Source organism: Natrix helvetica, assembly GCF_964273705.1.
Source record: "Natrix helvetica genome assembly, chromosome: 4".
NCBI lineage: Eukaryota > Metazoa > Chordata > Lepidosauria > Squamata > Natricidae > Natrix > Natrix helvetica.
This window is the reverse complement of record NC_138550.1, coordinates 37,022,599-37,166,777: the sequence shown is the minus strand read 5'-3', so window position 1 is coordinate 37,166,777 and position 144,179 is coordinate 37,022,599. Positions and strand designations below refer to the sequence as shown.

At 38.9% G+C, this 144,179-nt stretch overlaps 1 protein-coding gene across 3 annotated transcripts; it reads right to left on the bottom strand.

The window, feature by feature from the left end:
* Window positions 1–37,975: 37,975 nt before the first annotated feature.
* On the bottom strand, window positions 37,976–111,356 carry NECTIN3 (nectin cell adhesion molecule 3). 3 transcript variants are annotated; one of them, XM_081950762.1, is made up of 9 exons: window positions 111,060–111,354; window positions 71,892–72,230; window positions 63,485–63,781; window positions 61,813–61,930; window positions 58,157–58,308; window positions 45,139–45,277; window positions 43,842–43,926; window positions 43,099–43,198; window positions 39,435–39,600 (listed from the first exon to the last, which is right to left on the bottom strand). In XM_081950762.1, exons 1-9 carry the CDS (start codon window positions 111,220–111,222, stop codon window positions 39,575–39,577), a joined length of 1,419 nt encoding a protein of 472 aa, XP_081806888.1. In that variant the 5' UTR covers window positions 111,223–111,354; the 3' UTR covers window positions 39,435–39,574. The 3 variants fall into 3 exon arrangements, with proteins under 3 accessions (XP_081806887.1, XP_081806888.1, XP_081806886.1); XM_081950761.1 differs by lacking the exon at window positions 43,099–43,198 and having other exon boundaries at window positions 37,976–39,600; window positions 111,060–111,356; XM_081950760.1 differs by lacking the exons at window positions 39,435–39,600; window positions 43,099–43,198; window positions 43,842–43,926; window positions 45,139–45,277 and adding an exon at window positions 48,928–50,235 and having other exon boundaries at window positions 111,060–111,338.
* Window positions 111,357–144,179: the final 32,823 nt, after the last annotated feature.

Here is a 144,179-nt window from a genome sequence, read left to right as displayed (position 1 = left end):
ATTTTCACCAACTGGAAGGTATGTGTGTGTGAGAGGGGGGGAGAGTGAGAAAGAAAGAGTAAGAGAGAAAGGAAGGAAGGGAGAGAGAGAGAGAAAAAAGAGAGAGACAAAGAGAGAAAGAGAAAGAGAGAAAGAAAGAGAAAGAAGGAAAGAGAAAGAAAGAACATTGGAGAGAGAGAGAGACACAAGAAGGATGGAGGGAAGGGAGGGAGGGAGGAAATAAGTGGGGGAGAAAGACAAGAAAGAAAGAAGGAAGGAAGGAAGGAAGAAAGGAAGAGAAAGGAAGGAAAGAAAGAAAGAGGGAGAGAGAGACACAAGAAAGGAAGGAAGGAAAGAAAGGAAGGAAGGAAGGAAAGAAAGAGGGAGAGAGAGACACAAGAAAGAAAGGAAGAAGGAAGGAAGGAAGAAAAAGAAAGAAAGAAAGAAAGAAAAAGGAAGAGAACTTATGATCACAATTGAGCCCAAACTTTTGGTTGCTAAGCAAGAGCATTGTTAAATGAATTTAACCACATTTACAAGTTGGTCACTCCCACCTGGTCACATGACCGCTAAGCCACGCCCACAAAATAGGCCACACTTACGGAATAGGTTCTAAAAAAATTTGAAACCCACCACTGGTCTGAACATTAAAATGTCAGAGTAATCATTCAGACATTTGGCTTAATGTTCAAATACTAGGCTTTTTGTAGTCACAACCAGTCCTTCATTTCTCAATATTTAAGGATTATATTGAATATTTAAGGCTGCCATGCAGTTTAGGGATAGTATTTTTTATTTGAGACAGTTGTCTCCTTATGTATATCAGAAAATATAAATTTTGCTTAATAAGTGAACAATGAAGTAGGTTTTTAAATGTATTATACTTTTCCCTTTGCTACCAGCCTACTCTCATTTGCCTAACGTATTCAGCACTTATCTTAGATTTTACATAATAATTATTCTTCCAGTTCTATTATTTATCTCAAGGCTCCGGGAACATTCTACCACTCTGCCTTGAAGTGGACCTCTTTTTTCCAAGACTGGTTGCCCTTGAAACTGCATAATGGCACTAGCTTCCATACTAAGCTCTCTCTTTTTTCTTTTTGCTCATCTCTTTTCCATTCTGCAGCACTGACTATGAATGTAACAAGGCATCTAACGACAGCTTGGAAAATGGAGATGGAAGCGGGAAGGAAACAGGATCCTTTTCTCTTAATTTCCTTTCTCCTCTTAGGACACGGCCAATGACCGCTGAGCTTCTTGCATCTTTGCATCTCCCTTAAAAGCTGTCCCTCTTGGTTCCTAGGATAGCTGTCCAATCCAGCACCTGAGATCTTCATGAGGTTGTTCTGGGTTGTTAATGCATTTCATGTCACTTCTCCCAACACTGTTACATTACAGAGCCTTTCTAAAAGTATGATGGTAAAGCAGCTGGATAGGTTTTAGTCAGTGGTGGGATTCAAATAATTTAACAACCAGTTCTCTGCCCTAATGACCAACTGGGAAGGCGTGGCTCAGTGGTAATGTGACTGGGTGGGTATGGCCAGCTCAACATCACTCACGTCGATGGTTGCTTCTTCGTAGCTGTTACAATATAATAAGGGTTAACCAGAGATGCAGTTCTGTAAGCAGGGCAATAAAGATTAGGCTAGAAACAACACCAGAATGTTTCCTGCCTGCCTTCCTTATATGATTAGCCCTGTTAAGTGGAAAAAACAAAAGGAGATTTCTTCCAACAACTGGTTCTCCGAACTACTTAAAAAGTTAACAACCGGTTCTCCGGTTGTTTTTGACATGGGGTGTCAAACAGGCTGAATTCCACCACTGGTTTTAGTACAAAAGAGTGTTTTATTCTGCAAACTGGTTTGATATACAGTAAATAAATTTGGTTCTTTACAATCAGGTTGTAAATTCTAATGTGCTCTATATGTAGGCATTATCTCTTTATTTAGGAGTACACTTTATAGGCCTACATATTAATTTTTGCAACTCAATACATTTTTATTTCTTACTTAGGCTTATGTTATAACTTCTTCTAGATGATTATTAGGTTCTCTAACCAATTTGTCGTCTTCAACCTTTTTCAGATTTAACCAGGAACCTCATGATATGTTCTGAAGCTCTAGGTATGCCACTGTCATTATATGTGCGAGACTTTGCATAACAAAGGGTTGGAGAAACAAGACTGTCTCCCATCATCTCCTCCAATTTTCCTCCTTCCCAGGTTCTCTACCTGAATGTTTAAAAATTACCGTTTAATTTAATTTATTTAATTTGGGCACCATCAAACTCCAGAACAACTTTGGGCCCTTTACTACATAACAAACAGAATACAACATGAAAAAGGAAGAAATGGTAAGTAGACAATAAGTTAAACGAAAAAGAGAACAAAATGAGAAATCTGGCCAACAACACAGAAAACATATATACAAAGGGCATGGGCCATCTAGACCAAGCAGAGGAGACCTCTTTAAGGTCCTTCAGAAAATCATCTGGTACTCAGGGGGAATTTAATTCCAGAATACAGGCAACAAGACAGAGAATGTCCACTTCCTAGGTCCCCAAATGACTCAGTAATTGCTGGGCAGAAGATAAGCTGAATATATAACTGAATCCTATGTTATGTAGAGTTATAGTACCTTGAATCACATCTAAAGGAAATTGGCAATTTGCTGAAGTGTTTCCCACTGCTTTTTAGTTTCTCACATGCTTGCATGCAACCTTATCCAAGATTTTTCTGGACTCATACTTTCCTCTTTAATCTTGGTTCCTTTTGCCTAGGCACTCCAAGTATTTCTTGAAATTCATGCAGACTCTTACTGTCTCTTCTCTCCTGTAATGCAGTTAGCTTCAGAATCCAAGCAGCTGGTCTACTTAATTCAGAAGACAAAAGAAACAGCTGCTGCTGAATCTTTCTCTTCTCCATAGTCTTCCTTCCTTCAGGTTCTCCTTTGCCCTGGAGCTTCTCTGTATCACCTCATTCCCCAAACAGCCACATAGCTACTTTGGTTCCAACAAAGACTCTACCGTGTATAGTCCCTCATATTACTGCCTTGTTTTGCTTTATCTTCTGGAAGTCTTCTGGATACTTGGATTTTGGGGGGATTTTCCATTTTGTTTTCTAGCCACTGCCAACAAGCCACTCAAAAAGAGCTGCCACCTTCCTCCTAAAGTAAACCACGTGCCTATTTCAATCTATCAATTCCACTTCTAGAAAGGTACTTGCGTCCATGTACCATATGTTCCTTTGGTGGGAGATAATCACAAACAGGTGATGACCTTGGAGAGACAAATACAGTGTCTCTCCCAACATTAGATAAAGAATGAAGGTCGCTAACAGTCAAATTGTCCATTGCTAAGTTAGTTATTGTTATCATCCATATGTCTAGGACCTGTACCCGTTTTAAAGTGATTTTTATATCTGTTAGGTTGTTTTATACGTGGTTTTGTTGATTTGTTCAAATAAACCAAATCCACACTATATGTGCCTGTCTAATCAAAGTCATCTTGTTGTGATTGGCAGCTATATAAATTTTAATTAAATTCATCCAGTATGATGTCCCACCAGAAAATCAAGATTAATTCAAAATGTACCAGTTATTTGCAAAGCAGAAAATAATACTCTTTGCTCTTGCTCAAGAATTATGGTTCGTAGTCATGATAAGATAACCACACTTAGATCCAACTTTATGGTAGAACGAGACTGTCGTTTTCTTACAGAGATGCATGTCCCTTTGGGAGTAATCTATTCTATTTGGATCCAAATGGTCAATGAGTTAAAATTACTTATTCTCCTTACATTTTTCCCCTCTGTCTTCTGGTTCTATTGATCTATTCCCATATAATACATTGCCTGACTGATAATTTTAGCAGGTATTTAAAATGGTCACATGTAGAAGACTTTGCAATCAGGAAAAATGACCTAATAATCACATATTTAAGGAAATACCCTTAGTTTGAATGCTATCTGTCTTTTCAATGCCCCAAGTATATGAGCACCCAAACCAAGGAAACAAAATGAAATGTTTTGATTCCTATAGATAAAACAGACTCATAAAAGGCAATCTAAAAGAAAATCAGCAGAAAACTTCAGGCACTTCCAGAAAAGCTAGTCTGAGATGAGAATTGTCAATTTACACAAAACAGATAGAGTTGTCAAATCCCAATGACCTATTCATGCTAAACATCAAACACACAGAGAAAGAAATGATAAACTTGTGCGGAGACTGCTGTGCTAAATGAGCCACTTTAAAAATGACTCACATTGGACTACAGATATTTACTTAACTGAACTGCAATCAGACAAAAAAGGAGCAGGGATTGCATCCTTAATTGAAGGACCATTCACAGCCTGCAACTGCATTCTTTCAAGAAGGAATATTTGTCCTCATCCAAATCAGTGACATATGGAGAGTACTCTTAATATGTGTCTGACTGGAGCTAGCAAATGAATCTAGAGAAGCTAATCTATGAATGTCACTGAATGTCACTGTCTATAACATTTTTGAAAGAAAGATCTTTCTTTGTTTTTTAAATGATTTATTTTAATTGAAAGTGATTAAACATATTTACAATAGATACTGTAGAATTTATAAGATGGAAACAAGCAACATTATAAATAATGTTGATTAAAAACTGGAAAGGCCTTTGTTTTAATGAGCATTTGCTTTGGCAACAATGTTGGTTCTACTATGACTTTATGCAATAATTGAGCTCGAATTCCAATTAGATGAGTAACCAGATTCTGCTCAGTTATTTTTTATAATCAGTGTGTGTTCCAACAGTGGTGGCTGAAAAAAAACAGAGACTATAATTAATCTTAAAATATAACTAAGAATCAGTGACATAAAATTTTGAATAATCAAAAATTAACAAAATTAGAAATTATAGTCATTACCACACGAAATAGGAAACAGGCATGTTAGCTTGCAAAATAGTCTCTAGAGATACTAAGTTCTTGCAGGTAATAAATAGTTTGAACTGAGTAGAATTGAGCTTTTCTTATGCATAGGGCATCTTACCAAAGATATTTCAAAAGGCTAAACACCATTAGCAAGGAATTGTGGCAAAGGTGGTATGATATGACTAATGCTGTAACCTAGTTTATACTTTCTCCGTCTGACTAAAAAAAGTATTATAATCAAAATGATAGCAGTAACTTTCCTGGCTGGGACTTATGGCAATGAAAACAAACATATTATCTTGTACATTTCAAGTAATACAATTCCATGTTGCACACAAAAATCTACAGGATTGGCAAAGAGCAATCAACAGATTTATATGGAGTGGGGAAAAACAAAAGTAACATTCGCAAATTTGCAAGACTCAAAAGAGAAAGTTGGACTATTCAGGAGAACGGGTTGTTAACTTTCTAAGCAGTTCAGAGAACCGGTTGTTGGAAGAAATATTTTTTTCCCCACTGTACAGGGCTAATCCTGTAAGGAAGGCAGGAAAAAACATTCTGGTATTGTTTCTAGCCTAATCTTTATTGCCCTGCTTACAGACACTGCCTCTCTGGTTAACCCTTATTACATTGTAACAGCTAAGGTGAAGTGCCCATCAACATGAGTGATGTTGAGTTGGCTACGTCTACACGGTCACATGACCACTGAGCCACACCTACCCAGCTGGTCATTAGAGCAGAGAATCAGTTGTTAAATTATTTGAATCTTATCACTAAACTACATGATAGAAAAAGCTGTCTATCCTGGACAGAACAGAATAGATAACATTTTCTAAAGCATAATATCAACTATCAACGAAGGAGGTTAACCAATGGACTTCATAAATATCTATGTTATAAAGAAACAATATAAGACAAGAAATTAAAGAGATAGAAGAAAATAATTGTTAAACATTTGGAATCCCTTGAATGTAAGGTTACCTCAAATGATTCACATTAGTATCACCAACAACCACCAATTTTTTAAAATTTCAAGGTTAACGATAAAAAGAAAGATCTGATCTTAGATGCCATTATGATGCATTTGGACTTGAGAAATAGACTAAAGGCACAGTAAGAATTGCTTAACAAAGGTAAGAATTCACCACGGTAAATGGAAAAATAAAAAGCAATCTTAGTGGCAGAATCTAAAACCCTTATGTAGAACCAAGACCATTTATTATGATATATTTATTAATTGTTACTAAAATATCATATGGACACAGAACAAATCAAACACTTCATGATAAAAAATTGATAGAACATTATAAAAAGTAATAACAGTGGAGTAATAGGAAAAACTGCAAAAAGCAATAATATTTTCATCAAGGCACAATCTGATGGACCAATCATACAGAAATAAATTTTGGGAATATCAAAGAAGGGATATATTACCATATATGATGGCTATGTAAAAGGAATTAAATATTGGAAAGAAATACACCAAAGCACTCAAAAAATTCTGAAAATAAAATTCAAATTGAGACCACAATTTTTTTTTACAATGTATGATCTGGGAAGTACCAGTGATAAAAATCACAATTTATTAAGATAGTTACTGAAAGTGGCAATAATTAATCTGGTATGATGTTTCATTTTATGTTTTCATTTAATTAAGAAAAAAGTCGGAGCACAATACTTCAAGATAATATAAACGGCATTTATCCCTCGAAAGTCCACACACAGTCTCATAGTTCCGTCTTTGTCTCGAGGCTCATAAATTAATTAGGTCATCTTCTGGGAATTTCACAAAAACTTCTCTTCCTAACTAAAAATTCTTATTAAGAAAAAAAAATCCACTATGAAATGTCCTTGATTACTTTTGCAAAAATCAAATGTTAAGTTGACCTAAAACTGTTGAAATACTTGCAGGCCAATCTGGTGCTTCCTTTAAATAAATATAGAGAAAGACTATACATATTTTTAGTTCACTAATGGCATTTTTGAAGATATTCAGGGAAAAATGCAGTTCTTTTCTGAATTCTCTGCATGCCCATTTCTGCATTCACCAGCAAATTGTCACAGCGTGAGCATTCACTCCCAAAGCAATAAACAGTTGACAAGCCATAAAGACATATTGTGACAGTCCCCTGAAATATTTTTGAATGGGTTGAGCAGGATGATGTATCTACACTGTGTAGAATATTAAATACTGAAACATAGATGGTACTGAGCGAGAAATCAACTCAGCCTGGAAATGTCTACTGATTCAGAGATATACTGTGAGGTCAAGGCAAATGCAAGAATAATTTGTAATACAAAAAGTCAATGAGAATATTGGAGCAAAGTAAAACCAGATATAACTGACAGTGCTTAGTTTTCTTGATTTAGACCATTTGTTATAAACTGCAGTGACAGCAAATTTGTGACAAACTTCCTTAATTTGTGCCCTTCTCATAGCCAAAGAAGGCAGGTTAAATGGTAGGGTGCTTTCTTCAAAGACCCTATTGTTAAGGTAGGTATTAGAAATTTGAAGTGGATTCACTATGTCAAAAGGTAATACTCTAACTATCCAGCTGCTCGAATATAGTGAATTTCCACTGCTATTTTACTGATCTAGGTAGCTGTTGCACATTCTCTGCTGTCAATCCACCTTCTCTCTCTCTCTCTCTCTCTCTCTCTCTCTCTCTCTCTCTCTCTCTCTCTCTCTCTCTCTCATCTATATCTATCTATCTATCTATCTATCTATCATCTATCTATCTATCTATCATCTATCTATCTATCTATCTATCTATCTATCTATCTATATCTATATCTATATCTATATCTATATCTATATCTATATCTATATCTGTCTGTCTGTCTGTCTGTCTGTGTCTGTCTATCATCTATCTATCTATCTATCTATCTATCTATCTATCTATCTATCTATCTATCATCTATCTATCTATCTATCTATCTATCATCTATCTATCATCTATCTATCTATCTATCTATCTATCTATCTATCTATCTATCTCTATATCTATATCTGTCTGTCTGTCTGTCTGTCTGTCTGTGTCTGTCTATCATCTATCTATCTATCTATCTATCTATCTATCTATCTATATCTATATCTATATCTATATCTATATCTATATCTATATCTGTCTGTCTGTCTGTCTGTCTGTGTCTGTCTATCATCTATCTATCTATCTATCTATCTATCTATCTATCTATCTATCATCTATCTATCTATCTATCTATCTATCTATCTATCTATCATCTATCTATCATCTATCTATCTATCTATCTATCTATCTATCTATCTATATCTATATCTATATCTGTCTGTCTGTCTGTCTGTCTGTCTGTGTCTGTCTATCATCTATCTATCTATCTATCTATCTATCTATCTATCTATCTATCTATCTATCTATCTATCTATCTATCTATCTATCTATCTATCTATCTAGTGTGTGTTGTTTGTGACCAATAGATCACAGTATTAAATGCTGCATCTATATATAGAAATGCAGAAGTTAGACCAGCTTCAACAGACTAGTTTTGAAGCAGCAAAGACCACATTTCCTACTTTTGAGAACAATTTGAATGGAGGACTTCTTTTCAGGACTTCGGGCACTCCTCTGACAACTCAACAACTCCTCTGATCAGTTGTTGTTCTTGTTGTTTTTAACTGAAAGAGTCGCACAAAAAAAGAATTCCAGGGCAACTGAGCATGTTTGTATTGATTTTTGGTCTGCAGTGAGATTTGCAATCCTTTGGGACATTGTTTCCTCTTCTATGTAAGGTTGCATTTGGTGGATGGCAATATACCCATTCATGCTGATCCCAGCTACATTAAAATGTATTATGAGTTTAAAGTATCTTCTCAGCAGGGCCAGGGAGATATTTACAGGCAGTTATATTACTATTTTTTTTTACTATCATATCAATATGTCTCTGTCTTCTTCCTCTTCATCCATTCCATTTTATAGTCTCTCTCCTGAGACTGATTCAGTCTGCATCACTGAGGTTTCCCCTTGGAGTTTACTGTTCAACATCTGCAAATTTCAGAATGCTGGTGCTTCCTTTTTGAGCTTAGATGGTGCAATGTTGGCTACAGTTCCATAACCACAGAATAATAAATCAAAATTAGAAGTAACAAACATAGCAGATTGTTGGCTTATAAATATTATGTCAAATTAGTGTTAGAAATCATCCCAATTCTTTTTAGATGTTATATGAGATAAGTCATATCCTCACAGGTAGAAACTCGTTTCTTTCTTTTTAAAAAAAATTCAGGATGAGATTTGTATTTTAGGAATATTTACAGTATTATTCTAATATTTTAATTAGTCAGATGAATCTACCAAGGATCTTGAATTTCTGCCCCCAAATTAGCATAGCCTATTCCCAAGGCAGCCAATCGTACAAAGAGGAGTTTCTTTCTTTGCATCCCTTTCTTGAAGGCGTGAAAGCAAAAGCCTGCCCATCCCATGGGAGTTGTATAGAAATATAACCTTCTACAAATCAAGTTCCTTTTCTACAAAGACTTCTGACTTTGGGTTAGATGCGCACTATGACTTGCATAGTTATTTTTACACAACAGAAAAGAGACACACTGCACATGTTAACCATTCAACAGCAAGTTGATGCAACCACTGAACATTAAAGAGATGGTGCAATTTTTCCTTCGAATTCTCTGATTCTCTGTCTAAGGAGATTACACATTCTGCTACCTCATTGCTTTTGCTTTTAAATTACAATGACTTTTGTTTAGTTCCTGAAGGTCAATTTCAAAGCACAGAGTATAATTACAAGAAGAGACACAGACTAAAATAGCACACCCCATACCAATTTCGTTGAATTCTGGTGGCAAAAAGATGCCAAGGATATATAATTGTATTTTTTATATTTTTAAAGAAAGTAAAGTGACACAAATTGTTTTGTTGGAAGAAATGTCCTTCTGGGTTCGGCTCCAAGTGGGGAAAAAGACACTGGAGACATGGAGGCTGCTTGAAAAGATGGTTTTAATAGTGGACGGGACCACATGGCTTGAGCCCTGAACAGAAAAGGTGATCACATGCTTCAATGTTGGAGAAAAGGAGAAGTGAAGGAAGGGCTGAGATGCTGAGTCCCTGGTTTTATGCCCTCTCTGGCCTTTGATCTTGAGCTTGTATTCTGATTGGTTGTCAGACTCCCATGGAGCCATGCAGGGGCAACTCTCTAGGCTGTATTTTGAATCCAGATTTGGTTGAGTTCTCAGATGCCATGTGGGGAGTTGGGTAAAAGGCCAATATTATCATGCCTTAATCCCATCACCTTGGAGCTGAAGGGGAGAACTCTTTATTATGTAAAGGGACTGGCTTGGGCAATGGCCCATTGACAAAGGGGGATGGGCAGGAAGCTGCAGGGAGCTATTCTCTCTTTAATAAAACATGTTTCTTCCTTTTCACATCCAGAGAAATATTCTGCTTTTTCAATATTTCTTAGGGTATTTCATTTTTCTGGGAGAGGGCTGGGTGATAACTTCCTACAGTTTATAGTAGTAATAAAATGTAACAAATAAACAAATCTGCCAATAGAGAGTTTCCCCCCCTCTCCTTCTCTGTTTCACTCTCCAAATGTCAATAAAAGGAACATCTATCATTTTGGTTAAGTTTGCTTAGTGATCTCAGTAATTGAGTTAAAGTCTGACATAGAGTGTAGAATACTAATTCTTGAATAAGTTATTTGAATTTAAGAATCACAGAAATTAAAGTGGAAATATAGCTATGATTAAGCTGTGCCATTGATAGGGAGGTAACTAAGTGCAACTAAGTAAGGAAATCTAATGAAGTAGATAGGATTGCTGGTCACATGAACATGGTGATTATTCTTTGAAATTATATCGATTAGAAGACATGGCTTGCCTATACTGATTTATTCTTTTTTATAAAGAAACCATATATATTTTTATTCCTCCTTCACTCTTCCATCTACTTCAGATATTCTTTTCATACCATCCCACTCAGAAGACTGTGGAAGAAAGGATGATGACATTAAGGAGAATATGTGACTAACAACATGGCTCCATGTCTGTCTCCTTTATATACTATATTTCTACTCTTAGGCATAGTTAAGGATTTCCTTTACACCAGGGGTGTCAAACACAAGGCCCACAGGATGAATGCGGCCCACGGGGTGCTTAGATCTGGCCATGGGGCCACCCTGGAAACAGCAAAGCGCTGGCCTGCGGTGCCTCTACCAGTGAAAATGGAGCTGGGGGGGGGGGGCAAGGAAGGAAGGAAGGATATTATAATGAGAGGGAGAGAGGATCTGAAGGAAGTTCTGCCTTAGCACTTGGCCACCACAAGTGACTTTGAGCTGGCCACACTCCCCCCGCCACGCCCTCCATGTCAAAAACAACCTTGATGTGGCCCTTAATGAAATCGAGTTTGATACCCCTGCTTTACCCAAAGGTATTGCATGATCACTAAAATTAAACCACAAATGTGTGTGCTTCTGTTGTAAGTCAAAACAAACATATCAGACTCAGTTCAAATCAAATCGATCTACATATCTGCACAACAAATAGCATAGCATAGCATAGCATAGCATAGCATAGCATAGCATAGCACAGCACAGTATAATACATTTTCATACATTTAAACTAGATTACTACTACGGGCGTGCGTACAAAAATAATTTGCTACCAATTTTAATAGAATCATCCTCTACATATTCATAAACCCAAGCTAATGGAACTGGACTACGCCTACTAGGCTATGTGCTGATGTTCAGTGAATGTGTATAACCACTTGATGGGAAAGCCATGTCCAGTTGATCAGAAGGAAAGGACTGTACATCTATATAGCTCAGTTTCATCAGTGCTGTATATGGACTGAAAAGAGATTGGCATTTGTGGAGCATAACTAGAAATACCAATTTTCTTGCCTTCTATGCTGGAAGGTCATATCTGAATGACTTTGTAGTTCTGCTGCACAAAGAGAAAATATATTTCTTATTTTCTTGGTACTATGTTACATCTTTATTTTGCATTCTTATTTCTAGACAATGGGGCATTTTTGCCTTTAGTACGCAAAAGCAAAAACAAACAAACAAACTGTGTAACAGTTTATTTTCTGAGCTGAAAGTGCTAATAAAAGGCATATAATGCTATTTTAATATCCTAGCAACTTAAATCTAGTAAAGGAAATAAAGCAATTCAATTATTTTTGGCAAGTTATTTTGATTCCCAACTCCAATGTGAATATGCATTTTCTAATTTTGCTAAATGGTGAAATTTTAAACTACTTTGGACAGACTGGAAAGCAAAACTGAATCAGCATATTCATATTTATTGGCTACTTTACGGATATGGATGTGTTATTAATTGCCTGGCATGAAGCTGTCAGAACTGAAGAAAAACAAAGAAAGTGGGCTTCTTGCCATGGAATCAGTAACATTTTTTAATATAGCACTGGGATCCCAAAACTGCCCTTCAGGCTACCAATTTGTGAGTTAAGACAGTTGTGTTAAGGATGGGGCAGCTGTGACTTTCAAACCTAAAAAAAAAAAACCTATTAAGCAAACATCCAGACTTCATGAAGAATCCCTAAATTATCCATGTCTTTGGGCCAACAACACCTCTCTAATTCAGAATGCTTTTTCATAGATGTCTACAGATTTGCTAAATTGCTCTGGATTAGAGATGGTGCCAAAGTTATATGTTAGATCCTTAATTAGTTAGTAGGACTATAGTGCCTGCTTTTTCTCTGGAAGATAAGTTTTAGTGAAGAAAGTTCCTACAGATGATAACAGATGAATTTACAGGTTCCTCAATGGATTCCATCGGTTATGTCTCCTCTGGATTGAATAACAGATTCAAATAGAGTCTATAATATGAAAGAGGCAAAGAATCCAGGATCCTTTTGAGTTTTTAAAAGCAGAGAAAGTGGATGCAATTTTCTATGGACTAAATTTTGCCATTTATCTATATCCATCTCCCTCTTGGCTCCTTCAGATGTCTAGATAGCGTCTGAGCAACAGCAACATGGAGAAAGTCAGTCCGTCTTTGAGGGTGAGCATGATGCAGAGGTGGGCTTCAGCTGGTTCGCCTTGGATTGGCCAAACCAATAGTGGCAGCAGCGGGAGGCTCCGCCCACTCTCCCGGACACTTCTGAAACGTTGCACGAGCGAACCGGTAGTAAAATAAATTGAAACCCACCACTGGCATGGTGTCATCTGCCTTTAAAGAGGAGGTGACAATCACTGTTCCCTCTAAGCTGCACGGCTGCGTGGCCACGCAGGTGGCAAGAAAACACCGTGCAGCAGTTTCCAACTGACGCGCAGTGATTTCTACTGTCACAGGTGCCGGAGGTCCTTTGTAGACGTCTAGAACTGGCCGCCCGCAAAGGAGCTCCCCGGACTTGTTTTGATGAGCGGAGGGGGCGACTGAGTTCAGCAAAGCAAGCCTGGGAAAGTCCTTTGTTGGCGGCCAATCCTAGCTGCTTGCGCCCGGTGCTGCGGCTAAAGTAAACCCCCAAAGCCTCTGCCGCTACCGGAATATCTACTGCCGCCTCCTCCTCCTCTAACAGCACCACCACATTTGCTGCCCGATGCTGCGGCCGAGGTGAAAGCTGCCAAAGCTCCAGCCAGCGCCCCCGCCCGTGGCAGTGGCACCTCCTCCTCCGTTCAGAGCACCTGACCTGGGCCCCGCGTTACCCCTGCCCCCTCCTCCTCTGCTGTGCCTTTGAGGAGCCATGAGGCCGCAGGAGCCAGTAGGAAGGCGGCAGAGGGGGGAGGGAGCAGGGGGGAAAAGGCCTCATGGCTTCTCAAAAGCACGGCGGAGGCGGAGAAGGCAGCAGGGGTAACGCAGTGCCCAGCTCAGGTGCTCCGAGTGGAGGGGGATGCGCTGCTGCCACTGCCACGGACGGGGGCGCCAGCGGGAGCTTTGCCGGCTTCACCTCAGCCGCAGCGCCAGGCAGCAAATGTGGTGGTGCTGTTGGAGGAGGAGGAGAAGGAGGAGGAGGAGGAGGAGGAGGAGGAGGCAGCTGTTATTCTGGTGGCGGCAGGGGCTCGTCAGCATCTTCAGCAGCAGCCCTGCCCCCTGTGAAAAAAACTGAAGATGGAGCAGATCCATGCAGATGACGTTGCCGCAACATGACTGGAGATGGAATTCTGGGAGTTGAAGTCCACAAGTCTTCAAGCTGTCAGGTTTGAAGACCAGTGCATTTTTTTTCTAAAGGGTTAGTGGTGCCAGGATCTTGCAACTTGACAGCTTTAAGACTTGCATGCTTCAATGCCAGAGTTCCTGAGCCAACATGACTGGAGGAGGAATTCTGGGAGTTGAAGTCCACAAGTCTTCAAGCTGTCAGGTTTGAAGACCCCTTGGGGTTTTTTTCCCTAAAGGGTTAGGGATGCAAGGATCTTGTAACTTGACAACTTTAAGACAATGCCGGAGTTTCTGACCCAACATTTTGGTTGCTAAGCAAGAGCGTTGTTAAGTGATACTATATAACACTTTTAATTAAGCGGGTACCTTGAAGAAACATAACTTTGAGTTTCAAATAATACTGATTTCGGTGACACCTGTGAAAAAAATTCAGGTACTGCTCAGGCATGAAAATGTGCTGCTCAAACACTATACTTTTCTGCTCACACTGAAAAAAAAATAGAGGGAACATTGGTGACAATGCAAATGATCCTAAATAAGTCTTCTTTTGATCCACCTATATTTAACAACTTTCTTCTAAGGGGAATTTATCCATCCTGCTATCTTGTCTCTTTAACTGCAGGTGCCACTGAGTTGGTTGCCCTTGTAGATTACTTTTGTTAAAAACTAGTTGGAGGGCTCTTCCCCACCCATTTTCTATTAGAACTGTTATCATTGTTCAGTACCATTAACCATATTATTCTGGACCATCTGCAAATGTTGAGAGCTGAGAAAACAATTTTGTAATGTTCCCTTTGGTGGTAATGGAGGAGGGCAATGCTAAGTCATTTGGAGCTTAAATATGGGGTTTCCTACGCTTGGTTCTCTCTGCTATATTATTTAACAGACACATGAAAAAAGTGGGGGAAGTTATTCATTGGCTTGGAATAAGGCATTATCAATATGCTCAACTGAATGTCACCATGCTAGGCTATGTTGGACACATTACGGAAATCCTGAAGCACCAAGAAATATCAGATTTCTCATTTTTCTGAGTTATATTATTACTAATACCTTTAAAGTTCTTAAAGTACAGTGCCAGAATGTGTCAGGCAATATTAAATATTCCTGATATGTGGACCAGTGTGCTCCCACTTTAGGTAAGACCTTTTCCAGAAATATACATGGCTCAAATCCTCCTTGCTATTGCAGGCAAATTAAAGGTATGCTATTTAATCATGTTTGACTCCTTAGTTAAGCTGAGCATCCATAGTCTGTATCTTGTATTGACTTATATTGTTGCTACCCAGACTCCATGGATTTAGGTAGGTTAAAAATATTGCTTAAACAAACAAATCTTATCTTTCTTTGAGAAAGGAAGTCTATCCCTCCTTCTCAGCAAACTGTCAGAGTTCCAAGAAATACCCCCAACAAAATAAAACTCCAAGGCCTGAAGTTCCTTAAAGTTCCAATTTATTAGAGATATCATGTTGGCGTATCTGGGAAAACCCAAATCTGAAAGCTTCCAGGTTTTCCCCACCAAATTGAAAGTTCACAACCTTTGACTCACACCCACAAGTTTATCACATGGTCCAATTCAATATTCCAATGCAACTAGAAACAATCTTCAACCGCTCCCATCCAGGTGCAGGCAAGTGTCTTGATTCCCAGAAGAAAGAATGTTGTTATAGCTAAAATTCTACCGCTACAAGCAAACCCCATCCCAAATTCTCAGGCTAACATATGTGGCAGTCAGGAAGCTGCAAAAGGGAAAAAATGGCATCCAAAACTGACACAAACATCATTAGCAAAAATGATTGTTTAATCTAACAGCCAAGTACAATATCAGTTCTCTTGAACTGATCAGGGGTACTTTTTTTTTTTAAAAAAACTTTTTTATTTTTTATTTTTTGGTGGGGGAGATAGAATATCAATGCATGGAAATTATACTTAACAATTCTGAGATAAAAAAACCCCTTATCTCCTCAGTAATCACTGTAAACTATTTGTCTTAACTGCCACTGTAATGCCAGTGTTTATAGTGTTGGTGTTGGCTTACTTTCTATAGCAATAACAAAAAGAGCACAAGAAAGTAAATTTAATGTTATGTTATGTCTTTAACTTTGAGTATATAAGACCAAAAGAAAGTAGCTCCAGCAGATCCATCTTCATCCTTCTTTACATGCACTGGCCATTCTTAGATCTGTGTTTGTAAGTCAGTAGCAATTTCTATGCTTATCAGATTTCTTAAAAAATTAACAGAATTTGAACTGCAACATCATGACCTTCACTTTCACTTTTTTGACCACACCCTGAGGACACTCCTGGCTGACAGTTTCCCATAAATATACAACCTTTACTTTTTCTATGTTTTCAAAAGTAAAAAATCCTTACCTTTATCAATATTTTCCTTTTAGTTAGTTTTTGTATGCAGTGAGTATCTGCTTTGGAGTTAGAAAGGATCATTTTAATATATTTTGACAGTAATATAGAGGTACACATATTTTAGATGTGGGAGGGTCAAATTTTTTGCACATCCTGTTTTTTTTGCAATTGGACCCTTTGAACCTTTTTTTACTTTCCTATTTTCAACCAAAAAGCTAAAAAACATCACAACTGCATTATTCAGTTGCCTGCTACCAATCTTAGGTAGGGTCAAAAGCCCTCTCAAAGTAAATGGGTGACTGCTCTTTGACTGCATGTTATCAGATTCTTTAGTAAGAAGTAGTAGAGGCGATACTTTTCAAATCTCATTACAAAGACATTTCTAACAACATGCAAGCTTTATGAAGCAAGATAAGATCATCTTCTCTATTGGAGACAGTCCAAGTTAGCGCAATGACTTGCTTAGGCAATTTGGGAGGGGGAAAAAAAGGGAAACACAAGATCTAATTGGCCTTCTCTTTTGTACTGGCCAGCTCTTCTATTAGATGCCTTCATTTTATTAGCCCTACATTTATAGCCCTAAAATAGGGCAAAAGATTATTTATACAGTGAGACTGCATGATGTCTTTCAAGTTAGTATGAGCACTACTTCAGTTAGTGCTCTGTAAATTACTTTAACCTAAACATAGAAGGATGGTTGTGTATATAATAAGTGGCAACAATATACCGACCCTGCTTCCAAATTCTTCATTATTCTGCTTTACAAAAGCAATACCAACGGAAAACAAAATCCAATATAGCAAGTCCTAGCAGAGCAGATTGCACCTGTACACTTCAAAATAAATCAGTTGAAGCTAGAAATATTCTGAAAAGCTAGGTGGTGTCACGCTTTTGGGGCACTGTAATATTCAGATAGATTCGTTGAAAGATTCAGTTTAAAGAGAATCTGTTGGGCCTTTATATTCATGGGAACACCATCTTTTTTCCTAATCAAAATGACTCAAAAATGATTTGAATCAGACATTGAGAGATTTTCACATCTGTAGTTGGTATTGTCTTAAACTATAAAATCTACACAGGCAAATCTATGTAGTACTCTGCTCCAGTGACGTGCGGTGAGGTTTATGGCTGGTGAGGCTGGTGACATCATCGGGAAGGTGGGGAATGGGACCATGTGTGCTGGAGGCTGAAGCTGCCTCATCCTCCAGCACATGTGATCCCATTCCCCGCCTTCCTGAGCGCGCTCCGCTGGCTCGCGTTCCGCGATCCCCAACAGCAGCTGCTTTTCAGTGCTTTTCTGTGCGTCTGGCGTTTAGGACATCCGGCTATCTACCTAAATGCCAGACGCACAGAAAAGCACTGAAAAGCACTTCGCCTCCAAGCCACTTCGTCTTGATGATGTTGCCGACGTCACTGCTGGGCGCGGACGGACGGAGGTAACCAGAGTGGCGCCGAGCGGTCTGGGTGGTCGAAAGAGCGAGCGAGCGATGGAGGATCAGGCAGCCTGATCCTCGGTCGCTCGTCTGCCGGACTGCCTCGGCGCCACTCTGGCTACCTCCGTCCATCCGCGCATAGCAGCTGCGGTGACGTCATCAAGCCCCTGCCACTTCTGGACGTCTATTGCAGTCGCGAGGAGCGCGCAAAGTACAACAGAGGCAGGAAGGTTATTGGCGCTTCCGAGAACCCTCCTGCCTCCGCCAGTTGCCCACCTGGCACCGCCCCGCGTGCGCTCCTCCTCCTCCCTCCTCTCCCTCTTATATATATGAAACTCCCTTGTGGATATTATTATTATATATTATTATTTCATGATGAGAGGTGAGGCTCTGCCTCCCCTGCCTCCCCTGACAGCACATCCCTGCTCTGCTCATGTCCAAACATACAGTATATATTTCATTCTAGGCTCTTCAACAATACTTCATGTTTTAGAATACCTGATAAACATGACCAAATTCCCATTGGATCAGGGGTCCCCAATCCCTGGCCCATGGCCTACTACCTAGTCAAGACTCATTTGAAATCAGACCATGCAAGTGGCAGGTGAGGGCATATATGCACATAACTCCACTTGTGCGACTGGTGGGCACTTGTGCTTGTGTATGCAGCTCCACTTCTGTGAGAGGCATGCGCTTGCGCTCATGCACGGAGTTCCACTCACACGAGAAGTGAGAGCTTGAGGTCGTACAAATGGAGCTGTGTATGCATGTACACCTGCCACTCACATAGAACTATTGCCCCTCTTTCCCCACACTGGGCCACCAAGATGGAAAAACCGACAAGCCACAAAGGGGACTGCAGCATTAGATGTTCAACCAATATTTATCAAATTTGATCAAATGCTCAAATTGTTATGGATTTGCAGTATATAAAAATCGTTTTCATCTCCATATGTTGATAGTCAATAAGTAGCAGCTCAATCCACCAAAGCTCAGAGCAATCTGTTATCTGCCAGATGTCTTTGAACATGCTGTTTGGAGATGATAGGAGATTCCTGATGATACCACGCTAAAGAAGTCAGGTATTAGGGCTGGTGGGGGAACAAGGAGAAAATGCTAGCTGATGAGTAGAAAAGTAGAGATTACCATAAAGTATTATGGTATGAGAAAGAAGTAAGATTTTTTTGTTTTTATATTTTTTAGCTTTCTATATTTAATTTTATTCTGTTCTATTTTATGATTTATAATTTTTGTAGCCCACTATCCTTATGCTCATCTTTGACAATAATAAAGATTTGATTTGATTGTTTTTAATCAGTGTATAATCAGACACGATATTATTATTATTCACTATATTTAATGCACAGTTAAGCTTCAAAGACTGAAGCTTTGATTCAACATTTCTACCCAGTCTGTCCTACTATAAGGGAGAAACCGTACACTTAGAATTTAGCAAAGGCATTAATGCCTTGAGGGGCTTTTCTTTAGATCTTAGAATTGTACTAATTAGTAGGTAGATGATTGATCTGAACTTCTTTCAGCTCATTGACTTGATTGAATTGTAAATGAGGACATTCTTACTGTGCCATTTGATCTTTTAAAAATCCCAGTTAGTGTGCTGTTGGACAACAAAAACTGATTATTTTATAATTAAGAGTAACATCATTTGTCCTCAAACCAGAGCTCTGCTCAAGATGCTAAATTGCAGCGAAACATCTGCTGAAAATTAACAGTGCAGTGAATGTGAACCATGTTTTACCTTATTAATTAAAGGCAAATAATTAGCAAATGTACAAAACTGTAGTGAAGTAACAGTAACAAAACACATGTGGTTCAGTATTTTTTTCACAATATATTTCATGGCCAAAATATCTTTGCTTCTGCTTGTTCACTGGACAATATTATAATCCCCCCTCTCCCTCCCTCCCTCCCTCCTCCTCCTCCTCCTCCTCCTCCTCCTCCTCCTCCTCCTTCTTCTTCTTCTCTCTCTCTCTCTCTCTCTCTCTCTCACACACACACACACACACACACACACACACACACACACCATCTCTCACCATCTCTTACCTATTTATCTGAAAGTTATGAGTTGTGAGATAATGGACCACTTCATAAGCATCTTGTAGGAATAGTGGGGACAAAAAGTGTAATAATGAAATAGTAGCAATTTCATCACATCTTATTTAGTTTATTTATGACATATCCATTGCTAGGTTCCACTTTTCTCCTATTTCCCAAAATAATACTATTTTTACAGTTGGATAACATCAAGCATGGACAAGTTAAAAAGGAGATTAGTAAAGAATATATCCAAAAGGAAAAAAATGAATAGCGGAAGCATCATCTAAGTCACCAATACTTGGATTATACCTGTGATATGATACACTTCTGGAATTATTAACTGGACAGTTATTTGAACTGGACAGCTTGTCCTGAAAAACCAGGAAACAGATGAGCATTCACTATGCATTACATCACCTTAGTGATATTGAGATATTATGCCGGCTATACAAAAATGGACACAGAGGTTTACTTCAAGTTAAACAAACTGTCAAAGAAGAAATGTGTACATTGTCCGATTATATAAAAGACAGCCAAGAAAAAGCATTGATACAAGTTAAAAAATTGCAACTTACTAAATGTACAGGAAATAAAAAGTGAATATCAAAATAATGTAATAAAACCATGAACAGAATGCTGGCAAGGAAAACATTACACAGTCAACTTCTACAAATGATCAAAGTGAATGTGGATAAAGATGAAGCCTGGCAATGACTTACAACTGGAACATTAAAAAAAACCAATGCAATGAAACAGAGGTGTCAAACTGGTGGTCCGTGGGTCAAATGCATCATGCACAGGCCATGCCCACCCCAACTCCACGAAGGAACAAAAAACATTGCGATATATCATGTGATGGCAATGTGAAACAACGAGTTTGACACCCATGCAATAAAAGGTCAGAAATGAAAACCATCAAATAATTCAGATTGTACAAAGAAGAAAGAATCAATCTTATACTCAGCTTGTGCAAGTAGATTGCACGAACCAATGATGAGCAATGATATAGCATAGTTGCCCGAATGATTCACTGGAACATCTGTAAAAATTACCATGCACCAGAAAAGAAACATTGGTAGAATCACATAGTTGAAAAAAAAAAATTGAAAACAAGCAGGCTAAATTATTATGGGTTTTTAAATATAGATGGATAAAATATTGGTCATAACCCACAGATATAGCTGTTTTTCAAAAGAAGAAAGTGACGTGGCAATATCAGGGAACAGTAGAATAGAAGACAAAGAATTTGAGAAGATCACAAAGTATCAAGATCTGAAGACAGAAATTGAAATATTGTGGTATAAACTGGCCGTGGTGGCTCCAGGGGTTATTAGCACTTTGGGTGCCATACGCAAAAATTTTGGATGGCACTTAGAAAATCTTTTGTCAGTTGGAAAAAGCCTCACTCCCTGGATCTCACTCCCTGGATTTGCGGGATCGTATCCTGCCCCATACATCCCTGCGACCAATCCGCTCTCACAGAGAGGGACTCCTCCGGGTGCCGTCCACTAGGCAGTGCCAGAGGGCGGCGCCCAGGAGTAGGGCCTTCTCTGTGATGGGCCCAGCCCTCTGGAACGACCTCCCCCCAGATATTAGGACAACGACTGATCTCTGCTCCTTCCACACGAAACTCAAGACCCACCTGTTCCAACTAGCTGGCCTGGCTTAATTAGAACTCTCTAACCTCCCTGGCAATTTTAAACTGTAAATTTAAATCTTTTGGGTATTTTAACTGTTTTAATTGTTGTAATTTTACTGTTATTTATCTTAACTTTGTGGCTTTTATTTCTATTTGAATTGTTAAATGTTGATGTATTTACCTCCTCCATGCCACACGCCTATATATTTGATTGTACGTCGCCCCAAGTCCCTTCGCGGAGAGGGCGCGACTGATAAATCGAATAAAATAAATAAATAATAAATAAATCTACACATATATGGTATTACATCACTATTTTGTGACATCTTAAGTTCTTGGGAAGAATTCAATATGTACAAAGGTCAACACCAGCTAAATAATTTTCAACTGTAACTTCACTTTGTTATGAACAGATAATACTAACAAACCAGTGGTGGGTTTCAAATCCCGTTCCAACTGGTACGGTTGGAACAGACCCTGTAGTGTCCTCATGGACGCGCGCAGCGTGTGCACACATACACGCAGCATGCGTCTTAGCGCCTCCGTGATGCTCCAGCTGCTCCATGGAGCGTTGTGCAGCACTGTACGTGCCATGCGCATGCACGGAAGTGCAGAAGCCTTGAAACACAGGTAAGGAGCTTGGGCGGGCAGGCCCTCTGGAACACCGTACCGGAACCGTATTCGGTGATCCAGGCTGGTTCCAGTACACCTGTACCGGGGCGTACCACCTGCAATCCACCACTGTAACAAACCCTACTTCCTCAGTGCAACTAACCTTAACATAGTTGTGAACATCTTACACACAACCCTCTAAAATAATTTAAAAAAAAAATACCACAGAGAAGAAGTTGTATAGCAAGCTAAGATTCAAGGATTTTCTTGCTTTATATTTCATATCCTTGAATTATTTAATTATTGGAAACCAGGATAGCTACCAAGATAAACTTTTAAAAGATGAAGTCCAATCTAATAGCTTATTTTCCAGGTCTTTCCACTTAATGAAAAAGCTGAAGGAGAACATATAGACCACTGAAGTGAGTGGATTCTGTTGTAATATTCAGAAATTAGAAGCAAACAGTAGCAATTGATTTAGGGATTTCAAGTGTCAGTTTATAAAGCTTCAACAGAAAATAGTTTCACAAACTATTATATAATATATAATAGAACCAATAACGTTTCACCAGCTAGGCTTCAGTGCTTGATCTTTCTCAAAAGGGATGCATGGATGTTACCAAACGCACTTGTACACATTTCTGCAGACAGATATAGCGTCTTTTGTTTGTGAAAATGTTAACTAAATAGAGTTGAACTGAATGAACTATGCATCTTAAAACTGCATTACTTCATTGTTGTATTTATTTTTGTCTTTAAGTTATCTTACAGATTTAAAATAACTAGTTGTTCTTCAAGTAGGGAAGCACTAATAGCTGCATGAACCCCCCAAAAGGTTTGTCTTTCACACTGTATCATCATGGATACTATACCAATCTTTCTATCCCAAAATGTACTTATCCTGAAAAAGAGATTGGCTTTTATCATTTTTGGCTACTTTAGAATTCAGTTTTTGTAAAATTGTCCAGCTTGCTTGGGAATTGCAGACAGGTGTGTGTGTGGGGGGGGGCACATATTATAAATGCATTATAATCCCTTACCAACACCAATTTTCTTCACTAAACTACTAGATTGTTGTATTTATTATTTAGATACATATGGTGTTCACATTCTTCAAATATATTAGTTGACTTATAATAAAATTGCCAAAATACAATAAAATAAGTTTATTATTATTAAAACTTTATGCACGTTGAATCTAAATGCAGTAAACAAAAGTTCAAATACAGTTTGAATCTGACCTTTTTGAGAAAAAACAAAAATATCTTTAAGTGCTCCCCAAAAGATAGTTGAATGCATGTCATATTAATTATGTTAGAAAAACATTAAAAAGAAATAATTCCACCATTATAAATGCTCCTTTCTATACATTTATGTGCACAGTTTAGTTAGTGGAAGAACGTACCAGAATCTCAAGGTTTAGAACATAAAGTATATTTCTGTGACAAGACTCAGTCATCATGCACAGACATGGTTTTGTGGAAAGCACTTGAAAAGATAATCTATGAGTGTGGAGTGAGTTTGCCACCAGAAAACTGATAATAATCAGCTGAATTACTGTATGGGTGGACCTCATTAAGTGACTGTTCATTAAGTGACTGTTCAAATTTGTGACAATGCTGAATCAGAGTGATTTATGTGGGTTCTTGGGGTTTCCTTGGTCTTTTTCTATTACTTTTTTCTATTACTTTTATTTAAAAAATTAAAAAGAAAATACAAACCATAACTCATACAGAATAAAGACACAAATAAAGAAAAGGAGCAAAGACAAAAAAGTAAAGACAAAGGGGCAAAAAGGAAGGTTAAAAAGAAATAAAGAAGTTGCTTCCAATTTTACATGTATACAAATAAAATACAAAAATGATTATAAAATTACTTCTTAATCTATGGTTACAAAAACACCCTCACTTTTTCTATTGTTTGGTTTTTTTCTCCCCATAAAAAGCATAACATCAAGTCAAAAATGCATTTTTCTCTCTTTCAGCTCCAGTCAGCTATATATGTAGAGATTGTCTTTAATCTTTTCGTGAGCATAAAGAGATTAGAGAAAAGAGAAATAATAATCTTGCTGCAGTTGTTTTACACACATACACACACACATACACATACATTTCATGGCATTTTTCTAGCTGTCTATCCATTAGTCCCCAAAGAAAAGCCTTTGGATTCAATTGTACATTAGTGCACAGAGCAAATATTAGAGAACAATTGTAATAAGATCAAGATTACAGTATTTGCAAAATGCCCCAAAGTCCATAGATGGAAACTAAATGGGCATAAGCCATACCATGTCCAATTATTTTAATAATTGAGAATAGACTTCTATGTTACAGGAAGCCATTTATAGTACATTATGTAAAGTGCAAAGAGATCGAGCTTAGCTATTCAAGCCCTTTATAAATCTTGAGGAACAGCATGTATCGCAATGATGATACTTTAGCAATTAAACTACTTTTTGCTAAATAATGAGTGCAACCTCTCTATGGAATACAAGTAGGATGCTGCAAAAATATATCATTGGTGGTATGAGGTACTATACGTTACATAGTATATGTAAATTCCCAATAAATATCTTTCAGGTACTTCTACTTTAAAAAAAAATATCCTGCTAAAAGATGATGTAAATAAAACTGAAGCTTTGATGAGGTCTAATACACTAAATTATTGCCTAAAGTAGTCTTTCACCTTATCAGATTAGTTTCTTCAATTTTATCTGATAAATGTATGATACCTATTCTACATATTGAATCACTGTGATTATACACAATATGCTGTACTATCCATAGGACCCGATTGTGCCAAAGCCTGGTTAGACAGAGAATAACATGTATAGAAAACCAGAAAACCCCATCTTGAATGCCAATGGGGATCTACTTTGATGTTCAACCTTCTAGTTATGCAAAACAGATTGAAATAACTAAATGCAGGCATATTATGATGCTAGCACATTTTAAAGTTCAAGCAATTGCAGTATTGCTTTTTTCTGTGCTGCCTTTTTTACAGGAATATCCATGTAAGCTTTTTACTATACAATTAGCAAAATTGAGAGCAACAAATCAGTACAGAGCCAAACTTGACTCATCCAGAAAGTAATTCAGAAGTACACTGACAAAGATTCATGTCATAGAGGCAATATGATTCCTTTCAATGAAACAAAGATGCGATATGACTCACCTTGATGAAACATGGAAGTTGCATTTAACTACTTTAGCACTAGCACTTAGGCTCATATACCCCATTCATAGTGATTTACAACACTCTCTAAGCCAGTGAGGGCAAACCTTTTTTGGCTGTCGAGCTAATAGTAGGGGGAGCACAGGGGGGTCGTGCGCTGGTGTGCCACACACATAATGCTATGTGCGTGCCCTCCAGCGTGTGCACATGCATGCGATCAGCAACCCCCCTGCTTTTGCCATGTTTTTTTTTACTTCCCCAGGCTCCAGAGGCTTTCTACGAGCCTGGGGAGGGCGCAAACAGCCTTTTCGCCTCCCCCCCCAAATGCCCTACGGGGAACCTGAAAGTTCAGGAAAGGTGACTTCCAATTTGTCTGTAGGGCTGGTTTTTGCCCTCCGGAGCCTCCAGAGAAGCCTCCTGAAGGCTCCGGAGGTCAAAAATTGGCCCTACGGACAAACCGGAAGTCACCCTTCCCAATCCTCCGGGTTCCCCATAGGGCCGATTTTCGACTTCCAGAGCCTTCAGGGAAGCCTCCTGAAGGCCCCATGAAGGCTTCGGAGGTTGAAAATCGGCACTATGGGGAACCTGGAAGTGACTTCCGGTTTGTCTATAGGGCTGATTTTTTTTACCTCCGGAGCCTTCAGGGGCCTTCAGGAGGCTCCGGAGGGCAAAAATGGTCCTATGAGGAAGCCGGAAGTCCGTTCCTGAAGTTCCAGTTTTCCCGTAGAGCTGTTTTTTTGCACTTTGGCGGCTTCAGGGAAGCCTCTGGAGGTTCGAAAAATGGCCTCAAAAGAAGGCTGAAGTCAGCTGGCCAGCACACACGCACTGCCTCGCATGCCCTGACAAATGGCTCTTTGTCACGGCTCTAAGGGGTTTACAGAGTCAGCATATTGCCCCCAAAATCTAAGCCCTTGTTTTACTGATCTCGGAAGGATGGAAGGCGGAGTCAACCTTGAGCTGGTCAGGATCGAACTCCTGGCAGTGAGCAGAGTTAGTCTGCAATACTCCATTCTAACCACAATGCCACCATGGCACCACTTTAGACCTATGCTGCAGATGGCTTCTCACCTGTCTCTCCCAACTCTGGCTGAAGTGTTTTCAGGCTGGACACCTTGGGGACATTTGAGAACTGCAATTAACACTGTGGCAGTGGGTGCCTTTAGCCTTTAGCATTCATTATAGAATGAGTCTTTCAGTCCTCCTGCATAAAACAAGTTCTGCAGACAGTGTCTTAGAACAGGTGTGTCAAACTCTTGGCCCGTGGACCAGATGCATCATGTGCTGGCCATGCCTACCCCAGTGTTAGCAAAGGGGGGAAAAGTTGTGATATGCCATGTGACAACAACATGACGCTGCGAGTTTGACACCCTGTCTTAGAGGGTTCGTGAAGCTCAGCAACAAAATTACACAGACATTCCACTCTTAAAAGCAAGATGACCACATTGCTACATGAAGCAGCTTTGAGGAAGTATTTTGCTTGAACCATCTGGGTGAAATGGTTCTTTGAAGTTTTGCACAGACTTATTAGAAAGCTAGTCAGGTTGGTCCTGGGGGGTATAATTTCCATTAAGTGAGTTCGGCATTTTTGCCAGAAGCCACCACATGGCCCACTCATTGCCGAAGCTTTCTTCTATGCTGTAGCTTACCCTAAATACATAATGATGTTAAGTAAGGAAAGAGGAAAGGATGAGTTAATGCAGAGAGAGTAAGTTAAATAATGAGAGAATAGCTCCAAATGGGTTGAAGCAGCTGTGACAAGAAAATGCTATGATTTCCTGGCCATCAAACCAAGCAACAGAGTCCAACAGCTGTCTCTAATGTAGCAAGGCATGATTAACTTTTGTTCTTATTGCTTAACATCTTCTCTAGCTTCTTGATTCTAAGAAGCTTCTCTAATTTTTTCTTTGTTGGAAAATGCCATGATTATTAGGTGCATGTTTTTAAGGCCGAAATTCCTAGAATCTGTCATTTAAAAATGGTTTGGAGAAAATTCAGATACAAATTTGTGGTTCCAGCTCATTCAGGGATAACAGGTTGGGAAAACTGTTAGCTACTCATCCATTTCCTTTTATATATAACTTTTATATATAAGTTTTATATATAAAACTCTTTAATAATTTTAAAGAAATTCTGACAAGATTCTTCATCAGGACGTCTCTCACCTGCGAATTATTTATAAAAGCATAAACCACTCACTAAAATAATAATTGTTTCAATGGAAGAGAGTAGCTCAGTGTTGGAACTATGAACTCTCAGAACTTATTTACTTGCAGATGTTTTGTTACGTAACTTCAGTCCAAGTGAGTTTGCTCCAGTGATGGGATTCAAATTTTTTTACTACTGGTTCTGTGGGCATGGTGTGTCTTGGTGGGTGTGTCTGGTGGGTGTGTCTTTGTGGGCGCAGCAGTGAGAGAATACTGTAAAATCCCCATTTCCACCCCACTCCAGGGCAAGGATACTGTAAAATCTCCATTTCCTCCACACTAACCTGCTTTCCAGCTCTGTTCTCCTATGCAGGGCAACAGAAGAAGACCCAGCTGATCAGCTGGGACTCGGGAGACAGCGAATAGATGGGGGCATGGCCAGCCAGAGGTGGGATTTTCCTGGTCTCTGAACTACTCAAAATTTCCACTACTGGTTCACTAGAACCGAACAGAACTGGCTGAATACCACCTCTGGTTTGCTCACTCTTAATAAATAGAGCCTTACCATGTTACTATTGGTGGGGATGTGGTTCTCTCCTTATTGGTTCCTTGATTGGATTTGGTTTTCTGCCTGATCTTTTGTCTAGTATTTGATCCCTGCTTATCTCAGTGTTAGCTGTTGGAAAAGATGTGCTGTAGTCTTTTTCTTTCTGCTGTTTTTTTTATTGCCACTTTTTTGTATGGCTTTGTCTGAATGCCAGATTTCCAGGATGTTAGGCATAAGTAGGGATCATTACCAGGCAAACAGATAGACATAAAACAATATTTGGGAATTCAGATTATGACCTAATCTATATTAGTTTGGTTAATATATTATTGGTTAATTTTTTTTTTCTTTAGTGTAGTAGGAGTCTAATTCTAATTGAATCCATCAAAGACAAACTTGACTCTCTACCCCTTCTTACATATTTAGTTTTAGAAATCCACAGTACTGTATGTATCTGAACTCCACACATACTTAGATATGGGCTGGAGGGTGTGTGGCGGAATGAAACTGTGATTAAGCAGAGGATTGCAGAAAGATTGAAGCCTCCTCTTTATGTATCGAGAAGCTTTGATTACATAGGTCCTATGTAACCAAAATGGGAGACGGTGGCTCAGTGACTTGTCGATCAGAAAGGTCAGCAGTTCGATGGTTCAAATCCCTAGCGGAGTGAGCTCCCATTACTTGTCCCAGCTTATGCCAACCTAGCAGTTTGAAAGCATATAAAATGCAAGTAGAAAAATAGGGATCCCATTGGTGGGAAAGTAACAATGTTCTGTGCACCTTTGGTATTTAGTCATGCTGGCCACATGACCACGGAAGCATCTTCGGACAGCGCTGGCTCTTTGGCTTTGAAACGAAAATAAGCACTACCACCTAGAATCGGGAATGACTAGCACATATGTGCGAGGGGAACCTTTACCTTTTTCCTTATGTAACCAAAACCATAAAGATCACTAAGCGCCTTTGCAGAATCATTATTCTGCAAAGAATAATATGAAGAAAGAAAGAAGCTATTCTGTCATTACTGTCTTTAGGTTTTTCTTTAGAACATCCAGAACAGAAAAAAAACCTGTGGTATTTGGAAGGCAAATGAAGTTCTGCTGAAACAATCTAATCGCCCTCTGCGTGCAAGATAGGATGTTTTAAATTGTGGGAGTGCAAGATCTAAGCCTTTTTGTTCAGTATTCTCTCATACACATTTCATTTTTAAAGTGACTAGAGTAGCAGAGATAAAGTCAAATAAAACTGTGACTATAGCTGTGCAGCTTTTATTAGCCTGAATATATGCATCCATTACAGATGTAATGGCCAACTCATTATGTTTGGGAAATTATAGCTCTGGCAAAATTGCTGGCATTACATTGCAAGGATGTGCTGAAATTACATGGGATCACTTTCAACAATTAGCTCTGATATTTCCTGTTAGACATCCAACTATGTGCTTGGTTACATGCATTTTGTTGTTCTTACCAGATTGCTGACTTTTAATCTCCACCATAAATCAACATTAACACCAGAATCAAACAGAATAACTATTCAGAATCTTCTATTTTGCGGAAAGAGGCAAAAATGAACAAAAATCTTTAAGACATACAGCATATTCTAAGTTGATTGAATTCGAATTATTGATTTTATAGAAGTTTAAACAATGACTCCTTTGTCAGTCTGCAGATTATACCAATATGTGTTTAGGCACTAGTGCACATCATTTGAACATAACTGTTAAAAAATGAATCATCTGCTTTAAGTGGATGTCTGGAGTATGAAAGCACTTATTAGAATTACCACTTATTTTATTTATCTGTACTCTAAGATTCAACACAGATTGGATTTTTACTTTTAAAAGCTGATCGTTCATCACTGTGGGAAACATTCTAGGGAAGAAGGATGTGTATGTGTGTGTGTGTGTGAGGGGGGGGGGAGATAATTTTTATATCTATCAGGCATCCAATCTGCTGAGGCAAGGTGGCTCAATGGCTTAAAGATGCTGAAGATGACCTCTGCTTGAGCAGTTCGAGTCCTAGCACTGTGTGGCAGTGAGCTTCTGTCACTTGCCCCAGCTTCTATTGACCCAGCAGTTTGAAAGGATGCTACATGCAAGTAGATAAACAAGTACCACTTTAGTGGAAAATGTGGTGTTTCATGCAGTCGGAACCCTGCCGGTGTTGGACCTGCTCAGATGCAATGCCTGACTGAAAGGAGACATCAGTAGTGAAAGAAGCCTCTGGATGATGCCATAGGATGCCATTCGTTTTTCTGGTGCAGAGCAAATACTCCCCCTGTGGTGCACCCCTGGATAAGTCTGTTGAGCACAAACTAAATGGACTACCACTCTTCGACAGCCAAATAACTACTATGCATTAACATTGTAGTTTCCTGGTTAATTGTGTCATTGTCATATGCTAAATAAATAATCCAATTTGCTGTGTGGTGGAGTCTACAAAGATGAAGTTCTTACAGAAGGGACCAAACGGGTAGGGAAGAGGCTGTTAGAAAATATCCAGTGTTCACCGTCATACTTGTGTCTTGCTATATCTGAGTAACTGATTGCTCAGTAAAATAGGGTGAATGTTTTGCCCTTCACCATGATTCGAATATTCAGGTAGTTCTCCACTTACAACCACAATTGATCCCAAAATTTCTATTAAGTGTTAGGTGAGCCATACCCCATTTTATAACTTTTCTTGCTATGGTTGTTAAGTGAATCATGCAATAGTGAAATTAATCATGCATTTGTTAAGTGAACCTGCTTTTCCCAATGACTTTGCTTGTCAGAAGTTCTCTAGGAAGGTTTCAAATCACAATTCCAGAACCCTGAAAGGTATATACATTGTATATACATGCTATTTGACAAGCGCCCAAATTTTGATCATGTTACTAGTTTGGGATGCTGCAACAGTCATAGGTGTGAGAACTGGTCATAAGTCACTGTTTTCAGTGCAAATATAGCTTCAAATGGTCACTAAACTAATGTTTGTAAGTTGAGGATTATCTGTACTAGGCTACAATAGGAAGAGAAAAAGCAATTAGAAACTGAGGGTGTTATCACTGAGCTGAAAATCCTTCTGTCTTATGTTTAGAAGCCATCTAAATTCATTTCCAAACCTTTAAAGCCTTCCTTCCCTCTGACCTGATTATTGGTAATAAATGCACACTATATGCCAGTGATGGCGAACCTATGGCACGCATGCCACAGGTGGCACGTGGAGCCGTTTGTTAGGGCACGCAAGGCACTGCCCTGTCAGCTGACCAGCGTGCATGCGTGCGCTGGCCAGCTGAGTTCACCCTTTTTAAAAGCCATTTTTCGCCCTCCCAGGCTCCAGAGGCTTTATAGGAGCCTGGGGAGGGCAAAAAGAGCCTCCCCCGCCCCCCCGGAGGCTTTATGAGCTTCCCTCAAGCCCTACGGGCAAACCAGAGGTTCGGGAACGGACTTCCTGTTTGCTCGGAGAGTTGTTTTGACTGCCCCGGAGGCTTCAGGGAAGCCTCTTGAAGGTCCCTGAAGCCTTCGGAGCGCTTAAAATGACCCTCCGAGTAAACTTCCGGTTTGCTTGGGAGGTCGTTTTGACTGCTTCAGAGGCTTCAGAGAAGCCTCCTGAAGGTCCCTGAAGCCTCCGGAGGGCTTCCAGGGGGGGGCAGGGGAGGCTGTTTTCGCCCTCCCCATGCTCCTATAAAGCCTCTGGAGTCTGGGGAGAGCGGAAAAAGCATGAAAAAATGGGATCGCGCCTGTGGTGCGTGCATGCACACGGGGGTGTTGCGCATTGCATTATGGGTGCGGCACGCCTGCACACGACCCCCATGTGCTCCCCTCACTTATGGCACGCGAGCCAAAAAAGGTTCGCCATTGCTGCTATATGCAATAATCAGAACGGAAAGAAGTAGAGCCATTTATTTCCACGATCCCTTTTTTTTTTCTTACTAAATCTTAACATTTCATACTCCTCAACCCAAGAATCAAGGATTCTATAAATGACAGAGTGAAGGCTGCTTCATTGATAGAAAGATAACACAGGATTTTACATCAGGAAACAAATAATTCAGAAGTTAAAGCAACAAAGAAATGTAATTTGACATTTAACTGTATGTGGCAGTTCAAACAAATGGCAAAGATTAAGCTATAAGTGAGCTACAAACAATCGCTAAGGTAATTCCATTGTCTTCCAATGTCCTACGTAGCAAGGGCATTTATTTGGTGCTTAATGCACATTTTCAAGACTGTTAATGGAGACAAAAAGCCATGAAACACTCGTTAATTCACATGCTGAGCTGTTGGTTAGCATTAACAAGGAATTATATAATTACTATGAATAAGATCTACAGGGTTCTTTGCTATTTTACATGGCAGCAATTACACACAGAGCTTTAGAAAACCTTGAAGAAAATTGTTTTTTGGTAGAAATTATGGCAGGAACAGGGGCCAGCTTTCTAAACTAGTAGATGTAAAATAGCTATGCTTTATTACATTTTTAAAAACTTAAAAACTCATTGTACTGGTCCTAATTAGTTAGAATGACATTCATTTTAAGATGAATTTCACTTCATTTCATTGTTAACTAAGCTCTGTATTCATAAGGGTTCATTTACACGTGAGCCCAGTCATTGTACTAATCTCAATGTGCAGACCTAGTCTTGCTCCATAAAATATTTTTATTATGATTTAAATTCAATCTTTCCTCCAGGAAGTCAAAATGGTATCCTTACAATTTCTTCTTCCAATTATCTTCTAATACAATTCTATGAGGTGAGATGAGCTAAGAGATATTAATTGATCCAGAGTTCAGATTTGATCTGAAAATCATCTAGTCTGCTCACATAGACGAGATTAGATTTCAATTTCAGTCTTTCTATTTCTAATCAAATACTGATCCATAAATATAGGTTAATGTGAGAAATCCATCTAGATTCTAGCTAAATTATATCTTAGCATGCATTCTATTGATTTTGGAAGTTACAGGTTATTATTATTAGTTTAATGAATACATTTTTTTCATCAATGTATCAGATACAGAAACTCCCAGTGCTTTGATAATTGTATGTTTTACATAGCTGACTTGATGTAAACAACACCTGATAAATTAAATGGGTCCATAATAGGTTAAGTTTCTACTTCTGTCTTTCCTTGGGTTGTTTTCATATGTGGAGGGCACCAGTTTAGAAATATTGTTCCAATTGAATCAATTATAATTGCTTCAGTTTTAGAGATATTTAGGATCAGTGTGAGTGATACAGTATGCTCCATTTAAATTTTGTTCTTTTGTATTTTCTCCCTCACTTGCACTTTTTTTTTTACATATACTTTGTAAACTTTATTGAACAAAATTGACAAGAGAAATAGGCACTTGTTAACAATGAGAGTTCAAGATCATAGCAGCCAACTTAACTTTGCATTTTACTGAGCTCTGTTGCTGTGATCAACATGGTGGCATATCCGGTCCTAAAACCTATTGTTTTGACCCCCTCCCCCAAATCCTGTTATCATTTTCTGGAACTCCTTAGAATGCTCCATCTCAGTCTTTCTTTTGCCTTAAGCAGATGGAAACACTTCAAAAGTATTGGGATATATACACCCCCCCTTTTTTTAAAAAGGTTGTCTATATGCCCCATGGCATTTAATGAGGACAAATGATGGTAGTGTTACTCAGTTTTGCAATATTTTGGTTTTAATAATTGTTCAGTCACCCAGGGTTTTTGTTTTAAGGTGGGTATCAGTGTAAGTCTTATAAACAAATAAACAAATATGCCTGTTTTCCACTCACTTTTTAAACACCTAGTGAGTGTTGGCGAGACAGACATTGGTGCCCACAACTACTAGGTTGCTCGTCCTTGATTTATTTTAAATGAAAGTGGCTCATTTAAAAGCTGAACATCAGACAGTAAGTCTGCATTTACAACAGCTTTTTATAAATAAGCCTTACCAGCAGATGTCAGAATTACATATTTTACTTTAAGTGTGTAGCAAAGCCATTAGCTGTTTTTAACATATAAGAGAAATTGTTCTTTACCACTGAAACTTGGATAGTTGTGAAAATGTGTTTCACGTAACACTCACAACTGCATGTAATGTGTTATAGATCTCATTCCATGAGAAAATATTTATTATGAAATGTGGTAGCATGCTGCAAGAACAACCCTGTTGAAAACAATTGAGATTCTTTGTATTGAGAACAATAAATACACATACCGGTATGTTACAATACCAGTGTTATTCTGCTTTTATGTAAATTTCATGGCAAGCATTATGAGGGTCAATATGAATTATTTTATTAGCTATTTACTTTTAAAATACTTTGTTATTTATTAATACCAATTTTGGGATTAATGTTTGAGCATAATCAACTGATTCTGAATTCAATAAAGAGTGCCAGATGCACATTGGTCTGTCACATCCCTGGTTGCAAACTTATTTTTTCACAAACATGTTTGCCTATTTCATCCTTCACCTTTGACAGAAATAAAATAACTATTCTTTTTATTTACTTAAATTAGGTCCACATTTCCTGCAGAATATACAACATTAACAATACAAATTAAAACTTATCCGTCAATTAAGTATTAAAATCATCCTAGAGCCTACAAAATAAATACATCTTTACAGAGTGGGCAGCAAAGCAAATCCCAAAGGCCATACCATATAGTCTAACAGGCCTCTTCCACTCACCATAGAAAAAGCTTCTAGTACAAGGAGGCTTCTTCACTCAAACCTCATCACTGGTGATATTTTATTTATTAATCAAATGCATATGGCCACCTATCTCTCAGATATTGTGTAGAACTGAATGTATAGCACTGGCGCCATGATGAAGATGAGTACTTTCATCAGGAGAAGAAAAGAGCAAACTGTCTCTCAAGCTTTAGGACTCATTGGCTTTCATTGTCACCTTTGAGAGATACACTAAACAAAAATGTGTACAAATAAAGGACAATAAACTATTGAGAAATAGAATAAAGTTAAATTAAATAAACCTAAACATAACAAAACCAAGGATTCAAATGTCCTCAGAAAAAGTTTTGCTTTGAGCAATATAAGGAATTTAAGCAATCAGATGTTTACGAGGTTGCTCCACAGAACAGAACAGCTACCGAAAAGTACTGTATATTGATAATATTGAACTCCAAGCCTTTAGATGATCTCTTTCACCAAGTTAATATTTAAATATTTAAAAGGAGAGAAAATAGTATACAATGAATGACGTTCAGACTGATCTGCCCCCCACCAAGAAGGAATGACTGCAATACAGTGCCCCAACCCCCAATCCATGTAGGCAGTGCAGAAGGATGGTTAAGTGGTTAGATTTGTTCATTCGATGCAACAACCAAAATTAAAAACAATAGAAATAGCATAAATCATCCCAGAATACTCATGACAAACTAATCATGCAACGTTCATCCATACTTTCAGGGCCCCGAGTTCCTTGTAAAAGGGCCAGCAAGGCAAGTTTGATTATGGGAGGTTGGGGAATAATGTTCCAGACAGCGGGAAGCACAGTAGCAGCCATGAGGTGACCACACTCGCCACCTCCTGCACTCCCCCCGAAAATAAGGCCAAGCGCTTATTTTGGGGTTCAAAAAATGTAAGATAGGGTCTTATTTTCGGGGAAACACTGTAGTTTACATCAGACTGAATTATATCTATCCAAAAACCTCATTAAAAGCCATTATAAAGGCGAATGTACCTGCTCCAGGATAATGTTGCAAAATCCAATGTGGGTTAGTCACCAGGAACAGAGGTTTTGTCTTCCAAACTTTCAGTTTTGGGCTGGAGCCCATCTTCAGGAAACTTTTCTCTAGCTAGGCTCGGAAGACAAAACCTCTAGTCCCCGTTACTGACCCCTATTGGATCAAAGCCATTATTTCAGCTTTAAGTATTCATTTGTGATAAGACACTAGATACAACATTGTCATATGGCATAAGGCAATACCTACTTACTAGGACCTATTAGGTATTGGATTCTAGTAAGCCGGGAGACACTGGGGCAGAGGCTTAATGATGCTGGAATTGCCGGACAGAAATGGTCTGCACTCTGACAGTTTGAACCCGGCTCTGTGAGACAGAATTGTTCTGACCTAGGCTTCACAAAATCACGAAGCAGACTCCTTGTCCCGACAAAACCGTTTAGTAAGCTAAGGTGAATTCCTCTCATTCACATCCAGCAAACTCCCGGCAAACAGTCTTTCAAGGGTGAATTTACAACCAAAGACCTTATCAGGCTTGGAGAACTGTCAGGCCCATATCTTCCAAACGCAATGCTGTACAAGAAAATACTTGGCAAGGAGTTTGAGAGTCACGAACAAATCTTCACACTAATTAAACGAACAAATTGTCTCCTGCAAAGTCCATTCCCCCTTTATTCTTTATTCCCTATGGGAGGGGCCATTCACTTGTGCCTTTACTCTCAAGTCAGCCCTTGTTCCTTAACTGTTCCCTTCTCCTGGCAACTCTGCACATGTGCACATTGGGAACAGGCTCCAGCTGTTCTTCTGCCCCACTGATCTCTGATTTCGAAGATGGCCCTGGCCTCATCTCTGCCTCTGACGTAGAGGACTCATCAGAGCCTTCCCCAGATTCCAGGACTGGCCCATCCTCCCCAACCTGCTCACTGTCTGAGTCGGGCACCAGCTCTGCTAGCTGCTGGTGGGCCACAACAGGAATAAGCTCCCTCTGCTCAATTCTAGCAGTTTGAAATTTATCACAATATTGCAAGTAAATAAATGGTTACCAATTCGATGGGAAAAAAACTGTGTGTATGCAAAGAGCAGAATAAGGCGCTGGACCTGGTCAGACAAGAGGTATCACAATATAAGGCAAGGCGAGAACAGTGTAAGAGCCCAGTAACCCAAGCATCACTAGTTAGCTGGTGAAAAGCTAGTTCACCTCTTGAGGTGTACCAAGGACAGGTGCATAAACACTGAACAGAATGAACGAGCATTCTAGGCTATCAGGACTGCATTGTGTCTAACATACGTATGTAGATTTCACTGACATTGTATGCCATGCACTAAATAAATAAATCTAGTCAGCCATTCCTCAATACTGTATGCTACCCAGAGTCGTTTTGTGAGATGGGTGGCTATATAAACTTGACTCCCCTTTTATTTCCCAAAGCACACATTTCATTCGTATTCTCTATTTCTCTGCCTGAAACAACACTGCTTTGTTTGGGTTACACTGGGCTGCTTTCTTTTGGGGACAATGGGAACTTTGCCCTCTAGCCCCTGGCATCTTCTCCTTGCTTCTCAGGGGTTACATTTCTTTTGAAACAGAGATACTAGATATTAGAAACTTCTTGAACAAGACAAGTTGGAACATTAGGACTTATTAGCATCAAGTATGCTAAGATGAAGGCTGAAGATGAACCTTTATAAAGTAGCATGTGAATAAATTTGTACTAAGTTGTTAATGAAGATCAACATGTTGAACCATAAGGTGAGCAAGGATGCAGTTTTTCACTGACTGCTCCAAAATGAAAAAGAAAATGCAAATTAATGTAAATCTACTAGTTGGCACAGAAAATCAAGAATTAAATAACAACAGAGCGTTGTGCCATTCATTTTTTATAATACTGGGCAATACATAATTTGTGCACATGCAACTCGTGTCTTGAATTGAATGCTGTGATAGCTGCATTTACATCCAAAATGTCATTGCCTTCCTTACTGGATTTACTAATAGTTACAGGAACATCATAAGCTCAATTTAGCTTTCGGTATTAAAATTAATTATTGTAATAATTGTAAATCTTCATTATTCTCATCTTGTTTGACTACAGAAAAAAAGAAAAATGTGAAGGACTGAACTGGTCCATAGAAATAAAGATCAAAGTTGCATTGGTGGATTGGAAGCATTTCCCAAAACATTTCCAACTTTCCTTTTCCCTCATTTGAGTATAATGCATATATACTGAAACTATTAATTCGGACCATGCACATTTATAATAGCTGAATTAAAAAGCTCCATCAAACATTGCGACTTGAAATAAATTATATAGATGCAAATACATGTTTTTGATTTAATTCAAAATTAACATTACACTTTCAGGCTAATAAAATACAAACATCTTTTTAGTATTTCAACAGAATGCCAAAACTTAATAACTCCCTTTTTTAAAAAAAAATGTCAAATTAATATTTTTTGAAAATGGACATTATGTTACAAATTCTCTTATCTTCCTACATACATTTTTCCTAAGTCATGTATTTGTACTGCAAAATCATATAGGCAAATATATAACCTAATAGATACTATAGCATTGTTCATGCCTTTCCACTATATACCAGTGAAATAATATATTTATGTTATCCTTAAATATATGTTAGTACTTGATTTATATTTCAAAGTCATTTAGCCATACACTCAAAACTGTTCAAAAGCTATTTGCATTTCTATAAACTCCATGAAACCGCATCATACAATAAGAAAACCAACAAAAAAGCAGCATAATGTAGGTGTCTGGATTTCTGTCATTACCCTGTTACTATCACCATGAAAAAACCTTCCCCATTTGTGTTTGTCAATCTAAAAAAAGAAAAGGCACACTAGGTGAAGTTAATCTTAAACTATACTGAAGAAGCAAGCAAAGTAACTGCTTGATGTATCTTGCAGTGGGATGTAAACACTGAAAGTGGGAGCCTTTTATGCCTATGTGATTATATACTATTGTGCTAGGATTAGTTCATGTGGAAAACACAGAAGAAACACTGAATGAAATTGGGCTGCCCATTAAACTATTTCCCACCCTCAATTCAATGACTGCATAAACAAAAACAGCTTTAATTCCTTTTATCCTTAAATTTTGCATATATAATTCTTTCTGGAACACTTAAAACTTTTCTTTTAATCTCCAACTGTTATTTCCACATGAGCTTTTAAAAATAATTTATAGTACAACTAATCCTAACAGTTTCAGTCTATAAGTTTAAGTGATAGTACTGTATTTTTGAAGATATGACAAGGTATGTTCGCCAGTGTCAACCCTACACATTAACAAAGGGCACAAGTATAGCTGATGTATGAAGTGGGCAGCACTTATCAATGCATGACACACAAACCGTTTTTTCCTGAAGCAAATCACTGTGATCAGGGCTAAAACTAATATCAAAAGAACCCCGCGTGGCCTTTCCTCTTACTACAAAATGGAATAGGTTAACAACTATGCAAGATCAGAAAAACTTATATAGAAGGGAGAAGAACGCTATGCTAATAAATAAGGTTTCACGTAGAAATAATTCAGAGGAATACGTAGAAAAGATTCTAAACATTATTATATGCACACATAATTAACAAATAAATTGACATTTCTTAAACTGCACAGAGAATGGTTGATGACATACTTTAAACATTTATATTTTTTTTCACAAAAAAAGCAAACCCCTAATTTGAACACACAGATAATCAAAAATTAGATAAACTTATGATTAGACAAAGTAATAAATCTTTCAACACTAGTTCATACAATCATACATAATGTTCCCTGGGATTGCTATATATTCTTCCATTGTCTGTATTTGGATGTTTCTTATTGATCCAAACTTTGCAATTTGTTTCTTTCAGTTCTGGGTATATTTGTTGATCTCTGTCTTGAAATGCAGGGTTTTCATCTTCATAGCTAAATCGGTTGCAATTTATCATTTTCTAGGGGAGAAAAAGGACAAAGGAATATCATAAATCAACTTTCTTTGACCTTCCATGTTTCACTTTCCTTTTTTAGATTTTGTTCATGCACCACAATAATACTATTATTGGATTAGGTGGCTTTTAAGAAGCTGAGGACAACTAATGGCAACTAAGAAACTACTTTTTCTCTATACAAGCCTATCTATCCTTGCATTTGCTAAAGAGTGCTCTTCTAGCTTTAACACTTCCTGATTTCTCTTAGCAACACCATGACAAAAGGCATTCTTCATTAGGCCTGTTAAACAATTTGTTTCCAAAGACAAAAAAACCCGCTTCAGACCTTGCAAAGACACAAGAAATGCACCAGGCTGCAACTTCTTAAATCAAATGCATATTTTCTCTGGGATTATGTGACAGATGCATGTTCCTTGAGAAGACGCATCTGCTTAAAGAAGCCGCAATAAAATGTTATATGGGAATTCAACACAGCTCTCTGTCTTGAAAACTGAAATGGTGCATCACCCTATTTTCCGTTTATGGTATTCACTGGTGGACCAATAATACCATTGAGATTAGGACTTCTCATCCAACCACCAGTTTACACTAGAACCTCTGGTCATGGATGCTTCTGGCCACGACCAAATTGGGTTCTGACCAAAATATTCACAAATTTTTCCCGTGCGGCTGATTTCCCCTTCCACGCCAATTTTTTTCTAACTGCAAATTTCCAAAATTAGGTTTGGGTCATGACCAAATTGGTTTGCGATCAAAGTTATGGAGCGAATTACGGTTGTGATCAAAGGTTCTACTGTATATTTTTTATTTATAACTTATTTTACTACTACTAAGATCGTTAATATGGCTTTCCGCCATGACTTGTCAGTAAAGCCCTAAAACTCCTCCCCTCCCGGCAAGTCTGGCAACTCTTATGATAAGAAACCCATGCTTTGGTTGTATTATGTGTAATATTTTCCCACTATGGTTTTGCTTCTATATGTTTATTGTTTTAATTATTTTAATAGTTTTGTAGCATGTTTTAATAGGTTTTATTGTACACTTCCCAGAGTTACTTTGTGTGAAGTGGGTGGCTATTTAAAATTGACAAAATTTATATTTATTAGAAGCTAATTTGTGTCTGTTTTATTTAAAGGTCTTTTAAGATTTTCACACAAAAATGAAAAATCTAAAAATGCAGAAATAATTATGGTATATTTTATACTAGTAAGTTCAATAAATGATTACAATTATAGACCATGAACTAAAATAAATACATTTTTCTTATAAGGTGCAAAATGTTTTAAACTGAACCACCTGAAATACATTGCAAACTTTTTCAAACACAGAACAGCTCTCTTACAGAAGAGCCATTTGAAAATGTCTAATTTCACATAACAAAAGTGTACTTTGCACTCAAAATTGGGTATTTCGAATTTGAGATAGTTTGATTAAAATATTTTACACACTATTCTCCATGCCTGTTTGGATTTTAATAAATGTAACTGTAAAAATGTAAAATTAGCAATATTAAAGTTAATATTAATTATGTTTAATATTTAATTATAAATATTAATTTATAACTTTATCAACACCTTTAAAAAAGAAATGGTTTATTATTAGGACATATGCAACAATGTGGAATCATAGCTGCCAGTTTTTTAGGTGGTGCTGGCCTTCGTTCCCATTGAGTTCTTCCCAAGAATTTAGAATGTCATAATGTATTAGCGTAGTATATGTGCAGATATTAGGGTTAGGGTTATACTTTAAATCATTTGATTTTTCAATTTTAACCTTGATTGCATTAGTTTAAACAGCTTGCTCTTTGGCAGCCAAAATCAACTTTTCTCCCAGCCTTGTTGTTGCCAGATTTTATCCTTATCCACTTTCCATTTGTAGAAATTGGTCATGTAATGCTTTTCCTTAGTCAGCATTCTGTTCGTTATGATGGATCAGTCAGCCTGATGTTTAGAGCAGATACTTTTATATACCTATGAAGTCCTTCCAAAAAAATCTGTGATAGGCAGATGTCATTTGATGGTATTAAATATATTGTTCCAAGCTGTCCTTTACAACTGATTTTGCTATTATTATTATTACTCTCTCATCTTTTTGATACATAGTTCAGGAAAGGAAATTCTCCAATTTCCCCCAATATCCTGAGGTGGGTTGGGCTGAGTAATAGGCCTAAATAATTCAGTTTTCATACCCAAATAGGCCTAAAACTCAGTCTTTCAGTTTCTAGGCCAGCACTTTAATCACTACACCAAGCTTGCTTTCTCTTATTGCCATCTGCCAATATGCTGACCTTCAACTTTTTTACTAAAATATTATGTCCCCATCTGTGGATAAACTGAGCCTTAAATATTGTAATGTTTACAATTGATTTAACCATTTTTCATAGTATTTGCTTAAAAACTGGAGTCGGCTTATCTATTGATAGATCTACCCATGAGTACATACAGGATATTATGGTCCATTAGATAAATATTGCCACATAACCTCAATTGTGGTCATATTTTGCCACCTAAAATTAGCTTGTTCGTGAATATATATGTATGTATGTATGTATGTATGTATGTACGTACGTACGTACGTATATGTATTTGTCTTACAACCCCTGGTATACCCAAATATGGGAGGGACCTCACTACTCCCTCTTCTGTCCTTTGGCTCATTACAGAAGATCATCCAAGCAGAAAACCATATTTTTATTCTTAATGTTGCCTTTTTATATTTGTGTTGTATTTGTGCTGATAAATAAATAAAGGGAGACTAGTATAGATCTATTTCAAGCTATTTAGTTCTCATCAGCTAGCCATACCCTTACTGGGAATCGAACCAGGGCTGTATTGCATATTAGGCCGATGTAATTGCCACTAAGCCACAGGCTCTCTTCCTTATCAGTTAGACCAGGGAAATAGGTATGTATTTGTGTTACAACCCCTGGTATGCCCAAATATGGGAGGGAGCTCACTACTCCCTCTTTCTGTCCTTCGGCTCATTACAGAGGACCATCCAGGCAGAAAACCATATTTTTATTTTTAATGTTGCCTTTTTAATGTTTAATGTTGCCTTTTTAATTTTTAATGTTTAATGTTTTTAATGTTGCCTGGATGATCCTCTGTAATGAGCCGAAGGACAGAAAGAGGGAGTAGTGAGCTCCCTCCCATATTTGGGCATACCAGGGGTTGTAACACAAATACATACCTATTTCCCTGGCCTAGCTGATAAGGAAGAGAGCCTGTGGCTTAGTGGCAATTACATAGGCCTAATATGCAATACAGCTCTGGTTCGATTCCCAGTAAGGGTATGGCTAGCTGATGAGAGCTAAATAGCTTGAAATAGATCTATACTAGTCTCCCTTTATTTATTTATCAGCACAAATACAACACACACACATATTTGCAAATGTGTCAGTTAATAATACATAGGAAAGATGTTTTAAGTGATAAAAATTCAAAAATAGGATATTGATGCAAAATATTACTGTGATAACATTTGCTTTAGAAGCAAACCTACCTACTGAAAAAGCATGCAATTCCTGTATCTTTTCCTTTGGGCTCCAGTTTTCATTGAGCCAATCGTCTCTCTCCAACGAGCTTGCCCCTTGGACATAGTCCTGTTTGAAGAACTGACTTTGTAAAAAGATATCCATGGAGATACAGACCCACTTCCAGAGAGCCAGGATTAAGTCTGGCAAACAGTGTTTATGCTATGAATTGCCTGCAATAGCTTGAGTTGAAAGGTTCTTCCCTCAGCAATGGGGATGGGAGGGAATTAGGCATCTGATGTTGCTGGCTTCTGCTACTTCCCTTGCTAGTCTGATTCTTTGGTAGAGGAGAAGTGGCCACTGCTTCTGATGCTGCAGCTATCTAGGTAAGAAACCCATCTAGCATGCGTAAAAGCTACTCCTTCCAATCCTGACCTTCTATGATTGGTTCAGTTATAAAGAGTTTGTCTGACATGTTAAAGGTCAGTGTTAACTATGTAATTATATCAGGAGAAGAAAAGGAAAAAAGATGGTGCTAACTACACTTTATGAACATATCACATCCCTCAGTAACGATTCTTCAAATAACTTGGGACAATCCCAGTGAATCTTTCACAATCTAAAATTTTAGGTAATCAGCTACAGACTGATAAAAGGTATCATTAACTGTTATCTACAAATGAAAACATAAATTCCAAAGATGGGATACTGTACACAGTAGGAGTATACTGAGTCTTTGCTTTGGAAGTGTGACCTTTAATTAACAACTTACTGCATTGATTATTTCTTTCTGAGAACGAGAAGGATTTCTTTTCTCACAGGAAGATGTAGGCTTTTGTGTTGGTGGAAGATCAATCCTAAATTAAAAAATGTACGGTTTAGTAATTATCACTGCTTGATAAAAAATAAATTCATATTAGAGTGGAAGTTGAATAAATATATGTCTTTTCTAATGTAGTAGTGTAATTTTACATTGATGGAATCTTGCAAATTCTATATTTGATATTCTTTTAAAGTGACATAACAAATATCAACCAAAACAACTGAAAACAATGTAAGAAGTTAAGGAAATTTAAGAAAATGCACTTAGAATTTCATTAGAAATATTCTTATATATTTTTAGGAATCGTATGTATGGGCTTTATTTATAATGCAACTGCCTCACTTCACTAAAGGAAATAACATCTTGGAATAATTCTTATATTGCTATTTCACAGCAAATATAAACATTTGGCTGAGATTCTCCCCAAATCACCTCAGCAAAGCTACATTCAACTCACCTCCTCCATTGTTCTATACAATGGCAAAACGCCAGCAAAACATTTTGAAAGAGATTGTTGCAATTCTGCTCTTTATACTCATCTAAGAATTTCCCATCATATGAAGTCTCTTTCATTAGTTGTTTTATGGATCAGAATAATGATTATGTGCAAAGAAAGAATTATACCCATTAAACATTTTTGGAATAAAATCATTAATTTCCCAATCATTTCTTATCTAATACAGGCAAATAACATCTGCAATAAGAAAAGCCTGCAAAAGCCTACTAAGGATTCATGTCTAGACTTCTATGTTGCTTCATCTTTTGATAATTATTTTTAATCTGTATTTGTACATGCTGCAGAAGAGAAATTTTGAATTGGACAACTTTACAAGCAGTCTAATTTCTGATGTCTAGTCACAACTTTACTTTTATAAGAGATTACATACACGTAGTACTGTAGGCTTTTTCTCTCTCTAGTCCTCTTGAACTTTTTCGCAAGATATATAAAAGGCTAATTTTACATAGAATGGGCAATTACCTTTCACCGCTAATGCAATAATTGCCATTTGCTTAAGGAAAACCAAGTAACTGATCTCTAAAAAGCAGGTACTGTACTTTAGAGTAAGAGCATTTTTAAGACAAACAAACCCTTTCTGACTTTTGCCTTACTAATTTTAGTATCTGGGCTTCCAAATCCAATATGAGTTAAGGACAAAGGTAAAAGCATGTATTTAAAGCAGAGTTCATACTTTTACAAATTAAGAACTTGAATAAAGTTTGAAACAAAATAGCACAAACAACTTACATTTTGTCCAAATAAGATGATCGCTTTTTTCTGGGAGTCAGTAACACTATGATAAAGATGGTAATAATAAAGAGAGCAAGTACTGCGCCTATTACAGCCCCAGCTACAGCTACTGATGATGACTGCTTATATGGCACATCTGAAATGTAAGTCACCAATTGTTACAAACAATGTGGTTAATGGATTTTACATTATATAAATAAAATGTAGTTTTCTGCCTTTAAAAATATTTCACAGAATCTACAATTGTTTTTATTGCATATGCATGAATAGCCTTGTACTATGCAAAAAAGAGAGTTTATTTAGGTCAACAATTTAAATGTTGAAAACAAAAAAATGGAAAAATAAAATTCGGTGCCAGGCCTACAAAACATTGAGAAAATTGAGTTTACAAATTTCTAGTATATTTTAGCTTAGTAAAAATTTGGATTTTGATACGCGTATTGCATATGAGACACTGAAACATTTTAGAAACCATTTTGTGAAATTTTATCAACAAAAATATATGAAGCACTAGTTATATTTCACCAACCAATCTTTCTTGTTCATTGTCAGCAAAATCAGTTATTGTAATTGAACTATCTATTTTCTATCATATTTGTATGTATATTCTCTAGCCATATAATATTTGGATTTTCACAAATAAAGCTATTTCCATAAATATACGAAGATAGCATCAGCAGTAGCACTTTGACTTATATACCACTTTACAGCCCTCTCTAAGCAGTTTACAGAGCCGGCATATTGCCCCCAACACTTTGGGTCCTCTATTTACCCACCTCGGAAGGATGGAAGGCTGAGTCAACCTTGAGCCTGGTGAGATTTGAACTGCCAAATTGCAAGCAGCCGGCAGTCAGCAGAAGTAGCCTGCAGTAACTCTAACCACTGCGCCACTGAGACTCTCGGTGGTACAGTAATTCATTTTGGTAACAAAGATTGGTGCTGTATTAACTGTAAAATGGATTAACTTTACAGTAATGCATCTAAATAGGTAAATGATAAAACATATTTTTAAAATATAAATAGGTAACTATGAAAATCAGAGCCTAAGTAATGCATTAGAAAGCCTTACATTTACAAAATGAATATACATAATTCTGAAGTCTATTTTTGCCTATCATTTCAGAATATTTCAGTACTTGCTCTAATTTTGGATCATTGAAATAGCATATTGTATTAAGCATTATATAGGCAACATTCCAGAAATCTATATTTTCAAATTTCAATAACATCAACATCATTTCTAAAGATTTGTTTTTGATCTTTCAAAAACATCCCAAATTATATGAGCATATGCAGAATGGATTTCCTCTGTTAAGCTATCCAAGCCGATAAATGAACATCTAATGACAATTTTACTACAGATGCTGAACGGAGATCAGACTGTTTAAAACTGTTTGACTAGGATAATCATGTTCAAGCTTCAAGTTCAGCACTTTTGATAAACTCTGGAATATGTGAAATAAATAACTATAGCATTGTTCATTAAGATTCAATTGACAAATTATATAATTCCATCAATGAATTGTTAAGTTTTGTAGATAGTTTCTATTGTATATAAGCTGGCAGTTTTGTGTGTTCTTTAAAGTGAAATTACTTAATAAAGCATTCTGAAAAAGTTACCAACTTACTAAACCATAGGTAATATGCAGGTCTTATAATAGTCCACTTCCTATATTTTCTGTACAGACAATTGGGACATTTGTTTCAAATCCAGGGAGAAACTAAATGAGAATGCCATTATATAAATTCAGAGGATAAATTCAACAATAGCTATTTTTCTATAATGATATTTCTAACGTGTATTTCAACAATTATTGTTGGACAATACAAATGCAAAAAGCTATTATGCTCATGTCCTACTGGTGGTATGTCTGCTCGTCTATGTAGCCCAACTACAAAACTTGCTTTCTTTTTATGTGATTGCAGATTATTATTAAAATTTTACCCATGGCTAACTTTCTTACACATTTTCCTCTTCAATTAAAATAGTCAACAAATAATTGTACCATTTTTAACAACAGTATTAAAAAAAAAACACTTGTTCTGTGCAACTTAGTGTAAATTATGTAAACTTCAACTATATAAGTGGTTTCCAGAATTGTTTAATAACTTCTTCATAATTGCCGTATTTAATTTATACCAAAATACTTGAAACTATTTTTCTGTAATTTTCCATCCTACCACACTTGCTGAATATAGATGTTTTATTTTATATGCATTTCAGTCTTTTAGGCATGACCTACATTCAAGAAGTTAATTTAACAAAAGATTTATTTGACACAACTATTCATACTTACAATAAAGTTCTCTATTTACATCAAACATACATTAAGAAACACTGCAACATTGAACACTGTAAATCTATTATGAATCTGTTCATATTCAACTGTAAAACTCTTTGATAAATTTAACAAATTATAATAAAAAACAGAATGTTGGGTACTTTTAGATTTTTGTGTTACAAAACAGCATTTGGAGGGCATACAGAGCATATTACAATAGAGCTGTTCCTAGGACCACAAGCTATGTTGAAGTTCAAAAGGGAAAAAAAAATCCTTCAAAACAAAATCCAAAAACCAAATTACTGCCTCCTCCAACCAAGCAGAGTTTAGAATCCACTGTTAGCTTAAGCATCTGACTAAAGACTAACTTTGATTAGAAACAAATTCTTCAGTTAGATGATAAATCAGATCACAAAAACTCACTTGAGTTCACAGGAAATATAGTGTAATAATTTAACTTCCAAAAACACTGAAAAGGGATTTTGGTCAAATAAAATGTTAACACTTGAATCATCAATGTGAGAAAGATATGTAGAGAACCAGTTTAATGAATAACTACTAAGCTGCAGTCACATTTTTAAAGACATAGCAACCAAATCACAGTGTACTGTCAAAACTGCACCTTTATAGATACTATAATTGCTGAAAAGCTCTACAATACTGTGGATCTTTTTGTAATGTGTTCATAATACTCCAAGCATATATTGGAAACGGTTGCTAAGCAGCGCTATTTTTCATATATTCATGCTGTCAAATTCAACTAATATTTTAAAGTTACTTCAACTTCTTTAAACACACTCACCTTTTTAATTTTATAGTTAAAGAAAAGAAAAATTCCACTGATTTCAATGGATTTTGCTTCTAAGCACATATGCTTACTACTCTTTGATTCTTATTGGTTGCACTGCATTATCCTCTGTACAATGAACTATGTTCTAAATCAATTGATAGAATTTTTAAAACACCAGTTACTCTTTTTCAAGAGATCATACATCCGTTTTGTTATATATATTTGCTCCTCCCATCTATTCAATTTCTTAGGTTAACAGTAAGCTTCCATAACATTTCTTTTGAAATAACATACATTTCCCCAAATATATCACAAGAAATACGCTGTTAGGAAAGATTTCTCTTTAAGCAATATTTTATGTTTGTGTTGCCTTTTCATTCTTTTGTTCAAATTATCCAAGATTGCAGCTTACCATACACATAAAGTTACTCTTGTATTTAAAGTGGCCCCTGCTCTGTAAGAACTCTTTATATAGCCCATATATGTCTCGAAACACCACCAAACTCTGTGATAAGTCAAATGTTTATTTCTTAAAATGCACCTTCATTGAATATAGAAGTTGCATCTGAGATTCAATGCATTTATAGGTTTGTGCTTAACAAATACTCAGTAGAATGGTTAGGGAAACTTAGTCTTTTCTGAACAATATTTAAGGAAAGCCGTTTAATTGAAACAATATATAATAAACCTTATTGAAAGGGATTGTTCTTGAAATTTAACTAAAAGATTTGAATTCTCATATTCCAGTGCTTGGAAATAAGATGCAGTGTAAAAAAATATAATGTTCCTGTTACATTACAATTTCTGTTCATTGAAATGTCCATTGCAGCAGGTTCAGTGCAACAAGTTGTCTGTAAAAGGTACAGTATCTAATTATGGCAAGGCTCAAAAATGTAGAGGTATTACATTCTGTGCAGAAAACCTAACAATAAAGCTTTGAAAAAACTGTGCCATTAGATTATTTCATATCTTAAGTAATTTCTGTAAACAAAATGTGCCTTAGGTCTGATTCTGAATCACCACCATGTTCCCATTAAGTAGAACTATAGTTCAGAAAGTTCTGTCAAGGTAATTTTTATCATAAATTTACAATAACAAGACAGCTGTTTCAATTCAAACTTTTTATAAGAATTTCATTTTTTTAAACGTAGCAGGTTGTTCTTATCTTGTGCTATATGCCAAATAGAGCACTCTATTAAAAATCATTTTTATGAAAGACAGTAGTACAGCATTGGGGGAAAAAAATCATAAAGCAGCTTCAGTACACTTAAGTGAGGTTTTTACATTTCATTTGTCAAGTTAGAATATAAAAAGCTTGAAAATCAACTTGGAAAAGCTTATTCCTCGAGAAAAAGTATAAACAATCTGAAAGTGATCAGCTAACGAAAGAACTTTATATATAGTCAAGACACGAAGGTGGATGTTACCATTACACATACCATTCCTTCCGAGATATTACAGAGCCATCTACATGTGAAACTAAGTCATCTTCATTTTCATCATAACATTCATCACCCAAGTATTTCATTCCCAGAGTTCCACTTTCATAGTAATCCATTGGTCTTTCATACCTGTCCTGGTATCTGTTAATAGTATCTACTTTGTTCCAGTCTGTTTTTTCAGTTTCTCCCATGTAGTCTTTAGTTAAGAGACTGTTCACAGGATGTTTTATTTCTTTTTTCACACTGTCAGGGTAAGAATCCACATCCTCAACCTGCAGGGTATCTATCTGGGACTCCTTTTGCATATCTGATGGTGGAATGTAGTTCTTAGCGAAGTAGTCACCACGGAACGTCCTCCTTCTCCTATACCAGACAGCTCCAACCAGGACACATACAAGTATCAGGAAAAGAGCCCCGCCCACTGCACTACCGATGATGGTGCCCCAATTGTCTTCCTGTATTTCTGGCCATGATGATGTTGGAAAAAGCTTTAGTTTTGGTTGAGTTGCTAAACCTGTGTTGCCATCAGTTGAAGGAAGCCATGGAATCGTGAATGGTGAAGTGGTAGTAGTGGGAGGATCTAATGAAAGAGCAAAGAGATACACAAGACAGAAAAGGCAGAAAATGTCAATGCAAACTATTTAAGTTAAGAGCTGATAAGAAAGCACAGTTGATGAGTAAGAAAGTGTACTTTAACATAGTTTTTCATTCTTCATTTTATTGTGAAACTGTTTACCATTGGTGGAAAATACAATTATGTACAGCTTCTGGATAATATATATATATATAGTATTAAAATAATTTAATAAGGCAATGCTTCCATATTGTTTTGTAGCAAACATGGAACAATTCCATCAGCTGAGAAGTTAGTCAATTCCTTATTATCCTAGTCAGAGTTCAAAATAAACTAATGAAAGCCCTCATGGATTATATATTCCTTAGGAAATATTAAAGAATGAAAAACTAAAAAAAGCATGCTAAGTTAGCTAAACATAATTTAAATCTTGCCTCCAAAATATAGTATGATTTATAGTCAGGATTTAGAAATCAGTGCGTTAATGGTTGGTTGGTTGTTCATTCCAATGCTTCTGATATTCTTGGTGTCTGCTTAAATAGTTAATCAAACACAAAAACTAAAACTGAACCTTAGAAATAATTCTAAAATTAAAATCATTTTTAAATTTTATATGACATGTGTAGAATGTCTACCTGACACAAAACAAAGACTTCTACTATGGGAATGTTGTTATAAGTCTAAGAAATGCATATAAATAATGTGGACTATCAGCATTGTTCATGTTTATCAGGGACTAATTGTGAAAACTGAATGCATATTTAAATTGAAGTATTGGAATTCTTTGCTATATGTAGATACTATGTTAAAAGCAAGATACAAACTAGAAAGCAATGCATATGAAGCAATAGTTCTGTTCTAATGCTATATGACAAAAGAATTTTACTTTTATTAGTCTATGACATTACCAATATATCTAGAAAAATGAGTTAAAATATACTAAACATGGTCATTTAGAGAGGTTTTTTTAAATAGTTTTCTGAGCATCAGGATATTATTAACTGTAGAAAGCTATTAGTAAGTGTTAAGAATAATGTTTAAAATACATTCAAAGATATCATTAGCAATGTAGCAAGAAAAAATATAAGCTCAATGTAGGAAACTAAGGTATTTTAATTACTGGGATGATTATAACTGAAATTAATGTATACCTAATATTTCAATTAATACAATTCATTGTTTCATTTCATTTAAGCCTATAGAGCTTATTTTTGTAATGCCTTGCTACCAAGTTAAAAATCCACAATAAGTTAAAATACATTTAGTTAAAAATTACTGTTAGGTCTACATCATATGTAACTTAATCATCATCATTATGTAACTTGTTAATTAATTATGCCCATATTAAACTGTATTAAATGAAAAATAAAACAGATGAACAGAGATACTACAGAGATAAATGAATGGATCTTTAAAAATGTTTTTAAAAATGAATGAAAACCACTGATTTCCATCACCATCTTACAACTGAAAAACAAGCAAAACTCAAACCCTAACCTTTTGCATTTTTTTTCAAACAAAAGTATCTCAAATGTTGTCTCCTTAAAAAAGTGATAAACATGATAATGATCTTATGAAAATATTTTATTAATCACATGGTTCATCATTGTTAACAGTGCGTGCACACACACACACACTATCCATATGTATGTATGTATGTATGTATGTATGTATGTATGTATGTATGTGTGTTACAACCCCTGGTATGCCCAAATATGGAAGGAAGCTCACTACTCCCTCTTTCTGTCCTTCGGATATATATATATATATATATATGTATGTATGTATGTATGTATGTATGTATACACACACACATATATATAGCCAGCTATATATATATATATAGTACAAATGTAGACTAAATGAAATAGACTATATTATTGGAGCAAGGAGATTGAAAAACTAAGTTATAACAGTCAAGACATGTCCAGGATTGAGTGCAGAACAGATCATGAACTGTTTCAACATGTTTCAACCAGAAATCATCCATTTTAAAGGAGAATATCAGAAATGGTTTCAAAGTTCTGTTCTTACTGATGGGCAGTTAAGGATCAATATGAAAAGAGGTTGTCAAAAAGCAAGAAATAAAAGAAAGCAAGATAGATGTCAGAATAGAAAGTGGAAATTGCCATGAAGAGAAGTCAAAGCTAAGTAAGAAAGAATTCAGGAAGCAACACAGCAAAACATTTCAGAGTGTTGTTAGAAAAAAAATAAGGAAAAAATGGCAATAACATTTGTAACGACATTGATTATGGAGGGAAAAAACGAGAAAAATAAGAATATTCTTCCAGAGTGGTTGCAAGATTAGGAGAAGGTTCCAGCTTCTAATTTCTTTGTTAAAGTATGCCAATGGACAGATAGTAACTGATTCAAAGAAGAACAAACTAAGATAGCAGTCTACTGAAATTCTGTATAGTAGAGATGTCAATATTCAAGATACGTTAGAAGATATTCCCTATTTATATGATCTTCTAGTAGTAGAACATGAGGTCAGATACTATTATCAAGTTGAAGGAGTAAAATTGATGGAATATGTACAAAATTACAGCAAATAACACAAAAAGAATCTATAGTTTCAAAGCATATAAAGTCCAAATCTGAAGAGTGATAGTGTCCAACAGCCTGAAAGAGATCAGTCTACACACCAATCAAAAGAGAGATTTAACATTGCGTGCAAACTATCACATAACATCCTTAATTTTACAGACTAGCAAAATAAAGTTTAGGATTAATCAATGCAAATTGGAGCCTTACATAGAAATAGAGGGGCCAGAAATTTAGGGTGGGTTTTAAAAAGACTAATATTGCTAATGGACAGTAAATAGGTCAAACCATACCAAAAAGAAGTCAATTACATGCTTCACTGATTATAGAAAGGGCTTTCAATGTATGAACCATGTAAATTGTGAAATGTCCTTAGGAAAATTGAATCCAGAAGCAAGACAAAAAGAATGCTGACACTTTTGAATTTTGGAGAAAATAAATACCAAAAGCAAAAGAGAGTATAGTGAATAGCCAATGAAACTAATACATAGATTTTAAAACACCTCAATACAAAGTTCCCACTCAAGGTACAAATAATTAGACTCAAATTATATTTTGTACACATTATGAAGAGACCCTTCTACTGAGAACTTTTTATTGCTAGGAAATAGAAAAAAAAAGTCCAGCAATAGGATGGACTTGGTTACAGTGATAATGAGCGTGTTTTTGGGAAAAGCCAGTTTGGGGAGTCATAATTCTGAAGAATGTTTATCTATATCCTTACCTCTTTTGAAATTCTTTCTATATGACCAGTAAGAGTTAACACCGGTCAAACGGTACATAATCAATCAATAAATTAGGGCATTAATACATTTAATTTACAAAGCAGTAAATAATGCCATATTTTAACAGAAGTCATAGTAATTCCCATATATAAAATATTAAAAATATATTCTGGATAACTGTGGTGGGAAAAAAAAAATAAGGGAATGGGACGAAAAAGAAAACCTCCCAGGAAAAGGTCTTAAAACTGACTTCAGAAACAAGTTTTAAAGGGGCAATTTATCAATAACAAAAAGACACTCTTGAGTTCCTTAAAAGTAACATCTATTTGTTACAAGCTTTTATGTACTGTATCTTATAAGCATCAATCACTATTCTTATTTGTCAAAAATGCATACTATTTTAAAAGCCACAAAGAATCATAATGACGAATAAAAGAATTTTTTGTTTTGTTTTTTGTTGTCAGTCTTTCAAATTGCTTTCTTTTCCAGGGAGTCACACCACAGTACATTATGCATTTATTAGGTGTCATAATTACGTTGCCTTCATCTAGCCTCTGATTCTAATAGAAACTGATAATAAACAATGGCCAGCTATCCAGTCTTTCACATCTGCCTTATAGTTCAAAATATTTAAATATTTAAAATGCATAAGTGTTAAACAATGGGGAAAGAGGTTACTGGACATTTCTGGATTGTATTTGTATGGTGAGGACTAAAGATGAATTGTTATGACGCAACAGGAACAAGCAAGACCGAGGGAGAGATTTACAAGATGTTTAACGTGTGGAAAGAACTACAACTTTTAGAAAATATTTAAGAGAAAAACACAACAAATGTGCCAGAATCCCCAAAGCCAAGAAGCAATATTTTCCCTCTTCTGCACCCTTCCCACTACCACTTATGAGTGAGCCTCTAAGTAAAAGAACTGAGAGAAACTGCTTGAATAAGGGAGGAAGTGAAACAGAAACGTATCTCTAAACAGCTCTAGTTAAAAGTTGTGTAAAACTACTATATGCCGATAGTTTTCTCACTTTATCTATTGAAAATACAAGTTTCTTACACAAGTTATTTACTTAAAAACACCACAAAAATATCCACTGCAATTTAGAAAACTAGGGGCCAGGTTAGCTAATGAACCATCTTCATTCAGTTACATCAACCCAGGCAGTGAAGACACGCGGTAGACCCATCAGCTAAATAATTCCAACTAGTGGGGTCCAGGAAGTGAGGTTTCTCAGCTGTTGCTCCTGCCCTGTGGAACATACTCCCTCCAGAGGTGAGGCAGGCCCCCTCTCTCCTGGCCTTCCGTAAAGGTGTAAAAACATGACTGATGAGCACGCAGCTATGAAGTTGATCTCCCATCTTGTAATCATTTTTTAATATACATTGCCTCTTTTAAATTTTTAAACTTTTAATATTTTATTGTATATTTCCCAGGGTTTTACATGAGAAAGATAGGCAGTTGTTAAATATGACAAATTAATTAATATATAAATAAATAGTGTGTGTTTATGAAAAGTGGTTCTGAACAGGATTCGTATTTAGGCATAAAATAGAGATAAGATTATGCAAATAATTTCTGCCATACTTAAATCTAAGATTAAAAAAGTGAAGAATACATGCTTAGTAGATAAATGGGTGGCATGCAAATTCAATAAGGCAAATAAATAAATGTGGACAACAACATACCTAGAACATGCAAATACTCCTTTTCAAAATCTTTCTTCCTTGAGATTAGCTAGCCTATCTAGGACACTTCATCATTAGGCAAACAGACTTCTGCTTAACAATTGAATTTCCCATTATTCATTATTCCCTTTCCATTCTGAGAATACTACAAATACATTCCAGAGAACCCTCTAATTTATTAGACCAGATTGGAAATGCAAAGGATATGGTGGAATTAAAATGCTGTTTTATAGGTGAAACAGTAAATATTTCCATTCTTTAAAATCTGTATTTAATATCCTATTATTATACACCAAACTTAGTAGTAACTATCTAAGGATGGATAACATACCCCAAACTCAGAATTTCATAAGTGCCACCCAAATTGAATTAACAAAAGATAAGATGCTAATCTGGGAGCATTTTCCATTAAAGTTAAGAATAACTTTATACTAGCATAACAGTATACTAGAAAAAAAATCATGTTTACTTTTTATATGTAACATTTCTGTTATCACTATCCCATAAATAATATGATTTTAAAAATTATTTGGTTTAGTTGCCAGAATTCCTAAATGATTAACACATCAGGAACTGAAACAAACATTTTGAAAACAATGTTGAAATAATTTCACAAAATTAATTTCTTTGGGTACAAGTGTTCTGCTCAATTTTTTTAAAAAAGATTTGTGCTGCACAGAGTTAAATTTCAATTAAATTGAAACACTGATTTTATTATAGATCTGTAAGAACATGTGTTAAAAAAATTAACTAAAAACCTTAATAGAAATATTAACTCTAACAAAAACTTACAGTTATAATATTATTTCTTCATTATTTCAGAAATTACCTATGAAGATATTTATCTTTCCCTCCAAATAAATTTCCAGGAGAGATTCAGAAGGAAATTAAAGTATACAATATAAAAGTAGCAGTAAACAGATGAGACAAAAAGATCATATAAAAATTAAAAAGTTAAAAGGTCACAAGAATAAATCTACTGGATTAGGTTGCCTTTGATTCAAGAAGCAGAACAGTCATTATAATCAGAATTGTTGAACAGTGAAATGTCATCACGGTAACCTAATTTCAAATTAATATGGAGGGGTAAGAGAAAGGTGGGGGGATCCCTTCCCACTCACTGTAAATAAACTGTCATTTTCTAAATTTAAATGCATGTATTGTAGCTTTTTTTTAAAGGTACAGAAAAAGTAGCCTTGCATTATTTTTATTTCCCATTTCTTTGTGAAAGAATGCTTACAGACTTTGCAGCTAATATCACAGAATAATTTTCTCTATTGATAATTTGGGTTCTTGTATCACTAATGTATTATCTCCATATTTTAAATACTAAGGACATTTCCAAGCATGGAACTGGATTCAATCATTATATCATGCATTAAGGCTGCTTCTGGCTTTCAACATTCAACAGATGTGAAAGCCTTATTTTCATCATCCCAGCAGAAGGGATGCTGTTAAAAGAGCAATGTGGATTAGGCATCTAGGGAAATATTACTTTGATTCCTTATTATTGCTATGTAAAGAGTGGAGCTACACCCCAAATGTTTTTGATGGCATCATTTGCTACATGATATTTTTAGGTCTGGCTTAGCCTTAATGGGTCTCTTTTTTGATATAATGGAAAATGATGTTGAATTGCTTCAGTCTGGTGACTTCTAAAACCCAGGGAAACTCACTCACTCCTATTATTTTATTTGTATTTTGAAATATTCATGTTTTTCTTACGTCTCACTGGGAAATAGAATAGACAACTCAATGCTGATTCCTATCAGAGCATTATTAGGGAAAACTACTAGGGAAAAATGTTAACATGGTTCAAGATTTTAAAGGATGTTATTGAACAATTATATCCAGACTTTATGGATGAAAATTCAGCACATATTTTTCTTCGTTTAACTTCCAGCTCATGCACGAAGTCACTAACTAACCTTCCAGATAGGCTGAAAAATGGTGGAAGGAACCATGCTGTTTTCATGAGACATATACCCAACTGCCTGGAATCTAAAATAAATCATTTACTTGAAGATTTAGCACAGGTTCAAATTATTTGTATATTTGCATACAGATCAACTGTATTATCTCTTTAAATATGTAAAATATTTTGAATTTTGTGCAAAATTCTGCATGTTTGGAAGTTGAAAGTCCTCTTTTTAGTGCAAAAGGCCATTCAAATATTGTTTTGAGCATAGAATAAATAGGTTTGAACTTAAAATGCTTGAAATAACCCATTTCATGCTCATGCTCATTTTCCATGCCCAATTATCTCTTTAAAGTAGGGGGCTGAAAATGAAACAGACTGGCTTGTTAGTAACTGAAACAAAGACAGAATTAACTCTTAGTACTAATATTTCCCATTTCATATTTCAAGTAGCCTTACGCTACACTAGTTTTCTACTCAAGAGTATACACACTATTTGTGATCTGCTTCTTGTGCCAGTACTGTAACGATAATTATGCCATTTTTCTGACTGTTGTTTAGAAATATACATACTTTTAAAATCACAATTAGATTGAAGTAAACCTTAAGTCACGCAAGAAGAACGCGAGTTCTTGGCATTTAATTTTATTTAATGTATAATTAATTTGGAAGTTTTGTTTTACAAGCCAATATATAAAATGTTAAGTAATTATGATACAATTTATTATTTATTTGCACTGTTTATATGCTACTTCCTATAAAACATTTTAACAAAAAAAATAGTGATTTAGTGAGGCAATACCAATTATAAATATAGGACAAAGCATTAAGCATATTTAAAATAAAAATTCTGAAAAGAAATTTGTTTTTGCGTTTCAACAGGAAGGGCTTAGGTGAAAAAAATTATGCAATAGAGACCAAATCTTGAAAAATGATTTTAAAAATGAACTATATTAGACAATACTCTGATATAACATTTAAGAAAAAATAAAATGTAAGGCAAAGGAAGGGGGGAGGGGGATAATAATCAAAGGGGAGGGGGAAAACTTACCTAATATGTAAATAGTCTTTTGATCACTTTTTTGACCAAGTGAATTGGCCACTTTACAAATGTATGTTCCAGTATAATTGTAAGACAAAGGACTGTTGAAATGCAAAGTATTGTTGGAAGGTTGTAATCCCTCAGGCCAATGTCCATCCAGCCTGAATTGTAAAATATTTAGAGCAATATGAGCATTTTGCAAATAATATTTCATTTGGAATACTGATTGTTCTCATTTTCCAGAACAGAAATATTTTCACTTTCATGAAACCAATGATTATAACCATTGAATTTTATGCTATTAACAAAAGAATTCAACAGAATCATTAGTTTGTCATGAAATAATACAGAAAAAGCAAGCTTTATTTACAAAGGTGTCTAATCACTTATATATAGAATATATAATAGGTAAATAGTATCAACGAAACATCTAAAAGTATACAAAAACATAATGTGCGTTAATGGAAATCAAACTACATATTTTTAAAAGGATCTTTATAGCTAGTTATTTACAGCTTTCATATTCTGAAATCTGTTCCTTAGCACTGCGTTTTCCCGAAATTACAACATGTCCTGATAATAAGGCCGTGCCACATTTTTCTCGTGGGCAAAAATATAAGCCCTCCCCCGCAAATAAGCCCCCTGGACAAACCCGCACTGCTCACCAACCTAGCGGTATCCCGAAGGTGCCAAGCCGTGGGAACCGAGGGGGGAGGCAAAGGTGATCGCGTTTAGTGCCTTTGGGATACCGCTAGGTTGGTGAGCAGCTCTGTGCCCAGCTGAAGAGGGGGGTTGCCGGGCAGCTGCTCTCTTGCGAGTGGGCTACCGAAGAGCCGGGCACAGCCTCATGGGTGAATGACTGTGTTGCGCTGTCGCAGCAGAGCAACACAGCAGTCATAAAGCGACCACACTCATGATCAGCCACCCGACAAACCCTCTTTCCAGCCGGACACAGCGCCATTCACTGACCTATGAGTATCGCCAAGCCATGTGCCTGTTTGCCGCCACCCGGATCCTGTGGCTTGGCGCCTTCGAAATGGCAGTGAATGGCGCTCTGCACAGCTGGAAAGGGGGATTGCGCGAGTGGCTGTTCCACTCTTGCTCGCGTGCCTCCCAGCCTCACGATGCCCTGGCCCAACTTTCTCCGCAGAGCCATGGGACTTCTGCTGCTGCCGCATGGCTTTTTCTGCGGCTTCCAAACCGAGTCTTCTGGCAGTGGCTGCTCTGGGCGTACACTCTATGGTTGTACGCTCTGCCGGAAGCTGGCCACAACCATAGAGCGTACACCCACAGCGGCCACTGCCGGAAGACTTGGTTTGGAAGCCGCAGAAAAAGCCATGGGGAGGTCCCCTGGCTCGCGCAACCTCCCTCTCCAGTCATGCAGAGCGTCATTCACTGGCATTTCGAAGGCGGCAAGGCGCAGGAGCCGTGCGACAGACGCTCACGCGGCTTGGCAATACCCCTAGGTCAGTGAATGGTGCTGTGTCCGGCTGGAAAGGGGGTTTGTCGGGTGGCTGCTCATGAGTGTGGTCGCTTCATGGCTGCTGTGTTGCGCTGCTACAACAACGCAACACAGCCATTCACCCATGAGGCTGTGAAGAGAGCAGCCGCCCGGCAACCCCAGAACAATAAACCCTCCCCTCATAATAAGGTCCAAGCCATATTTTGTGTGTAAAAAGAAAATAAGACCCTGTCTTATTTTTGGGGAAACACGGCATATGCATTTATATGCTATATTATCTAAATGATAGGAAAACATGTAACAAATATTGAAAAAAGAAGAAAACATGCTAGCAAGTCTTTCCTAGAAATCTGACATAATTTGGAACAAAGGGCAGTCATGGTTAGATGGGCTTCTGCACAATTGTGTTGCATCCATTCCTGGACCCAGGAGATCTGCTCTCAATGTGTTACCTCAGTGGCAGACCTTTTCTAGTATGGTGCCCAGATTATAGAATCTCCCTCAAGATCTATTATGCCAGCAAAGCTGGAGATCCCAGGGTTAGACAAACTTGTAATGGGCTCTGATATTATTAAGTTATTAACTTGTTTCTTGATTAATTCTGTTTTTATAGTTCCTAATTTTTCTATAAAATAGATAGATAAATGATAGATAGATAGATAGATAGATAGATAGATAGATAGATAGAGATAGATAGATGATAGATAGATAGATCTACTCCTTGGCTAATATCTGTATATAGAACATAAGAGATACAAAGATGCTTAAGCCAGATTTGAATGGACCTATGGCTAAAAGCGACTATTTGAATGTTCTAAAGTGACACTGTTATTAATTTTAAAACGTCAGGCAACGGCAGGCAACCTGAAGACACAAAGCAGGTTTTAACACTGATGTTACCAGAAAATATAAATCTGAGATCTACAGATTCAAACTACTAAATCTGACATGGAAATTTTATATCTATATATGGTTCACACACATGTATGTATGTATGTATGTATGTATGTATGTATGTATGTATGTATGATGTATATGTGTATATATATACACTAAGATTTTCTAAAAATACTGTTTTGGAATCCTTAATTAGTTGTATATGAATCGTGAACATTTTTCTATAAAGTATGAGCTACCACAATAAAATGTAATACGTAATATTTTATTTTTATTTATTCTTTAAGTCAAACGTGTGGAATCACCCACCACAGAGAGAGGAGAAAAGAGTCACCCTAGCTTGCAGTTGCTCTGTGGGAGAAAGTGGCAGAGACCAGAATATTGAAGCTTTTATCTGCCTGTTCACAAGAGAATGCAGTTAGTCTGGCAAGATTCTTGTAAATAGGAGATCAACAAGAAATAAACTATTTTAGCCTACTCTCAAAGTATTTTCTGGTTCCCTGCACATGACACAGGGTGGATATAAAATAAAGTAATTTACATCATCTATTAGGAAGATTCCACTTTATGTTTGTTTTAAACACAGTGTTTACGGTACACTTAATTAGTTTAACTTTTTAAAAATATATTATTCAAACTGAACATATATTTAAGTTATTTAGTATGTAGGCAATGTAATTATGTCAACTTTGTTGAAAATTAGTCCAGCATTTCAACATTATTGTGAACGCTATTTGTCACTTTTGATTTACTGGCTCAGAATAAGTGCCTTTTAATCTAAAGTTTTATTTCCAAATAAATATTTTTGGAAGATTCAAAATACTTTTCTCTATACAAGTAGTCCTCAACTTATGACTTCAAAGGAGCCTAAAATTTATGTTGTTAAGTGAGATACCTGTTAAGTGAATTTTGCCTGATTTTATGACCTTTCTTGCCACCATTGTGAAACATTGCAGTTGTTAAGTTAGTAACATGGTTAAGTGAATCTGACTTCTGTATTAACTTTTACTTGTCAGAAGATCACAAAAAAGGATCCCATGACCCTGGGGCACTGGAACCGTCATCAATATGAGCCAGTTGTCAAGCATCCAAATTTTGATTAAAGGACCAAGGGGATGCTGCAACAGTTCAAGAATGGTCATAATTCATTTTTTTCAATGATGCTGTAAATTCTAACAGTCATTAAATGAATTGCTCTAAATAGAGTATTACCTGTACAATATATTCTGATATAAATATACTATTATAAACTATTATTAAATTGATCTCATTGGGATAAATTTAATTGATTTTAAAAATGACTTACCGACTCCATGTAAACTCCATTGGTAGTGGATTTGCATCAGCATTACACCTGAGCAAGACATTCTCTCTTCCAATATACCAGTTTCCATCATATCCAGTTACTGTAACCTCAGGAGAATCTACAAACATACATAATTATATGCAGTTGCATAAGCCATTATGGAAGTACTTAAAATTAAGTCCAGAGTAAAATCTAAAGAACAATTTTAATGAAGAACACTTCATTTTATAATTTTAAAGGCTTATACTACTAGTACAAAATATTTTATCTGTTAACTGCCTAAATCAAACTACCTGCATCAACACTTCTAAGATAAAAACATGTAAGTTGGTTCCTAACAATTCATAACTTTTAAAAATGTGATAGATAGAATAAAGTAGATGTTTTTTGCACAGCAAATCTGATAAAAGTTGATAATGTTTTTATCAAGATCCATGATAAAAGGACCAGGTAGTAATTTTATTTTTTTCTTGTGTTGTTTTATGGATATATTAGAAATAAACCCAAAATTAGTCTGATTTTGTTTCTCTGAAAGGAAACAAGAAATAAGTTTCTTTTGATTGATAACTTATTTAGACTAATTTTTTTAAAATGCAAGAGCCAGCAGAAATAATTAGTTGTAGACAAATATGTTATCTTCAGTATATGCTGAACAGTTTTGTGTTCATTCATATGTTCCATATTGTTACTTTCAAACACAATATAACTTATGTAAACAAACATTTTGAATCAATTTCATTAACTGAACACTTTTGAGATTTATTTTAGTATGTTCAACCTGAATATTGCATCTCAAAATTTGGATAATTAGGGAATCAAAAGACAGCTGTTGATGTGCAAATTAATTCATAAGGCCTAAAACAAAATATATTCTCAAAAGCACATTAAACATGTTTAATATCAAAGCAGACAATTCCAAATTAGTCATAGCCCCTGTTATTACCAAGTTCCAATGCATCTTTATGTGCCTATAATAAAACACATATTTAAAAAGTTAACTCAATTTTTATGTAACCTAAATGTTTATGTTTTAAAGAGTCAGTTTGAAGTAGTAGTTAAGATACTGGGCTAGAAACTGGGAAAATGTTTCTTCTAGTCCCACCTAAGGTACAAAGCCACCTCAGTAACCTTGGGCCAGTTATTCTCTCTTAGTTCTAGGAAGCAGGCAATGACAAACCACTTCCAAAATATTGGCAAAAAAACTGCAGGAAATTGTCCAGGCAGTCATCAAGTATCAACATTTATTAAAAACATCAAATAATAATAATGTTTCAATATCTTTCAGATCCATTTGAAGCTGATTAAATTAAAGATTATGCTAACATTCATAACTTGAAATAGTTTTACAGAAAGAAAAGTGATGAACAGGGTTGGGCAAGCAGAGGCCCTAAAATACAAGCCTCCATTTTACAGTGCTTGAAGCCCTCTCTGAACTACAATGGCTGAAAATCAGAATAGCTATTATCATTCTAATTCATGAAATGTATGAAAGAACAGATTTGAGTTTGTATGTGCATGAATGATATATTATCCCAAACCAAGAAAAATATAGGAATTTTTTTCTCACACCCACTTGTGAGACCTGACCCATATATCATAGTACAAGTCTGTCCAAAAAAGTAGGTGTACATACCAAAACAAAATATATGCCTACTAATACATAAGTACTTACATTGAATATCAAGCACATAAAGCATTCTTATCTCTTTTTCTAAGGCTGGGTGCCTTACAATACAAGCTATACGTCTTCCTCTAGCAAAGCGAGTAGGAACAAGCTTGTACTGGCTCTGCACTGTGACTGTTTCATTTGCATATGATGTTGAAGTGGATTCCATTTCACCAAGACCACCTTCCCAGAAAACCTCTGCAGCTGGTTTTCCAGTGGCTGCAGTACAAATGGCTGCAACTGTCTGATTGGCACCATCTATTAAAGGATTTGGTCCCTTTGTTAAGCTCACAGTTGGTTCAACTACAGAAAAATAGAACAAAATAATAATCATCAAATATTTTAACTATTTTAAAAACTTTTCAAAATAGAATATGTGGAACAATTTCCAGCTTCCCAACATTCCCCCCCGACTGTAGTTTCTGTTCCACAGAAATGAACCATCTTATAAGAAATGGATGGCAAAATATTAACATTAGTTACAAGACTATGAAAAGTTACACCATTCATAATAGACCCATCTTCCTCTGAATTTATATAAAATAGAAAATGTCTTACAATATTCATATGATGATTGATATCATGGATATAACTGTGGATAAACTATAATCAATACTCTGTTTCCCTGAAAATAAGATCTCTCCGGATAATAAGCCCAATCGGGCTTTTGAGCACATGCACTAAGACCTCCCCGGATAATAAGCCTCTCTCGAAATATTGCAACACAGCAGCAGCCATGAGGTGACCACGCTTGCCGCCTCCTGCACCTCAAAAATAATAAGACCTCCCCGAAAACAAGCTAAGCGCTTATTTTGGGGGTCAAAAGAAAATAAGACCCTGTCATATTTTTGGGGAAACGCGGTAGTGCTAATTTTATTAGATATTGAAAGGTGTCTGATATGAGCCAGATTGAATTAATGAAATGTGTTTTTAAAAGACATGGATTTCTCTTATCTTTTCTTCACTAAATTACAATCTGGTATCTTCATTCTGTGGCCAGTTATCTATATCATCATTGGATTTAACTCTCAACCCTTCAAATTAAATTGTGAACTCTGACAAGGATTGTCCTTATCTCCTTTATTCTTTGATTCTTAACTTCTCCTGTTAGAAGGTGACATGGTGGCAGTTGACATTAAATATAAATTACACTTATTTGCCAGTGATATCTTGGCTACCCTTGGCAATTATATAATTAAACTTGTTGAAATACAACAATATTGTTTATATTTTGTAATATACTATTTAGAATAAATCTGTAAACGCCTTTGGGTCCAATTCTTACTATATATCATTGTAGGAGATTAAGTCTCATTTCAGGAAGTTAGAATTGTTAAGAAAAAGTCCAAGATATACTTGAAAATCTGACAGGCTAAAGCTGCTATACTCATTAAGTAACTGCAATTTGATCAAAGATGTTCTGAGGACATTAGCCTGCTGTAATATTTTAATTAACTTGTCCATCTGTATGAAATATGTAATGAAAATTAACACTGAAATAATCTTTCAAAGGTACATTTATTTTGATACAATATTCACCTTACTAATGTTAATTTTGCTGTAAAGAATTAATGGGAGTTAAATTAATGATTATCAAATTAAATATCACTGAAATTATATCAGTATATTTAGTTCTACTTAATTCAATGTTTTGTGATAAACTTTTTTTTAAAATATATTTTTATTATTTTTACATTTAAAACAATGCAATACCACGGAGTCGGAGTGACCATACATTCACATTATATACAGTAGTTTCAACCATTGACAATTAAACTACTTAATACATTGTCTATCCTTCTGTCCAATCACAATATATACATTAGTTCCAGTCTTGTCATCTTGTCTTATACCAATCATAAAATCTATTCCATACTTCAAAATATTCTGATTCCCCTTTATTTTTAAGTTCAAGAGTGAGCCTATCTGCTTCTGCACAGGCCAACACTTTTCTGATTATATCTAGCTCTGATGGTGTATTTTCTTTTTTCCAATACTGTGCATAGGTTATGCGCGCTGCAGTTAGTATATGTATAATTAGATAAAGTGTATCTTTCTTAAACCCCTCCGGTTTTATGCCTAGGAGAAAAGTTTTGTAATAAACTTTTGAAGGGAAGTGAATCCAATAATTTTATAAAATATATAGAAAATGTAAACGCTATTTTAATTACTTTCCTCTCTGGGCCCATTTGGAAAATAAACATGTAACATCTTCGAAATCACGGCGGCTATTGCCATTTAGATATATTAAAATCAGAACTACAATTTCTTGCTTTGAAAACCTGGTTATTAAAAACCTGGCTATTACAATTTGATTTTGAATCACATGAGAAGTTGACATTGTGTTATAACTTAAATCAGAAAACAGTGAAGAAATTGTTCTACCAGAATAGTCGGATTAAACAAAATAATATTTTAAATTCATTGATTTTCTTAATGTTTGTTATTTTTTTGTGAGAGGTATTTTAGGTTTAATTTGCCTATAGCCTATGTTTAGCAACATATATAATTAGAATGACACTAAATGAAAGAGTATGGCCAGGATGCTTTAGCATCTTTCAATGGACTTGCAACGTTATCTTTAACAGATGTGAGCCGAACAATACAGTAATATTTATTTGGTCAATAATCAAATTTAAAAGAACAAAAACAGAATGAAGCAAATAAATAGAACAACACACTAACAACCAGCAGAACAAATCACAGAATACAGCACTCACTATTCCAACACTATGTTAATACGATGTTTGGATGAACAACAATTGTATGAACAACCATAACATTAGTTAAGTAGAAAATAAAAATTGAAAACTATATAGCCCCTGATAACTATTAGTTAAGTTCAAAAATATTGTATCTTGTTTTCATCAGTTACACAAAATTTAGCTACTTTAACTATGCTGAACAGATGCTAACAATTCAGTTTTGTAAGTAGTAAAAAGTAGAACGAAAGTAAGCTCATCTATCATTATCTGTTCTGTAGTAGAAATAATTGAATGTCCAAGTTGGAAAATAATTGTTTCAGGTATCTAAAAATGGAGTATACTAAAGGTTGAAAAATGCAACTCATTTGAATAGAAAATGTTATTTCAGGTCTGTTGAACCTGGTCAAAAAGTGTTGGTGACTAAGAAACTAAATTTTTTAAATAATACCAAATAAAAATATTAAAATTAATTCATAATAACAATAAAGAATTTAAGTACATTTATTTTCAAATACTTCTCATGTGTACATATTACTAAACACAGGTGATGAAAGGATGGCTGCTGTCCTGATGCAGTTATGCTTCTTTTAGGATTCACTTCATTCCTTGGAGTACTTTTGCTGGGGCAAAGGTCCAATGTCTTTGCTGACCAGAGAAATATCACGGCAAATAAATGAGCATTAAACAATCTCTGATTTTAGAGTGTCAACTGTGCAAAGACATCATGCGAACGCTAACGCTGCTCTTACTCTAAACCCCAGTGGATTTGATCCAAGATATGTCATGTCGCTCATCTTTAACTTCCTTGATTGTTTTAAGTGAAAAGCAAACTACCTAATATCATACCTAATATCAAAACAAGGAGCCATTATTTCTCCTGCCAAAGTGAATAGCTTCTAGGCCAGCGATGGCGAACCTTTTTGTGGGGGGAGCACAGGGGGGTCGTGTGCAGGCGTGCCGCATCCATAATGCAATGCGCGACCCCCCAGTGTGCATGCGCGCACTACAGGCACGACCCCCCCATTTTTGCATGCTTTTTTCGCCCTCCCCAGGCTGCAGAGGCTTTATAGGAACATAGGGAGGGCGAAAACAGCCTCCCCCACCCCCGGGAAGCCCTCTAGAGGCTTCAGGGACCTTCAGGAGGCTTCCCTGAAGCCTCCGAAGTAGTCAAAACGACCCTCCAAGCAAACCAGAAGTCACTTCCGGTTTGCTCGGAGTGTTGTTTTAAGCGCTCTGAAGGCTTCAGGGACCTTCAAGAGGATTCACTGAAGCCTTCAGAGCGCTCAAAACTACCCCCCGAGTAAACTGGAAGTCACTTCCGGTTTGCTCGGAAGGTCATTTTAAGCACTCCAAAGGCTTCAGGGACCGTCAAGAGGCTTCCCTGAAGCCTTCGGAGCGCTCAAAACGACCCTCTGAGCAAACAGGAAGTCCGTTCTCAAACTTCCGGTTTGCCCGTAGGGCCGTTTTTTTGCGCTCCGGAGGCTTCAGGGAAGCACATGAAGCCTCCCGAGGGCCTCCGGGAGAGTGGGGGAGGATCCTTTCACCCTCTCCAGGCTCCTATAAAGCCTCCTGAGCCTGGGGAGGGCGAAAAATGGCTTTAAAAAAGGGTGAACTCAGCTGGCCAGTGTGCGCAAGCGCGCTGGCCAACTAACAGGGCAGGGCCTCGCGTGCCCTAACAAATGGCTCTGCGTTCCACCTGTGGCACACGTGCCATAAGTTCGCCATCACTGTTCTAGGCCCTCACATGGAATGGGCAGGATAAAGTTTAGCTCTTTCCCAATGGCTTTTTAACATTTCTGCAATAAATCTGCAAGTTCTTATATTCCTGTGTTGCCATGTATTTGTTCAAATATAGCTTTCTAACAAAAAAGCCTGAAAAATATAAAGATTCCTCATTATTCAGCACAATGAAAGCGGAGGTTCCCGAGCATGAAATATTCTTACACTCTCTGTCATCTCTGTTCTCTTGTGCCTGTTTGAATACCCCTCCACTCCCAAAGAGCATGTTGAAAGACAAAAAAGTAGGTTCAAGTAAACAGATGAGGGAGAAAGGTAGTATTTACTCAACAAACCTCTGAAAGTAAAGATCACTGCTTCCCATCTGGTCCTGCTTGTTCTATGAGCTGATTTAATATTCTGTACAACTCAGTGCTAGAGACTACTTTGCTCATGATGACATAGGCTGAAATTTCCAAGCTCTCTGAGTAGACTGGACTTAAGTCAGTGCCTGTTCCGTTGCCTCAGTCTTGGACTATCATTATGTTAGACATTCCTGGCTCTTCTCTGTTATACTGGGGTACAAATCCATTCTTTTTTTTATTTATTAAATTTTTAATAAGTTTTACAATTCTCACCCCTTCCCGCTTCCCGCCCTCCCTCCCCCCGCCCTCCCAGAGCAAAGTACAGGGTATAAACATTTAACAACCATACACTAATGTAAGCTAACTAATTTTAACATTTAACATGTTACTTTTCTTGTGCTTTAACTCCCCCTTTATTAAACTAACTTTGAATAAATTGTAATGTCCTTTATGCCTTCATTCATAAGCTAACTGAAATTTTTTAGTCCGGTATTTGTTTTGAATATAGTCAATCCATCTTGTCCAGTCCAGCTTGTACTTCTCATCCGAATGATCTTTCAAATACGCTGAAATTTTGGCCATCTCTGCTAAGTTTGCTACTTTTAACGTCCATTCTTGGGTAGTAGGCAACTCTTCCTTCTTCCAGTATTGCGCCACCAACAATCTTGCTGCTGTCGTTAGGTTCAAGATCAGGTTAGTCTCTATGACAGTACAATCTTTTTATATATTGTTACTCTGCTACTCCTCAATTTTACTGCTTATAGTCTGGTGAAAGACAGCAGGAAAACTGACTAACATAACATTGCTATGGCCTGAAGGGCTTGAGTGCTTCCTTGGCCCCTAAGAGAATCCTGACCCCTGAAGAGCTGCTAAATGCTGGAGGTTGTCACAACTGGAGCACAAGCTAACTGCTGAAGCTTGACGTCTGGTCTGCCTGTTGGGACTGATGCTGTTAGAGGATTGCCATAGTTGATATAGTTCAGTGCCTAATCTATCAAGAGGCTTGTTGACTGAAGCAAAAATTCTTTCTTGTCCCATTGTCAAAAAAAGAATAGATACAAACATTAATAGGAAATAAATATTAACATTTCAGTGCTGTTAATCAAGAGTAGATTTATCCTTCCAATGCTGTAACTTCAATGAAAAATTATTCACTAATTTCCAAATGACATAAATGCAGTAACAAATCTCATACAAATAATTAAAATATGTAATATAAATGACATTAGAGAAACAGCAAAATTTAACATAAATGTGAGTTTTAATTTATTTAATTTAATGAAAGAGAACCAAGATTTATCTTAGCATTTCAATAAAAAGTGGCAGAAAACAAAAAACACTTTCCTCATGTAGTAATTACATATACAGAAATCTTATTCAACAGCCACTTAGAAGTGCATGATGAGGCTTATGTTAAATGTATTATATGAACTTCAGTCATACATTATGAATACCTCTGCCACCATAATTAATTCTGAAAGTAGAGTAGACTATGCTTCATTGAAACTTATTAAAAATAAAAGTTTATCCCTTGAAAGTTGCCACAAGATAACCATGTGAACACCACTAGGTAGACTAAGAAAAGCAAATTTCACATGAAGGCTAAAATTACTTTTATTGAGGTTGGCTATGATAACAGAATCTTGCAAATATGATTGTGCTATCCTTCCCTTCCTTCTTTTATCTCAGTGAATTAAGATAGGCATCTGTCTAAATGGTTACCAAAATTTCACTGTTCTGGACTTTAAAGTGTTTCAGACCTTTTGTCTTAAGTAATAATTCCTGCATATCTCTATCAATAATCTCTGCATTTACTCTCTACATCAATATAGCCACCTTTTTGGAGGGGCATTATTAACAAAGTCATATATGCAGAAGTGAGTTGCTACCGGTTCGCACGAACTGTTGTGGAAATTGAGACTGGGTCGCCGAACCAGTAGGGATGGCAGGCTGGCCATACCCCCAAACCCATTCCCCGGTCATCCATGCCATTGCCAACTTTTTTTAGTCCTTTTTAAATGTTTTGCGCATACACAGAACAATTTATAGGCAGCTGTGCACACACGTGCAAGTGCAGCGAACTGGCAGTAACGCCAGCAGCAACCCATCCCTGCATATATGATATTATTAGACAATCATATATATTTTACTTAATAGAAATGCTACATATACAGTAAATATAATGAAATATTTACATGAAGAAAAAAGATATTACCCTCTTAAAAATATAAAAATCTAGAGTGAAAACACACTTGATGTGTTATGATTATCAGACTTGATAAACAGAAGAGTTACAGTTGCTTTTTCTTCAGAATTTGTACTTCTACCTAAAGTTAATCCTGCCCTTAATTGAAACTTTGATCACCACATAACTAATTTCTAGCCATTCTCATATATCTTTTTTTTAACTTAGAGACATAATTATGTCTCAGCTTTAGGGAATATTCAATAAAAATTATCCAGAACTATTTCAAACCACCTTTCAAATTATTTGACAAAGACAATTTCAGCTACCTTATTAAATAATACTGGAAGCCTAAAGACTTTCTCTGTTTGTCTACTTTGATGCTTGATACTGTAATTTACAAATCTCAGATAATATGATGAGTATATGGGTAGTCCTTGTTTAACAACTGGGGCTGCATTTCAGTCATTAAGTGAAATGGTCACTAAGTAAAACCACAGCTATGCTTATGATCTTATTTCCACTTTCCTTTGCTTTCCAGGCTTCTAAAGGTCATAAACTGATCACAAAGTTACTTTTTCATCACCTTAGTAACTGTGAATGGTTACTGTATGCGGCAGTCATTGGACAAAAAGTACACGTACATTTCTTCATCCAAAAGGCAATGACATTTAACAAGAAAATAATTTAGGATTTATTTTCTTTTACTGACTTGATCTAGGAGTTCACAGATCTAGGTCTGCCCTCACTAAGCCCCCCCAGCATTAGCACAGAGGCAGACATAGCATCATTTACTACAGAAAACCAATTGAAAAAACCAATTCACATATGGCATATTTCCTAGAGGAAGAGGTATATTGATATTTGAAAAATGGTCGAAAAATTACTACATGTATTTTATTTCCTCTTCAACACCCCGCCCCCCCCACCCTGACAGGTTGAAAAATTATAGTCACATCCACTGAAAGGGGGACCCTTGCCGCATTTTTCAGTTTTCATATTTCCAAAAAAATGTGTAATTGTTGGCAATTCTCTTAAAAAAATAAACCAGAGGCTTCCTTCTCTAGATACTATATATATTCATCATTCTGCTCCTTCACTAAAAGATCCAAATTGTGTGATGAACTGAGTACTCCTGCTGAAGTAATTTTTTCCAAATGTCCCTGCCCTGTTATCTATGCCTCTGAATAACTGCTTTGGAAGGGATATATTTGAACCTGCAATAATTGTTCTACGCTTTTCCTTCAAGAGAGTACCTCCACTGGATCTCTATTACACATAAATCAAATTTAGAAATATAAGAAGTTTTGGATTTTGTTCATGTTGTTTTGTTTTAAATTGTACTAATAAATAAATGTTATTGATTCATGGTAGTCAATTTTAATTTTGGCTTTCAAACATTTTGGATAAACAGTTATAAAATAAATATAAAATAGACATACCCAATACAGCTACAATTGTTGATGATTGGGAATACCCTAGAGGGAATGTAGCTGCTTTGCATACATATTCACCAGAATCAGAAAAGGTAACATTAATTAAGATGATAGATGAATCAGTTAGTGAGGTGTTTTTCAATAATACTCTTCCTTCATATTCTCCTTGAACAGAAAATCCATAGTCAGGATGATGAACTGCAATATTTTGAATAGTTTTCCCGTGTATCTTTTCCCACGTAATCTGTGTTAAAGTTTCGTTGATATCAATTATGCACTTCAAAGTAACATTCTTCCCCCAAACTGCTTTCACATGTGGATCAACTCTTGGTCCAGCTAAGGCACCTAAAAAAAAGAGGAGGAAAATAGGACAAAATATTAGTTAAGTTATATGTTCCACAAGTATTTTTGTAGGATGTCTTTTAATTGGTAATCCTGTTTCAGTCTTATGTGACAATTTGCTTAGACACTAGATGTATTAAATCTTTTTCTTCCTTCCCTTTGTGAGAGTTAGAAGGCCATTCAATACTAAAAATCTATGCACATCCAGAAATAAGGGGGGGGGGGGGAAGTCTTACGCACAGCTAGAAAAAAAAGGGAAGTTTATAGAAGCTCAGCAAAGATGGTACACCAGAGGAACAGCCAGGGTTTCCGAGACTCCTTTAAGATCAGGGTGGCAGCTATACAAATCTCTGCAAAGATGCTATTTTAAAGGGCAGGCATTGTGTCAGAGAAACACTTTACAGATTCCAATAGATGGCATTGTTTAATCAAAGTAACCCATATCTCTTCTGCCTGATAATATGGTGTGGGCACAAGCTCATGCCCTATGCCATGAAGGGATCTACAGGTGATAACATATCTATCTGGTCTAGTGGTTAAGGCACCAGGATAACTGGATGACCTTTGGGCTATTCTCAGGCCGCGACATTAGGCTTGTATGATAAGCTGGATGGTCAATTCCTGTTTTAACCAATGGATCAATACTTGGTTGAATTAAAAAAATGAATTATACATTTTTGGAAAATGCTAGGATGTACGTATGTATGTATGTATGTATGTATGTATGTATACATACATACATACATACAGCACACTTACATACTTGAGAACCAGTTTTGTCTAGTGATTAAGGCACCTGTTAGAAACCTGGAGACCAAAACTTAGTTAGTTCCATTTTAGGCACAAAAGCCAGCTCAGTGACTTTGGCCAATCATTCTCTCTCAGCCCACCCTACCCAGACAGGAACCCCAAAGATATTCCCTGATCATCCAGGTAATTAATTTCTTCTATTATACAAAGACTTCAAAACAATGTACTCAGTTGCTGAATTGGCATAACTGGCACTTAAAACATAGGGATATATAATTAACACACAAGTAAACTAAGGAAAGACAAATAAAACAAGATTAGAATGTTTTTGTTATACTTTTCCTCTTATTCTAAATAATTGAAAACTGAAAGTATTAAATACATTAGACAAAGGTTATATTCACTCATCTTTGTTACCGTTTAACATAACTTCACTATTTTGTAACAGACTACGTAACGCTTTAATGAAACCCTATTCTAGAAGATGTGGAATTAATCATGCAATTAATTTTAATTATATCATTTTTAATTTGGATATTATTATTACTGTTTCCCACCTTTTTGTTGAAATCATCTGAAGTTGGTCAAAGGCACATAATGGACATTGAATTTAAGAGTTTCACTATTCCTCAGTAATAAAATGAATCCTGAAGCAAGTCTTCCAGATCTCCCACTGCCCTCTTTCAAATTAATTCCAGGCATTTATCAGAGTTGTTAGGGAGAATGTATGCTCTAGTTCACGGGAGTCAAACTCGTGTCGTCACGTGACATATCACAACTTTTTCTCCTTCACTAAACCCGATTTGGCCAGTACGTGAGGCATCTGGCCCACGGGTTTGACACTCCTGCTCTAGTTTTTGGGAGTTCTAATTTCAGTATTTAAAACAATAAAACTCCTTCTAACTAAGAAGGAACGATTTGAGGTGAATGTGAATACTGCTTATATGCAAACATCCATTCCTGAGTGAACATGTTTACTTGGCATTTCTGAGCTTGACATGAAGATCTAGCATGAGAGGATCTGAACGTTAGGCTTGAAATATGCTTATCATACGTGTAAACATAAAAAGATGTATCTTTAAACCACGTATTTAGTAAATGTTCAAAGTTACAACAGCACTGAAAAAAGTGACTTATGATTATTTTTCATACTTACAACTTTTGCAGCATCCTCATGGTCACATGATCAAAATTTGGATGCCTGGCAACTAGTTTATGACGTTTGCATGTCATGTGGTCACTGTTTGTGACCTTCTGACAAGCAAAGTCAATAGGGAAGCCAGATTCATTTAACAACAGTATTACTATTTTAACAACTGCAGTGACTCACTTAACAATTGTGGTAAGAAAAGCTGTAAAAACTCACTTAACAAATGTCTCGCTTAGCAACAGAAACTTTGGGCACAATTGTGTTCATATGTCAAGAAATGTACTATTATGTGCTTTACAGAGCCACTCAAAGACTACTCAGAAATGGTAAATGGTTTAGAATGCAATCTGTCAAATACTTACTGGTGCTCACCGCACATTGATTTTTCAGGCCCCACACAGATTATAAATTGTACAAATTGTACAGTTAAGATACAGAATTGACCTATAATGCTTTTATGGCTTGGCATTCAGGACTATCTGTTCTAACCACTATCAACAGGTAAAGAGAAACCTCTTGTAGTCCCACATTTCCAAGAGATTTGGGGAGCTGAGACAGAGTTGATTTTCTGTGGCATTACCAGTACTTTGGAACAACCTTCCAAAAGATAAAGTTGCCTCCATTACCAAGTTGGTTTTTAGGAAACTTAAAAAATGAGTTCTCTCAGACTGTATTTCAGTGATCCTTGGTTTTTATTAATAGTTCCAAACTTTATGCAGGTCTGTACATCATTGTCAAAAGCTAATACCACTTATCTTCCTCACAGAGGGACTCTAGGTAATGTACAAATAAAATATTAGAAATATAAAATAATTAAAAAAATATAGCAGTTAAAAAGAAGTGATATTAAATATTAATTAAAAGGCAGCTGGAGGGCTTACATGGCATTAACCAGCCCCGTGGCTGCATGCTCCTCTGTGAGTCCCAAGCAGTACCAAAGTCATGTTTCATGCCCTTCTATAAGGCCAGGAGATTGGGGGTCCACATCACCTTCAGGAAAATGTTCCACATGGCGGGGTCAATGGCAGAGAAAGTTCCCTCCCTGGACTCCGCCAGTTGGAATTCTCTGGCTAAAGGGATCAGGAACATTCTTTTCCTGCCTGGCCTGCAAACAAACGAAGGCCCATCTGCAGGCAACACATGAAACCATGGCCTTCTGGCCCACAGAAAAACCTCTCTCCATGGAACCGGTGCCTGGGGCTCAAAAGGTTGGGGGTCACTGCCTTATGGTATCTTAAATTGTGTCCAGTAGGTAATTGGTACCTAGAGCTGATACTTTTGCATTATGTGATCGACCAGTTTGCTGTATTTTTTAACCATTTACAGTTTTCTGCAACTTTTCAAGGATTGCCAAAACTAGTAGTAAACAGACTGTGGACATTTGTCACAAAGTCTGACTGGCTCAGGAATGTTCATAGTTTTCCCTCTGTTGACAGACGCACCAGGCAAACAAGGTAGAGCTGCACAGTGTACATCATTAGTAAATTCATTAAAATTCAAAATGCCTACTATTCTATGTCTAGATGTTAAACAGAACAAAGTACAGCGATTTATAAAGCAGTCTATCCCCATCATGATATATTTTGGCAGGAAAGACAATAATGCAAAATAGCTTCCCCAAAGTTCAACCTATAAGATAGCCCAAAAGTGTATATCATTTGTGTCACAGAAAATCTCTGCAATGTCCAAAAGAACCAGTAGGGCTGCATTGCATCAGTCTAGTTTATGCCATGGGTTATCAACTCAAGTGAGCACAGCAGTCTTAGTATACCCTAGATCTACCTAGAAATTTTAAATGAACTGAATCTTTATGATTGGTTTAACTCAAATGTTTGTGAGGTGCATGTTATGGCTGCTCGTTACTGTTGATGAAGTCCAGTCTGTCTGTTGTTTTATGTTTTTAATTGCTTTTCCTGGGGAAGAGGAGTTGATGTTGGGAGAATTTGATAAGCCAAATAGCACATATAATGTATGTGTTATTATCTACTGCAATGAACATATCAGCAAAACTAGATTCACTGAGTGGTCACTGAGGCTCTGCTGAGCCAGTCTGCCTGCACGCTTTTCATCCCGGAAATGGGTTCTATCCTGAGGGCCAGAAGGTGTCTCTCCACACAGAGGCCTAGCTGCTCAGCCTCTTGTATGAGGGGCATAGAATGGGTACCCCCTTGGAAGCTGATATGGGTCTTGGCGGCCATGGTATCCATCAATATGAGGACATGTTGGCCTGACACTGCTTCCTGGAATTGACTGAGGGCCAGGTGAGCTGCTCTGAATTCAAGCCAGTTGAATTTTGGCACAAGTCTGCCTGAGTCCACTGTCCCTGGGTCATTAGGGACTGGAGATGGCCCCCCCCAGCCAAAGAGGTTGGCATCTGTAGTGATGGTCAAGCGGTTGGGTTCCTTGAACAGGCATCCTCCAGTGATGGCCTGGGGCTTCCATCACTGGAAGGACTGCAGCACTCCAGATGAAACTCGGATGTTGGCTGGTGAGTTGCTCCTGCCTGACCTTTGGTAAGGCAAGATGAATCATTGATAGGACTTGGCGTGCAGGCATGCCCAAGGAATAATGGATATACAGGACACCATCTTGCCCCGGAACGGTGAGAAGAGGCCCAGGGGCACTATTTGTTCTCTCTGGAAGTGACTTGCCAATGATTGCAAGCTTGTCTATCACTCTTGTGAGAGACAGATCTGGCACAAGGTCATGTCTATGATAGCTCCCAGGTGGAGCAAACGGTTGGAGACAGATGGCTTTTGTCAACATTGATTGAAAACCTGTGGTCTTGAAGGACTCGGATTGTGACCTGAAGATCCTCCCTCATGTGGAGAGCACAGAAGGACTGGATCAGAATATCATCCAGGTAGAACTGTATGCAGATGGGAAGTGCCCAAAGGTGAGCCTCCGGTGCTGTGAGCAGCTTGGTAAATGCCTTGGGCGCCATTAAGCCAAATGGCAGGGCCTGTTACTGGCAGCCCACATAATGGAAGCACAGGTACTGCAGATGTGATCGTAAGATCGGCATGTGGAGATATGCCTCTGTCAGGTCTATTGACATGAAGACAGACCTTACCGTCTCCAGGACCCAGGCATCCGTTACTTCCTCCAAGCGATCGGCAAAAGGGGCTAGGCGGCCCCAAATGGGATGGTTGATCCTTCAGTCATTTGTGCCGATGAAAGGAGCGACTTCTACCGCCACGAAAGGGCCGCCTGGTTTGGAATTGCTGCCTGTTCCTGCCCGATCGATCTGGCCGCTGCTCTTGCCTTGGAAAACAGGACCTTTGAGGGCACAGAAAGCCCACCCTGTTATCTGTAACCCGGAAAGAGGGGCGACAAAAATAAGGAAAGGGACAGGTATCGGCTGACCTGAAGAGGTATGGTAAGATCTTTCTCTTATCCCTTCACTCCACCAGGATGAGGTCCAAAGACTCCCCGAACAGCTTGTCCCCCTTGAAGGGGGCCAGATGCTAGCTTCCATTTGTGCCTGTTATCAGCCTGTCAGTGCCAAAGCCACAGCAGGTGGCGGACTGCCAACGATGGCCCTGAGAACAAATGTGGCTGCGTTAATCGTGGCATCGACAAAGAATTCTACTGCCGCCACAAGCTTGTTGATATCCTGGTGCGTATGGATATCTCCAGCCGGAATCTTCTCTTGCATCTGCCGGAGCCAGAGCAAGGAGGTCCTGGTAAAAAAGGAGGCAGTTGTAGATGCTTTCACAGCCCAGGTCACCATCTGATGAGTCTTCTGAAGTGTCTGTTCCACCCTTTTATCCTCCGCCTTCAGTTAGATGACAGAGGAGGATGTCAAGGTTGCCACTGCACCATCTACCACGGGCACCCAGAGTGTTTTGGGTGAACTCCAGGGCCACATTGTAGTATTTCCTGTCGTGGGTGCTTGAGCTGGGGCCCAACCCTGGTGAGGTCCATTGGTGTTGGACTACGTCAATGAACAACTTTAGTGCAGGAACCACCTCGGTCTGTATGGTTGGTTCAGAGAAGAGAGTGTCTACGGGTGCAGCTAATTCCAAGGCCGGATATGGGGCCACTGAGTCAGCACCCATGCAGGCCGTATTCTTGGCCTTGAATAGCAAGGACTTGAATAGAGACAGGTGGAAAAGTCTTGAAAAAGCAGTTGGTCCAGTATTAACTCATCTTCAGAGAGCTCCAGATCTTTCCGACCTTCCTCTGAGAGCGATGACTGGCTCTGCCTGGAGGAAGCGGGGAAATAGGACCCCTGAAGGGCTGAAAAGTCCCTTGGTGGTTGTGTCTGATGTTGCCATGGATGCAGGCTGAAATCAGACACCTCAGATGTTACTTGTTGGATTTGCTTTATGCCTGCAGCAATTCCCTGATTGCTTCTGCAATCAAGCCCTCATGTTAGGAGGGATATCAGGCTCAATAGCGTCCCAAGGGTGGAGCCCCACCGCTGTGGGGTTAAAGGTTGCCTTTGTGGCAGGCAACACTGTGATGCTCCAGCTGCTCGGTGGAGCTTTGCGCAGGCGCCGTATGCTCCGTGCGCATAAGCCTCAATCAGCTCAAATACAGGTAAGGAGGGCGGACGGGTGGGTGGGTCCATACCGAACCGATACCTGGTGCTCCCAGCAGGCACCGGTACACCCGTACCAGAGCGTACTGGTCGTATCCCACCACTGGAACTGAGGTAAAAAGTGATTAAAAAACTGATTAAAATTATTAAATATTTTCTTTTAGAATGAGTAAAAAAGGCAGTTTGTAGCAAGAACATTGCTTATAAAGAATCATTTAAATTTAGTTGGATCTCCAGGGGGCATTGCTATTTTCAACATAGATGAAATTCTTTATTCTTGTGGTTTCTCCTGCTCATTTTTATATAGCTACAAAACTTTCTATAGTCTACATTTTAGTCCATTATACTGAGTGTTTGAACTGACTTTAAAAAAAAAGTTTTTCCAAGCCACAGAAGTTTGGAGAGCATAAACATCTCCATCTCTCATTACACACAGCTAGTGGAGAAGAGGAGCAGCAATGGAGAGGAAATTAGTTTAGCATAAAAACTAAGGAATACTTTGGATGGCAATTTTGAGAGTGATATAAGTTGGTAGTCAACAGAAGGTTTGGAAAAAGGACTTACAGTGGAATTAACTAGTTTAATTAAGTAAGATAGTTAAGATGATAATATCTTTGGTATCTGCTTTTTAATTTGTTTAAATTAAATGTTTGTAAGTACTGTGAAATAGAACACAGTACAGGTAGTTCTTGACTGCCCTGTTTAATGATCTTTCAAGGTTACAATGACATTGAAAAATTAACTTAACCAGTCCCTGCATTTACATTGGGCACTGACTGTATATACTATTGCAAACAAAGGAAACTAAAGTTGAATGTATTTTTTTTAAAGAAAAATGTGTCTGCACAATCAATCATAGAACTGAGCTCAGCAATGAAGCAATAGAAACTGATTTCAAGTGACCTAGACTACATCTCTTGGTTTTGCACCATACCATAGCTATACATCTTGGTTCTGCAGGCACCTCCTGCCTTTATTCAAAATTTACTTAGAAGAAAACAGCCTAGCTAGATATGCTTCTTTATTGCAGACAAGAATAAAACTATATACACAAAGATGATCTGCATACAGTATTACTCAGAAGTCAAGAGCTTTTATATAGGTCTGCATTCAAACTTGAGACTAAATGTCTTCCATCTTTCAAACTGAATGGCTTTGCGGCTTTTTCCTTGAGAGCCTTCAAAGCCACCTGGTGTATCTTGATATGTGAATGTCTATTGGTTTCTGCTTCAACAGCTACAGTATTTACAACTCCTCAGTTTCTCAAAGCACTCTGCTCCTCAGAATTCAAGTAGTCCTGGTAATGGGCAGAACCTGGCTCAGTAAATTTGTCACATTAGAGCAAAAAAGCGCCTCATATATGATTTCTATACTTGCTGTTTGAAGCATCAGTTATCTCTGTCTTGCCATTTTGCAGTTTGTTACCTCTTGGTAACAAAGTTGCTTAGTTGGAAGAATACTCTACAGAATTAAGTGTTGAGGAAGTTCACACTTGATCATCTTATTAACTTGCATGTTATCTTCAAATTATCTTAAAGTACTTTTCCATAACATTCAAGGCAGCAAATCACATTTCCTCCCAGAAATGACCTTAATGCTAATTCCTGACAGCCAGCTATTAAATATGCAACATTTCTACTATCACGTTATAGAAATGCATTACTTCAGAGTGGAGCAGCACTCATGCATGCCTTTATCTAGTAACATGAAATATGATGACAAGAGCAGCACTAGTTGTTGCCTTATTCTATTCAGACCACAGACAATGTAGTAGTACAATGTAGTAGCAGTAAGAAGACAATGTAGTAGTAGTAAGAAGAAAATGTGACAGCTCTTTGGATTGAATCAATGTTAAGGTACACAATGCTATTGAATCTTGTGCCTGAGACTAGTCAGAAATTATACAGTGTGAGGATTTGAAGGGATCTTTGAAGCAATTTAGTCTAATCTCTTGCTCAGAGTAATAATACATTGGAATGATCTCAGATGGGACACCTTCAGGTGGGACAAATGGCATGAGATATCTCCAGTTACTGAAGGGGGATGGTGTGGGAAACATTTCAGAAAAAAACTTTCATAGTTTTCCAGAAAGTAAAAGAAAGGAGGGGAGAAATACTTGAAAGATACTGTTAATGTAACCTACCAATAGAAGCAGTACTTCTGGTTGTACTTTGTCTCTGGACTACCTCCTAGGGCCATGATGGGAAACCTATGACACGCATGCCACAGGTGGCACGCAGTATCATATCAGTGGGTACGAGGGCTGTTGCCCTAGCTTGGCTCCAAGCGCTGGCCAGCATGAGCCCACACTGCCCCTCCCCTCCCAAGAATCTCCACGTGGCCTGTTTTGGATGGCAGGTAAGTACAGGGCTCGCACGGAGGCTCTGGGAGGGCGTTTTCAGCCTCTGAAGGGCCTCCAGGGGGGAGGCAGTTTTCACCCTCCCCAGGCTCTAGGAAAGCCTATGGAGCCTGGAGAAGGTGAAAAACGGACCTACTGGGGCCACCAGAAGTCGTAAAACAGGTTGTTTCTGGCTTCCAGAGGGCCTTTGGGGGGGGGGGGGCAAGGGAAGCCATTTTTGCCCTCCCCAGGTTCCAGGAAAGCCTCTAGAGCCTGGGGTGGGTGAATAACAGACATCCAAGCCCACAGGAAGTCAGGAAATGGGCAGTTTCTGGCCTCCAGAGGGGGGGGTCATTTTCACCCTCCCTAGGCTCCCAAAAAGCCATGTGCGCATGCACGGGGCTGCACAGGCAGTGTCACACAGGCATACACAGGGGACATGAAATTATGGGCGTAGGCACACGTGCGATAGCACTCACACTTTTGGCACCCGAGCAAAAAAATGTTCGCCATCACTGTCATAGGGCTAATTTTAGTAAGTAAAAAAAAATTAAAAACCCGAGGGAGAAAGAATTCACCACTTTCCTAGGAAGTCTGATAAAATGAGACATATCTGGCCTTTTCTTGATTGGAAATCCCAATGTTTTTGCTTTGCGTATCTGGCTGAAGGAGAACACCATTTGTTGATTGAAAGTTATATATAATAAAATGTTATACTAGGAAGCCCCAAAAGACTGGAAACTAGTAACTTCCACCGTGCAAAATAGGCGGTTATCTAAAGTTATTCTATGATTGATTGCTACTGGCCCTATTTGATTAATCCTATCCAGAATCTCCTATGTCCTTCTGGTAGCTTTCTTTTTACTAAGAAAAGGCATTTGATAAGATAGACCATAACCTACTACTACATAAAGAAGAAAAATGTGGTTTAGACGGCATCACCACCAGATGGATTCGTAACTGGCTGACCAACCGCATTCAACGTGTAGTCCTCAATGGAACTGCATCTACATGGAGGGAAGTATGCAGTGGAGTACCCCAAGGCTCTGTTTTAGGCCCAGTACTCTTCAACATCTTCATCAATGATTTGGAAGAGGGAATAAATGGGGAACTCATCAAATTTACAGATGACACCAAGCTGGCAGGAATAGCCAACACTCCAGAAGATAGGCTTAAGATACAGAAAGATCTTGACAAACTTGAACATTGCGCACTATCTAATAAAATGAAATTCAATGGTGAAGAGAGTAAGGTTCTACATTTAAGCAAGAAAAACGAAATGCACAGGTACAGTATAGGTGGTACTTTGCTCACTAGTAGTAACTATGAGAGGGATCTTGGAGTTCTACTGGACAACCATTTAAATATGAGCCAGCAGTGTACAGCAGCTGCCAAAAAAGCCAATACAGTTCTAGGCTACATAAACAGAGGGATAGAATCAAGATCACGTGAACTGTTAATACCACTTTATAATGCCTTGGTAAGGCCACACTTGGAATACTGCATTCAATTTTGGTCGCCATGATGTAGAAAAGATGTGGAGACTCTAGAATACTACAGAGAAAAGTAACAAAGATGATTAGGGGACTGGAGGCTAAAACATATGAAGAACGGTTGCAGTATTGGATATGTCTAGTTTAATGAAAAGAAGGACTAGGGAAGACATGATAGCGTGTTCCAATATCTCAGGGATTGCCACAAAGAGGGAGTCAAACTATTCTCCAAGGCACCTGAGGGTAGAAAGAACATTGGTCTGTACCTGAACGTGTCTTTTCTGTAGAGGAGAGGGAGGGGTTACATGTAGGATATAGTCACAGCCTGATTGGTAAATAGACTGAGGGAATTTTTTTAAATGTTCCACCATTCTCTATTGGCTCCCAGTTTCCTCAAGGTCAAAGGACGACACCTGCAAAACACAAGCAGACCACAGGACCTCCTGGGGTTCCCCCTGGCTAACTCTATAGCTAACTAGGGTGGGTTGTAACCCCTCCCTCTCCTCTACATAAAAGACATTCAGGTAAGGACCAACGTTCTTTTTCCTGTAGAGTTGAGAGAGGGGTTACACATGGGATGTACCCAAGCTCAGTCCCAGGGAGGGAACTTAAGACCCAGGGGGAGGGGCGGTCACTACCTGCTGAAGAATCCTGCGTCCAAAGGACGCCTCTGCGAACACATCCAGTCGATAGTGCCAGATAAAGGAGGTTGGAGATGACCAAGTACCCCCCCGACAAATGTCTTCAAATGGGGCCCTGGTGACCCATGCCGCCGTAGTGGCAGCGCTCCATGTGGAGTGGACCATGATCCCTGAGGAAGGTGTCTGATCAGGATCCCCTGGGACAAGGAATTTAACTCCTGGGGAATTCTCCATGGGAGGGGGGGACAGACAGTTGGACAAGGTCTGCAAACCAAGGCCACCTGGGCCAATACGGGGCCAGTATGATGATGTGTGGCCTTTCTGGTACTACCTTCCTCAGGGTCTCCGGGATGAATGGGAGAGGGGGGGAAGGCATATAACAGGCCTGGAGGTAAACTGCTCTGTGCCCTCTGCGGTTCTGGTCTGGAATTGGGAGAAGAATCTTGGCAGTTGGGCATTTGCCGGTGTGGCGAACAAGTCCACCAGTGGGGTGCCAAACCCAGAGGCAGATCTTCTGGAATAACTTGCGTTGGAGCTGCCACTCGCCATTGTTGACTGTCATATAACTCAGCCAGTTGGGCTGATGGTTGGCTTTGCCAAAGATGTGCTCTGAGGTCACAGATATTGTATTTCTCCGCCCAATGTCCGAGTTTCAGCACCTCTAGCCAGAGGCTCCGGGAATGGGTACCCTCCTGACAATTTATGTGGGCTTTTGTGGCAACATTGTCTGTCAGGAGAAGTATGTGACGCCCTACAATTGAGTCTTTGAAGTGTTGGAGGGCCAGGCGGGGCCGCCTTCAGTTCTAGCCAGTTTATGTTGTGGTGCAGGTCTGAGACTGTCCAACAACTCTGCGCCAGCTTGGAGCCCATCAAGGCCCCCCAGCCGAACAAACTCGCATCCGTAGTTATTGTCATCCGTTCTGGCTCCCAGAACATGCAACCCTGCTTCAGGGCCGGAGAACGCCACCAACAGATGGACAACCAAACTTCCGCTGACAGAAGGATGGATCATAGGGAGTTGTTCATCCTCTTCCGCTGGTACAGGAAGAGGGCCCACTGGAGAGGATGGGCATGGAGACGGGTCTAGGGCACAATCCCTATGCATGACACCATCTTGCCAAGGAGTTTGGACAAGGTCAGGATGGAAACTGACCGACTTTTGCGTACCCGGGTTGCCAGCTCTTGCAGGCTGACCAGGCGCTCTGGGGAAAGGTGGACTACCCCCGCTACTGAGTCTATCATCGCCCCCAGATGGAGAATCAGCATGGAGGAAAGGTGACTTTTGGGGAAGTTGATGTAGAATCCCAGGGATTGGAGGGTCTGGATGATGAGTTGAAGGTCGAGGAGTGCCTGATGGCGGGACTGGGTCTGAACTAACACGTCGTCAAGATAGCATTGGAGTCTCACCGGGGTGGATCTAGCCACCAATGCTGCCAGGACCTTCGTGCGAGGAGCTGAGGCTAGGCCAAAGGGCAGAGCTCGGTACTGGTGATCCCTGTGGGAGAACCATAGGTATCTGCAATAGGCCGGCAGAATTGGGATGTGAAGGTAGGCCTCTGTGAGGTAATACCCCTGACGGATCCCTTGGAGAACGGACCTGAGGAACATTTTGAATCGCCTGTAAATGATGAATCGGTTCAGGTGCTTGAGATCCAGAATCGCCCTCCAGCCCCCAAGCTCTTCGAACAGGTTGGAATAGTGACACAAGCCGTGCTCCGCCTGTGGGACCGGTTCTACTGCCCGAATGTCCAGATGATGATTTATGGCAAGGTCCATCAGGTGGTGGCTTTCCGGATCCCGGAACGGAGGAAAGCTCTGGAAGAACTTGGGGGAGAGGAACTCTAGCCGGAGATTGTTCCTGACTGTGGATCTGACCCAGGCATCGGCAGTTATCTGATCCCACTGATTCATGAATAACGCCAGGTGGCCGCCTATGGGAAGATCTGGATTAGAGTCATTTCCCTTTGCAGAAGGGGCGCCCTCCCATCCACAAAAGGGCCACCTGGACTGGCCCTGGTACCTACTCCTGTCCTGGTAAAAGGAGCATTGGTACTGCCTATCGGATCTGTAAGGATGGTACCTATGCTGTTGCACTGGTTCTGGCGCCCTGTAAGAGGGTCTATGGTATGGCGTTAGATGAGACTCTGGCTTCTTGACATTTGAGGGAAGAACCTTTTTCTTATCCTTGTTTTCTATAAGGATGGGACCTAGTGCCTCCCCAAGGAGGTTGGTTCCTGTGTACGGGGCAGTCGCCAGATTCTATTTATCCTTGTTGTCCATCTGCCAGCTGCGTAACTAAAGTAAACGTCTAGAGGTCACTGTGGTGTAAATCCCCCTGGAAGCAAATTTAATGGAGTCCAGGGTAGCACTGGCAGAGAAATGAGTTGCTGCTATAATTTTGGTGATGTCCTGTAACAGCAGCTCGTCTTGGACAGGAATGTGGTCCTGTAGTTGGTAGAGCCACATAACGGCCGTGCAGTTAAAGTAGGAAGCTGCGGCGGCAGATTTAATTGCTCAGGCGGAAGCATTAAAGTTCTTACGTAAAGTAAGCTCCGCCCGCTTGTCCTCTGGCTTCATTTTGTCAGCTGCATCCTCTGACACTACAGAGGAAGAGATGAGGGCCGCTATGGGTGTGTCTATCACTAGCAGTTGAAGAGCTTGAGCAAAGGCTTACTCCATGTTATAGAAGCACCAATTGCTGCTCCCTAGATTGGAAAGTGTGGACGGCCGGGCCCACTGGTTTTTGACCACCTCTAGAAACAACGGAGCAGGAGGCACCTCCTCCTTGTTCGTAGTAGTATTAGAAAACATTGCCATATTTGGGTCCCTAAGCTGGGGAACCGTCAGGTCCCCTGTTCCCATCTTAGTGGTCGTCCTGGCCTTGTGTAAAAGGGTCTTGAACATGGCCGGAGGAAATAGTCCTGGAAAGACTGGGGGATCAGGAGGGACTGACTCTTCATCTTCTGAAAACCCCATGTCCTGCTGCGCCTCCTCACCCAGGATGGAACCCTCACTGACCATGGAAGGGGAAGGAGGCCTGGTGTGATCCGGTCTAAGAGGAACAGACGAGGTCCTCTTACTTAGGGAGGCCTTTCCCCCCTGGGACAGGCCTGTGGCAATACCTCTTGTAATTGCTGTAGAAATGAGCCTCCTTATTCTTTCAGGAAGGAGCTCCAAAACCTCCAGGTCTTTCTGTGATGGGCCTGGAGCAGGGGGTCCCTGGGGAACCAATCTAGAAAAATAATGGTAATCTCTAGAGGAACCTTCCAAGGGATCCCCCTCCCATCACCCTCTATAACCCCCAGGGAAGCTGGAGGAGAAGGGGAAACCTCCTGTCTCAATTGCCTGCAAGGCCTAGCAGGGGAAACTGAAGGTGAAGAAGAGCTAAAACCCCTGGGTGAAGAGCCAGATTGGGTAGAGGCGGGCCTGGTGGCAGACCTAGATCTGTTATTAGAATCGGGTCTAGAGTTCTGGGCCCATCTCTCAGCTCTAGCAATTGTCTTCTCCAGGACTCGTTGTTGCCTCTGTTCATCTCTAGTTGGGGCTCTAGAGGGTCGTTGGGCAGCAGGCTTGGAGGCTGCGGCTCTGGGACTGAGCCTGCCACCACCCCCTTCCCTATTGTCACTTTGGGTCTCAGAGGCGGCCTGTGAGTGCTCAGATCCGGTTGCTGCCATCGCAACTACTCACGTGCCCTGGAATGGAGATGGCCACTAGTGGCTCCAGCCGGTGCCCGGGCCCTTGGGAGCTGAGGCGAGGAGGCATGAGTTAGTGACCTGCTGGCCTTGATTAGCGGCCGCGATGCAGGTCCCAGATGTAGGCCACACGTTGTTCTAAAATGGCTGCCTCCACGTGGCCAGTCAAAATGGCGACTGAGGCTCCGAACACGCTGCCAAACAGTTCCTCCAATCCGCAGCTTGCCCTTTTAATCTGCAGCTTGCGCCGACTGCTAGTAGCTCTCCAGCGAAGTCCTAAGCTCCAATCTAGCTAAGAACGCTGCAACGAGCCACGGCAGAGAACTTTAAAAGTCCGCGGCTCGAAAGGGAAGTTCCAACGCTTTGCTGGCGCCGCGAAGCCGCACTTTGCCTTTTTAAAGGCGTGGGTCATTTTTCTCCTCCCAGCACACTTTCCTGCCGGTTTAAAACCTCCTCTTTGCTCCCACACGGCTGCTGAGTGGAACCTGTCACCCCCGCTGGCCCGGGGACCGGACGGGGCTCCTCACATCGCGAGGTAGGAGGGAAATGCCAGGTAGGCTCTCCTACTTCGCGCGGAACAGAAACTACAGTCCCTGGGGGCAGCAGTCAATTAATTAATATTTGAGCAATATATTTCCTACCTAGGAGCCAAAGAAGTGCTTGGACCAAAAGACTGAGAGGAAACTGGGATCTAATAGGGAATGATGTAACCTTTAAGAAAATTCCCTCAGTCTATGGACCAATCAGGCAAGGACTATATCCCACGTATAACCCCTACCTCGACTCTAGAGAAAAACAAGAAGCAATGGGTGGAAATCAATCAAGGAAAGAAGCAACTTAGAACTGAAGAGAAATTTCCTGACAGTTAGAACAATTAATCAGTGGAACAGCTTGCCTCCAGAAGTTGTGAATGCCCCAACACTTGAAGTCTTTAAGATGATGTTGGATAGCCATTTGTCTGAAACGGTATAGGGTTTCCTGCCTAGGCAGGGGGTTGGACTAGAAGACCTCCAAGGTCCCTTCCAACTCTGGTATTGTATTGTATTGTACTATCAGCTGCTGTTTTGTTGCTTTAGAATCTTTCTTTGGTTCAGACCATACATTTTATCTTGCTCTTAGTTGATAATACCAGTTTGTTAGTGCAGAAGGTACTTTATGTATTTTATTTTTATCATGCCCATCTTCCTTTATAAGTAACTCAAGGCTGCAAACATACATAATATTCCTTCCTCCTCCTTTTTTCCCTCCAACAGCCCTATGAGGTGGGTTGGGTTGAGAGTGAGTGAGTGACTGGCCAAGACCACCCAACCAGCTTTCATGACTAAGGGAGGACTAGAACCAGTCTACTGAATTCCAACACAGCACCTTAACCACTACATCAAACTAGCTCTTTAAATTATAAGATCATTGGTACTGTACAAATGTGGCAGTATTCCTGATGTTGAAAATGTCCCCAATATAGACTTCGTTTTAGCAACTACAATTGGAACCAGAAATTCTATTACTGAACAATTTGATTTTAAACAAAACATTATGAGACTGCAATGGACTTACTCATTTCCCATTTAATTGTTAACCAAGCCATCATATGACCATGACTTGTGATTTTAGTGCCAGCTTTTTAGAAGCCAGCCATGAAGCTCTCAAATGGCAAGCAACTGACTACGGGATGCTGCAATAGTCATAACCATCTGCTGGTTGTGAAGTACTCAAATCTTTATCAGCCTAAACATTCCAAATTACATTTAATTCTGGAGCAAGCAATTTATTAAACGTAAACAGGTAAAGATGCACTGAACAGAATAAAAATTAACTTTTGGACATTGCTCAGCTAACAGACTCAGACACAATTAGACAACGTGATATGTGGAGAAACAAGATTAATTTGTTCAACTGATCTTCAAGAACTACTTTTACAACGAACAGGCATAATCCTAATATACATTAATAAACTATTCAATGTTTTTGGCCACTCATCTAAATGATTCTGGGCCGCTCATTACAGTTAAACCAACAAGCTAATAAAAACAAGCTAAAAATTAATATACAACATAAAATGTCAATAACCAGTTGGAAGCAAAAATAACCATTGTAAAAGTCAACATCACTTGTCCCCCAAGCACATGTTTTCATGACATTATTGAATGCTGATAGGGTCAGGCCAATCTAATTTCTGGGGAGATGATCCATATTTTTTAGTGTGGAACTAAAGGGCAGCTTTATGGTTAACTGTGGACTTTGTGGGACTGTTATTCCATTTTCTCCCTCCCTCTCTCGTTTTTATAGTCTGTATGAAGCCAGGACAAAAGGTTATGTAGTGACTGGTCTCATCACTATGCTGGCTCATTTCCATATTTATATTCTAGAGAAAAAGTGGAAGTTCTGAATTCATGAGAATTCATTCATTAGAAGCCATTGAACGTGCATAATGGAAATATTAAATTATGCAGGAAATAAATAAGACTACAACTCTTTTAAATTTTCTTCTACAAAAGGCTTGCAAACAGAAAAAGAACTGTGGCAAAAGAAATCAAAGTCGGTACCAATAGCAATAGACGCCTTGGGTGCAATCCCATATTATCTGGAACACCACTTGAACACCATCGGCATTGATAAAATAACTGTCAATCAATAACAAGAGGAAGCTTTATTGGAACAGTTAGCTTCCATAATGATGTTTTAACACCATCTGTCTATCCCAGGTTCTTGGGTTAGGCTCAATCGGTAGATAAAAATGGCAAATCCAGTAAACACTGGCTAAATGTACAACTAACCATAATAATATGCCACTCAACTTATTTAATGATCTCAAAGCATTCTCTTCTTCTATTTCCTAGGTTGGAATGCCCTCTTGCGGCCAGAAGTGTCTCCTTTAATCAATTCAATGCTTTCTCTTTCTGCAGACTCTTTTCCAGTCTGACTACTTTAGGTATATCCTATCTTGACGAAACAAAGGAAGAAGAAACAAATCAGTCTTCAAAAAAAAAATAGTTTACTTCCTTCTTTATATCAGCATTGTGATCATCAGTGAGTGGCAGATGACTGGTGATCCTAGGGAGACTGGGGCACCTGTACAATATTACTTCAAGTCTGGAAATATTTCCATCTAGCCAAATGCAAAGTGATCATCTGCTTAATTAAGCAAGTTCCTAATAGTGAGCATTTAAAGTGTGCTACCAGATATATTGATTGGTTAGGAATTCTGCTGTCAGATATAAGAAACCTATTGTTCCTCGTACAGGAAGGTGTCCACAATTGCCATGACCTTTTCCTCCCCATCTTCTTTCACTAGGCCAAAAATAATGGCTACCAAGAGAAGACTGAACATAGTTCTTAATCCTGTACATTTAGACTGAATAATTCTTTACGATGAAAATTACAGATGATTTAAAATATAGCTACCGGATTATTGCTATGAATTGGGTCAATGATTTCTTAAACTGATATGCATACAGTAAATGAGATTTAAAAAACCTTGATCATTCATATTTACTATGGATTAAAAATATCAAAACAAATGCCTATAAACACATTCTTCTTGAAAAAAGTGGTTCCCCCTCACCACAATAAGACTCAGGCTTTTTGATGAAGTGGTTGATGGAATTCATGACATAAAAGATTGATAACCAGAGAACCAGATTATAACATAACAAAAAATGTAGTTCTCCCAGTAACAAATTTGAGGCTCTCAAACATTCCTTTCCCTCTGCAGCAGCACATCCCATTGACTTCTTTTTCTACAGAATCAGCTATATGTAACTCTTTCTGCAAAGGAATGTAGATATAACTTTGAAGAAGACATAAAAGAATGTTAGGTGAAAATAAGAGAAACTCAGTTCTGGGAAAGGAGAAAGCATGAGAAAGATATTCAAAATATTGAACTTAAACAATGAATGTATAAAATAAAATAATAATTTTTGTACCTGTTTCATATAAGGAAGGCTCAGTAAAATTTGTTAAATTCTATTATTAAAACCCACAACAATAAAACAAAATTCCTATATCCCTTGTATTATCTGTTTTCTATCTAGCCTATCTTGAACAGCTGACACTTTCTTACAACTACAGCAATCATAAAATTGTCTCCTGTGAGAAGCAAAATTATTTCTTTTTTCTCCATTACATTAATAATAATAATAATAAATAAATTGAATTTATTAGCCGCTCCCTTTCCAAGTAGGACTCGGGGCGGCGTACAATGGAGCATATAAAACATAGAAAATGTATAAAAAACAAATAGACATACATACATACCAAACACATATACACATACACGGACACGGACACGGAGGAGGTAACAAATTACATCATATAGACAGTTAAAATTAGCATTAAAATACCCCAATTGTAAGAACTCAATATGTAATTAAAAATTTAACGTTTAAAAACAATTTAAAAAACAGTTAGGAGGAATAAGAGAAAAATTACGATTGAGCCAGGCCAGATAATTGAAAGAGGTGGGTCTTCAGCTGTACACGGAAGGAGCGGAGATCGGACGTAATCCTGATGTCACGGGGGAGGTCATTCCACAGGGCTGGGCCCATCACAGAGAAGGCTCTGCTCCTGGGTGTCGCCCCCCGACACTGTTTGGCGGACGGCACCCGGAGAAGTCCCTCTCTGTGTGAGCGAATCGGTCGTAGGGATGTGTGGGGCAGGATGCGATCCTGCATGTAACTAGGCCCTATGCCATGAAGCGCTTTAAAGATCATAATCAAAACCTTGAAACGCACTCGGAAGACCACAGGAAGCCAGTGCAGCTCGCGCAGGAGAGGTGTTACAGGGGAGTATCTAGTCCTCCCCATAATCACCCGCGCGGCCGCGTTCTGGACCAACTGTAGTCTCCGAGTGCATCTCAAGGGAAGCCCCATGTAGAGAGCATTGCAGTAATCCAGGCGAGACGTCACTAGCGCATGGGTGACTGTGCGTAGGGCATCCCGGTCCAATAAGGGGCGCAATTGGCGCATCAGGCGGACCTGATGGAACGCCCCCCTTGCCACGGCTGTTACATGGTCATCCATGGACAGCCGGGCATCTAGGAGGACGCCCAAATTGCGCACCTGTTCCATGGGGGCTAGTTGGACGCCCCCAATGGCCAGAGATGGAAGCACCTGGTTGAACCGGGAGGCCGGAAGCCACAGCCACTCCGTCTTGGAAGGGTTGAGTTTTAGTCGGTTGCCATCCATCCAGACCCGTACGGCCTCCAGACACCGGGACATCATTTCGACAGCCTCATTGGGGTGGTTCGGGGTGGAAATGTATAGCTGAGTATCATCAGCATACAGATGATATCCCACCCCAAAACCACGGATGATCTCGCCCAGCGGTTTCATATATGTGTTGAACAGGAGAGGCGAGAGCACCGATCCCTGTGGCACTCCACATGTGAGTGGCCTCCGGGTCGAACTCTGCTCCCCTGCCAACACACGTTGCGTCCGATCAGAGAGGTAGGAGCCAAACCACCGTAAAACGGTGCCCCTGACTCCCAGCCCCTCTAGCCGGCGCAACAGGATACCATGGTCGATGGTATCGAACGCCGCCGAGAGATCTAATAGGACCAGGATAGAGGAACAACCCCTATCTCTGGCCCTCCAGAGATCATCAACCAATGCGACCAAGGCCGTCTCAGTGCTGTGCCCGGGTCGGAAGCCGGACTGGCGCGGGTCTAGATAATCATTTTCCTCCAGGTGACGAGGGAACTGCTGTGCCACCACACTCTCTACAACCTTCGCTAAAAAAGGAAGGTTGGAGACCGGACGATAATTGACTAGGTCCGTTGGGTCCAGGGAAGGCTTCTTGAGCAGGGGCCTCACCACCGCCTCTTTCAAGGCGGCCGGTAGAGACCCCTCACCCAACGAGGCGTTCACCAGGCCCAGGAGCCAGTCGCGCGTAACCTCCCAGGATGCCAGTACAAGCCAGGAGGGACACGGGTCCAATAAACATGTGGTGGGTCGCAGACGTCCACGCAACCTGTCCAAATCCTCGATGGCAACCGAGTCGAACTCCTCCCAGAGCGGTCCCTCAAGACTCGCCACGGGCGTCTCTACTGGACCACTGAAAGGGGCCCATCCCGTCCGGATTTGAGCGACTTTGCCCTACAGATATATAATGAAAGCATTTATACTTCAGATCCCGTACCTAAACCTTCTTTTTTAATAAATTCTTCTATTTTAATAGGACTGTTTTTCTGACCAATTTAGATACTGCTCAGTCTGAATTTAATATATATTTTAGAATGATTTATTTTGCTAGATACATTAGTAAGACAGACAGGCAGCAGAAATAAAACAAGGCAGGGGTAATGTACTCTAATCACAGTAAACAAAGCACTTGTACTCATTCACTACACTGATAATGAACATTGGCTTACCTGAAGGGTCATTTTCTGGGTGTTGTGAAGGAGAGTCCAAGCATGGGTTAAATACAGCCAATCTGCCCAGGACTGAATTGAAACTTTAAGCCACGCCTCTGGTGCTGATCATCTTCAGTTTTTTTCAATTCCACCCACCGGAATTTTTTAGAACCAGGAATAGGATGGAACAAAAGCCCGTCCCTTCCTGAACTGGTGGAACTGGTTCTATGGCCCTGATGTCCCTGAGATGAAGGATCTCCTGTTCCATGAGAGCCCCCTTGACCGGACATGAAGGGGTGGGGCATCAAATGAAGTGATGAGGAGGGGGGAGGAACTCTAGTGTCAGACCTATGCGGATCGTTTGGAGGACCCACTGGTCCGACGTGATCTGCTCCCATTGGGCATGGAACAGTTGAAGATGCCCTCCTATAGGAGCAGTCTGTTGGCGGTCACTTATATTGCCTGAAGGGCCTGGATCCAGACCCCCCTTGGAAAGGATGTTTGGAAAAGCTCTGCTGGCAATCCGTCACGAAAGGGCGGATGGTCCTGGGACCTATCCGTGTTCTGTGGGTAGGGGTGATGGAAGGACCTGGAGCTGGTGGAAGGCTCCGTGTTCCAAAAGGACTGTTTCCAGTAGGAATTGGAACCCTTGCGGTCAGATTTCTTAGTGACTGAACGCATGACCTTCTTTTTGTCTTTATTCTTAATAAGGACGGGGTCCAGGGCCTCCCCAAAGAGCTTGTCCCCCTTAAAGACGGAAGAAACAAGCTTCCACTTGGACCGCATGTCCACATTCCAGTGTCTGAGTCACAAGAGACGCCGGGTGGTGACATTGGAGGCCAGGGCCTGGACGCAAACTTAGCTGCGTGCAGGCTGGCGTCCACAGTGTACTCTGTCACTGCAATGATCTTATTAACATCCTGTCTCAATTTGGTATCCTCGGCCAGAATCTTGGTGAGTAATTGTCTCAGCCAGAGAAGGGAGGCTCTACAAAGGAAGGACGCAGAGGTAGATGTTTAAATCGCCCAAGCTGCCTGATGAGTCTTATGACAGGTGTTCTCTGCTCTCTTGTCCTCCACCCTGACTCCCTTTAGGAGATCAGGTGGGAGTACTGAGGAGGAAGCGAGCGCAGCCACTGGCAGGTCCACTGGAGACAATTTCAGTCAGTCCTCCAGACTTGCATCTACCGTGTACAACTTCTTATCATTAGCACTAGAAGTGGCAAGGGTACCCGGCTGCGCCCATTGCTTCTGACCACATTACGGAATAATTTTGGGATAGGCACAATTTCTTGTGCTGGCACCAGCTCCTCGAAGAGTCCTTCCAAAAGGTCTGCAGGATCAGGAGCTGCCTGAGCTGGGGGCGGGCGGATAGAACCCATGCAGGTCGAGGCCTTAGCCTTGTTCAACATAGTCTTGAAATGGACATGCTTAAACAACTCCATAAAGGCATGTTTTTCGGACACAGCCCACTCATCCCCTGAAAATTCAGGCTCCGGACTGGGGAGAATGTCCTCCTCCCAGTCTGAATCCTCGCTGGCTAGAGAGGAGTGGGGAGACTGAGATCGATGGGCCAAGGGCACCTCCTGAGGGGGATCCTGGGTTGGAAGAGGGTGGGACTTGCACGGGCGCTTGGTCCGCTGCAGCATGCCTACCTCTATGCCCTGGGAAATGGCTCTGGTTACATCTTGCATCTCCGCTGAGAGATCGGGGCCCCAATCCTCTACAGGACGAGCACTGGAGAGGGGTTGGATGACCGGCTGCTGGGATGCTAGGGGGCCTACCGGAGCCGGCTCTTCCTCAAGATCCGGGGGACATGCAAAGAGATCAGCCTGGTCTGCCACTGAGGGTCCTGGGGAGTCCACCATGGCAAAGGAAGCAGTGGGGGGAAACTCCTGCTCCTCCTCCTTACTATCAGAAATGGCGAGCCCTTGCCTGGGCCTGGCCTCTGGAGAGGGTTCCCTAGGTGAGACCGGCTTGGAGGCCTAGGCTTGTTGGGCTTTGAAAAACTGCTTCTCTAAGGCCTTCTGCTGGTGGAAGGCGTCCTTATCTGGGCCCGAGCCCTGCTTAGACCCCTGTCTGGAGTAGGGCTTGCTTCCCCTGATGGCCTCCCGGGCTGCCTTGCCAGCTTGTCTGGAATATACCCTGGTGGAAAGCCCTGGCTGCTCTGAACCCTCAGGAACCTGGTCTGCCATGGCTGGAGTGTCGGGACTAACTGCTAAGGCAGGGAAACCCCACTCACCACCTTCACAGAAAGAGCCAGTTGCCAAAGCGCTCAGAAGAGAGACACTTAAGGCAATGGGAAGCAAGGCCAGCCAACTGCAGTTAAAGCTGAAGCCTTCGGTGCGAGCTACAACTGCTCCCAGCACCACACACGTCAGCAGAAGTTGGTGAATGACCCACGGGAACTACGACCTCCTTTGCCGCCACCTCAGTTGCTCTCAAGAAGAGGAAAAGGAGCCAAGCCACCAGAAAACCGGACAAAAAGGCTCCACACAGTGACCTGCTGAGCTAGGTGACCAGGCAGCTGCGGCTAGAAGCTCGGGAAACCGAAAGCAGGAAACAAAATGGTGGCCAGAACTTTCGACCTCTTCAAAATGGCCACGCCAGTCAGGCAACCCAAAACCAGAACTTTTGGGAGCCCTGAAGCACCACGCCCATCGTCGGCTCCTTTAAAAGAGCGCGGTCGGCAGCAGCAGAGACCTCAGTGGAGAACCTGATCATAGCTGGGCTGCGATCGCGTTGGCATCGGTACTCTGACCCACGCGCCTCCAACAGCTGCCTGCAGCCTTGCGTTGCCAGGGCAAGCCCAGGACACCGGGGAGGCTGAGAAGGGTGATTTGTCCAATTAAAGAAATTGACCATTGTCTTACCTGAAGGGTCCTTTTCAGGGCGCTGCAAGGGAGAGTCCAAAGAAGGGTTAAACACAGCCAATCTGCCCAGAACTGAATTGAAAACTTTAAGCCACGCCTCTGGTGCTGACTATCCTCAGATTTATTCAATGAAGACATGGAACAGTTGCGCGCTGAAACTTCAACTGGAAGTCTAATATGGAACAAGTCAAAAATAGTCCAAACAACAATAACAGAAACAACAAAACAACACTGTGACTTCACAAACACCAGCAGAGAATAGACCCCAGGGCGGGGTGGACTCTCCCTTGCAGCGCCCTGAAAAGGACCCTTCAGGTAAGACAATGGTCACTTTCCAGGGCGCTGCTATGGAGGGTCCAAAGAAGGGACATGCCCAAGCTAACTGTCACTAGGGCGGGAAGGCTCAGCCATCAGGGTCGCTCCGCTGGTATGGATGCCCTGAAGAACACGCCTCCCAAAGGCCCCTTCCGCCGATGCAAAACTGTCCAGTTTGTAATTTCGGACAAATGGAGACAGAGAAGTCCAGGTGGCCGCCTTGCAGATCTCTTCAATCGGTGCCTGTGTAGACCAGGCAGCTGTGGTGGCGGCGCTTCTAGTCGAATGTGCTGTGATATTGCGAGGCACAGGAACGGACTGTAAAACGTGAGCAAGCGCAATGCAGGCTCGCAGCCATCTGCCGATGGTAGATGAAGAGACCTTCTTGCCTTGAGAAGCTGGTTGAAAGGAGACGAATAGAGATTCGGATTTCCGAAAACTGGCCGTGCGCTTGATGTATTTGCGAATAGTCCTGCGCACATCCAGCATGTGCCAGCGTTTTTCCCTCGGGTGCCGAGGATGCGGACAAAAATCTGGAAGGACCACCTCCTGCGCCCGATGAAACCAGGAATTGACCTTCGGAATGAAGGAAGGATCCAGCCTCAGGATTACTCTGTCGTTACGAATGAGACACAAGTCCTCTCTGACTGACAAGGCAGCCAGTTCCGATATGCGACGAGCAGACGTGATAGAGACCAGAAAGACCGTCTTGAATGTGAGGTGTCTGAGACTGGCCGTCTTAAGTGGCTCAAACGGGGGCCCGATGAGGGACCGCAACACTACATTGAGATCCCAAGATGGGTATCTGTGGACCACTGGGGGTCTCAGGTTGGTCGCTCCGCTGAGAAAACTGCGGATGGTCAGATTCCGGCCAAGAGATGCGTAGCCCTCAACTGAGAGGATGGTTGACAGGGCTGCCGCTTGGCGCCTCAAGGTGTTATGTGCCAGGCCCTTGTCCAAACCTTCCTGCAGGAAGTCCAGGATGACAGGAACCGAAGCAAGGGGCGCAGACGTACCATGAGCCGTGCACCAGCTGGCGAAGGATTTCCAAGTGGCGTCATAGATGCGCGTCGTGGACTGCCGTCGTGACGCTTGGATGGTGCCAATCACCTTGTCTGACAACTTGCCTCTGCTTAGGAGATCCCTCTCAAGTGCCAGACGGCCAGCTGCAGCCACTGGGGCTCTGGATGTTGAAGGGCCCCCTGGCTGAGAGAGATGTCCTGTGGAGGAATCCGCCACGGTGGTGTGATCGAAAGACTCACCAAGTCTGCAACCAGGTTCTTCTGGGCCAGTACGGTGCTACCAGCAGCACCTCCGCCTCCTCTGCTAGGATCTTCCTGATGACTCTGGGAAGAAGAGGTAGCGGGGGAAAAGCGTAAAGCAGACCTTTCGGCCACGGGCCGTGCAGCACGTTGACTCCTTCCGCCCTCGGGTCGTGGAACCTTGTGAAGAACCGCGGAAGATGCGCGTTGGCCGCGTTGGCGAACAGGTCCACCAGCGGGAGGCCGAACCTCTGGGACAGTTGCTGGAACAGCAGCAGATGTAGACGCCACTCCGAGTGGTCGACTGTGGATCTGCTCAGCCAGTCCGCCTGGGTGTTGCTCGTGCCCGAGATGTGCTCCGCCTGAAGAGAAAGGAGATACCTCTCCACCCATCGACCCAAGAGCTCCGCCTCCTTCATCAGGGATCTGGAGCGCGTTCCCCCGTCGATTGATGTGCGCCTTGGTGGCGACATTGTCTGTCATGATGCGCATGTGGTGGCCCTGAACGGTGCTCTGGAAGCGCTTGAGCGCAAGCCTGACTGCCCTCAGCTCCAGCCAGTTGATGCTGTGAGCGGCTTCGGAAGGGGACCACCTGCCCTGTGCGAACTGGTTGTGGCAGTGGGCCCCCCAACCGAACAGGCTGGCATCCGTTGTGATGGTGAGCCTGACTGGCTCCTTGAATGGCGACCCCTTTAACAGAGCCGGAGACAACCACCACTTTAGAGAGCGACGTACCTCTGCTGGAACTGGAATCAGTCTTGTTGAGCTGCTTTCGTTTGTTCTTTGATATGGAAGCAGGAGCCACTGAAGGGGACGGGAGTGAAGTCTCTCCCAAGGCACGATTGACAGGCACGAGATCATCTTGCCGAGGAGCTGTGTGAGCTGAACCACCTTGACTAGACGTGACTGCTGCACCTGAACGACCATCTCCCGAAGGCTGGCCACCCTTTCCGGGGACAGGGATACCGTGCACGAGGTGGTGTCGATGACGGCCCCTAGATGCTTCAGTCTGGTCGTGGGAACGAGATGACTTTTTTCCAGGTTGATGGTGAACCCGTGGTCCCGGAGCGCCTGCATGGTGTGTTCTAGGTCGCTGACAGCTTGTTGATGCGATGATGACAGAATGAGAACATCGTCCAGGTAACAGTGGAGTCTGACCGGACGTGACCGTAGAAAAGCCGCCACGGCTGCGAGAACCTTTGTGAATGTCCTGGGCGCCGATGACAGGCCGAATGGCAAGGCCCGGTACTGGTAATGGAGGCCCGCGTAAGAGAACCTCAGGAACTTGCGGTGGGCTTTGCAGATAGGGATGTGGAGGTAGGCCTCTTTGAGGTCTATGGACGTTAGTATATCGCCTGGTCTGATGCACCCCAGGATGGACTGGAAGGACTGCATCTTGAACCTGCGATATGTCACGTGGTGATTGAACCTCTTTAGATCTAATATCCCCCTCCACCCTCCTGAGTTTTTGGGGACCAGAAACAGGATGGAGTAAAACCCTCTTCCTTCCTGGCCTGCTGGGACAGGTTCTATGGCCCTGATCTCCTTGAGGTGCCTTATCTCCTGTTCCATGAGGGATCTTTTGACTAACCCTGAGGGAACTGGACACCGGATGAAGTGGCGGGGAGGGGGGGACCAGAATTCTAAAGTGAGACCCATGCGGACCGTTTGAAGAACCCACTGGTCCGACGTGGTCTGCTCCCATTTGGCGTGGAACAACTGCAGTCGCCCTCCTATGGGAGCTGACCCGTGATGGTCATTTATACCTCCTAAAGGGTCGGGAGCCAGAGCCCCTCCGAAATGGCCGCTTGGAGAAGGGCTGCTGGCGACCTCTGTCTCGAAAGGACTGACGGTCCTGGGACCGCTCACCCTGCTGGGGATACGCCCGATGATAGGGGGCGGAGCTGGTGGAGGGCTCATTGCTCTGAAAGGCCTGCCTCCTGTAAGAGCCAGGACCTTTACGATCAGGCTTCTTGGTGACTGATGGCATCACTTTCTTTTTGTCCTTGTTTTCCACAAGGACTGGATCAAGGACCTCACCAAACAGCTTGTCCCCTTTAAAGGGGGCAGTAACAAGCTTCCATTTGGAGCGCATATCCACATTCCAGTGCCTAAGCCACAGGAGGCGTCTGGAAGTAACATTAGATGCTAGGGCACGTGAGGCAAACTTAGCATTCAGAGTGGCATCAGCAGTGTACTCTGTGGCTGCCATGATCTTATTGATATCCTGCCTGACTTTAACGTCCTTGGCAGTTATCTTCCTCAACAACTGCCTCAGCCACAGGAGAGCAGCCCTGGAGAAAAAGGAGGCCGAAGCGGAGGACTTAATAGCCCATGCAGCTGCCTGATGGGTCTTGTGACAAGCAGTTTCGGTTCTCTTGTCCTCAGCCTTGAGCCCCTCCAACAGGTCAGGAGGGAGCACAGAAGAGGAGGTAAGAGCCGCTACAGGGGGATCGATAGGAGGGAGCTTGAGCAGCTCCTCCAGGCTGGCATCCACCGTGTATAGCTTCTTGTCATGGCTGCTGGGGGTAGCCATGGTAGCTGGCTGCGCCCACTGTCTTTGAACCAAATTGAGGAACATCTTGGGCACAGGAACTATTTCCTGGACCGAAATGGGTTCCTCAAAGAGATCCCCAGATAGATCATCAGGGTCTGCAACCACTTGAGCTGGGGGGGGTGGACCCCATGCGAGTTGAGATCTTAGCCTTATCTAAAATGGTTTTGAAATTATCCAAATTAAATAAGCCTGAAAAGGCCGGCTTTTTGGCGGGGCTTGCCTCATCCCCAGAGAATTCGGCTTCCTGCCTAGGAAGGAAATCCTCTTCCTCCTCCCAGTCTGACTCATCGGAGGCCACTGAAGAATGCAGGGACGGGGGTGGAAGGCTAGGTGTCATCTCTCTGGAATCCTCCTGGGGTTGCAAATGGTGGGTCTTGCGAGTGCGCTTGCCACCTTTTCGCATGCCTGCCTCAATGCCCTGGGAAATGGCCCTGTTAATTATTTCCTGCATTTCAGTGGATAAGTTAGGCCCTTGGTCGTCAATGGGGCGAACCGCTTGAGTGGGCCCGGAGATCGACTGTTGAGGGGCTAAGGGCCCCATTGGAGCTGGTCCCTCCTCCATATCAGAGGGACAGGCAAAGAGATCAGCCTGATCAGCCATGGAATGGCCTGGAGAAGTTGCCATGGCCAAGGAATCCCCTTCCTCTTCACTATCAGAAATGGGGCCTCCCTGGGCTGGAGGAATTTCCCTGGAGGGCTCCCCAGGAGACACCGAAAGGGAAGATTGGGCCTGCTGTTGGGCTTTGGAAAATTGTTTTTCTAAGGCCTTCTGGCGCCTTAATGCATCTTTGTCTAGGCCTGAGCCCTGCTTGGGGCCATGCCTGGAGTAAGGCTTACTCCCTCTAATGGCCTCCCTGGCAGCTTTCCCGCCCTGTCTTACAGGGGCTCTGGAAGAGACACCCTCAGAACTCTCAGGGGCCTGATCTGCCATGGTAACAATCACTGGTTGGGACAGTAGGGGGATGGAAAACCACCACTCACCACCTCCAGAAAGCCCACCGCAGCACAATGCTCCTGAGGGATAGAGAGAAACTGCAAGGCCTGAAGTAGCTTGGAATCTTTTAGGCGTGAGCAGAATTCGCTCCCAGCGCCTGCAGGAGAGTAAGGGAGGCGACCCAGCAGGCCACGATCCCACGCCGCTATCACTTGCTTGGATTGGGGCCCAGGTCGCCGGTCACACCGGCCAAGTCTGACTCCATGCGGCTCCTGCAAAGAGCCAGGCACCAGGCAGCTGCGGCAAAAAACTTTTAAAAGTGAAGCCGGAAGGTTGCGCAATCCAAAATGGCGGCTGGAACTCACCGCTGCTTTGCGTGCCAAATTTGAAGAGGGAAGAAGCCAAAATGGCTGCCCTGGAAGCCCGCGCCGCAATTTGACTTGCTAGAAGCACAAATTGCAACGGAGGGCTTCCAGCGGGAATCGGCCCCCAGTAGGGGTGCCCCAACAGCGCTGGCGTCGGCACTCCGACCCACGCGCTTTCCCCAACAGCTGCCTGCGGCTTCGAGGAGCCAGAGCAAAGCCCCGGACTCCAGGAGAGCCGAAAGGGTGAGAAAAAACCCAATTACAAAGGGAAAAAAACAAACTTAATTTAAAACTCACCAGCCTGCTCTAAAAATCCTTAATTATATTGTGTAAAAAAAATATTCTTCCTCTGGAGAGTCCAAGGAATCTTAGAACTGGAGAAAATTTTAAGCGCGTCCACTGGGCAAGCTGAATTGAAAAAATCTGAGGATAGTCAGCACCAGAGGCGTGGCTCAAAGTTTTCAATTCAGTTCTGGGCAGATTGGCTGTGTTTAACCCTTCTTTGGACTCTCCAGAGCAGCGCCCTGGAAAAAGAGAAATTTTGCTCATCCAGCCTGCTCACAACGAAGGCATGGAGACTCCAAACTATCTGCAAGGATTGAAGAGAAATTTAAAGTGCATCCACTGTGCTGACTGAATTGAAAAAAACTGAAGATGGTCAGCAGCAGAGACGTGGCTCAAAGTTTCAATTCAATCCTGGGCAGATTGGCTGTATTTAACCCATGCTTGGACTCTCCAGAGCAGCACCCAGGAAAATTTCCTACCTATATACAGAAAAAAAAATCTCTAAAATAATCTTCACAGAAGATTAAAGTGTTACATTCTGTAGTACCTATTTATGATAAGCCATATACCAACTTGCAGATAACAGAACTACATTAATAATAAAAGTCTTCTTTACAGGCTAATGGACATGGCGTTTTTAAGCAAGATGTGACTATGGAGACATAATTTCACGTATTAGAGAAACTAATCTCCATGCCTAGTATGTCTTCTATATGATTTTTTTCCCTCCAAAATATAGCTCTTTGTATTCGCACTCATTTTTTCTTTGCTTTTTCATGGGGCACTACCAACATGATAGGAGTAACCATCTCCAAATGCCAGTTGGAACAGAAAACAAGAAATGAATAATGGTGTTAGTTCTGTTATTGTTGAAATGGCAAGAAACTGGCTATGCAAAGGGTGTGTGTGGAATAGCTGGTGTGGAAAATGCTACAACTGCAGATGCAAATTGAAAATAGTGAAGATACCAAAATATGAAAAATAGAAGTAGCAAGAACATACCCAACAGACCCAACTGTTCCCTCTCAGGTAGCAAAGAATGTTAATGGCTATTTTTAAAAAGGTTTTTAATACTCATTTCTGGAAACAGCTTCATAAGAGATTAAATTTAAAAAACTGCAATAAGGGATGAATATCACATCCGGTTTGTAGAATCTTTGAAGTATACAGTGTTGAGCCAAGCCTGACCAAAAAGAGGGAGAGTGATGGATATTGAAGAAAACAAAACAAATTTATCTTGTCAAATGCTTCTCTGTTATACTGTAGGAATAAAATTGACTTTCAAATGTGTAATACGTCAGACTTTGTGAAGAATGAAAATTGACATTGCTTGTATAAGAACCAATAGAATACAATTAAAACATACAGAATGATGTCCTGAATACATGTTTAAAGATTTAAGTCACAGATCTGCTACATGAAATATTAGATTGTAAAAAAGGTTTTGCAGAATAAGAGGTTTGCACAGAAAAACATTCTATTAAGACATTGCAGTGTCCAGACAGATTATTTATAAAAATGAACAAGATGCTGAAGGCTAGTATTCTGAATAAGTATTATTCATTTAATTGGTCTTAATTAAAGAATTGCTAATACAATTCAAGTCAGATAGCACAGAAAGCCTATTGAATTTCATTCAAAATAGTAGTAATATTCAGATTCAAAATTATTTTATATCTAGTAATTTTGCAAATATAGGATGAGTTACGTCCACAATTGAGCCCAAATTTATGTTGCTAAATGAAATAATTAAGTGAGTTTACCCCATTTTATGACTTTTCTTGCCACAGTTGTTAAGTGAATCATTGCATTTGTTAAATTAGTAACACGGCTGTTAAGTGAAACTGGTTTCCCCATTGACTTTGCTTGTCAAAAGATCCGAAAAGGTGATCACATGACCCTGGGACACTACAACCATTATAAATATGAACCAAGCATCTGAATTTTGATCATGTGACCATGAGGATGCTGCAGTGGTTTGGTTGTAAGTGTGAAAAATGGTCCTAAGTCACTTTTTTTCAGTGTCATAACTTTGAACATTCACTAAATGAACTCTTGTAAGTCGAGGACTACCTATACAATATTAGAACAAATGTATTAATGTTTTCATATTATAAAAATGTTTACAGGTACAATTATCAGAAATATTTACAAGACAGTTGAAAAATTAAGTTTTTATTATTCTCACAATCCAGATCATTCATTCATTCATTCATCAAGATTTAGAGTTGTTTGCCTTAAGTCATTTATTAGACATGTGGGACAAAACCTAAATAATAAATTTGCTGTTTCGCAGATTACTTCCTTAGGTTTAATTTTGTATTAACAAAAACCTTAATGAATCGGTATTTTTTTCTTTAAAATGGTCAGTTTTATTGCTAGCATTTCATTAAATAATATGACTTCTCAGCACTGCAAATTTAAGAGAAAAAGTGTATGCTGGGGCATGAATGTGACACCTGTCTAACTCATTAAAGCAGATGTATCTTGTTTGGGATGCAGTTGCTACCAAATAACTAAAAGAAATACACATTTGCTATAAGGAATTACAGAAAAGTTTCCCTCTGCACTATAGCCAAATGGTTTGAAGCATCTTTTAGTTTTTGAATGTGATATACAGCACATACAATATCATCTATAAAAGTACTCCTTAACTTAAAACCATTTGTTTAACAACCATTCAAAGTTATAATACCACCAAAAATGATTTACTCGCACTTACCACCTTTGCAGTATCCCCATCAAAATTCAGGTGCTTGGCAACCAACATGAATTTACAACAGTTGAAGCATCCTAGGGTCATGTGATTGCCATTCTGCAACCTTCCCAGGGGGGTTCCAACAAGCAAAATCAATGGAAGAAACCCAATTAGCTTAATGACCATGTGATTTGCTTAACGGATGCATTGATTTACATTCAGTGATCAGCAAAATGGTTGTAAAATCAGGCACAATTGTGATCTTAAAGATTACCTGCAAATAAATCATTTTTTATGTCACTGCAAAAGACTTCCACCTTCAGTTTTTGTTTACACATACAAAGTATTACAGTAATCACAATAAGATAACATCAGCATCAGCTTAGTTCTGAAAATCTTTACTCAGAAAATAGTAGAGATAGAAAGATATGTAAACAGATGGATGCACTTTCTCAAATATGAAGAATGTATGATTCCATACAATTCAAGATATAATTAGACTGATCATGACCACTATCTTCTGATAAAGGTAAAGGAGTCCCAGTGGATTTTATTCTGCTAGTCATTGCCAACTATGGGAACGGGTGGTCATCTCCGATTCAGGTGCCATTAAGGCACCACTGTCCAAAGATATTTCCATAGTAATGTGGCAAACAAGACATCATGGACCACCCATCCCTTCCCACCCAAGTGGTACCTATTTATCTACTTGAATGTTTCATATAGAACTTCCAATTTCTATCCTTCTCCCAATGCTAAACTCACATTTGGAAGTTTGGAGCATCTATTCTTCATTTGATATCGTATTGATATTCAGACTTAGCTACCACATTTCACTAATGGCAAATTTAATGCTATTGTTCAGACAACTAGAAACTTGTTCCTGAACATGGGTGGACTTTCAGACTGCATAATCATAATATTGTTTTTCCCTTCAGTATAAAAGAAACATTCAAAGAAAATGAAAAAGATACAAAATAATATAATGAAGATTATTAGGAGCCCAGAAGCACAACTTTGCAAAGGATGAGAAAATTGGTATATTTGACCTTGAGAAAAGGATACATGTATTTAAAAGGAGATAGTATGCCATAGATGAAGGTTTGTTCCTTGTCATCTTCACAAGTACAATATAGAATAATGGCCTTAAATTACGGGAAGGTAGACATCAACTGAATGTTAAGAAATATTTCTTAATGATAAATACATAACTAATTACATAAGAATTAATTCTTCAATTCTTTCCTGGTCACATTAAAGTGTCACCTGTTGGGAATATTTCAGATTGGATCCCTGCATGTAAAAGATGATCTGGTGCAATAGATTACATGGTCTCTTTATGATTGTACGTAAGCTCACTATGGCATTCAAACTCACCTTGAAGTCATCTTGAATACTCTGCTGATAAATGGGTGGGATTTAAATTGAAATTCTAGTAATCGAAAATACCTCCACCTCAAGTTTTATCTATATACATTAATTTTTTGAAAAAAATGGGAACACAATCTGACAAGTATGGACATTTAACTATTCCATTTCCAATGAATTCACTCCCTTCCCATGCATTCAACTCACATCTCGCCTCCTGACACAACTAATTCTCACTTCTATATAGGAAAATGGGTGAAAGTTTTTATTCACACACTTTTTAGCTTCTTTCAACAAACATTCTGTGAAATGGAACATGTACTATTAACTTTATGCCAGAATTTCAAATCTTAAAAAGTTCTCAAATTTCTTTCTCATTTTTAGAAATCTTTCTAGCAAAGTATACAAATTTACTTTTTCTACGGTAGATTTTCACAATGTATGCATAATTACAATAATTCTTTCAATTTGCTTTGTAAAGAACAAATATGTCTGTCTTTGTTCATTTTCAAATCCATATTCTTTACTGAACCAACATTTGTTATATAAAAGGTTGGATTTTCAGCTAGCATAAACTCACCTACAGACAAATATTCTCACACATCCACATGCTCAACCAACATATCTCTATTATCATAACAAGCATACTTGTATGTGTATCTATCCTGTTTTCCTGAAAATAAGACCTCCCCGGGTAATAAGCCCAATCAGGTTTTGAGCGCATGCGCTAAAGTAAACCCTCCTCCAAAAATAAGCCGTCCCTGAAAATATTGCAACGCAGCTGCAGCTATGAGGTAACCATGCTCACTGCGTCCTGCACCTCAAAAATAATAAGACCTCCCAAAAAATAAGGCCAAGTGCTTATTTCGGGGGTCAAAAGGCCCTGTCTTATTTTCAGGGAAACACGGTATGCATATATTAAATGATTAAAACATTATGGATTGTTTACTCTGGTTCAGTGTTGAGCCTTTAACATAGCTTTCTATTTATTCTCAAGCATACTTTATTTTCATTATATGCTCTTTTATCACATTCAGCAAATAACCTGCATTACCACCTTTGCACAAAACCTATGTCTATATATCCATTTTGGTTTCTCTAAATCAAACATGGCATACATTTTTTATAAAGTGTATGCACAGATTGTCAAGTATTTCAACTAAAATAGAAGGTCAGCTACAATTTAGCTTGACTATTTCAGAGGAAGAACTATCTTATATAAATAGTAGTGTAAATTGCACTATACACTGTGATTAAAGGTCAGTTATCCCAATAAAAAAAATCTTATCTTTTGGCAGATTTACTGCTTTCTGGAATTATCCAGGAGCCAAGAAGCCCAATAATCAGACACCTAAGTCACAATCCCTGGTAGTGCCTAAATTTCCTTACATTATAAGGCATCCTATAAACTGTGAAGTACCATATTTTTCAGAGTATAAGACACAACTTTTCTCCTCCAAAAAAGAAAATCTGGGTGAGTCTTATACAGTGATTACAGCATTGGCCTCCTGAAACTCCACCCCGGGCATCCAATTTTTTGCAAAAATGGACGTGCAGAGGGTTTGGGAAGCCTGTAGAGCGCTCCTGGGGCCTGGGGAGAAGAGAAACAAGTGAAAAAAGGCCCATTTTTCACAAAACATGGGGGTTTTTTTGCCTTCCCAAGCTCCCAGGAGCACTCTGAAGGCCTTCCAAACTCTCTGCAGGCCCCATTTTTGCAAAACAATTGGCCTGTTTTTTGCTTGTTTTTTCACTCCCCAACCTACAGAGCATTCTACAGGCCTCCCAAACCTTCTGCACACCCTGTTTTTGAGGGAAATGGGCCCATTTTTCGCCTCCCACAAAAAACGGGCATGCAGAGAGTTTGGGAGGCCTGCAGAGTGCTCCTGGGGGCCGGGGAGGGCAAAAACCTTTAAAAAAAATTTACCTCTTCAAAATCTTGGTGCCTGTTATACTCCGGTGTGTCTTATAGTCCAATAAATATGGTACATATATTACTTCAAGGTTAGAGGACTCAATAGCAACAAAAAGGACTGTATAGGTGAGGTGTCCTATGGATAGCATGACATCTTAAAGAACTTACTTTACGTTTATTGAAATCTAATGGTAAACAAGCATATCATAATGCTCAGACATTCCAACTTGCTAGACAAATCACTTTATATAAATTTCATTTTGAGTAGAAATTCTGCAACAAATTTAGCTCAAAATTCAGTTCAGTCTCTTGGTGGCATGAAAATTTTGTTTTAGTTGAGAAAATAATTAGCATAACATCATTTGGAGTTCAATAAGTGTTTTGATCCAGTCTCATATAACTCTTGTAGAAAAAAACCATGATGAATAGCGCTGAGAAATATGTCGGCTTTATACTTTTTCAAACTAAACTCAGTAAGAGAGAATGTGAATTCATAAATGGTTTTCTATGGTGAATAAGCTATAAGCTAGTTATAATATGTACTTATAAACAAAGCACAACTTTGACTGCCAATTTACTGCTTGTATTATAAATCTTACTAGAATAAAGCAAAAAGCTAAAAAAATAACCATTTCCAGAAACTGAGGCAAATTTCAGGACTATTGAAAAGGCAATAGACCTCTCACTAGATAGTCTTCAAACAGGTCTGAAACATTTAATAAAATCTAATAACTGTACATATCATGTTCTGAAGAAAACTACAAAATAAAGGATATATATGGCAACTGTTGTATTAGCTATTCATTACAAACACAATGTTAAGGATATCCTTGCTTTCCTACAAGCCATATTTTTCTCAACAAATTTAGATGTCGAACGTAACTCTTATAAGGTCAACATTTAAAAAATTTGTCCACTTGTATTTTAAATTAAGTTCTACTGAATTCATTCTGCTTCTAAAGGTATGCCAGCAGAGTGGAGGGTGGCATTAACTTTGTAAATCACACCTTGAGTTCAGTTGGTATTGATCTCCGCCTACACAAAATAACAAGCCATGAAATGGATTAAAACCTGTTTGAGTATAGCATGCAAAAGGCACAGTAAATTAAGTTTTTTTCCTTTATATTGTGCTAAATATAACATTTCCCTCCAACTTCAAATGATTTAAATTCAAGAAAAGCTTTCTTATGCTCATAAATGCATTGTAAATTTGTATACAATGACACTTTTCTAAGGATGCATTAGAGTTTGATTCAGTGTTCAGCCTTTTCCAATATCGAATTATCCTGTCAAGCGTCAACATATTTTAACTAGTAAAACTTACTCTTGGAAAAAATTCAAGAGGCATAATAAGCAAGCTATGATTTAAAAAAACAGATTAGCTTTCTATCATATACAGGACTATTTTATTTCCATTCAAAATCTGTGTTTCAGATCACAAGTTACAATCATTACAGTACTAAAGTATTATGTGAAATCAGTATGTTCACTCTTCTTACCTTTTGAACTAGAAGGATGAAGCCATTTAGCTCTTGTGGTAGGTAGTCTTCCATATACCCAGGTTTACCCAAAATATTTCACCATAGGGTATTTTATCTCCCTTTCCATAACACAATTTTATGGCAGGGCAGAACTACCACAGACAATTAGGAACTATCCTCTGTCCTTCATATTCCAGCTACAAACGACTAGAAAATTAGTTTGCAATGCCATTCCTGCTTGCCTGAAACTAACTCAGCAGTATTTACTTTTGATTAAGCTCCCAGAAGATCAGATAAGACAGCATTAGTACTGCACAAGTTCAATAATCTTTACAGGCTGTTTTCTGCAATCACTTCACACGAATCCACCTTTAATCCTTCCAAAGTAGATTTGTGGTGTTTATGCTTATTGTTTAGCTTTCTTTTGAGTTCACTGTAGTACCAATACCTGCCTTTCCGCCCTCTAACTGGTGCCCTGATTAAAAAAAAAATCTAAAGAGTAGTAGACTTAAGACTAAAGAAGATTCTAAAATAGGGAACTCGAATATCCTACACAGCTGCGCTCACTTCAGCACCTGCTAATAAACGTCAAGCTAGTTATTTGCCAATCCTAATCAGTTGGGGAGGGGAGTTACCCCGTCTCCCGCCCAATCCCGAGAAAGGTAGGGAATCCGGAATGGAATGTATTGGAAAGGGCGGAGTCCAGCTATATAATGACACCCGCCTGCCCTCCACCCCTTCCCCACCCCCAAATTAAAGGCTACCCCCTCATCAGACGAGACGGAGAAGGGAGGGCAGCCAACGCAGCTTCCAGCCAGCCCTGCCCGCCACGGTCCTCCCAGAATGCTGGACGTGTAACGGTCTCGGCGACGGCGGCTCCAAATGTGACAAGCGGAATCCCTACAAGCTCTCAACTCCCAGCAACAGCACCGACAACAAACCATAACAAGGCAGCGGGACACACCACACTTCTTGTGTCCCCACACCCCCTCCCCGCCCGGAGGCGCGCTTCTTATAGAAACGCAAGCCTGAGGCAGACACACAAACACACACGTTTCTAAAAGAATGAATTGCAGGCTCTCGTCAGCTCCGACCAAATCGCCGCCGGAAAGAGACGCCTACCGGAGAGAGAGAGAGAGAGAGAGAGAAAGAGAGAGACGCTTCAGGGCGCGACGGTCACCAATGTTTATCCCCAATGGCTCGGATCCCGGTTAGTCCGCGCAAAGCGATGCAACGCGCGTTAAGCCAAGTTTCGCAGCTAAGGCTGGGAGCCCCGCGAAACGCCGAGCACGGCAACTCTTTTTCTCTCACGCACCCCTTCCCCCCCCCACCTGGTTTCTCCATCCCCCCGCCCTCCCCTCTCCGCTGGATTCGCGGTCTCTCTCCGCCTGCACTCGCCGAATGCCACGGCCGGTCCGCAGCCCCGAAACGGCCGCTCTGCCCGAGCTGCCCACTACCACCACTCCGCCGTTGCATTTACATGCGGGTGAAATATTAACGCGGGGATGAAACGCCTCTAGGAACGGGGGAAGAGAGCGGGGTGGGGGGGTTTAAGAGCTGTTCTTTTCGGCCCCTTAACTAAGAAGTGAGGCGTTTTCTTCTCGCCTCGCCGCCGCCGCCGCCCCCTTTTTTCCGACCGAAACTTCGCTGGCGGAGCGGCCGAAGAAAAGTTTCCCCGAAGTCCCCGCCCGCCACTCCGCTCCCAACAGCAGCCCCCTTCGACGAGCTCCACGTTGGGACGGACTCTGGGAGGAATCTGGTTTGGTCCGGCGAACCACCACCGCCCCCTTCCCGGAGGAAAAGAAAAGTTTCTGCACTACTCACCGCAGCAGACGCGGGAGAGGAGCAAACCCAACGATAGCAAGCCGGGTAAAGCAGGCATGGTTCGGCGGCGGCAGCAGCAACAATGCCGGGCCGAAGGGGAAGAAGAAGAAGAGGAGGCTAACTCGCGGCCGGGCGGAACGGCCGTCTCTATGGACCCGGCCATGCTGGAGGCTAGGAGCTACTCCCAACCGCCGCCGCTACGACTCCCAAGCGCTCCCGCTACAGCCTCCTTCTCCTCTTCCCTGCGCCGGGTCCGTGTGTCACTGTGAGGAAAGGCGCCGCCCCCGCCGCCCCTCCCTCCAAAGGAACGGGACACACCACCCCGCTTGCCAGAGGAGGGGGGAGGAAAGGCGGACTTTCCCCCATGCGCGCTGAGCCGCGGCACCCGAAGCTTCTCCCTTCTCCGAGGCCATTCCCTAAGGAGCTGTCCCCAGTTCGGGTGACGTAGCACCTCCTGGGAAGCTGGGCATCTCAGAGATGTCACAATGTCTTCTTCGTCCCCCCATACATGTTATTGGTACGTTCCATTCCTTCCCCCTACTCACTTGTACCAACCCAAAAGGGGGGGGAGGGTGGAATCATTGCTTTTCTTTTCTCTCGCTTTTTTGCTTCAACCACATTTTTCCCTTTCTCCGTAGAGTATTTCTGCGCGTTCTTTGTTTCTAACCGGTGATATAGTTCTTGGCCATAATTTCCTCCTCCCATCTTTTTTCCTTACTTCCCAGTCCTTATTTTTTCCCCCATCCTCTTCATTTACTCTTTGGCATTGTCACTGCAAATCTCTCACGATGCTGGAAAACTTGGCTTGCTGACAAATGCCTTTGCTAGCTCACGCTTTCGCTTTTACCCCTGGGATAATTGGGTCTTCCGACCAGCTAAAAGCCGTGAACAGAGTACTACAAACACACATCAAGAAGGAGAAAGGAAATGAAGATCGGGGTTTTTCTCTCTGTCTCGATGCAAATCATCATCAGCTTTCCCGCCCCAAACCCAGCAATTCCTCGCCACCAAGTATCATGTAGCCGTGACACGACTTCCCATGTTTGCCTGCGCCAGGAGTGGTTCACCACGCTCACTAACGCCAGTGCGGGATTCCTTCCCGCCCCATCCCGCCGCTTCATGGGGACGATTTTGCACGAACCTGGCGAGAATTGTTTTTAACTGTGGAGTTTTACATTGTTGCCTTTGTGGCTGATAATGGACAACAAATTGGAGGACACGGGAAGGAAAAAGTCTGGCTGATAAAGTTAGGATGAGGCACTCTATTACCGAATAATTAAATATGCTGTTATCCGCCAAGCTAATTGCCAGTGAAGTAGATCACGTTCTGTGTTAGTAATTTTGCAGTTTTATATCCATTCAGCAGAAGCGAGTAGAAATAGAGAAGGCGGGAGGGGGGGGGGGGGAGACAGTGACAATGCAAACTTTAGAAGAGTCTTTATTTTCGAGGGGTGTGGGTGGATTTGTTTTCTTTGCTTACCTATCTGCAATAACTGTCCTTTCTTAGGGTCATTGTTGTTGTTGTTGTTGTGGATACTTGCTTTGTACTGGTAAGGTAGCCCCAAAGCTCATTTTGCACAGTCCATTAAAGTCGTGAGATGGTGAGCTGTTGCACCGTGGAAAGAGATTAGAATTCGCAGGAGTGAAAAGCAGCATATCATGTTCCCAATCCTCTTAGCCAATCAGATCTCTTTAGAAATAATGGGGTTTGGAAATGAGGAGATGATGGAAGAATGTTTATGAACATGTCATGTGTGTGGCTTTGAGAAATTGGCAGTACTGAGACCCTGATTCTGTGATACTCCAGAGAGATATTTTGGACTCTAATGATTTGTTCTTTATTATGCACCTTTTGAAAAGAATAATCATGCAACACAGCTAACGATGGGCTTATTTTGAATATGAATATCTATATGAATACATATAGAAGGAATTCTGCATATGATAAGATTCAAATTAAATGGTTTCATATCAGACATTGCATTGTTTTGTTTATCACAGTATGTCCAATTCCTAATTAAGAGTATATATTTAGTTTCACTATGCTAAATTAACATAACGGTCAAATTTGAAAGAAAAATGGCCATGTTTTGAATTTTGTGTGTAGGTATCTTAATACTGTGTGTTTTATATACGTGGCTTAAATACTTATGTAAGTATTTCTTTTGAAACTTGAGCCTTCAGACATTTCACCATGTGCTGGAAAGCACTTTCTTAATAAACATCTCAAGTGTAGAATAGAGCCAGTATGGTGTATTGGTTAAGGTGCTGGCCAGAGAACTGGGAGACTGAGAGTTCCAGTCTTGCCTTAGGCATGAAAGATGGCTAGATGACTTTGCACTAGTCTCTTTCAGCCCAACTCACCTCACAGAGTGGTAGTTGTGAAGAAAATAGAAGAAAGGAGCAAAGCATTGTGAACAGTATATATGTCTACGTGTTATTGCTATTGCTATTTGGTATGTTAGTCACTTTGAGTTATTTATAAGCAATAATAAAGCCAGGATAAAAATTAAATAAATAAATATCCCAAATATATTTTCAAAACCAGGACCTGTTTTTGGTAAGATAACCAGGTATTATAGTTGAAGTGTTAAATAGTCAATATTTAGTGGTTTGGACAGGCAGTGGAGGGATATGGTATATTTTTTTATAACCTGCTTTTATTTTTTCTAGAGGTTAATTGCTATGCTATCCCTACTAGAAACAAGATTAAACTGGGTATAGTATATATTTGATGCTGCAAGAGTTGGGTTTTATGTGTGTATGTTTCTCTCTGTGTTATGCATGCAAATTTTCACTTAGAGCTGTGAGCAGCCCAAGGCAGGAAGCCCCTAACAGAAACAATTTAATCCAAATTGCATCAATTCCTTCTACTTACTTGGAACATGCTGTGCTTGAAGGGCAAAAGTGTGCAGAATCAAAAGCAAAATCTGTAGTGTGAAGTGCAAAGGGGATTCCTAGTATCACCACCTAAATTATAGACTGTGATAGCTGTAAATTGGAGTATTATGCAGCTACTAGTTTTTTATATTCAGGATTCCTTCCGGAAGTTCATATAATTAAAAAACCAATAACTGTGCTTATAATCTAATTTCTTAGCTGATAAAGTGATCTGAGCCACTTTCTTTGGATAGACTGTAATTTGAATAATACAATATATTGAGAAAAAGAAAAGATTGTTTTATAGGAAAGCATTATAATAGATTTTTCATCTGCATGCTGGAACTGTATGGAACTGTTCCTTCATTCTTCTAAAGAATCCTGATTTATTTAGACGTGTTTTGAATTGTATTTATTTTAAGTTGCAAGCTGCCACAACTGAAAATCTCTGGACACATCACAGTATTCTAGTACAAAGGCAACACAAAGTAATATTGTATGAAACATTCATATGGGGAAAATAATCTTAAATTTGATAAAGTGCTTTATATAATGTATGTAAATCAACATGAACAGGTTTAATTCTGTAGTGCTTGTGAATTTAAATAGTAGACAAATTCTAGTTAGCAGTTAAATTTATTTCTAATAATGGTCTACTTATCAAAATGCAGTTATGTATTAAAGATATTTTCTAACAAACAGTCCATAGCAATTTAGGAGATTAGGAAAATTTACAAGGCATGTTAGTAGAGATAGTTTTCTGTCTTCCCAATTGCTTTAATCTACAAATTATTCACAACGTAGCTAACCAAACTTTTGGTGGATTTTGCACTATACCATTTTTTGGAGAAGTGAGTCTGCTATAGAAAGAACATTTATGGGAAGCTTTTTTAGGGATTAAAGTTTCTGTGTGTTTTCACATATCAAAATAGTAAGAAAATATGCCACCAGTTTTTAACCATCTTATTAAATGATAAGGTCTGAGAGGAGTGTGACAGGTGAAAAAAACTACTAGAACATTAACTATATCGTCAGATCAAGCAATATATGTAGAACGTATCACAGTGGAAGAGTAGACACTTTCATCTGTAAACTCATGCTGTGATATCAATGACAAATATGTTGTAGTGATAGAATTTATCTCACTGAAGAGATGTCAAAGCTTCTTGTGTAGACATTAATACAAGATATTATAAGAAAAGGTCTATTGAGAGATTAATAGAGGATTTCTATTCTGATTGTACAATCCTAGTCATGCTTCTTTGGAAGAAAGTACCACTGATTGCATTAACACAACATGCTTAACTCAGACATTCATTTACCTTCCCATCATTCCTTACTATTGGATCCAACAGTTCGTTTGTAGGTTCTAATGGGAGCAGTATCTATAAAACTACTGGTATAGTATGAAGATCACATTCCTAATAATTCCTTTGGATATTATAAGGTAGGGACACTGGATAATTTTATCTTCCATTTTATATCTAACAGATGTCAAATAGAGTGTATTTCAATCCATCCTTGAGAAGAAAGGAGGAAAAGCTAAGTTGACTAAAACAAGTTTGTTTTTTCTAATGCATTGCCTTAAATGATAATATCAGAACCTTTTTGGGTCAAGCCCAAAGAGTAGTAATTACTATTTCATCACATGCCCTGCACTTTTTATTGTCATGTGAAAATCTTGCTCCCAAATATTTTCAGATATTCAAAATGTGAGCTTCATATCCAAACACTTGTTCCGAATGCTGTACTGAAGGAATTAACTCCGAGTACCTAGCAGACTCTAGACTTTAACTCATATCTTTAGGAACAAGTGGCTTACATGCCTTCAAACTGGAGACAGAATAATGCAGGATCCTCAGAGGTGATGGACATAGGATTAAATCCCCATATGATAAGAATCTTATGCCTGATTCATAGGCTGGGATCTTAGAAGGACTCAGTTCTAGAGACCTGAACAGGTAACATTTCAGGAGCAGGCATTTTGTGACTTTAGGTTTCTGACCACCTTTAGTTGAGTTCCTGCCAGTTCTTTTTTCTTTGGTCTGCCTGCAAATGATCTAAAGCAAAACTTGCCCCCACCTCAAATTGTTCTGTTTCAATAAATCTCTATGTGAACAGAGGCTTGCAGTCTCTAAAACACAATATACCTGTGCAAATTTCAAGTGTAGTTTACAAATTCAAAATAAGAAAATGGAGAATATGGCAAGTGAATTTTGAACACCATTATAGTTGATTGAGATTACTTTTTTTTAAAAAAGGAAATTAATAAAGCCCCAAACATTAGGTTTATTATTACCCAGATGAACACAGTTTCACAGAGAAACAAATACTCTCTCTTCCAGCTCTCACATTGTGATTGCTGTTCTGCCTACTTTTAATAGCCATAGGCTCCTCTAAGCAGATGTTTGATCATTTGAACGTGAAGATAATTCACACTTATATAGCACAGTAGGGCTATAAAAGATCTCTAAACACTTCCAGCTATCCATTTCCAGTATGAGAAATATTGTTAAGAAATGGAAGTTACATGACATTATTGAAATCAAAGCAGGAACTGGAAGACTAAAAGATATTTCCTAGAATTTTTGAAAATTGGCCAGATATGCAACCCTCCCCCCCCCCAAAGATAACTACAACAGCTTCTGAAAAGTTTAGCTGACGCTGTTGTGGTTGTCCACAATCCATGTGCAGCATTGCTCATACAAGAGGAAAGGCATTTTTTTCCTATGACCTCATCACAAAAGACATCATCTAAACTATGCAAAATAAAACCTTGATAAGCCTGAACTATTTTGGAACAAAGTGTTTCAAACTGATGAAACAAAAAGTGAATTTGTTTACCCACAACCACACAAAATAAAATTGGAGGGGGAAAAAAAACACCTTGCCAGGCATTAAGGACAGCTGTGACGTGAGTTGTGGGGCAGCCTGTGGCAAGAAAATAATGTGCTGCTAGAAGAAATGATAGCTTTTTTCGTAATAATAATGTTGACGTTGTGTCCAGATTCTTCAAACTACAACTTCAGCTTTCATAGATTGCCATAGGAAAGACCTGTGGCTGCAACCATTGCCTGAACAATTCTGATCTTTGTAGGGATCAATTGCACTCAGTTTAGTATGACTCATCTTTATAACTATATTGTTCTGTACTCAGGATCTAGTATAGTGACATGGATTAACACTCATAGACCACTAATGCTGGTTCTCTCTCATTCTGTCCATATTGACAGTTCAATATCTACCCTAGTGTAGTGCACGGTAGAGGTTTGGGGTTTCAGGTCTCTTAATTCCTCAATCATCATGAACTTTAGTTAGCTGCACATTGAAGATCAAGAGACATGAAGGGCATCAAGCCAATGAGCCCATGTTTAACAGAATATCAGAGTTAGAAGGCACCTTGGTGGTCTTTTAGTCCAACCCCCAGCTCAAGCAGGAGTCCCAATGCCATTTCAAAGATAGGCAGCTGCCCAGTCTCTTCTTAAAAACCTGCAGTGATGGAACACCCACAACTTCTGGTAGCAAGCAGGTCCACTGGCTAATTGTTCTCACTGTCAGGAAAGTTCCTTAGTTCTGCGTTGCTTCTATTAGGTTGCTTCCAGGATATAGGAATTGAAATGTCTTGTTTTTTCCTCAAATCAGCCCAGTTGCCTTTTCAAAATAATAAAAACCACTTTTAATAATAATAATAATAATAATAATAATAATAATAATAATAATAATAATAATAATAATAATAATAATAATAATAATTTTATTTGATTAGCCGCAACCCTCTCCCGAAGGACTCGGGGCGGCGTACAATCAAAGCAAATAAAATACAGATAAAGACAACATACATACATAAAAAACAAAGACATATACATGTGCATGGAGGAGGTAGACTAATAAGTGAAGACAATTAAAAAACACAATTTAAAATCCCATTAAATAAAATTACCAAATTAAAAAACCCGTCAGGAGCGTTATGAAGTTATGGTTGAGCCAGGCCAGCTATTTGGAATAGGTGGGTCTTGAGCTTTATACGGAAGGAGCGGAGGTCAGTGGTGGTCCTAATATCCGGAGGGAGGTCATTCCACAGGGCTGGGCCCGCCACAGAGAAGGCTCTGCCCCTAGGCGCCGCCCCTCGGCACTGTCTAGTGGACGGCACCTGGAGAAGTCCCTCTCTGTGCGAGCGGATGGGTCGTAGGGATGTATGGGGCAGAATACGATCCCGCAGGTAACTAGGTCCTGAGCCATGGAGCGCTTTAAAGATCGTAATCAAGACTTTGAAATGCACCCGATAGACCACAGGAAGCCAGTGCAGCTCGCGCAGAAGAGGTGTCACATGGGAGTACCTAGTACTCCCCATAATCACCTGCGCGGCCGCATTCTGGACCAACTGCAGTCTCCGAGTGCATTTTGATACAACTATGACCTGGATGCCTGAGAATCTTCATAAACGTGTGGCAAAAATGGCTCACTTATCACATTCAGTAGCACTGATGACGTTACTTAGAACTTATTTTAGGTAAATGTTCTACTCTAGATGGATCAGAAAAGAATCATGTCTTTTTTCTGTGCTTTGGCCGGAGCATCTCTGCTCATGGAAATATATTTATTTATAAGACTTACATAGCTACCCAGCAAGACACAAAATTCTGGGGAGATAACCACCACCACCACCACCACCACCACCACCACCACCACCACCATCAACCCAGGCACTTACCATCACTAATGATGAGAAGAAATCAACAAAATTCCACATCGGGTTGGTCATCACCTGGGTCAACAAGGACCGTGTCAAGGCTCAGTTGTTGCTGTCATGGAACCAGGGCGTGCAACTGCAAAGTGACTGGAACCAAAGCGCAAAACTTGGACAACCGAAGAAAATCAAGAAATCATCAAATATTACTACCAGGCAGAACCAAAAACTGGGGATTTCAAAAACACCAGATATCACAGTTGTCGAAAACAGAAACATGCAATTTACTGAAATTGCGGTACCAGGAGATACCAGAGTCGAAGAAAAAGGACTGGAAAAAATCATGAAATACCGCACCCTGGCCATCGAAACTAGGTGATTATGGATGAAATATGTAACAGTGATACCCATTGTCATTGGGCACTTGGTACCATGTCCAAGATATTTATATGTTACATCAACAAATTGCAGCTTCCTGCAATAACATCAACAGAACTGCAAAAAACTGCGCTACTCAGAACATCATATATTTTAAAAAGGTACTTGGTTGATACCTAGGACACTGACAGCAACCAGTATCAACCATTAGCACCAGTCAATGGTATTTATGATGCATTTTTGAATGTTCAATTGACTGAGTTTCATGTTTAATGAATAAAGTATATAATAATAATAAAAACAGCCCCACTCCACCAATGTAACCAAAATTGGTTCCTCAGCCATCCTTCACCCAAACACCCAACAATTTCTTTGCCAGATCTAATCCTAATATTTGGCAGAACAGCTAAGTGTTCATATTTTTCTACCAGTCTGAAAGATGAAAGGCCTGCCTGATGCCAGGTGGAAGGATATTTCATGGAACAGGGTTGCTATGGAAAAGGCACACTTCCTATGTCCCACTAGATTGCAACAGTTAAGGGAATTGATAGATATTCAGGTCTACATGAGGTACCAACCTATGTCCTAACATTGTGATAGATTTATAGAAGGAATTGATAGAACAGGCAAGGGCCCAATTAATGATGTAAAGAGTTTCTGAATAGCAAAAGCTCTGGATATTCTGGTAAGTTTGAAAAGATGTGTCCAATAGATCTTGCATGCCCACGAATGTGAGTCTGTTTTTGATTCTAAATTTGGTAGAGAAATCTTTTACAAAACCCAATTCCTTCCAGAATATGACAGTCATGTATCCATTTCATGAGTATGAGTTTTGATTATATAGTTATATAGCTTCCTGGGTTTCTCACCATATTTGAAATTGCAGCCTGATAATCAGTACTGAAAAAATATATTGATATGATCAAATTTAGCAATCATCTCTCTAGAGCTACAGTTTTGAATAAAACAAATGCCGACTTGAATTCAAGTCTTTTAACTGCATAGGATTTTCCCCAAAAGTCTTCTATTGCAATTATAGACTTTTAAAAAAAATCAGTATTATGTGCATGACACTAGCGTTCCCCTGCTGCTACTGATTATGGAGTCTGAGTAACTCCTGTTACAAATTACCATAGGCATTTTCTCTATGTTTTAAACTTCTATTAAAAAGCCCCAATTGCCTTGGTGCACGATCATTAAAACATAGAAATATCTAATACGGCAAGTATAATAGTAATTGGGCTTTTACAGGAACAGCTGCTTCACAGAGATTAGTTTAGGAAGGGGTCATTTTATGTTAGATTTTGATATTACAGTATTTGAAAGGAATGTATGTAAAATACATTATTTCAATTCAAAGCAGATATTTTCACATATTGCATTGAATGAAATTAGTTGCTACTGGTCTCTTTGCCTCCAGCTATTACTATAGGTAAGGACTTATCTGCCTAAACCATTTTTTGGAGCCTAGTCCCTCAACACACATTGGATTACAACTTCCATTCACCCCAATAACTTTCATCATCCCAAATCACCCTCCTTCTTTCCTTCCTTCCTTCCTTCCTTCCTTCCTTCCTTTATTTCAAATCTATAAGAATGTATGTATTGAAGGAAGACATTTGGAAAGCACAGATTTTCTACTGTTTTGCTTTTTTATTGCTGACCTATTGATCATCAAAAGCAAATATATAATTACATTCTAACTTATTAAATTGCTAAATTCCTCAGCAGTGAAATTATTCACTATGCGATGTGCAATGCCCGTCCATTTGAGAAGTACTCCAGCAGTGATAAAACTGAGTAATATGCCATGACCCACGGAAACATGTACTCTGACTGGGTATGCATCACCCTTCCTCTTTTCCTCCCATATCCACTGGCCACCTAATGAGAAAGAAGGACTCACTGGAGAAGAACCTAATGCTGGGAAAGATTGATGGCAAAAGAAGAAGGGAATGAGAGACAATGAGGTGGCTGGATGAAGTCACTAAAGCAGTAGGTGTGAACTTAAATGGACTCCAGAGGATGGTAGAGGACAGGAAGGCCTGGAGGAATGTTGTCCATGGGGTCATGATGGATTGGACATGACTTTGCAACTAACAACAACAATCCACTAGCCAGAGGCTGGCTAGTAAAATCATATTTCCTTCCACATACAGAAACATACTGTAAGTGCTTGCTTGGACTTGCTGCTGAGGGTTTCTAATGACAAGGCAGCCACTGGGCCTGATGGCAGCGTATTCCATTCAATTCCATTCATGAGTTTCATGAGTAATGAACTATGATGGTTGTGAACCTGGACAGGAGTCTGATTGTTATTGTGTATTGACCAATGGAGCAGTGCTAATTACATCCATCTGCTATCCAGATCATGGTTGTATTGTTGTCTCTTACATTTTCTGTTTACTGATACTGTGCTATAAGTGAATTAATGGCCTCCTTTTCCATCATGCCTCCATACCTCTCTACTTCATCAAGAGTTGCTGGCCATGTCTACGTTTTTTAAAATGCATTGGACAAAAAATGCAACATGCTTATCTAAAGCTAAAGAAAGGACAAATTATATCTGCTGGGAAGATAGATAATATGCCATCATTTCATGGATATTGGAAGTAACATTGAATGTTGAAGAAACTAGAAGGCTGCATTTTATACTAAGGTCTTTTTCTTTTCCTTTCCTTTCATTTGTTTTCTTATTTATGGCTTTACTGAAGTATCTCTAGCCTCAGGATATATGTTGTGTTCTATGTTTGTAACTGATAATGATGGGGCTAGTCACCAAGTAGTAGCTCTACTGGTATTGCATTGTTGAGTTCAATAGAAGATGCATCTAAGTCATATATTTATAAATGGAAGAGAAAGTTAAAAATCTCCCTGTTATTCCTTGCTGAGTCCTTATTGCGATGTATCTAAAATTCTTGAATTGGAACCTGCTCTGCACCTCACTGCTAGAAATAAATTTCCATATTGCCTTAAAAAACAGCTTCACCACAGATCAGACAATACAAGCTTTAAACTTTCCAAGGCAGCTACAGGGAAAGGCAATTATATATAAAATTGAAGCAAACTGTTAAGAAAGTGGCCCTTCCTCAACCTGAGTATCTTAGAAACATGTACAATTCTTGAGTGGTTGTGTCTACAAATATTGGTATTTGTAAAGTTAATGCATTTGAGGGATGTCAAGTTGAAAGGTACCAGAAAACCATCTAAGGTAGCCTCGATGAGATGGGCAGTCTAGATGTTTACAGTAATTAAGAAATAAATAAAAATAGATGTACACCAAATTATATGATGCTTGTATTATTGGCAGATAAACTGAGGCAGAAAACAAAATGTTGAAAACATTCTTTCAAACAGGATTCTTATGGTTTTTCCTCTCCCAAAACAAAGAAACTACAGTTTCCCATTTTTTAATTCTCTAAACATACTTTTGCTGTTTGTGCCCCAAAATAACATTTTCCCAAATCCTTAAACTGGTATTTAATGCTTCTTTTGTGAGAAGGAAACTCATCCAGTGAATGCAATAAAAGCCTACCATTCCAAAGGGTCTTAATATTTCAAATGCAGGGAAAAAAATAAGAATTTTGGTTAAGAAATGAGATCAATCCCAGTTTTTGTCCATAAAGGCTGTATTATGACTGTGATCTTAGATGAAATCCCTTAGCTCCCAGCTGTTCAATTCGTAAGTCAACTGCAAAAACTACACTGTGTTGCAAAAACTCTACTCAACTGCAAAAAATAATAATAATATTGCAGTCCACACATGAGGAGTGACTGTCAGAAGTGCACTTGGGCAATGTCACACTCTCTCTTTTCTCGAGAGAGATTTTACTGATCACATTCCAGCATTCTGCTTGTAAACATTGTTCTGCTCAGACAGGGACTTCTAGCTCACCATGGTCTCACTGGACTTCCATTATGATGAATAGCAAGAGTTGAATTTTAATTTATTACAAAGATTAGTCAGTGAGTGGTATAAAGGATAATTAATGCAAGCCGTGTCTTTGGAAATACATATTTTGTTAAAAAAAAGTTGCCTGTTTTTTTAAAATGTTCTTTTAAAGAAGATTGATTGATTGATTGATTGATTGATTGATCGATCGATAGATAGATAGATAGATAGATAGATAGATAGATAGATAGATAGATAGATAGATAGATTCAGCTTCTGTAAGACAAATTTGTGTGTGTGTGTGTTTGTGTCTTACAGAAGCTGAATGAAAGAATATTTGGAATGGTTGTTGATATTAATGAACTTGCCCCAAGCAAAGTAAAGATGATAAAAGTTAAAAATTGTTCACAGAAAATGTTCTTTCTAATATAGTTCAAAGGTTTCGATAAGCATTGAATTAAACCTTTAAACTCCTTGGAATGAGGTGTGGTTTTCTGTTCAGCTTATCTTTTCTTAGCTTTGTCTGCTAGATTTTTTCTTACTTTTAGTTTTATCTTCTATGCCTTTTTCTATATTCTATATTGTTCTCTGACCTAATTGTAAAAGGCAGCCAAAATGTAAACATATTGCCAAGGGATGGTCAATCTGTGATACATGGCTATGTTTTTCCATACTGGTGTTTTTTATGGCCATTGGAAATTCCTTTGACCATTATTGCAAAGTTTGCAAAACCCATGGAGTTTTAAAGGAACTTATGTTTAGCTAAAAGAGGAGAACAAAAAACTGAACTGAATAGTTAATATCATAGAAGAAATAAATAAAACTCTCTTGATAAGTTAGAGAAATGGGCTGAAATAATAGTATTAAATTTAAAATAACTCAAATTTAAAAGTTCCTCACCCAGAAAGAACAAATCAAATGTAAAGGCAGTTCAGCATTTATGATTAAAAAATAGAAGTTGTAAAAAGGGTCTTGATATAGAAGCTGATTGCACGCTGAATATGAATCTATAGTATGATGTAGCTGAAAAAAAAAAAACCAAATGCAATTTTGAGCTGAATCACTGAAGTATTAGTTCCAGCCATAGCAAATAATGTGGATCAAGTTCTTGGAATTCTGGAAGCCTTGATGAATGTATTATATTTTATTTTTCTTTATGTGCATTGAGAATATATGCACCAAAGACAAATTTCCTTGTGTGTCCAATCACACTTGACCAATAAAGAATTCTATTCTAATTTAACACCCATGTCAGAACAACGTTGAATGTACTGTGTTTTGATCACTTTGAACATTGCAAAGAGGTAGAGATGTCGTTCCTGACTATTTGACACATGCCTCTTGTGATTGGCTTATATACATAGGAGTTAGTGGAAAATTAAAGTTTCCAAAAGTAGTTAGTCCTACAAACAGTATCCCGGACAAAAGGGTAATGCAGCAGGAATAGGAAGGAGATTAGTAAGAACACTTTACTATTCATAATGAAGAATTATTTTGGACTAACAGATTCTTTTTCACAGAAAGAATATAAGTAATTGAACTGTATATTAAGTGCTTAGATTTGGTATTCTTTCACTTTAAAACATTAGTAAAATAAATTGTATAAAATTCAGATTGCAAAATGAAAAGTTAATTTTCTTGATATCCTTGATGTTTTTAGTAATTTGAGAAGAAACCAAACTCACTGTTCATCCACTGGTCTACTATATTTTAAAATATGTTTATATGCTGTCATCTTTGGCTCTTCCAAATAAGGATTTATGACATTGTCTGAAGTCGAAGGTATCTAAGAAAATTGTGAGTTTGAAATATTCATTCAGAGCTTGAAAACTATCAAGTATATGCTCATTTCTTTTCAAATAGATCTCCCCTACTAACTATAGAATGCCAATGAATCACTTCATTGTAAAGTTGCAGAGGTCTATTTATAGTGATTTTATGAGTTATTGTTGATAGATCTTTTATGATCCTGGGTTTGAATGAGGTCATAATTGGCACTTAAGTATTTGAACTTTGATACAAGTTTGTTACATTTTTCTTATCAGAATTTCCTTATTACCAATGTGTAGAATAGTGTGCGTGTGTGTTTCTGTGTGTGTCTGTGTGTGTGTGTGTGTGTGTGAGAGAGAGAGAGAGAGAGAGAATATAAGTCTTCCCAATTCTAATTCAACCATTGGATTTTGAAATGATCAATAATAATTATTTGTGTGGTATTCTTTGTTTTATACATTATTTATTTATTTATTTAAATTTTGCCCACCTAGCTTTAGTGTGATTTAGAAGGTGTTTAAAACTAGACAAGCAATTAAAACAACTAAAAAATTAAACCAGACAGTCTGCCCAGACTAAAATAATTTAATAGACAGCAAAATCAGCAAAAGAAAGCAGGGTGATTAAACAAATACCAAACCTAAACACCTGAGACCAAAGCCACTGGGGCTAGGAGACAGGGTGACATCCTTATCACCCGCTGTTGTCCTAGAGAATGGAAGCCGCATTAGTACTTTTAGACTTAACAAGATTCTGTGATTCTGTTAATGTAGCCTTACAATAAAGTAGAATAGTTCATATAGCTGTGTTTCCTGTGTGGTTTACCTGGGAGAGCTGATAATATCACAGAGGTTCCTATGCATTCATAGTATTTGATGAATGTACAGTACAAAAACAGATGTTTATTTTTCTCCCTTATTAAGAAACTCATTAAGATAATCATCTAGTGGTGCTAGACAATAGAAGTCTCCACTCAGGTCCTCTGTTGCCGGCGGGAACAGAGGGGAACCTGATTGGCTGAAAGGCCGGACGGCTACCATTTAAAAAGGGAGCTGTCCGACCATCTCCTCAGTGGATGTCTGCACGTACTTAAATAAAGAGCTGTTATCGCTAGCCTCTTGTGCCTTCCTTTACCCGATCTAACAATTGCAAAGTTTGCAATACCCATGGAGTTTTAAAGGAACTTATGTTTAGCTAAAAGAGGAGAACAAAAAACTGAACTGAATAGTTAATATCATAGAAGATAGAAATTAAACTCTCTTGATAAGTTAGAGAAATGGGCTGAAATAATAGTATTAAATTTAAAATAACTCAAATTTAAAAGTTCCTCACCCAGAAAGAACAAATCAAATGTAAAGGCAGTTCAGCATTTATGATTAAAAAATAGAAGTTGTAAAAAGAGTTTTGATATAGAAGCTGATTGCACACTGAATATGAATCTATAGTATGATGTAGCTGAAAAAAAACAACCAAATGAAATTTTAAGCTGAATCACTGAAGTATTAGTTCCAGCCATATCAAATACTGTGGATCAAGTTCTTGGAATTCTGGAAGCCTTGATGAATGTATTATATTTTATTTTTCTTTATGTGCATTGAGAATATATGCACCAAAGACAAATTCCTTGTGTGTCCAATCACACTTAACCAATAAAGAATTCTATTCTATTTTAACACTCATGTACTGGTCAGAACAATGTTGAATGTAGTGTGTTTTGATCACTTTGAACATTGCAAAGAGGTAGAGATGTCGTTCCTGACTATTTGACACATGCCTCTTGTGATTGGCATATATACATAGGAGTTAGTGGAAAATTAAAGTTTCCAAAAGTAGTTAGTCCTACAAACAGTATCCCGGGCAAAAGGGTAATGCAGCAGGAATAGGAAGGAGATTAGTAAGAACACTTTACTATTCATAATGAAGAATTATTTTGGACTAACAGATTCTTTTTCACAGAAAGAATATAAGTAATTGAACTGTATATTAAGTGCTTAGATTTGGTATTCTTTTACTTTAAAACATTAGTAAAACAAATTGTATATTATAAAATTCAGATTGCAAAATGAAAAGTTAATTTTCTTGATATCCTTGATGTTTTTAGTAATTTGAGAAGAAACCAAACTCACTGTTCATTCACTGGTCTACTATATTTTAAAATATGTTTATATGCTGTCATCTTTGGCTCTTCCAAATAAGGATTTATGACATTGTCTGAAGTAGAAGGTATCTAAGAAAATTGTGAGTTTGAAATATTCATTCAGAGCTTGAAAACTATCAAGTATATGCTCATTTCTTTTCAAATAGATCTCCCCTACTAACTATAGAATGCCAATGAATCACTTCATTGTAAAGTTGCAGAGGTCTATTTATAGTGATTTTATGAGTTATTGTTGATAGATCTTTTATGATCCTGGGTTTGAATGAGGTCATAATTGGCACTTAAGTATTTGAACTTTGATACAAGTTTGTTACATTTTTCTTATCAGAATTTCCTTATTACCAATGTGTAGAATAGTGTGCGTGTGTGTGTGTGTGTATGTGTATGAATATAAATCTTCCCAATTCTAATTCAACCATTGGAGTTTTATGAATATTCAATAACAATTATTTGTGTGGGATTGTTTGTTTTATACATTATTTATTAATTTATTTAAATTTTGCCCACCTAACTTTAGTGTGATTTATTTATTTATTTATTTATTTTAAAAATTTATAGACCACCCCCTCTCCCCGACGGGACTGTAGAGGCATCTCATTAAAAACAGATACAAAAGATAAATACCCTATACCCTTAAAAGCGAATTAAACCTAAATTCAGCTGTACAGAATAATAAAAGTTAAAATCAGCTAAAAAGCGTACCCCTAAAAATTTAAAAATGCAAACTTGAGGGACTAAAATTGGGATTAGGCCAGGCCGGCTAAATTGAACAGGTGGGTTTTAAGCTTCTTACGGAAGGAGCGGATGTCGGTGGTAGTTCTGATGTCCGGGGGGAGGTCATTCCAGACGGTCGGGCCCATCACAGAGAAGGCCCTACTCCTGGGCATCGCCCGCTGGCATTGCCTAGTGGACGGCACCCGGAGGAGTCCCTCTCTGTGAGAGCGAATCGGCCGAAGGGATGTATGGGGCAGGATACGATCCCGCAAATAGCTAGGTCCTGTGCCATGGAGTGCTTTAAAGATGATAACCAACACCTTGAAACGCACCCGGAAAGCCACAGGTAGCCAGTGCAGCCCGCGCAGCAGAGGTGTTACGTTGGAGTATCTAGTGACTCCCACAATTGTCCGTGCGGCCGCATTCTGAACGAGCTGCAGCCTTCGGGTGCATCTCAAGGGGAGCCCCATGTAGAGAGCATTACAGTAGTCCAGTCGAGACGTCACAAGCGCATGGGTGACTGTGCAGAGGGCATTCCGGTCCAATAGGGGACGCAATTGGCGCACCAGGCGAACCTGGTGAAACGCCCCCCTTGCCACGGCTGTCACATGGTCATCCATTGACAGCAGGGCATCCAGGAGGACGCCCAAATTGCATGCCCAATCCACGGGGGGCAGCTGTTCGCCCCCAATGGCCAGTGATGGACGCAACTGGTTGAACCGGAGTGCCGGTAGCCACAGCCACTCCGTCTTGGACAGGTTGAGCCTGAGTCTGTTATTTCCCATCCAGATCCGTACGGCTTCCAGACATCGGGACATCACTTCGACGGCATCGTTGGGGTGGTCCGGGGTAGAGATGTACAGCTGAGTGTCATCAGCGTACAGATGGTAATCTACCCCGAACCCATGAATGATCTTGCCCAGCGGCTTCATGTATGTGTTGAACAGGAGAGGCGAGAGGACCGACCCCTGCGGCACTCCGCAGGTGAGCGGCCTCAGGTTCGACCTCTGCCCCCCTGTCAACACACATTGCGCTCAACCAGAGAGGTAGGAGGAGAACCACCGCAGAACGGTGCCCCTCACCCCCAACCCCTCTAGGCGATGCAGTAAGATACCATGGTCGATGGTATCGAAAGCCGCCGAGAGATCTAATAGGACCAAGATGGAGGAACAACCCCCATCTCTGGCCCTCCAGAGATCATCCACCAACGCGACCAAAGCCGTCTCCGTGCTGTGACCGGGCCGGAAGCCGGACTGGCGCGGGTCCAGATAATCAATTTCCTCCAAGTGCCGTGGGAACTGTTGCGCCACCACACTCTCTACAACCTTCGCCAAAAAGGAAAGGTTGGAGACGGGACGGTAATTAGCTAACTTAGCTGGGTCCAGAGAAGGCTTCTTGAGTAGGGGCCTCACCACCGCCTCTTTCAAGACGGCCGGCAAGGACCCCTCTCTCAGTGAAGCGTTCACTAGTTCCTGGAGCCAGCCTCGTGTGACCTCCCAGGATGCCAGTATAAGCCAGGAGGGACACGGGTCCAGTAAACGTGGTGGCTCGCAGTCGTCCACGTAACCTGTCCATATCGTCGGAAGTAACAGAGTCAAACTCCTCCCAGGATGGCACCTCAAGACCCACCTCCGACGTCTCTTCTAGACCGCTAACGGAGACCCACTCGCTGCGAATCTGAGCGATTTTGTCCTGCAGATATTCCCCAAATTCCTCTGCTCTACCCTGCAAGGGGGCTTCCCGCGGCCTCTGTGAAAGGAGGGAGCGGGTCACCCTAAATGGGCGGAAGGGCGGTTATCTGCGGACGCAATAAGAGTGGCACAATATTGTCGTTTGGCCACTCTTAATGCCACAAGGTAAGTCCGTAAATAGGCTCTCACCTAAAACACTTTAGAAGGTGTTTAAAACTAGACAATTAAAACAACTAAAAAATTAAACCAAACAGGCAGCCCAGACTAAAATAATTTAATAGACAGCAAAATCAACCAAAGAAAGCAGGGTGATTAAACAAATAACAAACCTCAACACCTGAGACCAAAGCCACTGGGGCTAGGAGACAGGGTGACATCCTTATCACCCTCTGCTGTTCTAGAGAATGGAAGCCGCATTAGTACTTTTAGACTTAACAAGATTCTGTGATTCTGTTAATGTAGCCTTACAATCAAGTAGAATAGTTCATATAGATGTGTTTTCTCTGTGGTTTACCTGGGAGAGTTGACAATATCACAGAGGTTCCTATGCATTCATAGTATTTGATGAATGTACAGTACAAAAACAGATGTTTATTTTTCTCCCTTATTAAGAAACTCATTAAGGTAATCATCAAGAGCCATTTTGTTTTCTGAGGCTCACTTGGCAAGCAGACTTAATTGTGTTGTCTTCCTTTCTCATCTGAAGTTTTTCTAACAGCTTAAGTTTTGAAATAGCAGGACAATTTTTTTCTCTACTTCCAACCTTCAGTTTAAGGCAACTAAACTCATATAACCTTTGCAGTATTTGATATGAATTTAATATAAGCATGCGCCATTCAGCTCTTAACCCATTTCTTAGTTTAGAGATAAGGGAGCATATAGAAATTGAGGTGAGACTGGTAACCTTTTCTCTGGATCATAACACTTTTGATGTTTCATTCTTTTTGATCACTAGGGGACCATCTGTACATCATATACAACATAACATATTCCAGAATATCCTTCTCTTTGAGTTTTCATTAATCTTTTCTGGATCATACCCAGCAGTTCTCTTTAGAAAATTTATCTCAATTTTTCCTCAAATTGACAAACATTCAGCAGTGTAAGCACTTCGCAATTCCTCTCAGGTGTGTTAGTCCATATTATTTCTAATTAATACAATAGATATTCAATAATCAGATCTTTTTAAGTCTATTGTACCAACCAATCATTACATCTATTCCTTTTCCCCAGTGTATTATTAATGATAATTTAATTTCTTATTTCTTTACAAACAAAGCTAGTGCAGACTGTGAAACATTTATTTTGGTATGTCCATTTGTGACAGCCCAGCAAAAAGTAATGTCAATGTCGGTTTTCCAATATACACAGCATAGTTGTTTCAGTATGGATTGCTAAAGAATCTGTCCCATTTCCATTTACTTTTTATATATATGAAACAGCTTGGGAAGGTTATCCATCTTTGGAGAGAAGTATCATCAATATTTATTATTTATTTATGAAATGTATTAGCAGCCCATCTTACCATAGGGTAACTCTGGCTGGCTTGGGAAGGTTATTCATCTTTTGGGAGGAAGTATATCAATATTTATTACTTATTTATAAAATTTATTGACCACTCATCTTACTACAGGTTAACTCTGTCTGGCTTACATCTAAGTTAAAACATAAAAAGTTAAAATCAAACATTAAAACCAAAGACACATGGGGAGGGTGAGGGCAGAGGGGGAGGCCAAGGTATCATTATCCTGTCATCATCTAAGGCCAGATAAAAATGTTGTAGAAAATGTAAATTAGTGTTTAGAGACTGTTAGAGGCTAGAGAAAGAAACTAGCCTAGAATAAATCATAGTAAAATGTAAATGTTGACCATATATCTATATCTATTAAATCACGATCTCTCTTTATCTATCTATCTATCTATCTATCTATCTATCTATCTATCTATCTATCTATCTATCTATCATCTATCTATCTATCTATCATCAACCCTCAGTAGCTCTTAGCCTTGGTAATTGCTGGACACAGGCTTGCAATTCTCCATTCAAGTGCATTCAAGTGAGTTGGAAGGTCTTTTGATAGCATGTATCCTCCCTAACTCCTAACCTAGAACAGTGGAAGCAGCTTCAGCTGGTATGCATTTATGGCCCATTTATGGTGGACAGGAAATCATGGCTACATTTCATTATGCCTTTATCACTGTAGAACTGGTTACTGAAGAAGATATCTGCCCAAATGACAGTGCTCTAAAAGGCAGCTTGCTTCTCTCTCCATTCTGGAGTTGTGAAAGTTATACTTGTGAATGTTTCTGATGACAGGTGGTAAGCAAAAATAGCAATTACCATGTTTTGATCCCAGAATTGCTTCTGGTTTCAGGTAGATGCCCCACCCCCACTATTCCCTATTCCTCGTCCTGTAGATACTGTGCTGCATATTGAGGCTTTGAGTACAACATTATCTCTTTACCTCTCTCGTGAGGACTCTGGATGAAACTCTAATTCAAATGGCAGATGGATTCAGGAGAATTTTGGTTAGCAGATTTCACCAGATTGACCTATTTTGAGAGTCTGGTGATGGTACAAGTAATAAATCATAACTTCTCAGTCTACAGCAACAAAGTAGATCATATAGGGGAAAATATAGTAATTTTCAGCCAAAAGTTAAAAAGAAAGAAGCTAAAATGAGACAAATGAGAAACTGAATATAGCATTAGTAATCATTTAAATGAAAACAAGATATCAAGATGTGGTAATTTGCCAAAAAGCTCTGAACCAGATCCAAGGTCATAACACACACACACACACACACACACACACACACACACACACATACGTGTGTGTGTTGTATTTGTGCTGATAAATAAATAAAGGGAGACTAGTATGGATCCATTTCAAGCTATTTAGCTCTCATCAGTTAGCCATACCCTTACTGGGATTTGAACCAGGGATGTATTACATGTTAGGCAGTTATATTAGCCACTAAGCCAGAGGCTCTCCTCCTTTATCAGCTGAGCGAGGGAAATAGGTATGTATTTGTGTTACAACCCCTGGTATGCCCAAATATGGGAGGGAGCTCACTACTCCCTCTTTCTGTCATTCGGCTCATCACAGAAAACCATCCAGACAGAAACCCATATTTTTATTTTTAATGTTGCCTTTTTTATTTGTGTTGTATTTGTGCTGATAAATAAATAAAGGGAGACTAGTATGGATCCATTTCAAGGTATTTAGCTCTCATCAGCTAGCCATACCCTTATTGGGATTTGAACCAGGGCTGTATTACATGTTAGGCAGTTATATTAGCCACTAAGCCACAGGCTCTCCTCCTTTATCAGCTGAGCCAGGGAAATAGGTATGTATTTGTGTTACAACCCCTGGTATGCCCAAATATGGGAGGGAGCTCACTACTCCCTCTTTCTGTCCATACTAGTCTCCCTTTATTTATTTATCAGCACAAATACAACACAAATATAAAAAGGCAACATTAAAAATAAAAATATGGGTTTCTGTCTGGATGGTTTTCTGTGATGAGCCGAATGACAGAAAGAGGGAGTAGTGAGCTCCCTCCCATATTTGGGCATACCAGGGGTTGTAACACACATATACATACATACATACATACATACATACATACATACATACATACATACATACATACACACATACACACACACACACACACACACATTCTTTTTTGGTTCTAAAAACATCTAGCAGATGTCATAGTAAAATGCATTCAGGAGCGGTTTCAATAGATTGTCTTAATTGGATTGATGCAGTTCAGTTTTGGCTGCCTTTAACATTTACAGTAAGTCTTCACACTCTTCAAATCCTGCTTTTTTTTGCAAATCTAATTGTGTAAGCATTGAGAAGGCAAGGTTTTTGAAGCATGATGGATAAAAGATAGCATGCTATTTACAGGTTTGTCTTCTGGAATTAGAAAAGAAATATGAACAGTTCTATCAAATATACCATAATGGCCACCCATGCATAATTTTTTGTCTTTAGCTTTAGCTTGCATATTGGGATAAGAAAATTTTGTAATGTAGATTCATTCATTCATACAACTTCATTGTATGCTTCATGAGTTTTTGTGTGTAGGCCTGATGATAGCAATTGATGTAGCATCTTGAATCCCCCTCAAACAAAAAACTTTTTATAGGCATTTTTATTAAACAGTAATAGTGGTAAATGTGAATTAACCTGTCTAGGATTTGAAATTCTTTGCAATTTGGGTGTATTTTAGATTTAAACTTGGTCTTTGATGGCTGGAACAATTCTCTATATAGTATATATTGTTCGCTTTAGCTTCAACAGCAATTGAAATCTGGTAGGATATGTTGATCATCTTCTTACTCTATCAGTTTTTCACTAACAAACGTCATATAACAGTGTAACATAATACTTTCCAGTAATATTACATTCAATCTCAGTTTCACTGTTGATTTCAAGAGTACATTTTATTCAATAGGCAAGCAGCTGTCAGATTGTGGAAACCATAAAACTACATTAGATAAATTCTTAGTCTATTCCACAATGATTATGTGTACATTTTTATGCAGATTATACCAATGCTTACAACCTTTTGTAATTTTTCAGTGCAAACATAAGAAAATCATTTTTACAACCACTTTTCAAAATAAGTTTAAGATTTGTTGATTTAGTTTTAATTTAAAAGGGTAAGCAAACAAAGAGATAATTTAATTAAATATATATAGAATAAATATAGATAAGGAATTTGTTTACTTTATCTAGATTACTTAACCTTGCTGTTCTGGGTTCTTGAAATGGAAAAGTGGATTTAGAAATATTAATTAAATATAAGATTTCTGTCATACTAATTTGTTTATGATAAATTTATTGGAGAGGCTAACAAATAAACATGGAATATTGCCTTGTTTTCAGGTCACGATTCAGGCATACTGGTAGGTACTGTGAAAAAAATGATTTATTGTTATAGTATTGTACCTGATCTGTTATTACAAGGGTGATTAATTTCAGTGGCTTTGGAAAAGATAGTTTTGCTGTCATTTCTTTCTTCTCTTACACATGCATGCACATGTATTTTTTCATACAAAAATATAGTTAAGATCCCTAGAACAGGGGAGAGGAGGGGAGGGAGGGGGGCAGGGAAAGGAGAAATGAGATTACTTTCTAAAAATAAATCTTAATGCACTTCTGTTGGGATGACTATTAGGAAATTATTGTAGTGATATCAGTTATGAAGATCCAATGGAGTGGAATCAAGAGAACCAAGCAAAAATCTTCATCTAAAAGAAGATAGCACTCATCAGAAATCAGCTGCTAGGTTTTTTTCTTCATAATGCCTATTTCTATATCTTGACATAATTCTGATTTGTAATTTTCTGGTCTTGCACATGGCAAACAATAATGTGGAGCAAAGCATGGTCTGGTGAAATCTGGCCACCTACCTGTCCACAATTAAAATTCATTTATTGGAAAGTGAAAAAAAAATGGGGAAAGACATGTTAGGTAGACTGTTCTTTGCCATTAAACAGTAGCTCACCCATGGAAGGGTTCGTCCGAAAGTATAAGGCAATAGACAAAAGAAGCAATATTTCCTGGTCTAAGACCATAACTTGACTTTGAAAGTCCACAATCCAAAATAAAATAGAATCAGCTAGGAGATAAAATAAGCTTGAGTACATGAAGCTCATAAGTACATGAACACATACACCCACACATATATACATACATAAACATATCCACATATGCATGCATTTATTTATATACAATATCTCTCAAATTGTGTAATAAATACACTTTCCTTTCTGTTGCATTAATAGTTTCAATAATGGTTTTTAGGCAATTTAGAGACTCAAGGCTTAGAGTACTGCATGCTGTTCCGTAATCTCTGTTGATTGGCCTTTCATCTTTACCACTTACTTTCATATTAGAAAAAGTAGGAAGAAGGCAAACATCCCGCTAAGTCACAAAAATGAGGCTGCCTTTTATTTGTTTTTAATGACCCTAACCCTTTTTGTATCATTAATAATGCTGGATATAAATTAGTAGTCTTTAAATCCAAAATATTTGATCCAGTATCTTGGGAAGAAAGATGTGGATGCTTTGAAAATGATGAGGAAGAAGTGCTTTGAACTTTATGTGCAAGCACCGCATTTCTGCTCCTCATTAAAACAGCTACGTTTTCTTCAGGATTTTATGTGATCCTGAAAAATACTGTAGGTGTTTTAAGATTTAAATTAACTTGGATTAACTTTATTAACTTGACTCTTTATAGCAGTTTCAGCAGGCTCATAATTGAAGCGTGAAGAATATTAAGATCTTGAAAAATATAAGTGATGTATTTGTACTTGTATAGCTTCCAAATATTTTCTGAAATGCACACATTGAACTCAGTAAAGTTACTTTGGACTATGCTTTGGAATGCTTTCAAAGTTTTTGTTCCAATCATGATTTTTTAGCAGAACGTAAAATAGACAATGAAAACATATGTAATGCTGGAAGTTTGTTATATTTTACTCTTACAGTATTGCAATTAGTGGAACACGTTAAGGCTAACAAAAAGTAAAACCTATTAAGTTCAACGAGGCTGATTTCTTATGGACACCCTGCATATATGTCCCCCTATAGCTCCTACTTGTGGTGGTATGGCCACAAATATGTTGGCTTACAAGGATCCCAACTTGCACAAAGTAGTATGATAGTCAGTATAATCAAGCTTGCTCTTATGTCAAACTTAGCTAGTGCTACCATATGTCTTCATTAGTCAGGAATTCTGCTATATGGTAAAAAATGACTGTCTAGTAAACTGGATTACATCTTTTCTTCTTTTCTAAAAAATATTATGTAAAATCTTCAATTGAGTGAATTTAGAATGAACAGAGGAGGCTAATATCTATAAATCTATATGTTGAGCCATATTTCCTTTTTTATTTTTCTCTTTATCTCATGAGTTTATTTTCTTTAACTATTTCTTCTTTTCTGCACCCTGCTTAAAATTAATTACTCTGAAAAGAAACAGCACAATAAGTTTGTCCTTATATCTGGAGATATCTAGAACAGTTTGGAGGAAAATAATAAATAGGTTGTAAAGGACTTAAACTGAACAAAGTTTCTTCTTTGATATGATTATTTCTAAAAAGATAGTTGAAAACATGTTGTACATATGTACAATACCCCTCCTTAAGTTTGATATCTAGTTGTACTAAACTGCAACATGTACATCACTGCAAAAAATAAATAAGGTTGTTGACATATTTTGAAATTTAAAAGATTGATTACTATATTTCTTAGTGTCTCGCCCTAAAAATAAAACCCATTAAGTAAGAGCCAACCCATAAAATTAATGCTGTAAATTGCCCATTATTTTATGAAGGTTTTTTTAGCTGGTGGAAGGATTTTTTCATAGTAATGCTTTAATTTATTTAAGGAATAACTCTGCTTTTTTAAAAAAATTACTACTGAAAATTTAGACTACTTGTTACAAAACATTTTGTTTAAAGGTGCTGTGCAAAAAGCTCCTTAAATCTAATATTTAGACAAAATCATACACAAGTATTTATGATTTACTAATATATAATTTAATGTTGTGAGGGGGAAAATTTGGCTTAGAACCATTTGCCAAGCTACTGCTGTGCTCTCTAGTATACTGAGTCAGCTGAATATTTCATCTGTCTAGCCACTGCTGTCAAATTTAATTGGCAGTAGCTTTCTCAGATATACCTTAGGTAGGCAACAATTAGATAGGCGGAAGGATTTGAATTTTGAAAGCACATTATAGATAAACTCACAAAGTGGTTACCATAAAGAATATGTTTCTTCTAAAATGGCTACCTGGGAGAGCAGGGCCGTAACCAAATATTTCTCTGGTATGATTGCTGATTGCTACTCTGTCTAATAGGGCTAGTAGAAATTGACTGCAAAACTTTGGGCATCCATTAGATGAGAGCAATATGCTAGACGTTCTACATCTCTATTGTCATTCAGTTTGTTGTAGGCCAGATCAGGTAACTCAACCACTAGCCCTTCAAGATGTTCATTTATTTACTTAACTACCTACTTACTTACCTACCGTCTATCTATCTATCTATCTATCTATCTATCTATCTATCTATCTATCTATCTATCTATCTATCTATCTATCTATCATTGACACTTCCAAACAAATTACCTATTTTTATTTTCTAAGAAAGCTTTTGGTAACTCTGAGGTGAAAAAACATTTCCACAAGTAAAAAAATGCTACAGATGGTTTTTAAATATGCTTATTATTTTTAAATGATTATCTTGCACTCTCTCCACCCTTAAACTACCTCCAATTAAATCAGATGGATGGGGAGCCTGATAGATACCAAGGAAGGTTTCCATAAGCTTTCTGCTGAGTTTATACTTGGACTATCTAGCCTTGATCTGAGATTTCTAATAAGATATTACAAGATACACTATGTGATATGCTCAGAGGTGGGTTCCTACAAGTTCGGACTGGTTTGCCAAGTAGGTAGTAACTCGGCCTGCCACGCCCCTGACCTGGTTCTCTCGGCGGTGCCTATGGCGCCGCCATTTTGGTTTTTGTTCCTGCACATGCACAGAAGCATTTTTAATACTGCGCATGCATGCATCAAGCAGGCGTGCAAAGCATGCAAGCACATGCAGCACATTTATGAGCAAACCGGCAGTAGCACCAGCCAGAACCCACCCCTGGATATGCTCTACGTTAAATTTCCACTCCCAGTCATCATTAACCAAAGCTGAACAGATATAAGAATTAAAATATAATTATCCTCTGATAGATGTGTTGCTTTAGTCAACAGTAATGTAAGAAAGTTGTAGTTTGTGTTTCATGACCAAAATTAAATTGTGTATACAAGGGAAAACAAAATGCAGCAATCTGGGATAAATGGTTTGCAAAATTGGTGAATGAAAACTATTCACACGCATTCCCCGTAGACTTTTATTAAAAAACCCTTTTTTTAAAGTGGGGAAAAATGAATTTAAGGTTTGAATAATGTGTAATTGAAAAAAATCACAATGTCAAAAGTGTCTACAGTATATTCTGGTTGCTGTGCAACTGAATTGCACTCTACAACATAACACAAATAATTGGTGATTAAAGTATCATTGTTTCCAGTAGAACTGGATTGGAGGATCTCAGAAAGTATGTCCTTTAAGACATGCCATCATGTCTGTAGTAATGAAGTAAAAAAAATGGCAAAAAATATCTAAAAGGGACTAGACTCCCTAGTGCCATTGTTACATTGTTAATTGTAGAAAATATGTACTCGTTTCTGTTAATATTCCGTTAATAACAAAACCAATTTTGTTGAATTTATTTTGTACAATGACAATAAAGACTATACTATACTAATATAATGTCCCTTCTTTAAAAAAAGCAATAGTTGACATAATGTAGCACTATTCTTTCTAAAATAATCTATGTGAATTTTGAGAGACTACTGAAGAAATGCCGTACTAATATGCAGTAATGTAAAAATAGAACCGTGCATGCATCAAAAACTATTTGAAAGAAGAGTTGACCTTGTTTAAGCAAGAGTATAGCACCACTGTATTACTCATTATAGTACATTGCCTTTCTTTTCTAGCTTTTGCATGAGCCTGGAAAAAAAAAAACAATGTAGAAGTGGAACAAAAATTATATGAAGCAATAAATTGATAAAATAATGACATCCTTTTTTAATCTTGCTCAGGAACTTTAAAATAACAGATTGATTTAAAGAACAGTAGAGAGGTCTACATCTAGTCTCTTGGAGTTTGAAAGCAGCTCTTCCAAATTTCTGAAGTATGTGAAGCCTTAATAAATAAGATTTCTTTTCCTGATCAAAACAAAAATAACACCCTCGGTGCCCTGATTCCATTAGGCTCATAACAGATGGTTCATTGTTGACATTTCATAGTATTTTTTAAATTGTTGACAGATGAAGGGTTGTACAGGACATATTTTTATACAAGGAAAGTAGAAGCAACTGCAATGTAGATAAATGTGCTGGATATTTCCTTGAAAGAAACTAATAAATAAGTTGTATACCCAATTCTATGTGATTACTATTTGTCAATGCAGTTTCAAAATATGTTTTTATATATTACTCAGACCAATGGAATTCAATGCTATTTACAACAGCATGTGGTAATCATAAATAGGTTTTACATTTGTACTTTAGACTTGCTATGTCAATATAAAACTTGTGTTTCTTTTAACTGTGTCTTGGAAAGACATTTCCATTACCTTTTATGGAATGCCATACAAGATTTATAGAATGATGCTAATAAAATAGATGTATATCATTTAGGAATCACTAAAATACTTTTTATATAGCGAATACTTCCTTACAAGAGTTCATGTAGCAAATGCTGCAATCTGGACTGCTTTGGTTTGGGATTTCACATACAGGTAGTCCTCAATTTACAACCACAATTGGGATCAGAATTTTCCTTGCTAGGCAAGATAATTGTGAGGTGAGTCACACCCAGTATTTTGCCATTGCGCAAATCACTGCAGTTGTTAAGTGAATCATGCAGTCATTAAACAAATCAATCTTTCCCCATTAACTTTGCTTGCCAGAGATCAGCTGAGAAGGTTGCAAATGGTGATCATATGATCTTAAGATGCTGCAACTTTTGTAAATCTATTCTGGTTGCCAAGCAACTAAATTTTGATCGTGTGACTGTTGGAATACTGGTTGTAAGTGCAAAAACTGGTTGTAAGTCACTTTTTTCAGTACCATTGCTAAATGAATGGTTGAAGACTACCTCTACTCAGTTATATTTCACTTCTTCCTCCTCTGGCTTTATTTTTTCCTTTTCCCAAATCCATTGACCATGCTTAGTTCTTATTGGACTTCTTTTGATATTTATCTATAACTCTCATTCTATTCCAATGAATATTTAAAAATAACTAATCAACATGAATTGGGAAATGATCTAGAAAACAGACCAAAAATAACTACATATCATACCTGCCATTCTGTTTTTTCTCTTATCTAGTTTTAATCTCTTCCCCTTAAAGGTTATTCAGCATTTATAGAATAACTAAGTTTACTATCCTTATTCGATTGTTTCTGTCTTACATTTTCCCCTTCCCTTTTGGAGACATGTTTAAATCCCCCCCCCCCATTTGTTTGTAACTCTAGGATGCTTGCAAATGGTAATATTTTGCTACAAATCCCCATCACACAATCCTTTAGATGAGGAAGGCTCATCCTCATCCTTTAGGTAAGAAAGGATTCGCATCTGTGTGCATCAAAGTGTGTGTTTGCAAACATTTTGAAAACAAAACTAATCTGGTACTCTCAATGCAATTCACTCAATTATAGCTTTGCTGAAAAGAGGGCATGTGAACAGTGTAGAGATTCTTTTAAATATGAATATTCTAACTATTCAGACTTGCTTTATAGAAAATTAACATTTATTATCAGCAAACTTTGATCTCTGAATGCTTATACCTTTAGAAATGAAAACCAAAATTATGTCTAAACGTTTGTGGTATTTAGGTACATTATTCCACTATGCAATTTTAAATAGTCATGGGGAATCAGCTAATATTTAAATCCACTTTGCAATCGAATTGGAACCTTCATTTTGGATATGAAATTCAGTTCAAGAATCAGTTGTATTAAATAAAGTATGCATATACATAAACAAAAGTGCATCACATCTTCAAAGAAATTCAAAAGTATTTGATTCAATTATTCAATTCAGTAATGAAATTCAAAATATTCAGATCAAAGCTTGTATAGCCATAAGGTATAGTTTGTGAAGGACCTATAAATGCCCAGGATAAAAAGCATTTTAAGCAGGAGAAATAAAATGAAGTTGTGACAAGAAAAAACTTCCTGAAAATTGGGGTTATGCTTGAGCAAAAAACATCTCTCCACTAAATAAGGATATATTTGGGTTATATCAAATTGTCTCTTGTAAACCTTGTAAGACTTGTAAGTCTGTTGTAAGTTCCACCTGCGGCAACCAGATAAAATGATTTAACAATATTCAACTTTATATTTCTCAGATTTGCAAATTATCAAAATAATAAGAGAGAACCATTTTCAACTAATATTGTACCCAGATGTTTTCTCCCTAGCAAAAGAAATCTACTTTTTCTATCCTATTGCAGAGTGTTTTCATGTATCTATCTATCTCTCCTTCGTTTAAGTTGGCTTAACTATTAAACAAAATTTTTCAATTTATCTAACATGCAAACATCTCCTAAATTGAAAAAGGTTCCTTGGACGAAACATTTCCACAGTCTTCCACTGAGCTGACTGACTGCTGCAGGGATGATTGCACAATGAAAGGTTGGATAGTAATATAACCCCCACAGCTGTCTTGTAACTGCAAGAAGTATAAGAAACCTGCATTCACCCTTATGAGAATTTCATGATTTTTGTCTTTGAAAAACAAGCAGAAAGCTGTATATTTTCATCAAATTGAAAGAGAACACCAACTAGACATTTAAGTCTAGTGACCTTATATATCTTACAAGAATCTTGATTGACGTCTCTGGCTTCAAATATATGTGCTTGAAGTTTAAACATATTTTAAATGAGGACAATGTGAAAGTATGGATGCATTCAGTACACTTTTATATTAGTTACGGTTTTCTGTTGATTATATTTTATTTATTTAAGTACTTATAAATAAAGTCACCTAAAGTTATGCAAAAAAAGAATCTTAAGTCCTTCCGATTAAATACTTGAATTCTTCAATAGAATATTAAAATATGTGGCTTTTAAAATACATAGATGAATTATGGTTATGTAAGAACATTCATCTATATTAAATGCTATGGTGTATTAATATATGCTATATTAAATTCTCACTGGAGAAGAGCCTAATGCTGGGAAAGATCAAGGGCAAAAGAAGAAGGGAACGACAGAGAACAAGGTGGTTGGATGGAGTCACCAAAGCAGTAGGCATGAGCTTAAATGGACTCCAGACGATGCTAGAGGACAGGAAGAACTGGAGGAATGTTGTCCATGGGGTCGGACACAACTTTGCAACTAACAACAACATTGTTAAATTATTTTTTTCTTTTTCTTTTGTGTTCCTCCTCAGGGCAAAAAGAATTCTTTTCTGTTCCTAGAAATAACACAGTTAATCAACCCTAATTCTCCCACTCCCAACCTGTTCGCCCCAAACAAATAGATGCTTGAGATCCAATAGATCAGTATAAGTGTATGTTAAGTATTTTAATTCGTGGAGATTGCTGGTGCTGTTCTCTAAGCTGAGCTGTTTTTGCTTCATTTAATCCTTTTTTCTCTAGTCTTCAAGGGCATTTTTGAATGCCAGCACAAAAGCTGCCATTGTCCTGTTGCATCCATGAAGAATTCTGGATCTCAACCACTCGATGACTGTCAAAATATGCTCCTTAATTAAGATGCTGTTTATTCCAGATTGTCAAGTTAAAAGGTCATATGGTTCACTTATGAAGACATGATTTCACCTCCTGCATGCACAGGGCATCTATGTGTCATGCTTGAACTGAAACATAATCTTTATCTAAAATTCTAAACAAAGATAATGTGATTATCTCTAAGATGATTAAGTGTTCATTTAACTTCTCTCTTTGGGAGTGCTCTATTTGAAATTGGGACTTGTCTATTTAAAGTTGTGAATGAATAAACCTATTCTTTTCTGCCTTCTTTTTTATATTAACTGCTGCAAAACCTGTCCACATGATTGTCTTTTGTCTGGAATGGGAAAATCCTTATTTATGCAGTATATCTTTATTTTAAAAAATACATATACATATTTGTGTGTCTCTGTGTGTATATTCTTCCCCCCACCCTCTTTTTATGTCTTCAAGTCATTCTTTGATTCCTTCTGGATGCCTGTGGGCAAGCCCATGCAATGTTCCTGGCAGAATGTTCTGAAGTAATTGTCCATTACATTCTTCCTAAGTGTGAAAGTGCAAGAGACTGGCCTACAGGCACAATAAATGTTATATACAGTAAATTCATGGTCTCCCAGCTTCTACCATGGTGGCTTCAACCATTGCTTCAAACTGGGTATCTTAAATATTTTCATTAACAATTTTTATTTAATCTTACTTCCAATGATCCAATGAAATCTCAAAAAATTAGACAGGCAATATAGGCAATATAAATTATTTTGATTCTGAGAAGCTTACCTCTAAGATTGCAAGAAAACACAAGGAGAAAGAAGTGGGTTAGATCAAAAAATGCCTGTTAATGCAATTGTACACTTTTCAGATTTGGCTTCAGTTGGAAATGAGGACTGCAAAGATCAGAAAAAAATAAACTGGGAGAAAAGATGAAGGGAGACTTATTTACAGCTTTCTGCTGGTAGAGGTGATAGACATGGTAGACTAAAATTTACTAGTGCCGGTATAACAAAATAAAAATAAAAAGCCCAGATAAAGCAAAGTTTAAAGTATGTTTAAATTGTTTTAATTTTTTAAAAATAAACATTTCCTTATCAATGATATTTATTTTATTTTTAATTACTTAGATTTTGCATGATCCTTACTTCCATGATATTGTGATGAGAGTCTATCCATTTAAGCAAAATTTAATTTTCTCCAATTTATGCTTGTCACTCACATTTCACCATTACCTGTGTTAAAATATTTAGGATATGAACTTCCACATTCTTAAAATTTGTTGCCTAGATATGCAATGATTGGTTTTTCAGATAATGCTGAATTACAATCCTTATCAGCCCCATTTAACATAAACAACAATGGGGGACCCTGCAAAATATAGTTCACCCATATCTTGAAGGTCATACATACCCTCATATGTTGTTGAATTCTTATAGAAAAGTGGTTGGTTGAAGAAAAGTGGACTGCTTAAGTGAAGGTAAGGGAGTTGATGATTTGGATAATTATAAGTATAGGTGGAGCAGGAGTGGGTTCCTGCCAGTTCTAACCTCTTCTATAGAAGAGATTCCATAAATCTACTATGCTGTTTAGAACCGGTTCCAGCTCCCTCCCCCG

Coding starts and splice junctions, on each gene's coding strand:
- NECTIN3 (XM_081950760.1), bottom strand. CDS start 111,222: ATGGCCGGGTCCATAGAGACGGCCGTTCCGCCCGGCCGCGAGTTAGCC. Junction 63,782..71,891: donor AACAATTGTAGCTGTATTGG/GTATGTCTATTT, acceptor ATTTTTCTGTAG/TTGAACCAACTGTGAGCTTA. Junction 50,236..58,156: donor AAAGACTATTTACATATTAG/GTAAGTTTTCCC, acceptor CTCTTTCATTAG/ATCCTCCCACTACTACCACT.